We start from the raw sequence: 129,233 nt of genomic DNA on the forward strand, positions 1-129,233 counted from the left end.
AGCAATGAAATCATGTGGCTAAACAGTGACAGTGTGAATATCCCTTCCCCTACCAGGACCTGCTGTTTTAGAAACACTGGCTGACTCTAGCTGCAAGACATCTGTAGACCAATCATCCATGGAAGTGGAGGAGGGAGAAGAGTGCCAGAGGAAAAGCTACAGCGCACCTTGAGAGCAAAGTGAACAGGCCAGCTATATGTTGCACAATGCTGAAGCAAAATGGAACAGAAACCCACCTCCTCAGTAACAAGCAGCAGACTCAAAGGCCCTCAGTGTTTGGCTGTGATTTTCCCATAGACATGTTTTTACAGCTGTGGTTAATGTGTGACTAATCCTCACTGTGGAGCAACCACACAACCACTCCTTAGAGCGGTGCGAGCGCACGGAGTTGCACTTCTGCAGGAAGGGTTTGGGTTGGAAGTAGAGATGGTAACGTCTGAAAAGAATACTTAAAACTGACAACACTTCTGAGCAGGGTTTTTTCATTTATGTCATGCCTCAGAAACTCGCAGCCAGGCTCCAGTGTACATATATATATATATATATAAAACAAAAAAGACAAGCCACCTCCTGAGAACGATAAACAGTTCTGTTCTCAAATGGCTGCTATCAAACATTAACAGCGCTATTTAAGCAGGAAGAGCAGACTCAACCAGTATTTTCAAGAGCACATGCACACTCTCTTTTCCTCCAGTACTACATAAATAATGATAATAATAAAGCCACATTTTCAGTGTGAATAAAAGGCAGGTAATGTAGTTCCAAAATGGTCATATTTTCCCTTGTGCCACCCTGAGAACAATAAAACTCCAAGAAGTCCTTCTTGACCCATTGCTCTATGTTATAAAGACTGAACACTGAACTCCTGTTTCAAGTTACTCATAAAGGCAACTTCAGGCCTGAATGTACTGAATGAGAAATGACTGATTCTTCCATCATCAGGGCTGTGTGCTGCATGTAGCTGCACGTACAGTCCTACTCACTCCGCGTGACAGTCCCTGAAGGGCTGGCCAAGCCCTGGTGTCCATTTGGAGCTGGGCTTTGAAGGCCTCTGACCACAGAGGGTGGATGACTGAGGTGATTTCTGATTGCCAGCAAAGGCAGCTTTTCAGATTTCCTCCAGGTATGGCTGGATAACCAATTAGATGGGCCATCCACTCCCTTGATTGTATACATGCCAACCTTTTCTTTGTCTGCAAAACCTGTCTTGTTTTGAGGGGTTCTACTTTGGAGGGGGGGGTGTTAAAAGACAATAATGGCCTTTTGAAATTATTTCAGTCTTAATTACAGTTGGTTTGATTTTGTTCTGCCCAACACTTTTAAGATTTCCCCAGCTAGGGCTTGGTATAAGGTAGTCTGTGCATACCTGTAAGAACAAAAAACTATGTGATTCCTTTCAGTTTGGCTCATACAACGGGGAATGGCACCCAGCACACCACCTGAGCGCAGCAGCATGTTCTTGAACAGCATGTGCTCTTGCTTAGGAAGCCACAACAGCCTGGAGCATCTCCAGAGGAGCAGCCCCTTGCCCTCAAGCATATACTACATCTAAATCTGATGGGAGTCAGGTGCCACAGAAAAGAGAAATACCTCATTCAGAACCTGCATTTCTCAGCTAGTGCTGAATTTCTGCTGGTACTCAAACTCTCTCCTTTCAGAAAGAGATGCAACCTGATTTACCCCACGAGGAAAACCCCTACCCAGTCAGTTAAGGCAAGAGTTCCCAGGCTTTATTTAGAGGAAGAAATGCACCGGTGGCATTAGCATAAGTTTCTTCCAGGCTGCCCCACTCCTTTGCTCAAGGGCCCTGCCCTCACCTTAATCACCTGCAGCAGCCCTAGTTCTGTGTACAGAAGGAATCTAGATGGCTCCTGCCTATGACTCCCAGAGGTAAGGCAGGTGTGATAGGTTTTAGTGGTGGATTTTTTGAGGTTTGGGGTTTTGTGATTGTTTTTCTCTGCACATTTGGAAATAAATTGCATATCTCAGAAGTACCACAATTTGGGGGACCCCTGGACTGGTGGCGCATCTTAAGCATACGTCTCTCTCCCACGCAGGTTATCAGGGGTCAGGAATGCTTTGATGGCTGGCTCAGACAAGTAGGGGTTCATGCTGAGGACGTTTTTATACAACAAAGTCACATGGCTTTGGTTAAACCAGAACAGCTGCGCTCTGAGATCCACGATCTATCCAAATGCTAATCTTTACTTTTAAATCATGCCTGTTTATTCTTTGCTTTATGCCATTTTGGAGGAGGATTTTCTACTTTTAAAAGCGCTTAATATTTTCTGACTTTTTTAAACTTCGTGTTTGCCCTTCCCTAGGTCCTGTTTTGATTTCTCATTAGCACCTACCTGTGTGCCCATGCAAATGCACACACATAAGCACAAGTACATATACGTGTGTGTGCACAAAGCAGACCACATTGGTCCCAATTATCTTTTGTTATCATCTCAAAGAATGGTCCAGAAGGCTGCCCATCTGCTTTTCCATGTTAAAGCACACTAGGGGAAGGAGAGTAAGCTAGAGTACATTAAAAAAAAAAAATAAAAACAGTATAAGAAAGAGAGGAAGGGTTTTTAACTAGTCTCTGTGTTCCTTGTGTAGACTATTGGCTGAAAGACATCCCCCTGGCACAGGAACATTTTATACCATAATCTTCCTGAACATCAAACTCTGTATTCAATCCATTTTGATCTTTAATTCCCCCCCACCAACTGAGAATTCTCAAGGTTTTTCATTATTTTAATGGTTATACTTGCCAATTTATTTTTTTCCCTTGTTCCCATATTATTCTTTATCCTAAATTGCTCATCCCCATCCTTCTTATTGTTCTGTATCACAACAAGCATGCAGACAGCAATCGCAGGACCCATCAGGCTCTGTTTTCCTGGGCTGAACAAACCAAACACTGTGAGTTTACTGTGGGAAGACACTCTGTACTCCCCTATCATTTTAATTGCTTTTTTCTGTCCCTTCCTAGTATTAATTAATCCTAGAGCATGTACGTGATTGTAAGTGCTCACAAATTCTTAGTAAAGCAATACCCACGATGCCAACAATTCCCCCTACTTGCTGGAAAGACGTGCTGGTTACTACATCCTGTATTTACTTATTTTTTTCCTTTCTTACAGCTATATCACACATAATTATTCTAAAATTGACTAATTCACTTAGTCCTTCCTTCCCCTCTTATTCCCAGGTTAGAGTAGAAATTCCTTTTGTTACCCCCTCCAAGCCTGACCTTGTCCTATTGAAGTTAATCCTAATTCTTATTTGTCAGAACATTATTCTACTCCAAGTTATCGAGGGTGCCCAAATTCTCAGTGGCTAATGTAATTCTGTGTATTCCCTTCCTTTTCAGACAGTATTTAGAGAGATGTCCCCAAAATGAGGTGTCCTTAACTCTATGTCTTACAGAGCCTTCTGCTCTTCCACTAATCCCCAGCTTCCTACTTTGGATTATTCATTTTCTGTGTGGCATTGATAACTTTCTTTGGTGAAGTCCAATTAGAAAAGATTGCCTTTGACTGAAAAAACTGCTCTTAAAAAGCAAGAGATCTGATTAGTCTGGCACAATCCACTTTTGGTGAATCTATTTTATATTTTGTCTTGTATATCAGCATTCTACCTTTTAATTCCTCTATCCACCAGATTCTTTTGAAAGACCCTGCATATTGCAGAGGCCACACCTTTTCTCTCCTCTTTTCTTAGAGAAGACACTGCACTTAATTTTCTGCAATAAAATTGCTGTCTTCTAATTTGATAAGTTTATTAAAAATTCTGTCCATCAGGCTGCCAGTTTCATGAGCTAAACACTACCCTAGAATGCCAAGTAACTACTCGGTTTTGAGCCTCTGTCTCATCGCCTGCATAGTTAAAAGGTTGAGTTTTGGTTGTTTTTTTAGTTTTGTAGCTATCGCAAATAGAGCAAATTTCACCCTGTTGCTTTATTCCACTACTACTCATTTTCATCAATATACATGCTAGGCCTGATGAAGAGTCAGATGAGGCATTTATGAAATGCCTGAAATAGTTTCTCTTCTCAGTACCCCTGTAGAGTGGCCCTCTTTTTTTTCTTTTTCTTGTTCTCTATTCCAGTTACAAGATTATACAGCCTTTTAGATTTGCTTTAGCTTCCTTTATAGGCTCTAATACAACCTGACAACGTGAGAATTGTGTAAAGTCCCCCTTCTCTCATAGTTTGCCGCCTTTGACATTTGGTGCATTTATACCCTCCAGCTCATTTTTCCAGAACAAAGAAGGGGTCAAGTTTTTCTGCCAGCCACATTCTTTGCATCTCACTTGTGAACAAGAGCAAATGTGATAATTGCTCCAGCATGGATGAAGAAGAAAGTCAGGAAGCACAGTGAACAGCAATGTGACTCAGGAAAACCCAGGCTAACCTGTGCCAGAGTACAGGGGCAGACCAGCCCTCCTGTAAATTATTCACTCTTGGTACAATGAAGTTTCTCTCAAGTGCACAAGGATGAGGCAAGTGTTGTACTTGTAAGGGTTTTCACATAGAAATTTCCCACTTCCCTCAGCAATTCATTTTATTTCCTCCCTGCCACCTTAATTTCCCTCAGTATCACTAATTAGAAAAGCAGAAGCAAAAGTCTTGGTAAAGCCCCAAGGAAGAGAATTCGTAGCTGGTAAGGCACTTCAACACAAACCAGCCAACTCTGACCTTACAGAAGCCTTTCACCCAGCTTAAGGGACTGGCAAAGTTGGCATGAAGTTAGAAAGCACTTTCCAGCTTTGTTTAGCTAAGAAGGCAAGTCTTCTAAACTCAGTCCTTCAGTCTCCACCACAGCCCATTTATCCCACACCACTGCATCTGGGTAGAGCAGGTCACTGCAACCAGGACACTCAAGGCAGGGTGAGAGGGAAGGAGGCCACTCTATTACCCCTCACATGCTGAGCTGAATCTCTATATCTTTAGCCCAAAAACTCACACTTCTGGAATCCAAATTCCTTCAAGACCTAGGCAGTCTTAAAAACCACACCTATTTTTTAAAGTATTATAAAGATCAGTGTTCACCAATCAGACACATTCTTGCCAAAATGCCATTTATTGCAGTATACCCTTACATGGCATACAGATAACCGAATGTTGCATCTTCTGTTAGAATTCATCTCATTTGTACCACTTAAATAACACAGAATGTCATGTTTGTTTCACAAACTGTCAGTTAAGACTACCAAAATATACAGTTTTTTTTCCTTTCCCCCTAACAAGGTTGTGAGGTACAACTGAAGTTTACTACTTTATCTTCCTGTGCTTTACAAGAACCTTTCCATAGACAGACCTATCAAACAACATTTCTACATTCCTATACAAAGCAAAGAATTACAGCTGAAATTAACACCATCTGGTCATTGCATTTAACCTATAAAAATTCATTCAGTAAAAAAGAAAAAAAAAAAAGAAAAAAAAAAGAAGAAACAACCAAAAACAAAACAAAACAAAAAGCAAAACAACAACAACACCCAAAAAAAAAAAAAAAGAAAAAGAAAAGAAAATACATAATGGTTGTTGCAGCTTTACTTAAAAACAGCCAGCTACACATATGCACAAGCTCTCTGTGCATAAAGAAGAGTTTGGAATCAAGAAGTTTTGGGTTCTTTTCTTGAGTTTGCAGAGAAGGCACCAATTTTAGCTGCATAGCAGCTCAGGAGTGTTTTATACTTCATTTAAATTACACAGGTTTTTAAGTTTGACTGTTAACGTGCAACATTTATACCAACTGTTGCAGTATTCTCCGATATTCTCTGATCATTCCCTCTGGCTCAACAGAACAAATATTTACATCAGTTGTAAACACTCCTCCACCCACCCCATACCTTCTGCACTGAGTGATGAGGAACGGAACTGGCAAGAAGCTACCCAAAGGCAGAGCAGAAGTAAGGCTTTGTACAGAACACCACACTTGTCTTCTCACTCGGCTTGAGATACTCTGGAGAGCTCCAGGCCCTCAGTGAGGCCTCAGTGCCTGGCATCTGGCACACACACTGACCACACACAGTTTCAGGTACCCGGACTTTTCTTAGGAAGCATTTTTTGGCCCTTACTAGTCTGACATCCCTGGAGCTGCTTCTCTCCAAAGTGCAGGAACAGCTTCTGAAGAGCTGTTCCAGAGCAGCGAGTGTCAAGCACACAAACTGTTGTGTCTGTTTAAGGCTATCTACACTCAGCCTTCCCCAGACTCATTTCAGAGGCTTCTCTACTCCTCAGCTGCAAAGTCATGGCGTGCTGCTTTCTATCTCCCACCCCAGTGTGCCAAGGCATTCCGTGGCACAGATGGCAGACCAAGTTCTGAAACAACCACTGTGAACATGTGTGGAGAGGAAGGTGCCACAACACGCCATCCGTCACCTGCCGACTGCACGGTAGCACGGGGTAAGATCACCAACAGCACGACAGCCCAGCCTTGATTCAGCACCTAACAAAGGGAATGTCTGAGATGAGACTGCTTAGAAAAATCTACTTACCTAAGTCTTGAAAGAGCAAGAGTGTAGTGAGACAGTCCAACACTATTGGTAAAATTAACTCTCTACATAGTTTTGGGGTCTTTGGGGTTTGTTTTTTTGCTAATCTATGTACCAACTGCTTAGGAGCTGGTTCTGAGTATGGGATAATGCTTCCAAAGTATAAGTTATTTTAAACCATTTGACAGTCATTTGTTTACTCTGCCCCTCACATCAACTTTCACTAGAAATCATGTTCAGTTTGATGTTTAATTGGCATTAAGTGCTCCAAATACAGAGGCCATAAAGAGCTAGAGCATTGCAGCGTACCAAATGTCTGCACAGCACAGACACTTGTTACACTCGAAACACATCTATGAGTTAAATAGGAAGGATCCCTGCTATACAGAATTCGAGCACTGATAATTGTTTATTCTTGCTAGCCCTTTCCCTAAATATCAATAGTTCTATACACACAGTGCTCCCTTGTCTTCTCCCCACTGCCTGCTCCAGCAGTCTCTAGATAAACCAAAGTGAGTTTAGGAACTTGCAGTCCCAATTCTGTTTTAAAAAAAAAAAAAAAATCGTGCAGGAAAGCGGGGAATGTTCAATGAATCCAGATCTACTTTGTAGTTATAAGATTTCCAATGGCAAAGTGGTACGGGCAAATAACCCAATGATCATATGGCTTAAGTTTAATGCAAAGCACACTAGGAGGTCCACGTGCAGGGAGAGAAGAATCCAAGAAAGATGGATTAAGAAGTGTCCTGAAGATCAGTGTTTATGCATAGAATTCTTCTTGTTTGTGTGGTTTTTGGTATCCTCCGTTCGACTGTTTTGGTTCATCCAGTGAATAGCTGCCTTCGTCTTTTTTCTTCATTCTGTACAGCATAAATGCAACTAGAAACACTGCAAACACCAAGCCTACTAGTCCTCCAGCAATAACACCTAGAAGGGGAGAAAAAGACAAATTACTCCAGATGCCACATCAGATAATGCTACTATGATTTAAGTTCCAGATTGTTCCAGAAATTAATTTGTCCTACTGCCCCCTCCCAGTCACCTTGCCATTACCAATCACCTACTTATCTACTAGCCAATCCTAGGTACAGATCTCCCACCAGGCCACAAGCACACAAGGCTCTGGTGTTCAACCCTAGTAATTTGATCCAGACAGCAACAGAGCAATTTAACTGTAATTTTTGAGAGAAGTGAAGGAATAGGTTTAAACATAAAGTTGCAGATAAAGTAGCCACTGCTGGCTGGCATTAGAAGACAATATTTGCCCTTGCTACAGTTTTGAGAACACAGAATTGTGAATCACCACCCTCATTTCAGAGGTCTAACATAAAGGGTTGGCTTCAGAGATGTACTTGCAGAACTGCAGCTTCTGCTGCCTGGAGACTCCTATAGGAGTCTGCTTTTACCAATTAGAAATCCAGAATATCTGGTACCTCCAAGAACTTCTTTTCTGTCCATAATTCCTGAGGCTCCTGCTGCTTTGGCATTCCTCCCAGAGTCAGCCAGTACTTCTGAGTTCTGAGTGGGAACCAAATCCTCATCTTTAGTCAAGATGAAGTCTCCCTGTTGGGACATAAAAAGCAGGTTATTCATGTTTCTCATCATGTCTGTTACTGGAGACTTTCCACAGTTTTGTTTTTTCTCATCTAAAACCCTCCACCAATACAACCTATTAAATCAATCATTGTTTTTGAGAAATTACCATTCTTTCCTGACAAACCAACTGATTGCATACTATTAAAGCCATCTCCCTAGAAAGGGTGTCAAAACTGTTAGTCCTTACCGGGTCTCCAGAGCCATCTTCAGAAACCTCCTCTTGTGTAGGAACAACATCCTTTGGAGCTGTCGTCGTGGGGATGGCAGTGATGTCTCCCTCATGATGGACAGTAGAGTGGGGCTCAGGGACATCTTTAGTGTCTGGTACATCAGAGCTGGATATTTTAGGTTCAAGCTCATGGACTACACCTGAGGCTTCTGAAGGAGTTACATGAACCACTGAAGGAAAGTGAGTAGTGGGGTTTCTCACTGTTGTTGTGACCACATCACTTGTTGCTTTCCCATCAGGTGAGCCCAGGACAGCTACTTCGTCCTTCACAGCTACAACTGGTTCCTCTGTCACTAGATTACTAGTTGCAGAAGGCGATACTGCTTCCTTTTCAGTTCGGCTCTCAATCCCGGGAAATAGCTGCTCGTTGAAGTCCACTGGTGTTGCCAGTACTGAGGAATTAGTTGGTTCTCCTAGGATTCTCCAGGTGTGAGACTGGTCAGTCAGAGGACCTGAAAAACCAAAAAAAGTATTATCCTTGCCCAGTTTAGAGAGACCTATTAATAGTATCTTCAGGACACCGCTCTAAGGAGGATGCCTAACCTGCATAGCCAATTTTCATAATAACAGCAATTCAGTTTGTAATTCCTCATTCTTTTCTGTGGAATAAGGAAGGGACAGACTGACATGCTATCAGCAATATTTTGTTAGTCATCTGCTTCTCCCCAAAGCAAAGTGCCAGTCTGTTTGCGGTGACAAGGGGGAAGTCTGCTTTCAGTACAGCGGTTCTTCAGGGTGGTTAGCTGAGTTTTTTCACATTAACATTTTTGTTTGATTCAGAGCAGTCACACCTTTAGTCACTAGCACCTTTGGCACCAATTTCAGGGTGTTATTCCTGCAGAATTTAATCTGAAATACAAGCCTGTGGCTGGAAGGAAGCAGAAGGATACCATGCTTCAGGTTTCAATAGCTTGCTCTTTTCTAGTAGCATCTCCTCAACTTCAGCACTGAACACCAGAGATCTCTCTCACGCAGTTTAGCAATCATTTTAATAGACTTTTTCCCCACCCTAAACCCCCTTCATTCTGCTTATAAAAAATTATGGCCCATGGGAACATCTGATGACAGATAAAATTCTCCTCTTGATGTATGTTGGCAGGTTGGGGTTTACACACCCTCAAATGGTATCTCCTAGCAGCTCACAAAGGCCCTTCTTATGGTCTCTTTTCCCCATGAGTAAAGAATCACTCGAGTTTCATAACATTCTTCACACAACATCTCACATTAGCAGTCACACAGAGCCTACCTACTTCTGCTCCCTTTCAAGTCTCCTACAACTCATTTTCTGCTAATTGTTAGTATCTCAAGCAATATAAGATTAATAGATTGGGCTCTTTCTCTGTTCCCAGCTCTCATATTCTGGGGCAGGGTTGTGTGTGTGTGATTCCTCCCTCCACCCCCCTCCACTTGGTTATTCATCAAGATCTCAATTGCCACATTCTAGAGGGATCAAGCACTAACAGTAAAAGTGCTAATAACGCACCTGCACCTGAACCTGAGAATGCATCATCTTCATCACCAGATGAATCAAGGTCCTCAGGAGGAAGATTCAGATTTGTAGTTTGCTTTAAAGAGAAGGAGAAAAAAGGAGTGTCAATGATGAGATTAAAGTTATCATGTTGCTTGCACCAAGTCCTCTAAGGGCTCCTGGAGGTTACACAAACTTTCTTTGTTCAGATTGCATTTTTTCATCTTCCTTTGTTCCAGCCCCCTTCCCAAAAAGAGTAGTTCTGGTTACTCTGTTTCATGCTGGAAAGATCAGTCTTGCTGTCTCCTTTCTCTGCACTGCTTCCAGGCTACACTTGCTTTGGGAAAGAAGAACTCAAGGAATCCATTCAGAGCTGCATCCTGGTAGTGACACTCAGTCCTTACACAACATAACCAGTCTGTGTCAAGTGCTGACTGCTCGTGTCTTCCCTATCTACCAACCACTTCACCTGTAAGTTACTGCATTAATTCTAAGAACCAGAAAGGAAGGGGAGACAAAGTAGTTCGCCTTCTCTCCCTTTCTGAGCCCCTCAAACACTGTTCACATATCTGAAACTACAACATCTAACTGGAAGTAGAATGAGAGCCCCGTTTTATAAGTGGGGGCGCTCAAACTAAGTCCAGGAGCCAGCGTTACCTGTAGGAGAATACAGCCCTGAGCTTTCTCCATTTATGCTCCAAGGAGTACACTAACCAGCATAGAAGTTCGGTTGCTGAAACAAGAGGTCAAACTCCTGTTCTACGGCACTTGCTTGTCATTGCACACACAATGCTCAAAGCTGCTCAGGATCTCTAAAGAAGACAATGCTATTTTAGTGTTTACTAATTACTTCAGAGTGATTATTTCATGAATCTTGTATACGCTTACTGTTCCTATCAGTACAACATGCCTGACTCTCAGCTCGTCACTAGCCCCCAAGTTTATTTCTGTAGGGCTACCATTACCTACCAAGTCATTCACCCTTCTCAGATTTCAAACCAAAGCCCTATAAGTCACCTTTCCTGAATTTTATCTTTTCCTATCCTACTACATTCCCTGTTTCCCAAATTTTGACTTCTATTCCATCCTCAAGATGCCTTTGTCACCCCTTTCCAGCTCTGTCCCATTTTCAAGTTTAGATGTTGCATTGCATCATCCAAGCTGTGAGATCCCTGACATCCCAAGGAGTAGGAAATCTTATTTTATTATGTAAAAAAGAACATGCATTCTTCACAGCTTTGCAACCAGGCCCACGGTATTTCTCTAGCTTGCATTAACACAATTTCACTTAAGAATGAATATAACACTCATCTTCATTCCAAGAAGTTAGCCAGCACTAGTATGTACTGTCAAAGCAATCCAGTTCTCTGTTGTTACTTTATTATCTACAATGGATGTGTTTATTGGCCTTATCTCCTTTTCATTCTTTTTATGACACCAGGTTTATCCAGTTTTCCCTTCTATCCTTAATATCGTATCCATTCCCCACATTTCCATGGAACAACTAGTTTCCAAGGTGGTTAACTAGCCCATTTGATTTGACCTCTCTGAAGACAAGTATCCAAGTTGCCACCAACCCAATCAGGTCCAAGATCTTACCCCTTCTAGGCAATCGTTGTAGTTAGATGACTTTTTTTTTCTTTAATAACAAGAAAGTAGGAACAAAATCCTCTCATTAAACTTTTTAGCACTTTCCTTCCCTACTGAAAATAAACCCCCAAAACACTATTCCTGAAGCTTCTGCAAGCATAAATCTAGAGTAAATTGCCCTTCGATCTCTTGCTTAACTGCCTGTCATGAGATAATTTGGAATTTTAGATTTGTCCCTGCTTGTTTGCACTGTGCTTTTGCAGTATTCCACAGAAAGTAGGTCAGATAAGTACTTCCCCTATGTTTTCCTTCTCGTGTCGAAAGGGTGGTGACTCACACAAGCTGATCTCACTACACTTCAAATATTAAAGAGTACAAACTGTTGGTGCATAAAGAATAAAGAAATAACTGCCACGCTTCCCAAACTCATCTCCCTCGCCCTTTCCAGTACATTCGGAAGCTAAGTCAGGCTTCAGGAATTGCACCATTTTTGTTGATGGGGGTTGGGGACCGTTTTTCTCCCTCACTTCTCACACTAGCAGAGGCAAGCACAACCCTTTGTTATTCTACTCAGCCTGTTTGAGTGCAAAAGGGGGACGCTTTGCAAAAGGGGAAAATGGGGGGGGAGGTGTACATTCTCCTCCCAGTGAGAAGACTCTACATTGAAGCAGCTAGAAAATAATCTCTCCAGCTTTTCATTCAAGAAAGGGACTGCCAATACAGTTTATGTCACCATACACCTTTCTCTAGGATAGAGACTAACTTCCCCCCAGATCTGAATCTCCAGGTGTAGCTCATACTAGATTTCCAAGAACACCTGGACAGGTTGATGGTCTGCAGACCTTTATAAACCCTCCTGAAAGGATCACAGAATGTCAATAAATGAAATAGGAACTCTTGATCTTGACTATTGAGCCTGCATCCCTTGCCCTTGTGGGGCTAACAGGCGAGGCAGCTTGTTAGTCATGCCATGCTTCCTTTCTTGTTATTGAGCATGTCCAGCCACCCTACTCTTACACTTCCCCTCACACCTGAGCTCTAAGCCTCTTCTCAGGCTGCTGCATGTTCTGCTTCTCCATAACCTTTGTTATGTACTTGTGTGAACCCTAGTTTGATTTCTGTATCTGAGCAGGGATAGCTAGGTCCTCCTCAAAAGGGGAAAGCCCAGTGCAGCCCAGTTAAACCAATAAAGACCCACGGTGTTCAGCTGTAGAGGTGTCCAGCTGCTGCTCAGCACTCACCCTGCAAACACAAAGGCAGACTCAGACCAGTTCCTGTCCCCTGAGGTTGGCTTCTACACTTAAGAGAATAATAGAAAATATGCATCAGGATTAATAAAGTCTGCTTCCCACAGTTTTATATGAGAACTTAGTGAAGTTCCACTACGTGTGTCCTTCTACTTAGTTGTCTCTTGTCCCAAGCTGCTCCTCTGTTGTTGTGGCATCTCCCCTTGACCAGGCAGTTTAAGGCTTGGGAACTGAGAGGGACTTTCTTTGTCCCAAACACTCAAGGGACAGTATAAGATTATGCACGTGTGCACAGCAGTTAGAATACCCACAAGGTGATGTAACTTCATGAGATCATCTAGTTTCATGACAGATTAGTATTAAGGAACATTTGCCTAATTTATGTAACTGTATGGTTATATAAAGACTACATTTTTTGCTCCATAGATTACACATTCAATGGGCATAAGAGGCAGTAACCTCTCCTTATGGCACCACAAAATACAAGTACTGCAGAAAGGTCATGCTTCTATAATGATCTGCTGCTGAAGGATTTCAGACACAGCAAGGTTAACATAAAACACTCAGGACAGCATTGGAAGGGATTTGAACTAATTTGGGTTTGCATCAGGAAGACAGACTGTGCTGTTCAAACAACAAACACCTCATGGTCAAGGCTTTTCCATGACCTTTTACTGCAGCTGAGTTACACCAATGGGAAAAGTTTTGATTAGCCAAGAGGATTAGGGGCACAGAATCCAGGTTGAGTCACCAGGTTGTGCTATCATACAAAAGAGCTGAAAATAAATTCCAGCTTAAAACAAGCTTACTCTACCAACAACTTTGCATTGCTCTAGCTCAAAATTTTATTATCAGATTAATATAATCAAACACGGACATGCTTTTAGAAATTACTTCCATCATCATCCAGTTTGTTTATTAGCCCATCAAGAGTATTTGTGGACCATTCACACAGTAATTGATGAGAGAGATGTTGGATAAACACATCTAAGTTCAGGCAGTGGATCCTTTGAAGGATCTCTGGTGGTATCTCGTATTCTAGTCAAAAAACTTTAAATTCTTACAGCGCACCTATAACACATTGCTTTTTTCCCCAGTTCATATGTTTTTGTTGAGGTTTTTTTCAGCCATTGAGACAACTGGTTAGAAATACTTGCCCAGTCCTTTTGATTTGCTGTTACTGAATTCAGTTGCATGTGAGGGGTAAAATTTTTAACGATATTTTTGATATGCATTAACCAGTAGAAGACCCCCTTCCCCAAGGATCAAAGCAGCCTGTTTAGGGGAAACCCTGGGGTGACTGGTAGCTTCTGCTCTTGCTGAGCGCTGTATTGTTGCAGAACAATAGTTATTCAGTTCTGCTGGGACAACCAGAAAGCTGCTTAGTGGTATCTTCAATTTAATCAACAATAGGCCAGGCTTTCACAACTCATTAGCAATGTTATTGGCTCCAGAAGTCTGACATACTCTAGATTTTTTTTTTTTTAAGCATAATTTTTAACTATTCTTCAGTCTTCATCTTGGTCACAGTCTCAATACATGAGTCTTTCTGTGCTTATTCCATCAGCTGTCACAGAGCTCCCTCCTGCTACAGCACAGATCTGAAGTACTCTCTCTCATGATGAAGGGGAGATTTATAGTTTATTAGCTGAATCTCACCCTGCCCAAACTAGGAACCACATTTATTTAATTTGATATATGCAAAAGGAAACAGTTTTTCTCAAACTGCTCTTTGAGGTAAGCAAAAACACTGGCTTTGCCACAAGCTGCTACAAGCCCTAAACTAGATTAAGGATGATCTGTATCCCACTTTTATTAATCCTAGTTAGTGATCAGCAGTGTCAAAACCACTTGAAATCCTCCATTATCTGAATAAAGCTGTTAAATTTGCACATTTGTTTCTCCTAATAAATCCTCCTCACTCAGCTGAAAAGGAAGGAGCTGAGCTCTCCCACCTCAAACACCTCCTTAAGTATTCTGCGAGATTATTTCAACTTTATGGAAGGCAAAACCAATGGTTTGGTCTTGTTTAAGAGGTATATAAGAGCAACTCAAGCATTAGCTCTGTAATTTGGCTACCAAATAGGACACTAGACCAAGTAGAAAAATACTTTCACAAGGATTTGAACAGCTCTAAAATAAACAGAAAGGTTTGTCTTTTCTGTATATCGAAGAGCAGAGCTAGTCCCAGTAACAGAAATGCTTTCTGAGGCAGAGTAGAGCCTGAAGAGCTTCTAACCTCAAAATAATCCTGATATTAGTGTGGGGGAAGGGAAAGATAAAACACCCTTCTGAAGGAAACTTTAGCTTTGTTAGACCTTGTATTCTGCAGTTAATAGCCCATATATGATTAATTCCAATCTCAGAGGTCCATGGTCTGAAGACAGCTTATTGGTTAAGGGACAAAAAAACAAAAACCCACTACTTCAAAAAAAGAAAAAAAAAAAAATCACCAGCAGTACCCTCACCTATCCTCCTTCTCCTGCAGACATACAGACTGCAGCGTTGAGCTGACCACACAGACCTTCAATTCTAACAGTCAGCAATAAATTCTGGAATAACTGAAAGAGAACTGATTTTATATATGGTGAGTCAAAAGTGAAGCTTGCATGTAAGTCTGCTTCATCAGAAGTCAGCAGCAGTGGGGCACCATCTCACCTAAATTCTCTTCCATTGTTACTCCTGCTGTTCAAAATAAACCCCAGTGCTGCTTGGTGGCCCTGCAGGTTAATGAAGCAGCTCTCTTCCTAGAAGAGCCAAAGATGCAGACTGACAGTGCAAGGCCAAAGTGCAGAAAGACAGCTACAAACCACCCCACAAATAGTCCACGGGCTGGACAGCCTAGATTTAAGCAGTATTTTTATCCCCTGGCTAGTGTTCCAATCAAGGTTGTTCAAAGCATTACAAACCCCCCTGCCCATGGCATTAGAACTAGATGATCTTTATGGTCCCTTCCAACCTAAACCCTTCTATGATTCTATGAACTATCTGCCCTCCCTGTTTCAGATGGTGTTGTTCCCCCATGCCCTCAACAAACTTTTGATGCGTATCAACCAGCTTCAGCATGCCCACCACTCCATCCATCAGTTTGTGTCACCTGAAGGAAGGCTGGTTAGTGGCTCACAGGGTGCTCTTTCCAAAGGGAAGCAAGTGGAAAGTAAAGGATGCTCTTTTGCTCAGCAAGGCAAGCACCATTTTAGCAGCTAAAGGTAAGTAATCCAATTAATCTGGCTACTTGTCTATCAGATCATTATTAGTAGAAAGAAATCTGGAAAAATCTTACTGGTCTTCTCTTACTGGCCAGTAAGATCTGGCTTTCTTTCTGGCCTTCTCCTGCATTTTTGGTTGGTGACTTCAGAAGGGAACTATCTTTGAGGGAAAGGTCTTAGCTGCAACAGCAGTTGCTTTTGTTTGAAACATGAACTTGATCATCACAACAGAAGTTTCCTCTTGGCACTCAGCTCTCAAAGCAGCAAAACACCTTCCAACACCTACTCAAAATAGGATGAGGGTTCTTAGGATCTATATGAGCTGAACAAAACAGACTGTAGACTGCCCACTGTCCACTAGGCTTTGATCTATCAAGCCTATCAAGCTGTAGGAGCATACTCTGATCTTAGTACAAGATGCAGTGGCCAAGGAAGAGCATCTAGCTCCTCCACACCCACATCAACCACAGTCCCAATGTTTCTAGAGACTCCACACTATTGCCCAATCAGCATTACATTTTCTCCTTACTGCGACAGGGCAACTTTTTTAATTAAGTAAGGCTAAAACACAGCAATCAACACGCCAAGAGCAAAAATAAACCAGCCTATCACCATCAGGTTGAGTTCCACACTCTGCAGTGGGGCCCTTTAAATTCCCACCTCCCATAAGAGCATGTCACTTCATGCTTCCTGGACCATTCCCTGCATATCTGTTCGTGCACTCTCATAGTGAACCAGACCAGGGAATTGGTCTGGCTAAACAAAAAAAACAAAACAAAAAAAAGAGGATAAAATATCATGCAAAGAATTTTCCAGCAGGACCAGTTCCCCAGTCCTACTCAGTGCATGAATGCACAAGTGTTTGTGTTGGCACAGGGCAGAGCATGGCAGCCAGGGGTGCTGAAGCATTCATACAGATTTACAGTCTGGGTTCTGGGATGCTGACACACATTCCCCTGCCCGCCATGCATTATGGAAATGCACAGAACCAGGCTGCAGGTAACACGCAAATCAGTGGCTGACTCAAAGGGCCACACAGGTTCATACAAAAATGAGCAAGGAGAGGGACTGTAGGGAGGGTTCTCTTATGCACTGTTTGCTCACAATGGATATGTTTGTTCCCAAGTCTGACAACAGTGCTTTTAAGTCCTCCCCGACCTCATGTACACAGTAGCAAAGGCTAGACAGATGCCTTGCTCAAAATGTGAGCAGTTCTGCTTTTGCCCTGGGTCACCTGAACTTTACTGGAGGTGCAGTGGAATTGCTGTTTAATCCTAGACAAAGAATACATTGCACATCCTTTAGCAGAGATGGCTGAGCAAACCTGGAGTAGTTGGAGTCCAAGAGGGCTATGGACTCCACAGCCAGGGGAGCTCATGTCCATGTAACACAAGCAGTGACAGCACGCCAGCTGTGCGCGCCTGGGAGTGCACTGAGCACTGGGTCAGATCTCACGCAGAAGAGCTGAGATGCCTCTCAGCCAGTTCCACTAGAAGCATGGTCAGTCCTCCAGCAATACAGAGAAGCGAGTTACAGCCTGTGCTCCTGGTTTTGCACCTAGACGATATATCAAACAAGTAAGTTACCACACGCTGCTTCCACTCACACCAACCTGCTCCTTCCAGCCAAGCAATGTAGCCCAGGCCAGAGACTGAATCTCATCGACAGGTCAACACATCCACAGATGTGGCACACAACAATCACACAGCTTAATTGTCTATCAGTGACAGGCTGTCACAACGTGGTCAGAAGTGGGGTCCCTTTTGTCTCCCATGTTCAAGGCAGTCTGGGCTTTGAAGATGTAGTCTAATGAGAAAGCTCATTTCCCTACAGCTAATCTCATGAGAAGCAGCCAGTTCAGTTTTATGTTATAAACCACTTTTCTTTAAAGATCCTTCCCTGCAGCTCTTTAACATACTTGATAGTTCAGGCATTCATTTCTTGAGCTAGCACAAGAAAGCCACAGCCAGTGTATAAGCTCAAAGGGTTGTGTAAAGTAGGTGCAGCCCAGGAAGACCATACAGCTAACAGCTCCAGTTCATCCTGGGGAATTAATTTCAATCTACTTCAGCTGGCTTGAGAGATGAGCAGTGAGCTGCCTAAGTCAAGACCAGACAAACCTCACTTGTCTTAAAACCCTCTGACTTAGTCACCGGCACTTTTTAGTTCCTAGTATAGCAAAACGCAGAGAAGATTCATTCTTACAGCAACAGCTACTTCATCTGCTTCTTTAGAAAGCAACAGACCAAAAATTGCTTGGTTTCAGCTAAGGCTAGAGGAGGGCCACCCATCTCTGAAATCCTGACAAAGTAAGGCTAAAAGAGGGGAGTATGCTGGAGATGAGAAAATCTTTAATAAATGAAAACCTATCCAGCAAAGGACTCCAGCAGCCCAAGACTCACTACCCATATGTACTTGTAACTACAACACAGATAAACATGACCCTCTTGACAGGAAAAGAAACTAGAAGTGACATAATCTAAGGTCCCTGCTGTCTCTTCCTCCCATATCCACACAGTCCCTGCTGTAGAGTTCAGGCAGGTGAGGATGAGCAATTCACCTCACACAAAACAGCAGCAGCTAGAGCCACTTTAAAGTAGATACTGGACTTTGTAGCATTGCCTCTAACATATATAAACACAACATCCTTAGTCAATTATTCCCAAAAAGCTGACCTCTGTTGGGTGCAGATTCCTTTCTTTGCCCCATCTCTTGACACCCACTTACCCTGTTTTATGGGATCAGCACTGAGGACTGTCATGGGAGTTAAACTTACTACAGAACCACCGAGAGATCCTGGCAAGTGCAGCAGTGGGCCTCAGACTGCCTGACTGCTCCTGGACAGCACGCGTGGTCTGGAGAAGCCAGTCTCCTCTCCCCAGAAACCACCCAGCTCCCAGGGAAGCAGACCAGTCACAGCCCTGAGACTGCTGAATGTAGTCCAAGGCTGGGTTTGAGGGAATAGCTGAAAGTGTCTCCATTTGTTCCATTTGAGACTGTCTTCTCCCAGCAGACCTGTCAGCTCAAACTGGTCAGCGTGTGGCCGTAGGCCTTGTGCCAGGATGCCGAGAGCCTCAGCCCTGCACACTCCTCCTGCCGAGGCCATTGCTGCAGAACAGAGCACAAGCCTGCAGCACACCAGCATCGGGATGTGGCAGGGGCAGCTCAGGGACCTCAGTCCCACAGGTGCACAACTTGCTCTTATCATCATCAGCCATCCAGCTCAGGAAGTCCCAGCTCAGAAATCAGACGCCTCTATAGGAAATCATTTCTATAGGACATGTTCTATGGCATCTCAAGTCTTCAAATTAGGCTGCTACATCTCACTGTGCATCTCTGATGTCTCTTGGCAGCACCAGGAAAACACACATGCCTCTGGTCCTAGGGAAGCCTGATTCCTGGAGACAAATGCCATGCAACTTGGCTGGTGGAACTACTACCCATCTCAAATGAGATCCATACCACTACTACAAGTACCACGAGTGCTCTGAGCTGAGCAGACATGGTCCCAGAAGTCAAAAACCACCTTATCACTATACTACACAGTATTCTGGGGGGAAAGAAGCTTTTCTGCCTCACCTGAGGAAGGAAAGCCAACATGCAGCCACAAACAATTATCAGACAAGAGTAAATGCAAAAACTTTTGGCATCCAGACACACAGCTAGGAGAAGACCCATGTTCTTATCTCAATCCCAGAAGTTTCCCTCTTCTTCTCCTTGAACTCCAGCAATGCAGGTTATGTCAGGGAGCCAGGAGACAAAGCTCTAATATCTTCTTGAAGGATCACCGAAGCATTTTCACTCCTTTAGTGATACATACGTGTTTCTAATTTGAGCAAATTGCTTGCAGTGCTTCACTAAGGAAATCCAAGTTTCAGATAAAAATCCCTAGTGTATCAAACTGAGTTTGTACTTAGAGCAGTTACTAGAACCGAGGATGTTGTTTAAACCTCAGCAGAAAGATAAGCTTGCAACCCTGGAGTACTGAAAGGTCTCAGCTAAAGCACTCGGTAAACTAAAATGAGACTACTTAAACCTACCGACATTTAGCCTTACAACAACAAAAAAGCTGACAAGGTGTTCTGATTAGTTACGTAGAGTTACAGTGGAACTACCCAGACCTAATGTTTTGCAAGATATATCCTGCAGCAACCGGATATACAAAAGATAACAAAAATTACTGTCTATTTGCTTACACTTCAGTGACAGAAAGACCTACCAGCTGCAAGGCCTGCTGCTATCAAATTGTGCTTTAGCTTCCCAGCTGATCTGCTCACAGTTTACCTTACAGAACATACATCAAGGCCTTCATATCAGGACAACAGCCTGAGACTCAACAATCCAAGACAAGGCCCTCTTGACTGCTTTTTTAAATTCCCCATTTTCTTCAGAGGGATGCACAATGAAGTCTCCAATGCTTGTGAAATTATTTTTTGGTAACAATCTGTATCTTCCACACACACATCCCAGACATATATTCCCTCCAAATGCTGTATTTTGTTATTAAACTCACATTCAAACTTCTCAGTTACAGCATCACCACCAGCCCTTTCAAGCCCACCCCCCACTGAAGAACTCATGGATCAGGGAACTGGAAGCACACAGAAAGAGGTGCCTGGTTTGAACAAATACCATGTCAGTCTCTGTCTCACACATGCACACCAGATGGCAAGACAAGTGACATCCCACAGCCTGATCCCTTGGTGCTGTTAGTTGCCAGCCTGCTACAGAAGACCTTGACTATTTGCAAGGGAGCTGCAGAACCAAGTGAGACTTGGGTAGCAAAATGAGCCAAGAGTCAGCATTCAGCAGCTCCCTTCTGATCCAGTCATGCTCTGTGTAGCTCAGCTCTTAACAATTTTAAGAAACTCTGTTTTTGCACAGCAGGACTCACACCAGTCAGCCACCAGTCTGTTAGAAAGGAACTGGAGAGTCTCAATCTACAGCCAGCATCTGGACTCACAAAAACCATGCAAGAAGTGGCTTTAAATTTTGGGTTTGGTCCAGTGCAAAGGCAGTTCCTGCACCTTGGCAGGTCTTACATTAATTAACACAGAAGGGACTCAGTGATCCTTGTGGGTCTCCTTCAACTCAGGATCTTCTGTGATTCTAGGTATACTTTTGTATTTGCTTCTACGGCTCACCATTTCCAGTTTCAAGTAAATCAGCGTAGATGTGATGAAATCAAGTCTCTCCCTACATTACAAGGCATGCTGCCACATCTGTTTTATCCACAGGATCTTACAGTGTTGACTAAGCCTAGATTGTTTATAACGCAGAAGTCATCCCTGCTAACAGATGCAGTTACACCAGCATGACTAAGGCATTTGCAAAAGGACTGAAACATCTCCACCAAATGATGGAGCCACATCTCAGGTCAGGAATACTCTCTCCCCCCATCTGAAGTGTCTTCTCAAAGAGGCACTTTCAGGATCACCCCCTCCTTCCACATAGGAGCTCCTGAAAAAAAGCTGCATGCAAATGTATTGGGTGCTACAAGTCTCCTTAGAATAAAGAACAGTAGGTCAGATGGTCTTTGGGCACAGGCTGGACCACATTTCACTGAATTAGTCTAAGGTAGAACATAGTTCAGACTGCATTAACTCCCTTTGAGAAATACACCTGCTCACAACCACTGGAGAACACAGCAAGTGATCTACCCATATAAAATGGTGAAAATCAAGCTCCCAGTGCCTCTTCCTAAGACACTAATGGTCTCTGTGTTCAGGTTTACAAAAGCATTGGTAATCCTACACATACTACAAAGTTCTGACAGCAGTTGTCCTGTTTACAGTTAAATTATGCATCACCTCAGTGAGATTATGGAAGCTGACTGGTGTACTTCCATGCTGAGTCATGAGGGTGTTGGAGTATAATTTCAACACTGAAGCATCAAATGAAATCCTCCCACCAGAAAGTCTTAAAAAACCTGCTGCTGCAATTGTGCTCCAGTCACCTATTGTTCCACTGATGTCATTTATGAACATTAGGCATTTCTTGACCAAACACCTACTGGATTAAACTAACTCTGACCTAGTCACCCAGTTACACTATTTCATACCACATCTGTATAGCAGAACCCTGAATAAGGGGCTGCTATGAAGGCAAGATAAATCAGAGCTTCCCTTTGATCTCAGCTGTAACCCAAGTTTCACTGTAACAGATACCAGCATCAGCTACCTCATGCCTTCATTTTGGGTGTACAGCCTGTTCGCCTGTCTTCCCTATGGCCTTGTTTCAGAGCAGTCACCAAATCAGTTGGGGAGGTTTGAGTTTAGTGGGAAATGCTACCATATTTGTGCAATCTTGATGCCCTCATGTCTCATAGGAGCAACTGTTCAGACTTGAGCTGTAATTTGGACACCCCTGTGTTTCACACATCCATGCTGTGAAGAGACAAGAGACATCACTAATGCTACCTCTGACAGACAGACAGTTGGCATTAAGACAAGTCAATAAAACAGCACTAAAATTGCAAGGCAAGGTGAAGTACTTTACTACCAAGTTACTCCTAGCACAACACGTCCCATAGCTCAGACCAGTTTCTGTCAAGGAGTACTGTTGGGATAGCTATGTAACAACAGACTGAGTTTCTAAGAATCTGTTCAAACATTACTAAGTTAAAGATATTTCATATATGAATAAACTTCCGGGTCTACTCACTGACTACCAACTCCAGCCAGCACAATATCCCTCTAAATAAAGCAGAGCATAAAAAGCTGAAGGACCACTTACAGACCAAGTCTAAAAGCATGTCTGAATCACTAGCATGTACCAGCACCATCACCACCACACTGAATGCTTTGCTGTCCCAGGTGTGTAGTATTCACCTCACAACCCTCAGCTGATGGATTGTGAAGGATTTCTCATACAACTGTAGTTGCTCATCTCTCTGAAGCATCCAAAACAGGTTTAGTTTTCAACAGGAGAGTTGTGATCTCTTATTATGAACTTTCACTTTCTTTTACTGGATACTGCAGTTTTCACAACTTCATAATATTCTGGGCCTGCTGCCAGAGACCCACTGGCTACATCCATACTAGTAAATTAAATAACATCAGAGAACGTCCCCAGGCACTGGAACACAATCTACACCATCAAATTATTAGAATGATTTCTGGCACAGTTTTGAGCCTTGTCAACTGGTATGCCCCCAAATAATGCACAGGAAGGTTCCCCACAGGTAGTTTCACGTGCAGGGGGACTGTTTCAGAATAGGCCAGAAAATTAGATTTTCTACACAGTTGGGACTCCAGCATTTCAACTGGCCACAGGATACTTGTGTTCAGTGTGTTTTACTGTACTGAGTTTGCACAGCAAGATTTTGGTAGCAGGAGGACTACAGGGGTGGTTTCCCTAAGAACTGCTAGAACGTCCCCCATGTCTGACCGAGCCAATCCCCGTCGGCTCCAAGACAGACCCACTGCTGGCCAAGGCTGAGCCCATCAGCAATGGTCATAAGTGCCTCTGGGATAATAGAGTTGAGAAGAGGAAAGAAGTTATTGCACAGGAGCAATCGCAGCCAGAGAAGAGAGGAGTGAGAATATGTGAGAGCAACAACCCTGTAGATTCCAAGGTCAATGCAGGAGGAGGGGCAGGAGGTGCTCCAGGTGCCAGAGCAGAAATTCCCCTGCAGCCCCTGGTGCAGACCACAGTGAAGCAGCTGTGTCCCTGAAGCCCATGCAGGTTGATGGGGGAGCAGAGATCCACCTGTAGCCCAGGGAGGGCTACACTGGAGCAGATGGATGCCTGCAGGAGGCTGTGAACCTCCAGTGGGAAGCCCCCACTGGAGCAGGCTCCTGGCAGGGACTTGTGGCCCTGTGGAGAAAGGAGCTCACACTGGAGCAGGTTTGCTGGCAGGAGCTGTGACCCTGTGAGGGATCCACCCTGGAGCAGCCTATTTCCAAGGATGGCACCTCATGGGAGGGACCCACACTGAAGCAGTCAATGAAGAACTGCAGCCTATGGGAAAGACTCACACTAGAGAAGTTCGTAGAGGACTCTTTCCTGTGGGAGGGACTCTACACTGGGGCAGAGGAACAGTGTGAGGAGTCCTCCCCTGAAGAGGAATGGGCAGCTGAGACATGTGATGAATTGACAGCAATCCCCATTCCCTGCCTCCTTCCACCACTGGGGGAGAAAAGTTAGAGAACTGGGAATACAGCTAAGCCCAAGAAGGATGGAAGAGTAGGAGGGAAAAGTGTTTTTAACATTTGGGTTTACTACTCTGATTGAATTTATTACCAATTTATTACCAATTAATTTCCCTAAGTTGAGTCTGTTTTGCCCATGACAGTCACTAGTGAGTGATCTCTGCCTGCCCTTATCTCAATCCACAAGCCTTTTGTTATATTTTGTCTCCCCTGCCCAGCTGAGGAGGGCAGTGACAGAGTAGCTTTGGTGAGCAGCTGGCATCCAGTCAGGGTCAACCCACCATATTTGCTTACTAGATTCAGTGTAAGAAGGTTTGGTGAATCTTTTTAACCCCTTTTGGCTGCATGCTAGGTGGGGGGGAGGGGATATTGAGCATTTAGCACTTTTCAGCTACTAGAGTAATAACTTCTAATTATTCATAATTGCATCTTCCAACTTCTGTAGAAAGGAGCTCACCAGTGTCTCACAGCTCAGTGCAACTACAGATGCAGACTGAGGAACGTTGTGCAGGTTAAACACGCTCCAGAGCGGAGTCGATGCTGCTGGAGGATTAAGCCAGCAGCTTTCCTCTGCGAGGCCATGAGTCAGTCGATGTGAGCACACGATAGCAGTGCACTCCTTTGCCACTGCCCAGACATGCCAGAGTCAGCCTCTTTTGTTAGGTGCTTTGTTCACTGATGGGAAAGTAGTCACGATCTAGATGATTCCTCCGTTAGGACAGAAAGAGATTTAGAAGTCAAAGCTGTCTAGCTGCAGGCTGTAGGCAAGTTTCGATGCAAGCCTCACTGCACTTTTCCACTGCACGTAGGTGCCACTTGCACACTGTTAGAGTCAGTGAGGTGGACAAATCTCATTTGTCCATCAGATCTGCTGGTGTGAGAGTCTCTATTACAGTTTCATAAGCACAGACCATAGCAGGTGAGTGAAAAATATCACATATACTAGTGTTTGTGTCAGATATGAATTCAAGGAAGCTTTGTGGTTCCTTTACTCCTCTTACCCCTCAACTTCTTGACTGAAGAAAGCCTGGGCTCTAACCCTAAAGATCCCTATTAGCTGGTCAATGGGATAACAGGTTATCCCTTCTGCAGAGATGCTTTAACCAGAGACTGATGTTTTGGTAGATCAGACTGCTCTAAGCTCCTGTGGTTGTGCAGAGCACAGGCATCAAATCTCCCAGATCATCATCCTGGGGCCAGGGCACATACCCTCCAAATTTTACTGTGAGCTTGATAACAAATAGCACAACTGGTATACATATGTCTCTCTATAAATATATACATAACTATATTTGTATTTCTCCATTCTACTGGTCTCAGAGCATACAATAAGGCAGCATAGTGTTCTGTTCTGAGACAGGAAAAAGCCAGCTAGGCTCTTCCTGCAGTGCTGTAGGTGCCAGCCCTGGTCCCCAGGGACCATACAAAGGCTCCATACCAGCACAGCCATAGCAGCACAGCTGCTATGATACACAGCTTCACAAGAGCTCTCATCTGGAACTTGTTATGTTAATCACCGCTTGCTCTCTAGAAGGCAGACTGGCTCCACTCACCCCTGCCCACCTCTGGCTTCAATCTACAATCTGCTCCTCCAGTAATCCCTAGATGCAAGGGGCTGGACTGGAGCTGCTGACTGGCTCTGACCAGGAGGTGTACAGCCACCAGCATTAGAAACTAATTAGTAAGAGCTTTCCTGTGTAAAGCACAAGACAGCCATGGTCTGCAGTACTGCCCAGAAAGCATTCTGCACGCTCCCCTTCCAACTGGAATGGAGTTCAAGTTTCCTAAAGTTTAAGAGGCAATAAGCTCCTCATCACGTGGCAGAGGCAGACAAAGAGCAACCCCTATTCTTCAGCTACGGCTTGTGTGCGCTCAGGTGATGGAGCCAGAGCACTCTGAGCAACAGCTCAGTTGCATGAACTGGCTGTACTTTGCAGAAGGCTGGCTGACACGAGTGTGTGCCTGGGACTGCCTACAGCCAAAAATCAAGACTGTCAGCCTTTGTTTCCACTACTGACAATCAAGACACTGACATTACTGCACAGATAGTGCAGAAAAGTTACACAGTAGAGCATGAAAAGAACACAGAGCCTCCATGCAAGGCAAGACATCCATGAGCATTTTAAGCTGGCTGGTAGGCAGTTCCCTATCTGTTATATCAGTACCCTTGATTTAGTTGGGAGTCATTCTGCAATAGCAATCCTGAAGGCCTTTCACTCATTAGAAAAGCCTGAACACTAAGAGGCAAAATGAGTGGACATGAAAGAGAACCATGTTGCAAAAACAAGGGCTATGGAGAAGATAGTTCTGTCAGAAAGCGCAGCAGCAAAACACAGAAGTATAGCAGCAAGAGCTCTTTAACTGATCAGTACCCAAAGGGGTTTCAAGCTAGAAATCTAGGAGGGAAAGCCATGACTTACACCACCTCCATGACTCAGTTGTAACTGCAACTCCAGTGACTCAATGGGAAGTTCTACTGCCAACTCCATCCAAATCCCACTAACACATTGATTCCCATCCAGCAAAGCAAGCCCCACTGGTGAGACTGGTCTCAGCAGTGAGATAGAACATTACAGTCAAGCATGGCAAGGAGCCCAAGCTAACAGACTCCGTTGGATCCATGCCGGTTCCACAAGACCCAGAACATCGACTGCAGCCAAGAACTGCTTGAGAAATGGAGAGGTTGGGAAACCACCACATTAGCAGATGTTGCCCCACAAGGGTTGCTTGTAGGAGGTCCAAATGTTATCTCACCTTGAGGTGAGGCTTCATAGTACAGTAACTTTTCCACTAGCATCTCCACGGTAGAAAGTGCACTATCCTGGGTTTCTAGCCAGGCCAGATAAGGCTCATTGCTGCGGTACACCAGTAGCCAGCAGAGCAGCAGTTCAAATGAAGTATGTTTGTCAGCTCTAACTTAGAGATCTGCTAACAAAACAGCAATCCAAAGGAGACACCACATGCTTTCTGCAAGGAAGAATATCTTCTCAGCTCAGAAGTAAACTTATAAGAAGTACTTGCGCTGTTGGTCAAAACAAGTTCCACATTGTAAGTTCACTGCCTATATCAGCAGTCTAGGAGTAACAAAGGTTTCTCACTTCTAATTTGCAAATAAATAGTGTCTTTAAATAGTGATGCATCCTCAACAGCTCACAACCATCCCTCAGAAACACATCCACTTATGTTTCCACTCATGTATATTCTGCTCACTTCAGAACACTGAGAGGACCCAACTATACTCCCCAATTTCTCCCACAGCCTTTAGCAGTGCAAGACTACAGTATTGTTTGGAGGCACTATTCCAGTTACACTAGAACAGGAAAGAGCTGCTGTTCTAGTTGAAAGCTGATGTTCCCCACTGCTTTGCTAGTTCTCTTGGCACAAACAGCACCTGTCCAGTCTGCTTGTTTGTGGAGAGAGTTACAATGAAAGTTTCACAAATAAAGTCTATCACTTTGAGCTAAATTTCTCTCGGACAAAAGCACTAAAATTAAGGTGTCTATGCTCCCCTTATAGGCAACGAGAGATCTAGTCAACAAAGCCCTGACAAAACAACTCACCTTGGAATTGATGTGTAGGTGCTGGTCAGATAATCACTCTCTTTGGCTCCACTGATTACATCACCATGACTCCAATGAGGGCTTAAATACCCAGCACACACAGACACCTACATTTAAGTGCCTTAACATCAGCTGAACACTGTCCCGAGGGAGTAATGCCATTTGCACACAGCGAGTGCATCAATCTCCAGCTGTCCTGGAGTGCTGTATTAGACATCTCCTACTTTTGATTATCTCAGAGCTATTAAGACAAAAATACTAACGCTGCAATGCTGAAGCACTGCAATTTTATAATTGACAGCACCTCCTCAGGAAAGGGGTCCTATCTTCTCTCTGCCAATAAGTTCTCTCCTCCCTGTGGGAGGCCCTACTGAAATCCCAGCTCCCTAGACGCCAGAAACAAGTGTGGAATGTCCCTCTCAGAGGCATTAGTACGATTCTTGGACACAAGAATCACTTCAAGCAAGGTTAGGATGAAATGTTAGTATATAGGCCACCTGGAAACATCTAAGCACTAGGAATGCAAAACACCTATTTAAAATGGACCAATTTTGCTGCTAAAACAGCAGCCTACATTTCAGGTTCGTGCAGTAGTTTACTTTTAGAAGGCTTACAGGTTTCTTGCACTTGCTGTGACTTGTCTTGAGTTGTTAGGAGAGGATTGTTTGGTTTCCAGAAGTTTCAGAGTGCTGCCATTAGAAACGTTAGCTCTTCTCACCACTTGAAACTGAGAGAAACCTGGAACAAAGACTACAAATTTGCACCAGAGCCCCCTTAAAAGACACAAACCCCAGCCTATTTGTTGCTGCTCTAATCAGAGCTGACCAGATAACAGAGTCACCATTCCACCGTGAAGTGGCTACCAGCAAGTGTTTAGATGAAGAAGCTCTGTTTATAGTGCTCAATAAATATTGTGACACTGCTCTGCATGTACTATAGAAGAAAGTCTTTCCTCCTTATCCACTGCCTACACGTTTAATAATTAAGCTGGACTACCTAATTTCTTCTAATTAGTTTATATTCAGATAGCAATGACATCACCCTTGGAAAAAGGTTCGGCCTGCTCTGCTAAGCTTATGTCAACCATCAGCATACCAGACAAAACAATCAAACCCCCGTTTCCCCTCACGATTGTCCTCCTGTAGTAGGATGTGCATCTTGGCTCAGTTGGCTTGGTGGCAGGGTTATATCATGTAACAGTTTCTCTTTGAGACAATAACTAGGTTAGTCTGTTAAAATGTATCAGCCTTCTTATTTCAAGGAAATCCATGCACCCATCATAACTGAGGGTAATTACTCTCCTACATTGTGTTTTAGGCAATAAAGTGTCACCTTGAAGAAGACCAGGAACCTCCCTAATCATTTCTGCAGGTAAGAGTACTCAGGAAAAAAACTATTGTTTGGTCACTTTCTTGTTCCTGCTTATTATTTCTGTGACAATATGCATGGACAAGTCAAGTCATGCAGCAAGAACCAAGTGCCAAGAGATGTGTCAGCAGCAGGGGCACCCTTCCCAACAATCAGACCACCAAGAACCCCACACAACCATAACATTGCAATATGGCAGACTCAAAGGATTGTGTAGGGTCACTCTGCTTCTGTGCCCAAAACAAGAGGTTTTCAGCCACTTGATGCAAAAGTATAATTATTCCAGATGGGGGGGAAAGGCAGCTTAGTCCATGTCCCTGACATTTCGACATGGGGAAAAAAGCCACATGATTACCAGAAGGGGAAAAACCTCAGTGCTGAGTCACCACAGAGAGCCCCGAGGACTTCTGCTCCTCCATGTGCTCACCCCAGAAACCCCTTGATCGCAGTGTCACCCAGGCCCAAGTGTCTCTGGCACACAGGAAAACTCCAGACAAGCATTAACTTCATGACCTTATCATTCCTAGTAAGGATATTTATCACAGAGGGGATTTTATCCAAATGCACTAAAGAGGCTGTAAATTAACTGCAGTTTTTCCACTTTATTCAGAAGCTGTGAGCAGAGCCCTCTCCCCATGGAACAGTGCTGACTATGCTCACATGTTTGTCATTTTTAGCCATGTCATAACGACTCACTGCCATGTGGACCAGAAGGGTACATGCCCATAACTACAGGTTCGGTTCACAAACAGAAGAGTACAGTGAAACTGGAGGTATTTCGGGCAGCTTAGATCCCCCTGTGCATTTCGTTCTCCCAGATATGGATCTGACTGCTGCTGCAATTCATCCCCAGACAAGTTTCAAATCAATTACTCCACTTAAGAAAAAAAAAAAAACAAACAACAAAACCGTCAGTTTTGACTCTGATGTACCAGCCTGCTCACACTTTTTCCTCCTATTCCATCCAAAGGAGAAGACTCTACAACCGGTGCGCACTCAGGTCTGGTGGGGCATTCATGGGAAACGGGGAGCTACCTCAGGAGAAAGGGATGGGATTGAGCCTTTGTGTCCGTCAAGGGGCAGCCACAATGCCTCCTGCCCCGCACCCGCTGACCCTACAGACCTGGAGCACCGAGCACAGCATTTCACAGCGCGGGGGTGCCAGGTTTCCGCGGAAAGCCGCTCGCAGGCGAGGCTGGAGCAAGAGCAGAGCCATCCCCTGTCCGTGGATGACACCTGGCGGCTGCTGCTGCGGGACCAGCGCTCCCCACGGCTCAAGGCTCGCCCGGGCCCCCAGAGCTACTCCCGGGACACCGGGGCCGGGACGGCACAGGCCTCGCTGCCGCGGGGTTACCGAGCTCCGGGGAGCGGGGCTGGCTCCGAGCCCGGCACCGGGACCTTTGTTTGAGTGGGCAGAAATTAACGACCCGGGCGTACCCTCCACTGGGATAGGGCTCCTGGGCACAAAGGCGGCCGGGAGCCGCCGGCCCGCGCTCCCCTGGGCTGTGCCGGGGCACGGCAGGAGCGTCCCCGCTTTAGGAACCACCCGTGACTTCGGCCACGGCCGAACCACAAAGGGCCACATGCCCACGCTCACCCGGACTCGTCGCTCGCCGCCTCCGGGGCGCAACACGCCAGAGGGACGGTGGGAGCATCCTGCCCACCCCCGGCCCCTCCAGGGCCGCCCCGAGGGGTCCCCGGTCCCGGTGAGGAGAGCCGGCAGAGCCAGCCGCCCGCCCGGCCCGCGGCGCCCCGGGGCGGAGCCGCCGGCAGGTCAGGAGCCGCCGCGGCGGGTCTGGTTTGAATTAAGGCTGCCGGGGCAGCCGGGCTGGAGCCCGCCGCCAGCACAAAGGCCACCGCAGCCCTCCATGCCGGGATGGGCTGGCCACCACTCCGCTCCCCTGCGGGAACCCTTCGGAAGGGGGGAGCCGGGCGGTCCCCCCAGCCCAGCGAAGCCCGACCCGGCCCCCCCTGCCCTGCCGCCCCGGCCCCGCACGCCGCCCGGGCCCCGCCGCCCCACGTGCTCCGCTCCGCTCGGCTCACCGGGACAGCAGCCTGGAAGCAAAGGGCCACCAGCCACACGGACACCACGTTTATCATCCTTCCTCCTCGCTGGGCCTCGGGAGCTCGCAGCCTGCCCGTGCTTCCCGCCGTCTCCGTTCCTTGCCCCGCTCCTCTTAGGATTGTTTTAAGTAGCTGCGGCTTTGCTCCCTTTCCTGATTTCTCTTTTTTTTTTTGTTTGTTTTCTTTCTTTTCCTCTTTTCCTCCTTCGCACGCCACGGAACCAGCCTCCCAGCAGCGTTCTGCGACGGCAAGGAGTTGAACCCTGTCTTTTAATGAACCCACTGCAACAACCTTCACCTTACGGCCACCCCCCGGCCGGCCCCGCCTCCGCCCCGCTCCCCTCCCCTCGGCTCTGCTGGGTCGGCTCAGCCCGGCTCCCCGGCCCCAGCCCGGCCCGGCCGGCACGCCCTGCCCCGCGGCCCGCCCCCGCTTCCTGCCGCCGGGATACCTGCGCCGGTGCCCCCTCCCCGCCCGGCCCCCCTCCAGCCCCTCCGGCAGCCGCCGCTTCCCTCGCATTGCATTCCCAGATTTCCTCTCTGGCAGCGGCGTTGCTCCTGCCGAGCTTCCTTCCTTCTCGCTAAAAATAATAATAATTCATAATAATAATAGTAGTAATGCTGTTAACAGCTCTCCCTTCCCGTTCCGCTGTGAGAAAATCCCGGGGGTGCGCGGCCGTCTCCTCCTTCCCCCGGCGCCGCTCCGGGGAGAGGGGCGGGAGCGCTCACCGGTGGCCCCGCACCTGGGGCAGCCCCCCCGGTGCCCGGGCTCCCGAGCACCTCCGGCGGGGGCTTCTACCCCCAAGAGGACGTGTTTAGGGGGTGAGGGTGACCCCCCTCTTGCCCGGGGGTCCCCAGGACCGGCCCCGCAGCCTCTGCCCGTGCCTTCGTGCTCCCGTTTTTCCGCCTCTCTCAACAGGATTTCTGGCAGTGTAAAATGCTGCTGGGGGTTTGCGGCAAGAAATGCTGCTTTGAAAGAAGCGCCCTCCTGCAAGTCACCCTCTTTTTTTCTGGAGTTAAAAGCGGCTTCAGCGCTGCTGCGGCTTAGTCTTTGCGCATCCCGCCAAGGATGGCAAAAATGAGGCCGGCAACAACCATCCTGCAAAAGCACACCGCGGGATGGATTTTATCACCCCAGCAAACGGTCAGGGCTGGAGTTCCTGTTGCCTTTCAGTCCATTCAATTGTTTTGGTTTTCTTTCTCTGCATATACCAGCTCCTGTTGAAGTGTTTGCTATAAGCAATGCACCCCAATGTGTGAGCAAACATTATTTAAGAAAAAAACAAAGAGGCAGTTTTTAGGAATTTTTACAGCTTCTGGGAGCTGTAGGAGCACACTGGCCACACAGCCGAGGGGCACTACATGCCCGCAGAGCAGCTGGATGGATGAGGGAGGCAGCCAAGGCTGCAGGCACTGGGCCCTGCTGTCCCAGGGCTGCCTGGGGGAGGAGTAACCAAAAAAGAGCCATAACTGGTGTTTCTTGGCTGCTCCCGAGGCTCTCAGTGGGTGTTGGTCCATCTCTGCCAGACCCAGAATCCCTTCCCACAGCTGTGGCCCAAAGGCTTCATAGACCTAATTGGATATTCAATGTGGCTAAAACTGTTGAGATTTTATCACGTCTTTAATTAGCTTGCTTTCTTTCCCTCTCTCTTAAATTACTCATGCAGCCTTCCTAGGAACGACTCCTACCACGCTGCCTTTCCCTCAGATGAGCCATGGCCACCATGTGCTTCTCCCTGCCATGTCTTGAACTTGATCTAACCAGAACATTGGAGATGAGACTTTTGGGATGGGTCTTGGGACAGAGGTCTTTGGTGCTGGGTAGGAACAGCAGAGCATGAGGCTGAAAACGTCACCCAGGCCTGGTGGACAGATGGTGACATCGAGCTGCACTGGGAATTGGGAAATGCGTGCTGGGCACGGTCAGCCTTTTTAGCAGATTTTGGTGGAGCAGGGGCCAGTTTGGCCAGGGCTGTGTATGGTGGACTCTGGCAGCATGGAGGAGGGAGGAAACACTTCCACAAGGCTGCTCCTGGGGGCAGAGGCAGGGCACTGGTGGAGTTGTGGGGCGTATGGGTTTCGTGCCAGTGTGGGTGCGTGTGTGTGTTCGGTAGATCAAATAGCACTTGGTGCTCCTTGTTGGATTTGCTAGAAAACATTTAGAGCTTGATTGGGATGTTCTGGTTGGGATCTGTGAATGGGGTAAGGGAAGAACAATGCAGTGTTTGGAAGCCAAGTGTTTTCAGTGACATTCCCGTGCCCTCCGCTTGATCATTGAAGCATGTTAAGTATTGCGGTTTCAGTCAAAAGAGCTCCATGCTGAAAAGCCAGATGAGACTTGTATGGAGAGGAGTTTCTTGGCAGCCCGGAGCTCAGGGGATCATAGGAGTTGGTTGCCTCTGCCCAGTACAGTGGAGCTGTGGGGATTTCCCAGAACTGGATCAAGGGCTTCCAGCAGCGTAGCCCAATTGAACTCAGCTTCCCCAGGGAAAAGGGGCTGGTTTGAACTGTGTCCTGCCATGGGAAGAGGGGAAACACAGCCGCAGGAGGAATCCAGCCCACTGCTTCCATGACCACCAGAGGCAAGAGGGGAGCAGGGATGGCAACTGTTGCTCTTGGGCAACCGCCACCATTCTTCCCTGTGTTCAGCAGCAGAATCCATCGTCCCTTCTCCTCCAGTGAACGTGAGCATCATGCAGCAGCAGGAGCTGCCTGCCTTTCCAGGTGTTGGACCTTCCAACAGTAGTGTGTGAGGATGTGGCTGCTGTCACCGTGTGTCCTCACCTTGCAGCAGCGGTGCAGCCTGCCAAGGTTCTCCTGAGGCCTGGTGCTGTGTGTCCTTAAATGGTTTATTAATGGACTGTGACCAAGTGGGGTAGGGTTAGAAAAAGCTAATTCGAGTTCCTTAATGAGGGCTGGATCATACCTGTGACATCAAGCTGGACAGGCTCACTCATCACATCTCAGTGACTTCATCTATTGATAAACTTGTTTAAGGATATTACAGCCTGATGCCTTGGGATGAAGAAGAGAAGCATATTCCCTAATACACAGTGTGAGATTACAGTACGTGAAAATATTGAGATTGCTTTAAGTGTCCAGGCTGTCTACCTCTTGGGGTGGTGGAGTTGACAGCTCACTATGGGTGCTATCCCTAGTTGGCTTCTGATGATTGCCATTTTCTCTGTTGTTGCCTTTGTGACAGAAATAAAATACTTTCTTCCCCTATCCTTTAGCTCAGTTGACTAAAGGGGGCTTATAAGAACAGGAAACCCACAGAGCTCTCATGTGTTTCACTTCTCAGCTATAATGTGTAGGCAAGGTTTTGGGTGAAAGCCTGAATTTGTGTGGTGATTGCTGAAGAGAAAAGAGAGGAAAGAGGTTGCCTCTGGACAGGAGGGGCAGCTACAGCATGTTAAATACATTAAGTTAAATGCATTCAGATTCAGTCTGCCCCAGAAACTTCTTGGAATGAGGTAGGAGATGCACCCAAAACAATGGATGGTGTCTGGGAAGAGATTGAAGTACTGTCGTTGACATTTCCTTTCAATGTCAGGTGTTTTTCCATGGATGAGGCCTCAGAATGCTGAGCTTGCAATGAGAAGTTTTGATCAGTGGGCTAAAACCTGGAGGTGGAAGAGGAAGACTTCTTTGTCCCAACAGGAGGAGGTTAGAATGGTGTGGCTGGTGGTCTATTTGGAGACTGCATAGAAAGGGAAGATTTGCAAAGTTTCATTTCTTGCTAGCCTAGAGCTTCTTCCCCTTTGAAGTTCCTCTGGCCAGTGCTTCTATTATCCATGGTTCACAACACATCCTCCTCTTTCTAACTCCATGCAGTAACAAAAGAGCAATCTGCCCAGTCATTAAACCAATACAGAGTGTAAGAACAAGTCTGCAGAGGAAGCAGCCTGGACCTTCAACCTTGCGTTACCAAAAGCTTGTATTTGGCATCCACTCACTGTGCCACTCATCTTCTGAGAGAGACACAGGGGTCCCCTATTTCTAAGACCATCTCTGTTACTTCAGGATGGTGGCACCAAATACACTTAACACTCTTCCTGACTCCTTGCATGCTTTGGCAAATCCTGTGCAGTTTGGATTGGCCGTCCTTTTGCGCCAATGCAGACATAATTGATTCTGACCCTTTCAAATGCCGACTGTGATTTACAGCAGGATCACCTGAACCCACCCACAATGCTTGCACAGTGATATCTGATTTTGCTCGTTCTGTCCGGCAGCCTTTGCAGTGAGTCAGACATCTCTGAGCAACTCCATCTGCCTCCTGGCTTTCACTCCCAGGAAGTTGGAGACCAAAGGAGACTCCCCTGTGGCCCACCCTAAGGTGTGGAGTGTGAAGTTAGCCTGAGGCGATGTCTGCTCTGTTCTCCTTTCTTCTTCCCAATGTAATGCTCTGATGGAAGGGATGTCCTTGCTTATTTGGACAAGAATAAGCCCTCTTGCAAAAACTCTGAGGGATTTTTCTTCAGCTTAAACAATGAAATGTTTAATGGTCCAAGTGTCAGTCTTGGCTTTATAAATACTACTGAATCAACTTGACTGCCTCTCATAGGAGTTTGGTGACTTTTTTCATTCTCTTCCATCCCTTTTCCCTGTGTCCCGCTAATGAGAACTCCTGTGTGGACACTGAAAACTATATATAATAGTGTCTGTGCCACTAACCAAATAATTCTTGACCTAATTAAGCAGAGCTTCCTTTGGCAAAAGTCCAGCTGGCAGTGGCATGCCACTTTTGTGATAGTTTTCATAAACATCTGTAATAAAACCAGCTACATTGCTTTGATGCTGCATGTGAGGGCCTGGTAGGATCCTGCACGCTCATTACAGAGAGCTTCAGAGCTGGATTTTGGGGGCTGGTGCATCAAAATCTACCGAGGGATTTCCCATTACCCTAAAGTTACACAGGTGTTGCCCACAAGAAAAGACTGAGTCGCTCTTTCTTAATGAGGCCTTTTGCTGTAATGCTGGCTGGTGCTTTCACTGCTCAACAGTTTTGTCCCACCTCTCTCAGGGCTTGCGGACTAGGCAGGTACTTCTCAAAGCACTCACCTGAATAACCACTTTTTTGTTGTTTTTTCCCTTGCCCAGGGAGAGGCTCTCCTGCATTTCTGTGATACACTTACTCATGTGGTCAGCTCGGGGGTGACTCACTTGCAGTGACTCACTCTGGCTTGCAGTGCGTGATCCCTCGACCTCTGTGACCCCAAATAATTTGAGCACAGAATGGGGTTTGCCCTGGCATGAAAATGAGCACAGAGAGAAGGGTATCACAAGGAACAAGAGGTTTCTTCAGTGCATTCACTGGGGAAATGCTGAGACCAAGACTTGCAGGTTGGATGCCTCCGTTGCAAACCCTCTGGACATGGGAGAAGTTGGACCCTTCATAGCTTCCTACCACCCTGCAAAATAGGGGCTATGATACTTAGTGCTGTTGTAGTACCTTGATGAGTGCTGTGACAATAATATATGTTTAAGTTTTAATCCTACAGCTGGCTCTGGCACTGCCACAGAGATCCATTATTTGCCTGGGAGAGGTGGAGACTCCAGGTCAAATGAGGTATAATCTCTTATCAAAGGACTCCTGTATTTTCTCTGTGTATTCCTTTATTGACTTGATTTGTGAGAGAGGCTTATACTCTATCTTATGATAGGTTATGCTTGAATAACTTGCATAAAACTTTAATAAACGTTCTCCTTGTGCGATGTGGTGCCTGTACCTCTCTGACTGTACCAAATATACAGTGTACTGTTGAGGTTAGCTATCAGTTTTTGCATAAACTAGTGCTTTACTGCTGGTTAAAAAGTTCCAAATGAAGGAGAAAATCAAAGAATTTTAGCCAAAATACAGAAGTATTCAGTCCACGTGAAACATGTTAACTGTGTGCTTCAAGACTGTCGCTTTTAAACAGCTAAGTGACTTGGATTAGGTGTTTCTGCTACAAAGAGAAGTTGAGTAAGTACTTCTAGCTCCAGGAATTCTGCCTAAGCAGGTTTAGTACTCCTACATATGCAAAAACGCTGTGGTCTTGGGAGAAGCAAATGCTGCAGAAGAGCAGTCATGAGAGCAGGGTTAGCTGCATCAGATGTTTTAGTTCCATTTCAGTAACTGCTGGTTAGAGCAGATATTTCGAACATTGTGAAAAATACTATTAGTTCTTTATCTTTTCATCAAGCTGATGTGATCTGGACCCCAGGCTGGCTGAGGGTCTCTGAGGAATGCTGCTCCAGGGCCAGCTTCGGGTTTTACCATTTACTCTTACTGCCAACCGTGACTATGCCGGGAAATTGCTCTGATGTAACACACAGGTTTTCTTCCTGATTAACCAAAAGGATGCATCCTGGTGTAATTATCATCCTTCATTTAGCATTTTGAGGCCACTTACCCGTTTCCGCAGACACTGTCTGTCGGTGTGCAGTCACCCCACAGCCGTGCCCCTCCAGGCGGTACGAGAGTCTCTCTGCCCTTGCTGTCATAGCATTGATTCACTCACCGATTCCCCACCCATCCTGCCTCATCCTTCACCTCATCCTTCATCCTTCATCCTTCACACATTCATTAGGGGAATGCCTGTGCCCAGCTCCTGTTGTCACCCCACGTGGGAGTGGGATTGGTGTAACCCCCTGCCCTGGGCAGGTTGGTGCTCATGTGCTGCAGCAATGGAGCTGATGCAAGGCTGGAGCAGAGACCAAGCTGTGCCCGAGCTGTCTGCCTGTCAGCACGTGTAACTGGGGATGAACCACCACCACAGGAGCATCTGTCCAGGGGGGAGGCACAAGCATGGCCAGAGGGAGGAGGGCAGGGGGTACAGGAGGGGATGCATGTGGGAGAGGAACTGGAAGGCAGGAGGGGAGCAAGGGCTGTGACTCTGGTTGGGTTGTGGGGTGGGTTCCTGCAGTGTTGACCAACATGTCTATGGGAAGGAGAGAGATGGGGGTTTACCATAGGTTTAAGCTCAGCATAGCATGTGCGCCTGCTGACTGCCCCACTCTGAGCAGCACTGACCTTGGAGGGTGAACACAGATGTTTTAATTGCTTAATATTTTCTGCATTTATGTTTCTTTTCTGTAGTTTGATTTCTTTTTAGGTGATTTAGATGAAACTAGCTATACTTCACAGGGAGGCCTGGAATCAAGGGTTTGCTGTGCATAAACTGGTTTATTACTATTATTATTACTTTATATACTTTTTAAAGACACTATTTTGTTCTCAAGGTGCTCCTTCTGCCTTCCCCCTCCCCTTCTCCAAGTATTGGTAAACCAAAGGGTCCTTATGATTGTTTATTATACCTTGAGCATGTGTGTGGGGATGTGGATGCTTTGTTTCTTCATCTCTCATCCCATCCTATTCTGCAGTATAAAGCTGTTCTCACTCTCATCCCCAACAAACCCTTTGGGCCTAGTCATCTTCTCTTCCCTCCCTCCTCTTTGTAATCATTGATTTATCAAATGCTACTTATTGACTTCTGATCCATGCTAGGTCGAGAGACCCATTGAGTTCATGAAGGTGTCCAGTGCTATCTAAAATGTTCTTCTGGAACAGAAGGTAGAGGCTAGGCTGAGACAAGCTCCTAGGGAATGTTCCTCTGCTCTGTCCAGGTGTCCTGGATGCTCAAAGGACTCTTGAATGGCACCAGATCCCTAAGTAGGCAACAAGATCTGATCCCAGTGTATGTATCTGTATGGAAGTGTCTACACCTAAATAGAAGTGGTTTTAAACTGGAATGGTGTCCCCCCCACAGAGTTGCTGATGAGGTGTGGCTGCATGGTCCCTGTGGGAATATGCGTTCTCCAAGTGGCCAGCAGGAGCCATGCAGCACTTCACTGAAGTGTGGAGTGGGTGACCTTTAACACCCTGATCAAACCTCTGGGCTTTTGGTTCCCTACATGTGGAGGGGGTGACACATGGGGTAGGGCTGGATGAGAGACCCTTTCCCAGCAGGATGTGAGCTCGTATGACTCCCAAACAATCAAATCCTTGGTTCTCATGAGACACATGACATTTCAAGGAAATAGGAGCTGTCATGTGAATTTTGGAGTACTTAAGATAGCCAGTTTTCATACAAAAAGGCTTTTTAAGAGCCAAATGGCCCAATTGAAAGAGATCAGTGTATAGCCTGGAGCTCTGACAGGGGTACATTGGTGAATTTGTGAATAAATGTATTCTCCATGTATTCTCCATGTATTCTCCATGTATTCTGTCCCTTCATGCAGAGGTTTGTTATTGATTCTGTGGCTTGCACTGAGTTTGTCCATCCTGAGCTCCTCAGCCCAGCTTCAGGTCTCTGTAATTCTTGCTTAATGAGTGATTGCCCTGATTGTTGTACCAGCGTCTGGATCCAGTTCAGACACACAGCTGTGGAGCAGCGAACAGCACCGAGGCAGGCCCACCAGATCTGAGCCCAAGCAACTGGGCTGAATCCTTGCCCAGTTGTACAAGCAGATGGCCTCTGAAAACCTCTTCTCCTGGACTGATCCTGCAGGGAGACAATTGCAAATACTCACAATGCTTATTTCAGCTCTGTTAGGGAGATAAGGATTATACAGGAGAGGAAAGAGAGGTCTTCATTCCCACCAGGGAACCTCTAATTTCTGATCCAAGATTTCAAGATAAGGAATAAGGTGCCTATATTTGAACTCATGGGAGAAGAGAATGGAGGTGTGAATGTGCTCTCACCATCTTCCTTGCTGCCCAGGCTGGCTAATGCTTTCTGCCACCACCTCCCTATGTGTTCCCTTGCTGTAACACTCCCCTTCTTGCACTTTCCATTAGCCCTCAGTAAGCAGTTGTCTGTCTTTGGGGATCTTACTTCATTTTGGGACCTACTTTAAGTGATACTTGAAGTGGTTCCTGTTCCCCAACGCTGTGAAAAGCCCTTTGACAGGATCAGTGTGGCCTGGCAGCCTGAGAGGGCACAGCCAATGTGACCTGTATGGAGAGGGACCTCATCAGGCTTGGCCAGTTCCTCGCCAATCCCCAGCAGTGACATTCCTCTGCAGCGGTCGAGCACCTCAGAGCTCCGCGCTGTTGATACAAATCTGTAGCCAGTAACCCAGTCGAGTGTTTGTGAAACTGAAGCGTGTGAACCTGCCCTGTGATAGCAGACAAGCGGGCTGCCTTCCCCAACAGCCTCCACCACCTAAGCACTGCTGGGACGGGGAAGGGCTGGCTCCCTCCCTGCCTCCCTGAGGCTTGGCTGGGAAAAGATCCAGCAGCCGAGCCGAGGAAGGGCTGCGGCGCTGTGCGGCTGCCAGGAAATCTGAACCCTCTAGGCAGGTCTGAAGCTCAAATGAAGCTCATTAGGGCTACGCAGCTCAGCTGTGTAAGGGATTTCTCCCTGTCCAGTGGTCTAGTACAGCAGTTGTGTCACCTGCAATGTGCCCCTGGCTCTTGTTTGCAGATCTAGGGAATTTAGGGTTTGGTAGGCACTGTGCAAGCAGACGAGAAAGAGGCAGAAGTCCTCCTGTGCCCAGAGTACTAATGCTGGTGAGAGGGTGAACATTTCATTCCAATGTTTCTTCATATTAATGAAAGGAAGAGGGTCTTTAGAATAGGTTTTCCTACATTTCAGCTACTTTTTCTAAAGCCTCTGGAAAGTTTCCAGTCTGTTAATGATGGGGGAATGCTGCTCCCAAGATATATTTTGCATTAAGAGTGTCTGGGAGAATCGAGGTGGAGACAAGGATCTCAAGAGCAGAACCCACCCACTCCCACCTGCACGCTTTAGAAGTCATGCTCCATCTTGTGCTCTTTGTGATGCAATGAATGGTTCAAGCTGTGCTAAAAGCCCAGCCCAAATTCAGGAGTAGCAAGGGAACCCGCCCAGCTTCTTGTGGTTAGGAAAATGCCTGTGAAGTGAGGGAGGTGGGTTCAAAACCCTGAGGCTGGTAAAGGAAACTAATTCAAGCATCTCTTCTGCTGGGCAAGTTCCCTGACCACTGGGGCAGCGCGCACAAACGGAGCAGGCTCTGTCCAATGGGCTGATGGAGGAAACACTCCTGCACCACCTCCCTGAGGAACACCTGCAGTTCAGTTAAACCCATAAGCTCAGTTTTCCCTACTGCTCCCTACCTTGACACACGGTGGTCACTTCCCAAAAGCCTCTGTGTTCTGACATGTAATATGGGATGCTGGGATCTGGTTCATTCCCTCAGCTGAAGCAGTTACCTCCTTTCCTGCATCAACAGGGGGGAGCCCACATCCTGTACTGGCTCTGGAGTCCTATCAACACTGGATGGACATCCTTCCATCCCTTCTGTGTGTGACTAGTCTTTCCATAACAGTGGTGCTGGTTTCTAACCCCTTCTGATGACGGCACGAGGGAGGCCTGGGCTGCTCTGCCATGCAGGAGTGCCAACACCCCAGGCTCACTCTGCAGCAGCTCTCAAATTGTCTCTTACTGGGTGGCAGGATCTACACTTGCCAAGTTCTCCCAAATCTCTCCAGCTCAAGACTCGGAACCCAGCAGAGCCCCAAGAGGGATATATCCTTGATGAGAACCAAACTTCCGCATTTCCAAGCCAAGAGGTGCTTGAATGAAGCAACCTTTGGGCACAGATAGCGCCTGTTTCTGAAACTCTTTGTGCAGAGTAAAAGCACCGCCTGTAGCTCATCACAACCTCTATGTTGCCCACAGACTAATGAGACCTCAGGGTCACTGCAAGTGTACCAGTAGCCTGGTACAATGTGAACTACTGCAGTGACAGGTGCTCCTACCCTACTGTGGGCTGGGACAGCTCAGATCAGATACAGCACATGGTTTTCCCTGTTTCTTCCTCAAGCAGCAGCAGAGAACCGTGTCAGCACTACAAAGGAATCTGCTGCTCTCAGGACAGACCATGACCAGCCACCACTCTGTACAAAATTCCACACCAGAGTGCAGTAGCTGCCCGGACTGCAGGAGCAAAGTGCTGCTCTGGAGATCTTGCCCTGGGTTTCTTCCCCAGGCATATGATTTACATCCAACCTACAGTTTTAATAACCAGTCACTAAATCTTAAAATGCTTTTGCAATCATTCTCTCAGCTTTACTTCCCCAAATGACATGGTGGGAGTTGTTGTCACCTCATGGTTTACCCACTTTCCTAGTTAGTGGTATGTTGAGCATCAAAAGTTCTCATGGAACAAAACTGACTTGACAGACCAACCCCATTGCAACACTACTACACAGCAGTGACTCATGAGCACCTCTCCAAATGCCTGTTCCTTAGGGCAGCATGAAGAAGAGTGGTTTCTGAATTTGCATCAGCACTCTAAAACATCTAGGCATCATGATCCCAAAACCTCAATCTTCCCCATGCTCTGATGGAAAAGTCTGGGATGGAGGCAAAAGCATTATGGCTGTTCTGTCCACAGGTGAGTTGTGTAACACCAGAGAGCAGGCTCACTTCTGCAGTCAGACCACTTTGCTCTACACCTTAAGCTAAAAATGGTCCTTTGAAGTGAGTGTGGATCCAAGGATAGCAGAGAGAGCTAACAATCTCTCTCACTTGAAAAAATCCTGGGCAGTAATAGAAACTAGTATGGATCCAGGGATGCCACAGAGAGCCAACAATCTCTCTCATGTGAAAGCTGTCTCAAACGCTCCAGAACTCATCCTGGATCCAGGGATGTATGAAGAAACTGTTGTCACACTGTAGCCTTAACTAGACACCAGTAAAGATTTTTCGTAAGACAACAGGAAGGTTTAGCTGCTCAGAACTGCCCTCTGGAGATTTAATGATCTAATCCAGGGATCTTCAAGAATTGCCCGATTCCCATCAGATCACTAGAAACAAGCACCTTCCCAAAACTGAGCTCCACAGATACAGACAAGTCACATTACTGACAATATGGCTGGTTTCCTACAGGAAAAAACACAAGACCAAATGTATTTCACACAGTGTTATTCACACATTTTCATTTTGATTTTTACAGTATATACACGTGAACATTACATTATTCAATACGAGCCACCTGGAGTCAAACCTAATCAAACTGGTCCATAAACAATCTATATCAAAAAGCAATACTTGAGCAAAAACTCTAGTGGTTCTACCCAAAGCCTAAAATAGCTGAAAGGAAACCCAGTGATTTTCATGTTCCTGGACAGAATTTCTGCACAAATGATTTTAGGAGAGCACGTGGAAGATTATGTTCAAGATACTGAAAGCACCAAGGATGACAGTTACAGGACTGTTTAAATTCAACCATGGCATGAGTGCTACAGGGACAAAGTACTGGGACATTATCAGTTTCTGCCTGGACACCCCCGAAAGCCTGACGTACTGTCTTACATGCTGAAGGAATGTCGGCTCTGTGGATTAGAACACACGGCACAGGTACACAGGGTACAGATAGTCACTGAGGGGAATTGATGTGTCCAAGGAAGTGGCTCAGGAGTCATCCTTTGGGTGACTACGGGAAAGCTCTGGCTCCAGTGACAGGGCTTGTACCTCCGGAGAGGGATTTTGTGAACTGCCATGCAAAAACTACTTGGCAATTAGAATTGTGCTTACTCAAAATAACAAGGCCTACTACACCACTTCATGCAGGCACTGGAAGCAGGCCAGGACAAACTTTCCCATTTGCCTGTTAATGAGTTAACGCTACCCTTAGGAAAGCAGCACCTCAGATGTACGCTTTAGTAACAGTTATGTAAACCTGGTATCAACAGTAACATGACAGAAATCCTTTTACAAGTTTATACCACTGCTATTTTCTTTCCTCGTGATCACACCCCTACCATAACAGCCTTTATCTGGTCAATGCTCAAGACATTGTTTCCAAACTATCATGTTGATCAAAACTTTAGGTTAAGCCATCCAACGTTTTACACAAAATACTTACTTCAACAACATACAAAGCACTTTCTTTATCTTTCAGAAACTGAATATACAAAGTAAGCTTTTTCCAAAATATTTCCATAGGCAAAGGATTAAAAAGGATTTTAATTATACACATATGGTCACAATTCTGCCTTAAAAAGATCATTGGGAAATGTACATAAGGCCGCTTGTAAATGTACATCATCTTTATGTTACTGTTACAATGTCATATGTCCAGAGAAAAAAATTGACAGTATCATACATATTTGCTTTATGCTGGGAGAAGGCTATTCAAAAATACAGTACTCTTCTGTACAAAAAAATCATGCCACATTTATTAAGATGGAAGAAGCATTGGTTTCTGTGATAACCAAATATTTCAGTCCACTTTTTACTATGCTTATTTATCCTAATTTAAAATTTGAACAGATTGATTTCCCAAAGTGTCCATATGAACAGAATCAACAGCTGTGTTATAAACAAAACATAATGTTTCTCACAATAGATAAAAAGAAAGCCGGTTCGTATTTTTGAAACCATATAAAGATAGAATTTTAAAAAAATCACTCTTGATTTGCTGAAATAAATTTACATTATACAACACTATATGCCAGGGGGAAAGAAGGGAATGGGGATATGAATATACACTAAAATGCAAATTTTTGTCCCAAAAAGGGGTAAAACAAATTACATTTACAGCATGAAGGTTTACAAATGTACATCTGTACAACCAAGGTAAGCATCACTACTAAATTAGCAAGGCTTTGTAATAAACATCGAAACGAGAGATTTGTTTTCAAACTGTAAACTTACACCTATTAACTACACGTATACAATGCATATATTTATAGGAAGCAAAAAGCTATCTGAATATTTAATCAATCATGCTTAAATGTTGAGCTATCAAGTTTACTTTTCAGTGGCCCCTTTTCTCTTCATCATTACCTATTTTTCGCATCTACAGTGAGAAAGCAAAATAAATGCTCAACACTTTCAAATCCTTACAATTCTATATGCAAAATAAAAAAATACAAATCTCTACTTTTTCTGCTTGTAAAACTGACTGTAAAGTTAATACAGGGTTCACTCCTTTTCCAACAGTGTACTTTACTGAATGGAAGTACCACCATCATTTTCATCCCTCTACCTTGTACAACAATTAAATATATAAGTATATACAGCACTTTATTTTTAATACATTGCTAGAGAAAACCTTAGGGCACCATTTAAAAAAGCCTGTATCCACAGCAAGTGCCGAAAGCTAGTCTTTTAAAGTTTCCATTGTTTTGTTATTTTAATTTGCTGTGCCCTGTTTGTTATTTGGATAGGATGTTGTGAACCACCAAAATACAACTTAACTTTTCAACATGTTAAATAATGTTTATGCAGCTGATCAATTTTAATCTGGTATAAAAGACTTCACACAAAAGGGAAAAATAAGGATTAATTCTATATACAACTCTATAAACCTGTTGTGCTATGATGCTGGGTAGACCTACCAGATTGCAAGCCAGTGTATTAAAAGAATACTGTACTTTTTCCCTTTAAAAACTATTTCAGTGACTTTACAAGGTAAAAATTTACAAAATATGTGACAGCTATTTTGATACAATTACATCATATACAGGCATTCTGTGCTTTGCCAGCCATCCAATCTGATAGGTCTCCGGATCAGGGCTGGAGATATTTTTTCTTTTTTTTTTTAATAATTCACTCCCCAAAAATATACACAAGAATAAAAATTTTACAAATGGATGAACAAAGTCAATAAATAGATTTAAAAAAATCAGAACATTTAGAGTTAAGTTGTACGTTTTGATAATTCACAATTTAATTTTTCTTCCACTTCTCTTTCTCTTTTACAGCATTCCATTTGGTGGTCCACCAATTGGCCCCAGATCAGCACTGTTCTTCAGGTAATACTTTTCCAGCTTGGCCAGAATGTGTTTGCCGTAGGTATATTTACGCAGAGTCGTGATGTGGGGTCGAATCTGTAATAACAAACAGGTTTGTTGGTTTTTTTTAACATCCAAACTTTGAAGTACAGGTGACTACACTTTCAAAATACACAAAAAGATGCTAATAGCCTGTATTTCAAAATTTTGGAATTTTCTGTAAAGATGTCAGGGTGGTGATTTTGACTCACCACCCATTGCAGAAGGGAGATGATACTTTTGTGGGAGAGTCCTGTTGGTGGAAGTAGAGCTGCAGGAATAACCTGAGCCCTGTGTTAAATAGCCCAGGGCCCCTATGGCAACAGCACTTTTCTCCATGTCTGGATATTCTTAAGTAGAAAATGTGCCTGTATGTTACCAAGTGTGGGAATCTCTTCTGGGGGAACTGCAGAATGGATTTATACCCAAAACCAGAAAACAAAAAAAAAAGAAACCTGTATTTACCTGTATTTCTTCTGTTACATTAATAACGATGACAGATTCTACATTTTCATATTACAAGTATTTTCATATAAAAGCTGGCACAAAGAGACGCTACAAAATCCAACTTCTGAAACTTTTCTGTAGTTTCTATTTCTAGCTCAGTGCTCAGAGACCTCAATGCATTCTGCTTTACCAAGCTCCACTGAATTTAATGCTTATGCATCAAGTTCCAGATGACAGAAGCAGTGAGTTTCACATCTAGAGGGAAAGGTGCTCTAGCAGAAAAATTCACATATATAATGTTTTTTAATCACTACAACCATGTAGAAATGTACCTTGTGCATTATTATCTTCCTCTGGGCAGGTTCAGCCATGTCAATCATCTTCTGCACGACGTAGTTGGCGTACTGGTCCTTCATCATGGTGTATAAGGCACTGTGAGGACCATCGTTCTGGCAGCACACCTCATCAATCAGTAAAGCTCTTTCAGCACGAGAAGCATGAGTTACGCATTTTTCTACCACGTTGCTGAAAAATAAGATATAAATGCATTAGGGGACTGAAGATACAACATTCTTTTACATAGCAATTTTAAATTTTCCTGAACAGTTCAGGCATCTTAATGTCAGTAAAAACCGTACTGCAAACGCATCAAGTCTGGATCTCCAAAGCTTCAGTCTGTAATGACTGAGGGAGTTACAGGATTAAACATCCCTACCCCTGTAAAAAAAGATACTTTCTGATACTTATTATCTTGTAGGAGAGATTTTCTACTGGACCTACAGTAGATATACTGAATCTCAGGCTGCAGATGTGTCCTAGTACATCTGTTCTGGTTGTGGGCCCTTTGAAGACACAACAGAGAAAAACAGACAAGAGGCTTCCTGCTTTTTGAATAAAGGTGCTTTCCAGGAGCACACCTACAGAGATTCTGTCAAATAATTCCTTTTGTAGAGGAAGTCTCTGGCCTTCCAGGTATCTCAGAAGCTGGAAAGGCCATCAAAGCTTACAACACAGCAAAGTCATTCTAGTCTTAAATTTGTGCTTTAGAAATAAAGCAAGTTAGAGGATTATGAACAGTTCTACTTAGACAAAGAAAAAATCCAGATAAAAACTTGCTAGTTTGCAAACAATTTTTAAAACAAATGCCCCCATAATGTCAAGTGCATTTCTACTTAATGTTGATGACAAAGTCAGTCTCACTAAATCATACAGGATGAATTGTGAGGTATGTTTTTCCTTAAGTAAAAGGCACATAATCCGTAATTCAGCAAACAGGGTGAAAGGACGAATTTTAGGTTCTAATTTCAGAATAGTGCAGGACTCCTACAATAGTCTTTGAGACTTCCTACTGCAGAAAATCTTTGTCAAACTGAACCATCACTTTTTAATGTGAGCTTTGTTATACTTGTACATTGCTTGGCTGGACTGATAGCTAGGAAGTCCCATCTTATTGTCATCATATCACACAAGTTCCAGGAGAGCTTTTCACCTGGCTCTGAGATCTTCATATGGAGACTTGGAATCCATTCCCTGTACATGCACAAAGTGAACAAAAAGCCATCCCATAAACCCACAGAATTTCCTTTGTTTTGCTACAGAAAAGCACTTGTCCCTTCTCTTCCCCAAATCTAATATAGAAATGCCACCACCATTCATCTCTATAAAAATATGAAATTTCAGGAGGCAAAGTAACACAACAGAAAAAAAATTATATCCTATTTGAAACACAATAAATAAATCCAACACTACAGCTTTACTAGGTTAGTGAATCTTTAATATACGAAGGCTGTGCAATACCTGGCAAATTTGTGCTGACTCAGAGCTAGAACTTTTCCTCTTATTTCTGAAACTATTTTACTCTTGTCTTCAGGACGACCGTGCTCCAGTACATGTTGGATAACGTAATTTCCATATTGATCCTGAAAATAAGATTACTTCAATTTTCTTTTGTGTTCATACCAACTAATAAATACAGCTTTTGTACATGAGCATAAAGTTTCGAATTACTATTGGAATAGATAAAAGGAAAATACAATAATGTCAACATTACAGAAACAAAGTGATGCAAGAAATACTGCATCAAGGATTACTTCACGGATCACAAATTTTACATGAAAAATATAAATAATCTCTAAAACAAGTGTTTTGCTAGAGTATCTTTTATCCTCTTAAAGAAAGAAATCCTCAAATTTAGAATCATGCTTTTTTAACAGCTGTAATATCTCCCTGAACTTGGGTTCCCCAAGACAGTTGTGTTTTAACTAGAGACTTGTATATGCAAGAAACCACTGAGAAATAAACTTGACTGTGAATATGTAGCAAAAGGCAATTCTTGCCTTTTTCTGGGTAAAAATTCCTACTGAACACAGGAACCCTTTCAGTATTTTGACAATGTATTGGTGTTTAGACATTATTAGAAGTTATCTGGAGGACATCAGAGTGAATCAAGACCAACTACAAAAAGGCAATCTTTGCAATAAAAATATACTAATTCTGTGCATTTACAATGTATATTCGAAGCTACAGCCAAAAGTGCAAGAAAAAGGCTTTTTATATCTTCTTTGCCTCCCAACTTCCAAATTCATTTTCATTAAAACTATGGAAGGAAAGAAAAACAAAAAAATCAATGTCTACAAAACTAAAAAGAGGCAAATGCATTTAAACTATTTCTTAAACTAGGACATAGGAATAAATTATGATAACAACAAAAAGCTCTAAAATGCATTAAGAAGTGAGTACACATGCACTAACCTGCACTAGCTGTTCTGTGTGTTGATGCAGTTCTTCTAAGATTGGTAAAGTCTGCTCAGCAGTGCAGTGCTCCAGAATACGCTGAATTACTCTACAACCGTACGGATGAGTTGAAAGTACAAACACCTTGAAATAGGATTGTAAACTGAAGTTAAGACAACTGAAGCTCACAGATATAGTAATATTACTGCAATCAAAATGGAATTGAAGATGTCAACTACTTCTATTAAAAAACATTTTGCCTGTCAAGACCATAATTCCATTTCCAGACAAAGTCAGGAAAAGATGAAAAAGCAGGTTTTTGTGTGTCAAGGACTCCAGTACCCATACAACCAAGAACTCAAGTGTTCATTATCCTAATTCTAGCCTACGTAGCTGCAAAGGAAAGCCTGGAAATATGACCCTTAGTTAAGCACTGTTCAACTTCCAACTTTGCTTTGAACTTTGTAGTTAATTTTCAAATTTTAAGATTTGGACAATTACAAAGATGAGTTCTATTATGGTGGCTGATTTTCAACAATTTCACATTCCAGGATATACAACAGGTTCCCTGCTATAGATACAAAGTTTGTAAATAACTATTCAAAATGTACAGCCAAAATCTTGCTTATTCTTTTTGCTTGCTTCTCCAGAAACTAGGTTTGTGTTTTGGGGATTAATTCAGAAGATTTAAGTGTTGGTCAGGACTGAACACAGAATTTTGTCTGATTAGACATCAACCCAAACAATGCAGGCAGGTGAAAATTGTCAGGTGACATGACTAAAGTGTGGCATTTTTCATTTGCTACTTTCATACTAGCTAATATTTTCTATATATAATTACTTGGAGCTTAGGATGAATGTTCAGTAAACACAGTCACAGTCCTTCAGTCAATGGGTTCTATTTACAGTTTTGAAACTGCATCTCATGTACCTCATACACATTTTTTGATATAAAAAGCCCCGACCCAAAAACTTTGGTGTGCAATTTACTACTATGTACCACAGTAATTCAGTATTGCTGTTCTGTAAAATATCAAAGATATTGTAGACTTTATTAGGAAATACATTTGGTCATTCATTAAAGTAAAATTTAGTTACACAGCCAAGTTAGTAAGATTTTTACGATTCTTCTCAAGACGATGAAAGTACATGCTTGTCTCAGAGTATTAAAATGTTATTTAGCTGCAGCATATTCACTAGCCTGCAGCACAGTATCCATCTTACATTAATAACTTTTTTGGAAACAAAACAAAAAACCCAACCTTAAGTAAACAAATACCACTCTCCTTCAGTCAACATCAGCCCATATGTAGGGAACAGATCACTGTATTTCTCGACAGTATTTCCTTAACAACTGACATATGCAACATAAGCAACAGAAGAAGAGAATGGAATTTTTAATGAAAAATATATTCTAGAGAGCACATACTTTACTATTATATCAAAAATGGCACTGTCAAAAGTTATGAAGGAAATCTGAAATGGTGTTATCACAAAACACAAACATAAAGCCTGGCCATACACCAAATCCCTTGCATGTATTTATATTACATCCACCAGGTGTACTTATAATATATCCAAACAGGTCTTTTTAGAGCCTCCTCTCCAACAGATTCATTTTTTCACACCATGTTAACTGTCTCTTCAACAGCTTTTCCATTTTATCATCCCTATTTTCATCTTACTTAAAACAAGCTGACTGCAAAGTGCCAAACACTATCTTGTATATGCAAATGATGGACAAGGCCCTGCAAATCTAAGCAACCCCGAGAAAAGGAAATGAACTGTTGACACTACCTGTCCTTTGAATGCATCAATGATGAACTGCAGGGACTGGGGCTGAACACACTCAATACATTTTTGTACAACATGGTTTCCATTTTGATCTTTCACGCATTTCAGAACATGGCCATCCAGCTCTTTCACCATTTCGTTCTGGAAAAAAAGAAAAAGATTATTCTTGTCTTTACAATGATTTTCCCCTCCTCCCCCCAAAAGGGGAAACAATTTAATTTCATCCTAACTCGAATCTTCATATTCACTGGTGTTAATTGTGCGTCTCAGTATTTTCACTTAAACAACTATTTTAGTGCCTAGGGCATTTCATGATGAAAGGAATAATTACTTAAACAATTAAAATCAACAATTTAAGCAAGTAAAAAAAATGGATACAATAAAAAAAAAAGAAAATAAAAAAGTATTGCTCTAACTTACAATTACCTGCTGGTCAGGTGAGATTGACTCGAGTGCTTTCTGAATAACACGACAACCATACATCTGGAGGGCTAATGGCAGAACATGACCACGAATGCGTGTTGCTAGGGCTAACTTTTGATCCAGGCTTCCAAACTAAAAGAAAATAAATATGCAGTTAAACAAATGAAGACATATTGCAGCATGCTGGAATTTATATGTCAGAGTAAGTATTTTCACAAGGTACTACATGATGGTAGTACAATTTTGTTTGTAATGATTTTTCATTTTGTATTTTTGTGGGTATATTTACCAGAATATTTTCTAAATGCAACATTTTCTAATATTCCACATTCAGTCACATAGCTGCTATCAAATGCATGACCTTGAAAGACAACAGAAGAAATCAAAATAGTTTATACTTGTCTGTATGTAGCAATATTTAAATGTAATAAACCACTTATTCAGACAAATTATACCAGGAAAATTTATTACGGGTCACTATAATGTATGAATCCAAATCAGATTTTCTCTCATATCTCTAACTTGTACTGGCCAGCATATCTCACATCTTGCACACTAAGCAAGCTTACAGTACACATTTGTATACAGTAACAGGAGGGGACAGGGGAGTGAGGGGAGGTATGTCAACTCCTGGAGTAGATTCTTGGTAACTTCATATCTTTCTTGAACAATGATTCTTAGCACGGGCACTTTGGGAAATTTAGGAAACTTGGGTTTTGCAGAGCAAAATCAAACCAGTTTTATACAATAGCTGTGTTAAGAGTATGACTCAACCAGTGTTTCTCACCGGTAGCTGATTCCTGTCTTTATTATCCCATTCATGGCGCTACTGCAACTTCTGTGCTGCTCCACACTGAGCAGAGTAGAAGTCAAGCTTCATAACTAATACACATAACCCTGTTCCCAGATCCCCACACAAGCTCCTCAGTCGGCACAATACAAGAGAGGACACAGAAGTGATCACTTGGACAACCAGCTGGTAGCAGCAGCAAAGTTCTCACAGCACTGCTGAGAACTGTCGAAGTCCACACCTGTAGTGAACTCCAAAGAAAGCTCAAACAACTTCACCCGCCTACTTAAACAGTGAACTAAGGTCCCTTTCTACACATAAGGCCAAGTGCACTCTTTTCTTGAGTACTGTTCCTCAGAATTAAGATGAGAACACTTAATTAGCAATAATTATCTATGTATCCATCTAATAAACACTTGAGGAAAAGTACCAAGATCAGTGTTTACAGAGCCATTGTGCTGTCCACTCTCTTATACAGTTCCAAATTATGGGTCATCTACCGCCACCACCTGCGTCTCCTAGAACGCTTCCATCAGCGCTGCCTCCGTGCAATCCTAAACATCCACTGGTCAGATTATGTGACCAATACCTCTGTTCTAGAACAAGCAGCAGTCACAAGCATTGAGGCCATGTTGCTGAGAACACAGCTGCGATGGGCAGGACATGTCTCCAGGATGAAGGACCACCACCTCCCTAAGATCCTGCTTTATGGTGAACTTGCCACTGGCTGCCGCATGAGAGGAGCCCCGAAGAAAAGATACAAGGACTCCCTGAAACAACATCTCAGCCTTGGCCATATTGATCAACATAACTGGCTCTGGCCTCCAATCAGGAGGCCTGGAGACACACCATCTATAACGCAGCTGTCTCCTTTGAGAAAGCACGCAGGATCACTCTCAAGGAGAAAAGACAATGCAGAAAGAACTGTGTCTTGTGGAATATACCACCTAAGGAGTCTTTCTGCTGTGCCTTCTGCAATCGGACATGTCTATCTCATATTGGCCTTATTAGCCACCAGTGTGCTTGTAACAAACGTGGGTAGAGCCTTCCTAAATCTTCGTTCGCGAAGCCCAGCCATGATGATGATGATGATGATGATCCATCTAACTTAATATTATGGAAAAAACCAGTAACTGATGACGCTTCAGCAAGATTAAGGTCTTACATACCACACATCAATGACACTTTTTAGAAGATATTTTGATTTGTAAAAGAAAAAAAATATAAAAAGAGTGAGCACATTGTTTCATAGATGACTCACTAAAAACTACGTTCTTGTTTACAGTAACTGTCTTATTTCTTACTGGACATTTTCCAGCTTCACCTTCTATCCACTAAGACACTTTAATATGATCCTTGATTTAAACAACACTATGCTAGATACATTTCCTACATATAACTTTTTCCAGGACACAGGTATTGCTCTTTCTTCTCTGTGTAAGCCAAATTCTTTGATAAGGCTTTTTTTATTTACCACAGTTTTTAACAGAAAACAAAGCTGTTTTAAATAGTATTTGTTGTAATAGTGGATGCATCTTTGGACATCCCTTACTCAAAATTCTTCCACCTCAATATATTTTGAGTTTCCTCATATACAGCACCAGATGAAATTCACACAGCTATTTGAATGCAAGAACATTTTCCAGACCCACTCTATACCATGATGCAATAATCAATAAAAAGTATCTTTCAAATATTTATGTTCCCTTTCATCTGTTGAAAGTCTCTGTAAGTTCTGCTAAAAGGCTTGCAAAGCCTGAGTGTGCAGTCTGTACTTTCAATAATGTTCACCAACAAATCCAGTGTAAAGAGAAACTGTGCCCATTATCACAAAAAGCAGGAGATACAGAACAGAAAAACATGTGCAGTGTTATACACTCAGGTTCCATGGAAGTCCAGTATGATGTTATGACAAAACCAGTTAAATTTCATCAGATTTACAGCATTTTGTTTGCATTTCCATCCATACACTTAGTGCTATGCTTACCTCAAAGAACTTCTGTATTACATAGTTTCCAAACACATCAGTCATCAATTGATATGCTGCTTGCAGGATCTCATTAAATACCATCTGGCGCTCAGCTGGAGTAGCTCGCTCCAGCTTCTGCTGTATAAATCTAAGTGCAAAAATAGTACATTATGCTTTATATCAACAACAGGAAAACCTCTCAAACACTGTTTCAATGAGACACCTCAAAACTCTAAAGAAAGCATTAAACATTTATAAAATTTATTAAAATGAAAGTAGTGCCTTTGCATATAAAAGGATACATTTCAGTAAAATTAAGACTTAAAACCTTTCATTTGAAAAGGATTAAAGATGAAAAGAATAACAACAACTAAGTACCTGATGATGTACTGATGAAAAATAGTTTTGCATTCCAGATGCCACATACTTTGTTTTCTTAATCAACGCCTTTTTGGTACCTAAATGCTAGAGTTTACAAGTCTAGTTATGAGGCTATTTCTACACTGAGAACTTCTATAGGCAGCTAAATTAATACTACTTTTATAACGAAATTTCCCAGGGAAGAAAAAGGTCATCATAAGAGCATGTGCTCCAACTAATGGCACGCTTTGAATTAAGATGACTAGCAGCTCATTCAAACGTTCGATGCTAATAAAACAGTATCAAAGCAGTAAAATATTATTAAGTCATTGACTGTACTATAATAATTACCTAGAACCATGCTGGTCTTGGGAAAATTCAACAATATGTCCGACAAGGTCCCTTAGTTGAAGATTAGGGAAACGGTTGTTTCTGAAATCTTCCAGCAGTCGGCTACGTCCAGAAGGCATAATGTCAGACCTACTGTAACGGAGGCGCGAAGGAGGGAAGAGCTGACTGGTGGAGCTAAAGAGACTGGAGGTACTTGCTGCACTGCGATACTTTGCTTCGGCTCCAGGTGCTGCAGAAATATAGCGACCACTACCATTTGTCAGTCCTCCTACAAGGAAGCACCTCTGTCAGTAAAGGCCGTGAGGAAAATAAGCAACAGCAAAACCAGCAAGTGCACTAGAACTACGGATACACCCTGGAGCCAGAGAAAACAACAGTGCTGTCTCATTACTGGTATTTACCTCATTACAGTTGGAGGAGTTAGATAGTTTTATCTTCCAATAAATAAAACCATTCTCCTCCTCATTTTTATTTTATGTGAAGGGTACCAGGAAAAGAAATGTCATTAGAAGAATGTATCAAAGCAGGTAAAGTGAGCACCCACTCAGGCTTACAGAAACTTTTATAATTGGGTGGGTCTTAAGCTTAGTGGGCAGATTTGCACTCTACAAGTCATACTGGCTTATACCCTTGTTAGTAGTCTTGAAGTTAGCCAATTGTTTCAAAATAGACCATGAAATCTGAACTACCCTTCAGTCCCTACTGAGATACCTTTGCAAATTACAGTGTGTAAGGGCATTTTTGGGGAGGTACGCGTGGTGCCTCTTGTCATGCTGTACCTGTCCTGCAGGATATTTGACGACTTTAGCATACCAGGCTTTTAACCTGATACCTCTTGTAAGCACTAAATATGTCAAATTTCAAACCAGGTAACTAAGAATGTTCTACTTAATTCTAAACCAACCACAGCTATATCAAACTGAAGCTCCTTTCCTTGATGCACAAACACTCACCACTCACACTACACTTCATCCTTCCTTACTTTCGAAGAACTGAATTGCTTTCCTATGTCTGGGTCCTACTCCTTTTTGCTAGTGATTCCACCCACAGCTCATCACCTCACGGTCCTGTGCATTTCTCTTCTCTCTAAATAGTTTGTGTCACTCTGAACTCCTCCAGTAGGCCTCTCCCCTCTACTTTACAACAGGCAGGAAGAACCACGCCAAGTATCTTTCCCAACTGCAATATGACTTTCTAAAGGGATAATCTTACTATATTGCAAGCAGAAATAGTCAGACAATTGCCACCTAGAAACCTCAACTCTACTACTAAAACCTAACTAAATAAACAAAAAATCAACCCAAAAACTCCCCTAAAAGTATTGAGCATGAATTGGAAAAGGAAAGAATTTGTTTCCTGTCTGGAAAGTGACATAGTAACTGAAGCCCTTTCAAAGTCAACAGAATAAATATCGACATTTGAATTTAAAACAAATTGCAGTATGTGCTGTTTGAATGGTGCTCTATTACAAACTTAATTAAAAAAAAAGGAAAAAAAAGAAAAAATAAAAAAAAGAAAAAGGAAAAAAAAATAATAATTAAAAAAAAAATAAAAAGAAAACAGCTGACAGTGCCCCAGCCAAGCCTTCTTTTGGTTCCAAGTATTTATAAGGCCAGGCAACAACAGTGTTACGGTGGACTGGTAATGTATTAATGCTAAGGTTATCTTTTTCAAAACATCAAATTGCAATACCAGAATCTGAGATGTTAGTGCTCTGCAAGACATATCAAGCATCACATTTATTGCACTGAATGGTATTATGCCCTAAAATAGGAACAATTAGTATTTATTTTATGATTAGTTTTCAAAATTTAGTGATAAGCGTCAGTGAATATTTTATGCCCCACAATACCTTTTAAAAACCACTATGTTTTCTTTTAAATTAAAGCCTCTTAATTCTTTTCAGCTAGAAAAATCAGAAACTATTATTTTTAGTTTCCATTGACAAGCACTGTTTCCAGAAAAGAGGTGACAGCAACATGGTACTAACAAACAAAAGGAAAAAAGAAACCCAACATTCTGCAGGTGAAGCAGTATGAAGAGTGATGCTCTATGGTCATTTCTGTTCTAGGAAAGGCCTTCCAAAGAACAAAAAGTTATGCAGCTGAAATTATGGTATTTCTCATCTAGACTATGTAAATATAACAATGTAATCCTGGCTTCCCTGTAAGTGCTGTGCAGTAACACTATTTAATATCACGAGAGGGCACCAAAGCCCATTTGAAAGGAAGTTATAGGCTACTCTTCTGTTATAGCATCTCTATTGCTCCACTCATCACATGCTCAATTCTGTGCCAGAAACTAACAGGGCAGTTTTGATCATATGCTCACAATCAGCATACAGTTATAGAATTGATTATGTGAATCAGGAATTGTTTCAGCTTTTTTTTCCTGAGCCTTCATGTCTGTATAAATTAAAAGTGACAATTTACCCAGCAACTAAACCAGAAACTAAGAAACTTCGTAGCTTTTAACAAATATGCTATGTATGTGTAATACACAATACATTTCACACTCAGGATTATCAAGCCTTTTTTTAGTCTAATTTGGGAACCATCACCTTTTAAGACTTGTAAGACGACTATGCTGCAACTGGGAGGCTCCTGTCTCGCCTGTGAAACTATTTCAGACAATCACATTAAGCAGGACCATTACACAGGAAGGCTGAAAGCAGACCCGCTGTGCCTACAAGAACCTGTCATACCCAAAAGCACACAGAAAGCTTAACCTTGTAAAATACTGGACACTATTACAAAAAAAGAGTAATCTAATAAGTAATTAGCTTTTCTTCTCATGTAACTTTTCACATTACAGTAATGTTATGGCTCAGTGCCAACTTTGCAGATTTGAAAATCAGTAAAACCCCCAAAATAAAAGCATATTGTCATAGGAACTTATTACATGCAGACATACTTATGTGTACAATGGCATATTTCCTTAAAATCTTGTACTTATTATTTTCTTAGTCCAAAATCCCCAAAGCATTAGTGTGGACATTAGAGATACCTGGTCTCCTTCCTGAAAACAGTGTCAACAGCTTAGAAAAAAACGCCTGAAACCTGAACTCTAGTTACCCAAATCCTTCTGGTTAGCCTGCAGCATCCACATGCTCTTCAAGAACTCGGGACACTTGTTTTACAGATTCTGATTCCAAACTAGGAACTAGGTCTTATAAGGTACTTGGGGAACATACTCTACTGAATAAAGCACTAAAAAATTTAAATACTTATTAGGCATCAGTATAGCCACACAATTCCAAACTCTTGGGGAATAAAGTGTGCAGTTCATTCTTCACATAATCATTTAGCTATCACTTCTGGTCTCATAAAATGAAGATGCACTGAATAATATTAAGTTGTTTTACAGTTTAATTGAACATAAATCCCTGTGGCTAGTCCATAGAGAAGGCACAGAGATATAAAGGGGATATAGATCATCTAAACCAGCATCTTACTAAGCTTTAAAAACACAAAGTATGTAAAATTATTAACTCCTTAACATGGATAGCGTATTTAATGTTAAGGAGAACATGAAAGAATATTAAAAACTAGATTTAGGTACATTTCTTTTGATAGCATTAGTCTGTTAGTACTTATCAAAGTGTTTTTTTCATTTGTTTCTACTTAAGACAGAAACCAGATCTACCGCACAGTAACTGTTTTTACAGTATTTACTGTGTCAGCAGTATTTTCTAGTAACATTCTATAAAGTATTTGTTCATTTGTAAAAAAGTAGCTTCATCTCATCCTCAGCTAAAAGTTTCATCTTCATACGGAAAGCAGAATTGCACATATCTATGTACACGTTGTGTATACTTTAGGAACTGATGGAAGTGTTTATTATGCCTGTTTTACTGCAGCCCTACAGAGTAGGTACAACAGCAGAGGCCAAGCAAAGCTCCCCATTCTGCCTTGGCCAAGCAGCCTTTACTCTTACCCACAATGACCACCTCTGAAGATAAAACAACATCAATCCAAACTACTAACAAGCTTGGCTTGCAACACAGAAAATAATTACCTCAAAAAGCCCAGAATTTAAAAATCCTTCTCTACACTAATGCTGCAATGTACCACTAGAGTAAGCACTACCAACCTAAAAGGATTTTTATGACATGGGAAAAACACTTCCTCTTGCAGTTCTTTGTTCCTGGGAGTGAAAGGGTAGTTCAAATTCATGACCTTACTGCTCCAACTGATTACAGTAAAGAAGCAGTTACAGACAACTGACAAATCCCTTCAAATATAGGAAAACTGACACTAGCACAAAGTCATTAGCACATTCCTATTTTAGGATATTGGATAAAAGTTGGTGAGAAGAGATGAAAACAGTAAAATATCATTAATTTCTTGTATAAGGGAAATTGGTCTTTTAAGCTACAAATTGCAGCAGTGTCTGACAAAGGGGTTATAAAATCATGCACCCTTTCCCAGTATTGTGCTCTAGATTCTGGTGGCTGAAACAGGAGCAACCGAGTTTGATGCCCATTTTCAAACAGGAGTTAAACTTAGCTGAACCTGTTGATACAAGCAGGCAGGACAAGTTTTGAAGGTGGAGGGAGAGCTGTGTTTGACAGGCATTATCAGAATACCAATGGAAACTGCATGCAGACATGAACTTACAATGTTGTTCTACTCTGAAAAGTGACTACATGATAAACACATCCTTCTTAAAATATACTGCCGCTGTTTGATTTCAGGTATAACTTCTCATTTGGTGAGAAAACTTTATTTTTTTTTTTAAATTTTTTATATGTGAGAACAAAATACATGCTTCCAAGAGTGGTTGATGAACAAACCAGAATAAATGTAAGAGGACAGACAATTAATTAAGTGCAGAAATAAGTCTTTAACTCTGACATGGTGCACCTTGGATATAACTGCAAAAATATGACACAGGGTAGAGGTGCAGAAAAGGCTAAAAAAATTACTGCATCTTTTGTGAAAGCAAATATCCAAACAACCTCCATTTCCAAATTTCAGATTGATCTGGTAATGTAGCAAAAAGTTTACCAGTAATCAAGGTCCACTTCACTTGGCAGATGAAGAGGACACATGGAAGCCAACAAGGTTGTGTCAATTTTCAGAGTACAACGGTATATTCCGGCCATTACACACTGATCTAGTACATGATTTTAACAAACTATTAGGCTTGGTTCACACTGCCAAACAGTTTGAAATGGGTTGAAGTCAGTATTTAACAATTTCTGCTGATAGAGGCAATCCTCTATACTGATCACAGTTTATTTTCTCAGAACTGAAAAAAAGTCTTTTAACATTTATCAAATGTGAAACAACACAAAACTTTGAATGTTTTAAATTTTAGATAATGCCTTCCAAAATTTGATTTAAGTATAGTTTTCAGCAATATGAAAACTATTGTGAGAGTACTTTGAAAAGAAAGAAAGAAAAAGATTTCCATGATAACCCCATTGTCAGATGTTCAGAACTTTCTCAAAAGCCTCCATTTGGGCTGAAACTTTCCATGCTTGGTCTCAGCCCAAAGGTGCACTTTGTAGACCTGAAAAAGGAAAAAAGGTAAGTAAAAAAAAATAAAACGTGCTGAAACATCCCCTTGCCCAGTTTTAGTTTGGGTATTCAGCACTTAACCATGAAGGTGATACTGAACTGTAAATGTAATATATTTTAATTATTTAACCTCATTATACAAATCACTCACACATTTCTCACTTAAAGTGTATCCTGGTAGACACTTCTGAAAATTTTTTCCTGTTTTATTTGCACTAAGAGAAGTATATGGAATTAGGTTGCCTATTGCTAGCATAGAACTGTGCCCTGAACAGTAACTGGAGCAACAGGCAACTCAATCTTGAATTACATCCAGTTTCACTGTACGATTTTAGCATCCAAATTAAATGACCACAAATATTCGCAGTAAAAAAAGAAAAAGTTTATCAAGTAACCTCAGGTTAGAGGCATTATTTTCTAAATATACTCTAGACTGTGGTGGGGTCTTTTTAGATTTTTAATTTTATTTTTAATTTTTTCAAAGAAAGGTCGCGCTCCCATGTCATCTAAGTAGCCAAAAAAATTTCTAAGAGATTATTATCAGCATTCCTTTAAAAAATAGATCTGATAACAGAGAGCCACCACCAACAATGCCTTTTTTACTTCTTTCACAAATGCCTTTCTTTTTTAATTCCACCAGCCTGGTGATAAACTACTGTCTTCCTGCCCAACCATGTGGGCCATGAGTTGTAGGCTGACTGATTCAAAAATCATCTTTCAACACATTTTACATTGAGAGCACCGCTCACTCTTCTACTTTATCATGATAAGGGGCACTAGTGAAAGTCACTTCACTGTTAAACACATCATCTTAAAATGTCTTTGAAGTAGTAACACACTGAAGGAGAAACAAAATTAATGCACCTTTGCTTGTCATATTGTGGAAACATAATAGAAAAAGCACCAATAATTCTTACTGGGCTCTCTATCGGGCTTCTGCAAGGGAAGAAAAATCAGTTGTTGGCCCAATACTGCCAAAAGCTGAGTGCTCTCCACTGTCAAATCAATGAGCATTTGAGCATGCTCTTCACCTTTCAGGGATGGCCCCTCTTCATTACAAAACTGTTTAACAGCAAAGGTAATGTGACATCTCTTATGCAACATATATTTTACACATAGAAATACATACACACATACAAACAAAAAGTGTTTTTTTGGTTTTTTGTTTTTGTTTTTTTTACCTAAATGCAAACTGGATGAGGATCCATGTGATGAAAGTGATGGCGGTGGCGTAAGTGAATGTCCTGGCGTTTGGCTTGGCAGAGGCATGCCTATTGGACTTGGAGAGGAGGAAAATCCCAGACTATTGTAAAATGGCTGCCCTATGGGTGCTAGGCTGCTACTAGATCTTTTGTACAAGTCAGAGCTAGTAGATAGAGAATCTCTCCTTGTGGCACTACTACTTGCAGAACTGCCAACTGAAGAAGAAATAAAAAGACCCTAATTACACAGTGTCAACTGAATAAAACCTATCCCCAACTACAGCTGGGCAACAACAGATGCGATCACAATAATTACAGCAATCGTTACGACAAAGACAATTACTGTGATAACCACACATGCTTTTAAGTAAATCTAAGTGGGTATAAACACACCACTGGCAAGTAATTTCACCAATGTCCACGTCTTTCAACATTTCATACTAGACTTCTCACAGTAATATTGCAGTACTCTGTTTTAACTGCTTGGCTTCAGGCTTTGGGACACATATGGAATTTGTAAGATTAGATTACACTGTCACTTTATAGAATAAATGATTCTAAAAATATTTCCATGAAATTCTTTGATATAACTTTTTCCATCATAAATTATTAGTAAGACAGTGATACTCATTTCAGGAAAAAGTCTAGAGGCAATTACTTGTTGTTTAAGGGTTCACAGAATGATCTATGTTGCTGTTCAGCTGTTTCTGAACTTCCTCTTGTTTGTGAACCCCTCACCTGTAGGAAAAAAATGACTACTTAAAATTCCCTATGAGAATTATGGCTCTCAAAGAAGTATTTTGAAAAGAGGGAATAGGCTAAGAAGAAGATGAGAAGCAGAGCAGAGATAGGAAAATTAAGGTGAGAAATTAAAAATGTGATTTTACTGCTATCAGTATTTCTGAAAGTCAAATTAGACTAGAGGCTTTGGATAACAATGTATTAGTGAAGGACTGGTTATCCTGCACAGCATCATTCAGCAGGGCGATGAACAGTCTAGGACAAATTAGGAGAACAATAAAAAATTTTTAGAAATGTTAAATTCTAGTATCTGCTGTATACTAGTGAAATATTAAACTAGAGTGCTTATTTTAAACACTAGAACATTGAACAAATGAACTTATGAACAAAACCAAGATTATGGATATTTTAATAACAAATATGTTTCTTAAGCTGAATTTGGAAAATTGATTTCTACTTCAATTTAAAAAGGAAAGGCTGAATTTATACTTCCATGATCTTTACCCTTTTTAAGTACTTTTCTACTAAAGCTGGCAGCATGGCCCAATATAAAGGTCGCCTGATACTTTAAGAAACTGATTTGTTTTCTCATCACATTAGTAACTTGGCTAATATTTTTTCACAGCAGGTACTTACTTGGACAACATTTTTCAAAGAACTTCTGTCCAAACACTGTCATTTCAGAAATATTGTCAAGGCAAAGTGTTTTATCCTTACTAAAATAATCCAGCTACCTATTTGAGAAGGTAAAGTTTTCACATATTCAGACCAAATACGCCAGCAACAGGAGACCTTTATGTTCACTCTCTTTGACTGAACTAAAAATCTCTGCAAAATCACAGTTCATCCCAGTTCAGCACAGATCTGCTACAGACTCACTGCTGAAAACTCCTGACCATACACAGCGCTTCTGAGATGGCTGATAAAGGTTTTTCCCTGCAATTGAACTTCTAGGCTTCTGTCTGCCATGTCAAAAACAGACTCTTGAAACTGCTGTCCAAGATTCCACCTTGTGTTGGGAAGGCCCATCAGGCAATGTGGAAAGGATATTTTCTATTCCAAGTGCAGAGGAGACAAAAGCCAAACACAAGAAATAGACTTGGGAGGGGGGAAAGAGAAAAAAGGAAACCAGAAGAAGGAGGAGAGAAAGGTCAGACAAAGGAGCCAACAAGGAGACTGCAAGAAAAACTAGAAAGCACTTTCAGTGAGGATGAGAAGAAAGCAGATCTGAAGAAAAGTTAGGCTCTAGAAGGGTATATGTGACTGTGGGGCAAAAAGACTGGAATAATAAGCTGATGATGGGAACATCACACAGTACGAGCAGAAACAGAAACGTATTTAGGAGGGGGAAGCAGGAGATAAATGTTGCCTGGAAACTGGGAAGGAAGACATACTAGAGGAGAAGCCAGAAGGAAAAGACACTGGACTAACTAGGCAAGGAGATTGAGAATAAGAAACCAGAAGAGCAAATTAAGGCAACAGTTGAAAGAAATCTCAAGCTTTGAGACCAGCTCTACAGGTTCTGGCTCAGTAAACCACATAAATGTTAATACAATGCTACACGATGGATTGTTGTATTTCCATCTTTCAGAGTTTCTTACTCAGCTAAATTACTGCAGCTTACCAAGTTACCAAATGCAGCTGAGCTACATTTTCACACACACAAGCAAAGCTCACAAAACCCAGCAGATAATTTGCACTAGCTTTCCTCTTTGCCCCTGCCTAATCTAATGCAATTACTCTACAGCTGTTACAAGCCAGGAGAAGGCATTTGGAAAGCTGTCACAGTTGATCTAATTCTTGGCTACCTGTTAAGCTGCAGTAACTTATCATCATGTACCTAAACCTTTTAAATGGAGGATGAATAACTTTAATATAAAAGAACAGAGACTGTAAGTACATACAGCCATTACAGCAACATACGTTATGTTTGCCACTTCCAGTTGTTACTTTGTTCAGTCATTCAAGCTAGAACATGCTCACCTTTACATTTTTTTGCAGAGCTATTTTTTTTCCTCCCTGTAAAAACTGAAAACATAAGGGCAAGATGTGTACTGCCATCTATCAGTACTCATGGCTATACTTTAACTGAAATTCAACCTTTTCAACACACTGAGGGGAGTTACAAAGAAGCTGAAACCTCGGCAGATAAAAAATTAACCTTGTTTTCAATTTACCTCAACATGCATTAATACCATTTTTGTAAGTATTCATTTGTGTAATTCAATTCATATATATATATATATATATATATATATATATATACACAGCTCAGGAGCTCTCTAAAAAATAAATAATCAGAAAGCATTTTTTAAGTGGCTATTAGAGCAAGTAAAATTTATACTTGGCAGAAGGGCACTTTCAATATACTTTTATTCTAATAATACCACTAAAAATATTTCAGGTTTAGATAGCACCTTTCATCAGCACTTCTCAAACTGCAAAAGCACAGGGTTCTTGCTTCCCTGTGGATACTGCCATGCCAATTAAATCACCTCAGATACTGCAAGATTTCAGCATGTGCTCTCCATGCTCAGGGCTTTGGACAAAGCTCTGGAACTGACCTTTGCTACAAGAAAAAGGTTTCCTCTCCTGCACCAGAAAGAACTATGCTGATTGTTCTTAAGTAGATATACAACTAAAATTTGTGTTCTGTGGAGGTCCTTATGATAAAGCCGGATAAAAACTTTCATGACTTAAATCTATTTTATCTAGAGGCTTAAATGGATGCACTGCATTAAAATGCAGATATACTTATCATCACTATCTACCAACGTATTGAAACTGTACCTAGAGTGAAACACAGCTGCTAAGGATTCACTGAAATCCTGCAAGTAGCTCAGGACAAGTTATATTACAGAATATAGCACTTGGAAAGCACAATTACTCTGTAAATAAAATTTACCTGCTGTGGCATTAATGAAAACTAAGAAACTTTACACAACTGAGTAGCCTCAAAATTTGTCTTTTTTTTTTTTTAATTAAAAATGGAATGTTTTGAGTCTCCTTTTCAAAATGAAATATTAGAGAGGATCAGTGTAAAAACCTGATTCTGGATTTCCCAGCATTAGTTTTGTTAAAGTAAATAATTTTTCCAATTATTTTATGAAAAACAACACCAAGAAAAACTGTGTTGGCTTGCAGTATATTTGATGTCATTAGTCACTTACAATTAGTTACCAAATAACAAGTATCATGTCTTAACACTGAAGGGCATGTTTTTCCTTCTTTTTTTCTTCACTTTTAACATTTCTTTCAATATTTGATTTTTTTAAAAAAATTACTTTCCTTAGGGTATTTAATTTTGAAAAAAAATACTGTTAGAGTACATACATTTCCCCCAATTTCTACCCATCTGCAAGATACATAAGATTATAAACACGCTCCACTGATTTCATTAAAAGAATAATATTAATAAGAGGCAATTCAGTGCTGTAAACCTAGAGGTTAATAGCCAAAGGAAATAGTCTTTAAAAAAATGGCATTTCTCTTGCCTCACTAATACTGCATCTGGAACGTAAGAAAACCTACCTCGCATGTTTAAAAACTGTATGAATGCAAAACTTCTGCTACACAGCAGAAACATAACAAAAACAATTATTTTAATTTTTTTTTAATATAAATGGGTTGATAATATTTAAGAGCATCTTGAAATAATTTAAGGCCCCAGATCTGTACAGAACTATTTAGGCTTAACTGTATCTAAGATTAAACTTACTGGAGTTAACAAGGATTATTCTTGTGTATTAAGCATTTTTATTTTATAAATCCTATAAAACAAACATTTCAATATTAGATCAAATTTAGAAAGTCATATGCTATTTAATTTGTTTGAAAAAAATTAAGAATTTTCCTGACATGAAAATTACAACAAAAGAATGCATATCGCAAATATCATCAATTGTTATTTTAAGCACAGAATAAAGACCTCCTTGAAAATAAAAGCAGGCTTACTAAAAAACAGTAACAAACTTCTGGGCCAGAGTACAGTGATCAGTATGGAGAAGTATTTTGGAGAGATCTATGACTACAAGATATTGTTCAAAAATGCATCTTGTATACAGAGCCCGAGTGAACTTAAAAAACCCTTTTTACTCCCCTATAATTTGTTTTAAACTTGAGTAACTTATTTTTGCATTCTTTGTAGACATCTACGTGTATGTCTGATGCAGATACATTTTTTTGCTTAACACAAAAGTCTCACAGAATGTCCTCACTATATTAACAACCTACCTGATGAGCCAAATCCACCAAGTGCAGAGCCGATAGCTGCTCCTAAAGAGCTGCTACTTCCAAAGCCAAGAGATGTGCTTCCTGGTTGGCCAGGACCATGTGAAAAAAGGGAACTGCTCTGGGAGTTACTGGTCAAAGAGTTACTGCCATAAAATGAATTGGATTGTAGGCTACTATTTGTTTGCTGTTGCTGTTGTTGTGGCTGGGCACCAAGTGGCCGAAATAGACCGTTCGTGGCTCCCGCGAGATTGTTTGCTGTTCCTCCAGCTGAAGCAGCTGCAGCTGTAAAACACACGTTTTCAATCATAATTACTCTCTCAAACATTTCTGACTGAAAATGGACTATTCAGAGCTAAACTGTATTTTTTGAAGCTCTCTTAAACAAGCAGAAATTCATATATTAAAGGACTAAAAGAGACTTTGTAGTATTACACAATCTTAATTACCCAAGGAAAAAAATGAAGACAGCATATGTTGTAGGCTAATCAAGGCTGTAGAACTTTTAATGTAAATGAGGGAACTTTCAGTGTAAACACATTACTGTTTACTGAACTTTTTATATCCAAAGTTGCAATAGCAGAGTTGCAGCTAAGAGTCATTCAAAGACATCTCCAGCTACTAATGTCAGAAGCGAGTTCTGCATAGAGAAAGAAGCTTATAGATTAACTTAAAATCTAATTTTCTGAACAGATTAAGTTAATTAATCTGAGGTTAGTATTTTGGATTTTAATTTAACAAATGTAATAAATGGTTCAGTAAAGTAGTACTAGATCTTATAACTGATTAAAAAAAAAGATGAAAACTAGAGACTTTTGATATAACTAACTCTCCTCTTCTGCTGTCCGTTCTATACTTATTTTCCTTGTCACACTTTTCAGGACAAAATACTTTCAGAAGAAAAGCATAGCAAGGCTCCAGAGCAGTCCATCTTCTGCCAGGCCGAAGCAATGAAATGATGCTTTCTAAAGGACACCATTTAGAGGACTGATGAGAAGTGCATGTTATATGCATGGGCAGCGGAAGGAAAAATGTTCCTATCTGACAAGTAACAACATTTGCAGAAACATGCCTGTATATGCATGGGGAGAGGACTCTAAATTCAAATTAAAAATGGAAAACCACATCTGAGAAACAGCAGTCTCAGAGAACAGGAGGAGACAAAGTAAGAAAGGAAGCATGCACGGTATATACTTCACAACTAGGAAACGTCACAGATGCATAGAAAACATCAATAATATCAAATACTAATCAACATTACTGTTAAGACTCAGTACAGAAGTGAAAGAAACCTCCATGCAGGATCAAACACTTACCTGCCTGTGCTGCTGCAGAACTGATTAGAACAGGAGTTGAGGCCACCAATCTGACTGGTGCACCAAGGCCAGTTCTCGCTCCAGGGCCTACTACTAAGGCACCAGTCTGATCATAATAGGCAGTGGGAGCCAGTACTTGATAGCCTACACAATACAGAAGATGAAGATTAGTAGTACAGACAGTCTCATACAAGCAGTATTTCTTCTCTCTTGGAAATATTCTAACCACAAACTACAAGGATGAAACCAGATCTTTTCTTCCACATTGCCCCTGAAAGGTAACTGGATTTTAAAACGAAAAAACAGTTGAATGCTGTAAAACACTGTGACAAAGTTGGACTTAGAAATGCTTCATTTAATATTTTACAACTAGAATAACGGCTAAATTTAGTTATCTAAAGTTGAATGTACTGTCAAGGTTTAAGTTCTAACAGTATAGTGAGAAGGTACAAGCACAACACAACTAACCATATCTGGATCATTATCAAATCAACTTTCTCTTGTACTTCTTTGCACATGGAAAAGCTATTGAAGTCTGTACAACTAAAGGGCTGAACTAAATGCAAAGTTTGGCAATTCCATACATTAACCAGCCACACTTAGAAGTCCATCTGCAAAAGCACATTAGGAAAGGAATGCTGTAAGTGCAGGACTACCTTGTACCAGTCAGTTTAATGGGAATAAAAGGCTGTAATCCAAGTGTAACACTTAATTCAGCTGACAGTTAAGAGAGGGAATTGGGGGATAAAAGGAGTTGAAAAAGGAAGAAAGCAAGCAATAGGAAAGCAAACAGATATAATATATGAATGAAGGACAGCAAAAGAAGCAAAACAGAAAACTTTATTTAGGACAAGAAAAGAGAATTAATTTTAAAGCTCTTGACACTTTATAGTGAAGTAGATGAATTGGAATAAGAATGCTTAAAAAACTGGAGACGAGCTAGGATAACCCGAGAAAGGGTGCTGTCAATTAAAATATAAGGATGTCCAATTGTTAGGTTGGCTATTCTTATATAAAGCAATAAAACAAAACCCAACAATTTCAATATTCCTCCCATGTCCATATCCATACTAATGCTAATAACAAAAAAGCCAAGATTGCAAAAATCACACATCTATTTTTGTACATGTAAGAACAAAGATTTTGCATACTATTCTAAGTTGTTCATGTCAGTTGCCATGTATCTTCAGAACTAGGTCTAGCAGAGTTCTCTCTGAAATGCAAATGGACTGGAACATAAAGACCTCGGCCTCCAATTTCAGGTAAGTACCACAATCACCAGCTTTCCAAGTCATATTTTCTCCTCCTCAGTTTCTAAAACACCTCTGTAATCTCTTCTGCCTGGACACCTTGCTCAAAAAAAGAGATGGAAACATCATCTGCCTACTGGCCTGGTGCTCTGCAGGGAAGCTGGAGACACTGGTCCAAATTCTCTCATACTAAGAAAATGTACAGATATAAAGGTGACTCAGAGTAACTGAACAAGAGAGGAGCAATGAAAATCCAGATCTTTAGGTTAAACTCACGGTTCTGGAGGTGAATGCACTACACTGGTTACGAAAAATTGTCATTACTATACTGTTACAAACCTGTTTGTTCTCACTGCTCACTATTTGATTTGCATTCCATGTACCTTCTCTTTCCCACCAACAGCAAAGGAAGACAATTGTCCTCCACAGCATTTGTCTGAAAGTTTGGCTAGTTAAAAACAACCACAACATATTTTTACAATTGAATTCATTACGAAACCTTCGGTATAGCTGCCACTGACTCTTCCACCTACAAAAATGTGCTATGCTGCTCTACCTTCACCACTAACAAAGGCTGCAACATTCCCAAGGTATGAAAGATGAGTGACTGCTGTCTGTTCTACTGCAGTTCTGTAGAGAACACATCATAAAATATTAGAAGATTAGTAACACAGTAGGAAAGCTTTTTATAATAACGTGCACCTGCATACATTAGCAATGTTTAATTACTAGTACCTACATAATTTCTACTTCCACTTCTTCAGAGCTCAGAATTGGCCAATATCTACCAGTATTTACTCTGCCCACAAACGTACAAACCCATGGATAATGCTGTAACTGTACAAAAAAGCACTGATCATATGTTTACACCCTTGTGCTCATCTGAAACTAATACACATATATGACTTCAGGCCCATGATGTAAAGGAGCCTATTTTCCAATGCAAAATACTTTGGGGAGGGGATAACTCACAATTTTACATAAATTAAATTTACTGAGATTAATACTAATGCCGTTTAATACACTAATATTAGAATTTCTAAAATAATTGACTTGTATGACTGCTAAATTAAAAAATGGAAGCAACTTGGACTTGCTCTTTACATTACAAGATGCCCAATTTCTCTTGACACTTCCCTGTCACTATCTCAACCTGTGATCCACCCACAGACAGGGCACTTAAAATTAGTAACGACAGGCTAGGTCAATAGCATCAAGATACTGTCTATAAAGAAGGTTCAAGCTATGCATGAAAACTGATGGGTGCATCTGTGTTCCCAATCTTAGAAATGAATACATTCTGACCCGAAATAGGAAGCCTCAGCTTTCTACTTAAATCTACCAAAACAAAGCAATGTAGGACTATTTGTGAAATTGCTAAAACTTTGCTAAGTGCATCTACAGCCTCAAAGGTATAAAATTATTTGCTTTGACATTAAAAATATAATTTCAGAGAGACCATCTCAGATCAGATTAAGTAATCTAAGGACAGCTCTCATAGCAGAACTTAAATCTTCCCTTTCTTCACACTATTCCACAAACTTTGTGCCTCATCCCACAGAGGTGAGCACAAAGATAAAAACTTCCCCAGCCTTCTCTCTTATCAAAGATAAGGTGGTGACTTGGCAGATCTTCTCTAATTCCCTCTCTCTTCCTGTTTCAGTTTTTATTACCTCTCCATCACATCATTCTCTCTCCCTGTGCCTGTCCAATTTCCCCTCCAATTTAACAATTATCAAAGCTTACTTCAGTGCCTTCACATTTGTCCTGGTTTGAGACCACTAAAATCCAATTCCCGGGTCCAAGCCCCCCTCCCACATCTCAACCTAGTGTGAGATGGGTTTTCCAGACACAACACAAGACTCAATATAGGGGGAAAAGGGAATTATATTACAATCACTGTACACATAAATATTATAATACATCATATACAATCTTAACTATCTCTCCAATAATAAATCAGTATTTATAATGTATCAATCTCTTCTCCTTCCAACAAAAGCGCAGAAGGGAAAAGGAAAGATCCTTTCCACGTTTAGGGCAGCAGCCTCTCTTCTGTCTTCCATGCAGCAGCTGTAGCTGGACTCTTGTAGATGGATCTCCTTCCATTACACACAAGGGGGTCTCCTCTCCCCCCTCTCTTCCGTGGACTGCGATATCAGGGACAAGCTCTTGTCACCACGTCATACCACGAAGCGCAGGGGCATCTTCGTGACGGTCCCTTTCCTCAGGGGATTCAAGCTCCCTTGCAGAGCTCCCATGCTCTGTCTCAGGTCTCAGGCTGCCAGCTTAGCAGCAACAGCGGGGGGGGCAAGGTCACCCCTCCGCATTCCATCTGGTTGTCCCGGTTCAGTTTTCCAGGATGCCTGAGCTTCTCAGCTCCTCTCTTTGGTGCATGCTGCACTCTAAGACTCCTCTCAAGCCGGAGTCCATCTCTCTCCTCCTAGGAGGGGTCTCAGGGATTTGGGGGGGTTTGGTTCAGTTCTTACCCCAACTCTCTCTACAGAGTTTAGTCTTCGCTCTCTCTCTCCATTAGAGATCTCTGTGTCTTCCCTCCTTGGCTGCAATGCCTGTTTGCTGCTCTTGATCTCTTTCTGGCTCTTTGCCACTGTTCTCCATCCACTGCTGCTCTGCCGCCGCTTTCAGTGTCTCCTGCTGCTGCTCACAGGGGAGAAACTCCCCCCAGCTCTTGGCTGCAGATACCTGGCCCAGTCTAACACCATTCCAGGTTCCTGCAGCCCCCAGCCGGGGCTGGGGGGGGCCCAGCCCCCAGTGGGGCACTGGGCCCCTTCTCCTCATGGCCTCAGAACATGGCCACTCTCTTCCAACAACAACTACAACATCCTTCCCTTCTGGTCTGCTTGTGATATGTTTATATTTTGCAGGAGCGCTCATTGGCTCAACCCCAAGGGTCACCAACCCCCTGGGGGGTTACAATTTTTTTAATTCCAGGGGGAAAACTTTTTTCCCCCACCACAACATTGAAGCTTATTGTGGTCTTCCACTGCAATCCAGAAAACTAAAACATACTCTGTTTCCTAATCACACCTTTTATTTTAGAGTTCAATTGCTCTATCTACATTTACTCTCTCCAGATCAGCAGGGAATATAAAAGTAAACAATCTGGTTTATCAATATGGTGTTTTGCTGAAATGATTTCTAAATGTCTCCAAAAACCACAGATTTTGAAAAACTTTCTGGATTAGCACACAAACCTTGAATGTACTTAAAGAACAAGAGAACCAGAGGCAGGAAATCTGTTCTCTTGGTTTGTGCTGCCCATCCTTAGTGTTGCTCTTACCCATCCAGTAATGCAACTTCTCTCAGTGATGATGACATCCAAATTCATGTCAGTTTGTCACTTCTCTCTACATAATTTAACAGACATGACATTTCTTACTGTCAACTCAATTATCTGCCCCTTTTAACAATGCCATCCTGACTCCCTCCCTCCCCAAAATCTGAACCCCTATAACTTTTTGCTTGTTCTGATGAAGATATGCACAGCCTTATCTCTGCACGGGTCCTCTCACAAATCAAATTCAAACTTACCATCCTACCAGTAAATGATTTATACTTCCTATAACCATTGCAACTTTGCCCATACTGTAACTCTCCTTATATGAAATTTATAATGAAATTTGATTTCTACTTCTTACTACCTGGAGGCACAGAACATACAATCAACTGCAATGTTACACTTTAAATGCTTCTAGGTAATTAAAAAAAAAAATGCAATACCAACAGATAGAAATTGTTGATTTTAATGTTTTATACATGGGGTTTTTTGCAGACAACTCACTTTATATGCCCACCTGAAAGCCAGATGCAGCACCACAACGTCACTGTGTGAATTACATAAAGTTCTATCTGACACAGTCAGTGCAGTCAGTGGAGCCTCTGGAGGGATTCAGCAGACCTGCTGCTCGACATCTATTTTAAGGTAAGCTGAGCAGCTCTGCAGGCTCTGAACAGCAACTGCACAAGGGAGATCTCCACTGAGCACAATGGCTCCTTAGACAACTGAGGTCACAAGAAGATTCCTGAATCTGGACAATTAAGCCGAATCTAGATGTTTTCTGTGGTGAGGACTGGTTTTATTTGTAAAACAATGCATACTGACCCATACTATGAAACTGGGAATGCCCTCTGTCTCACACATTTATTCAATCAGAAACGCTGTTTTTTAAGAATCCTTGTTACTGAAAGACCTGCTAAATTAGGACTGGAAGAATTTAAAATGTAATTGCACAATTCTAATGCAAAATGTATTTCACATTTAATGATTTTAAACAAGAATGTGAAGTTTTACCTTATATCAGCCGTCCAGTACCCAAAGGGGACTACTGGAGGGCTGGAGAGGGACTTTTTACAAGGGTATGAAGTGGGAATGGATTTAAACTGAAAGAGCATAGGTTCAGATGGGATATTAGGAACAAATTCTTTCCTGGGAGGCACTGGAACAAGCTGCCCAGAGAGGCTGTGAACAGCCCCTCCGTGGTGTGGTTCAAGACCAGGCTGGATGGGGCTCTGGGTAACCTGGTCTAGTGGAAGATTCTCTGTCCACAACAAGGGATTGGAATGAGATGATCTGTAAGGTCCCTTCCAACCCAAACCATTCTATGATTCTATGATTTTCTGAAAAGAGACTTAGCAACAATATTATGTGAAAAGTAACCTGAATTTCAGACACTTTGACTCTGCATGTAGAATGAGATCTGTGCCTTAAGCAATACAGAAATACAGCTCCTAAATAATTAATAAAGAAATACTTGATATATCAAAATTGAACATAAAACAATTGCATAGTTGGGATAACATTAATGTCATCCAACATGAAGGCTGTGGCAAGGACAAAGCAGCTCTAACAATTTAAGGACAACAGCGTGGACAAGCTCAACAATACACTCTCCCTTATTAGCTCACAGTGAAGCCAAACTACAAATATTCTCTCTGTAAAGAATATTTAAAAGCTTGAAACACAGTCTGGACCTTTACTTTCTTGTAAAACATCTCAGTCCATTGAAATAAGAATTCCACACATTTTCCTCTTGTTTATTACATTATATATATTGCTCAGTGGTTTGCTACCTGGGATTCGCTGAACCACATTTTGGTATGGCGATGTTATTTAGCCATCTTGACTCAATTTTAGAGTACAGGAATAGAAAAAGGCATCTCTGGAGCAAAACTTACTTAACTCTAGATCAGGTAACTAAAACAGAGGGAGACAAATCAACATTAAAAGTTCCTACTTCTCTTTGCTAGCTATAAATGGAGCCCAAGTATCTCATCTCACTCAAATGCAGACATCTAAACCAGTATGAGGATTCCCATATAAAATGGTTTGTATTCATTTCATCATCCTATATCCTTCTGCTTCACCTAAAAAGAGAAATCACCAGCACACCCTATGACTCACTACAAACCTATTTTACGATGATTGATAAAATAAATGTCTTTGTTTACACTTTGAGCTCTATTCTCTGTAAGAGTGTGGTGAGTAGGGCTGAACTCAGTTGCACACAGTTCTTATTATAGAACAGTCTGAAATATATCCACAAGAATTCTTCTCTGGCCATCCAGGCACGTAGCAACAGATGGGATAAAGCAGTAACCTACAATGGAAGCTAGATAAAAAGGTTCCTGCCTTCACAGAAGACCTCTTGGGGCTTGCAGAGGAGTGAAAAAAGTCTACAAATACCTTCCTAACAGGACAGGCTCTTGTACTACAGAGTTTATGTATTTGACCACAAAGTAATAACTTTGAATCATCTGTTTAGAGGGGGGATCTTTTTATGGGTTTTAAGAGCTACTCTTGAATTAAGACAGATGTTCCAAGCCCAAAGTAAGAACTTATAAGTAACTATAAAAAACCACACAACACTCCCTCTCAAAAAAATAAAGAAGGTATAGCTAAGCCTTTGAGGCTTGTGCAAAGATGCTTATAACATCTCTGATATGCCTCACTGTTAGCACACCTTGGTGAGGTGCAGAGATACTCTTTGGCAGGTGCTGGGACAGTACTTTGTTGATTCCTCATTTTAGGAGAAAGATGCTAAAAGTTGAAGATGCTGCTGCATGAGAAGAAATAGAAATGGCAGTTACAAAATAAAACAAGCAAGAGAAACACAATAGCCAGTCAGTTCTGCAGACAGAGGTCTAAAATTTGATCACATGAGACAAAGTGCACAGTGCAGCCCCAGAGCATGCAGCAACAACTCTCCCTTCTCTGGGCCATGTGGCATTTCACAGTGGTGCCGATCGAGGAGAGAACTTGTAGAGGTGAAAGGAATGCAGCTACCATCCATGTTATGTAACGTAACCATGTAAAAATCTTAACTTTCATATTGAAGAGAAGGGCCAGGTACACTGAAATTGTTCTTGCTCGGGTAACTGTTCCAAACACTTAGAAGTGATGCTGAACTTCAAGCTAACTATTCCCTGACACATGAACCACTCCTTGATGAGTCAGAAGCCATGCACGCTAAAAGGAGGCTCCAAGTGTGGGAGGGCTTCCACTTCAAGCACGTTGTGATCTTCAGAGATGATTAAGCAGTACTTTTGTTTTAATTTTCCTAATTTTGGATTCTGAATTTTAGATATTATTACTGTTGTGTCCCAAATAAGAAGTTGTAATAGAAAAAAAATTAATACATCCTGTTGCAGAGGAACCAGAGAACACACAACCTTTGAAGACAGCATGCTATTGTTCATTATATATGACATTATCTTGCAAAAATCTATGATACTCCTTGTTCATATACTTTTAACAGCAAATACAGAGAAAATGCTCCAAATAAAAAATGCTAGAGGAGTTTCTTGTGTTCCAAGAATAGTGTGCCAGCATTTTAAACCAACTGAACAACATAAAGCTACAAAACTCAATTCTAAGCAGCTTATAAACATAACAGGACTTTGTTGATCTGTTACCTAATAACTCCAATATTGTAACTTTCAGCGAGTCTCTTAATCCACTGACAACATACATACCTGGCATGCCTGTAGCAAGACCTTGACCAAAAGCCAAAGCTGGATTTGCTGCTGCAGCTGCTGCAAGTGACTCTGCCTGCTGCCCTTGCTGACCCTGGTTGGGGGTAAGTGGGCGCTGAGTTGCTCCAGCACGCAGAACCTGGAAAAGGCCAATTAAAAGGTAAGGAAGGTCCTTAAAAGGTAAGGAAGCAAGTCCATTATATGTTAAAAAAGGTCTAGAACAGTTGCTTTGTGTATTTGATGCCTCTTAGCTCTGAATTTAATTTTGGCAATACTCCATCTTGTTTTCAAGGATACATACATATAAAGTATATATTATTTTGCTGACAAATACGACCATAAAATATCTTCCCTGCTCTGGACAGCAGGACTCATGTATGTTCCATCAATGGTAATGAGTACAAAGTAAGGAAGAAAATCTGTAAGAGTGATACATTTATAACTTACATTATTTATTAACTGAACACCTGATCCTTCTTGATAAACACATTTGTTTACATTATTTCCAGGCAATTGAATGATGTAAATCTGAATATTTCAGCGCTTGTAGTAACTTGTCTAAATAATTAACACTCCACTGCCAACAGTCCTGTAAATAATGCACCCACTAAGTTTTAAAAATTCACATAACACTCCATCACCATGTAGCACAGGCATATTTTATTATGTTCTGACAGCATATCTCTGGGAATCTGATTGAAAAGCAATCTAAATTCTTGCAACCACTCTGTTCCTCTTGGTTAAAATCATCTTTTTCAGGTCCAAAATAAGGGAGAAATACAATTCACAATATATCCCCACAAAGTATCTTATATGTGATTTGAATAAATTTGATAATAATTTTATAGAGAAAAAAAGACATTGGAGAGATGATATACATTTAGTTATCAATGCAGGTCACTGACAAAAATGAACAGTAGGAAGAAAGATCCACCTGAATATAAAAACAGTAATGAAATCACTCTGTAATTCCATGGTATCTCAGAACCACTGCTTATATTAAATTTCTAGGAATGGCACTGAAAGTAACCATACTGCTGGTAAAAAATTTAAAATATTTACATTCATTCAAGCATAAGATTAGAAAATTTGTGATTTTCCTTTGTGAAAAAAGGCCATTTGTTTACACTGAAAGATCATATAATAGTTTTAAAAATGCACCCAGAGTAACAATAGAAAATTAGCATTTTCTTAAAATTACTTAAAGAAATGGAAATTTCAACAAGTGCTTATAACAATTGCTCACTCTTGATTTACCAAGGCAAAAATGACACGGTACATTGTGATGTTGCAATACAATTATTCTCTCATAGAAAAATATGGGCAATCCTTCCGCCCTATGGAACATCAAAACTCTTGATAACAACTAATTCCCTACTTTTCAAAGAGACAGAAAAAAATGTGTAGCATTCAAGTTTCCAGCTAATTTATAAAAAAAAACCCCCACAGATCAATTTTTTCCCAAGCTCAAAAGAAACAATACCCTCCTAAAATTAACAGAACGCATCTTTTCATCCCCTTATCTTAGTTTTCTAGATCAGTTTTTAACTTTACAATAATTTATTACACAGGAAGCACTACCTTCCTGTGTACAGACATACACATAACCGCACAGCTACCTGAATTAAAGGAACTATTTTTAATGCTTATTGTTTGAAAAACTGGGACTGCAAAATAACCTTAATATTCAGGATGCTGTAAGACAATGACAATCAGTAACGTAAGAAAACTGCACATCTGCTCTTCACAAAGAACATACCGGTTGCTGTCCCTGTTGTGCCTGGGAAGCCGCTTGCTGATTTGCTGTGGTGTTTGCTGCTGCAGCTTGCTGCTGGAATAAATTGGCTGGATACACCCCCCATGGAACACCATAATACTGAGGCGGAACCACAGCAGGACCTAAAATCAGAAAGCATGATTATTGAATCTACTGCAGCCAGTTAAAATACTGTTTGTAGCATCCCTCATTGATCCACCTTCTAAATGTCGAAACAGAAATCAGTATGGAGAAGAATGAATTCCCATATTAACTGAAAGGATGCATGAATACAAACAGGTTAATTTAAAAAATTCACACCAAACCGTATCTTCTCTATGAAAGAATAAACACCCTTGTGAGACTCAGATGACGAAGAAAAAACTTAAAAGCATTCAGAGTTTGTATATCGAAGAACATTCAAAATCAAGTTTTCATGGTTGGAAAAAAAGATCATTTCAGACCATCACAGAATGAACAAAATTCATCCTCCTGATAGTGATATGCTGAGACTTTGATCATCTGTGATTTGTCCTTTCTTTATGCCTTTGCTTAAAAACATAACTATTGCCTTTGCCTTCCCTGTATACTACATGATGCTCTTCAGAGAGGGCACACTTAACTCTTCCAGTCTACTGATACAGAACCCGTAGAAGAATAATCTCTCTATATTCACAGCATTGTACAGATAATGCATTATGTATATGTGTATTTTAGTTTTATCTACTGCCTTTCCTGTGAAACCACCAACTGGAAATACAGGGCTTTTTTTAAAAAATGTTATACTCGAGTCTGAGCACTAGCTGGGACTTGAATATTCAGTCATGTTGTTTCACAGCGACATCTATTCACTTTCTAAGAGATTTTCCTGGGCTTGGAGTTTATCTGTTGTTTGGGCCTTTTAGCATGCTGGATGCCATCTTTGTTCTCATGCCCACCGGGAATAAGAAAACCTGAAATTAGAAAATTATTTCATCAAGTGAAAACATACCAGGAAAGGCTGTCTCATCTTTTGAAAACAATACATATTATAACATCAGATGAAACCTCATTAAGGATAAACATTTTCAGAACAGAAAAAAAACCCCTAATTGTTGCATATAAAAGTCGAGTGGAAAGAGAAACTCAGAATCCATATAACAGAAACATTTTACCTCTGAGTAAAAATTTTTAAAATGGCTATATTAATTTCCTACAAGTCTCTCCTTCCTAGAAATACATTTGCAGAGAATAAACAGGATGGATTTCAGTTTTTTCTCTTTTCATTCTGTGAAAATTATGAAGGTAGACACTAGAAGGTGTTCAGTTACCTGCTAGGGTAGCTGCTGCAGCCAATCCAGCTGCAGTGTACGGGTCAGTACCTGGAGGAGCAGCGCTGATAATGTATGGGTTTGGCACAAAAGCAGCCGGGGCCAAGCCTGCAGAGAATACACCTGCTACAGTAATAAAGAGAGTTTCATTACAGCTAACACACTTGGCAAGCATCATCATATTCAAACCAAATAACAAAGCCTATCTGGCTAAAATCAGAACTGCTTGTATTTTAGCTTTTAAAAGGAGGTACATCATTACAGAAATCAACACTTCTGTGTCTTCTCACCAGTCTTTTCTTATTAATCCCAAGGCCAAATAGCTTTGTTTGTTGGATCTACAGACTCCAAGGAGATTTATCTCATATGTATCTACTCACTCATATAGAAGTGGAATTTATCTTGCCCAACTTTAACTATCTAAAAGTTACACTAGTCTTGCAACGAATCTGAATCAGACAGATCATCTAGTGCCTTAAATGAATCAGTCAGATAAAATGAACCACTTGCAAGAGATACAAATCTATCCTCACTGATAATTAGGAAAAAAATTCTAACCAGATAGTTTAAATCAGATACCTGGCTTCTAAAAAGCCAGTTATGAGATGATAATCTTACTTCCAAGAATCTTAATTTCATATAGGCATTGTAATGGAAGGAAACAACAGAAGAAACTCAGTCAAACAAAGCACCTAGAGTTTCCTGTCAGTCAGGTTCACATACTTTATCCAACACTGAGTCACAAACTGCTGCAGCAAGGACTGCACATCAAATTATGTTCCTCCTTCCAAATATTTCTTGATAGATTTCTATTAATATGCATATCAGAAGAGGCTACATTTCAAAAGAGCAAGATTTATCTGACTGCTTAGTCACCACTCCATACAAAGTAGGAGCTTCTCCGGAGTTTTGCAGTCAAAGACAGGACTTGTAGACTCCCATCTCAATCTGCCATGTCTCCAGCTCTCAGATGGCATCACTCAGCTACATAACACTTTTCAACCCCAGCTATGGCCTGCTGATCCCTGTCTGGACAGACTTCACCATGCTGCTAAACAAGCCAGTGGGAAAACTTAACTGCCACCCTATCATAGGAGAACACGGACACATCCCCTTGCATCTACTGCTTCCTACTTCTGCCTGTCCTTCTGATCCTGAGAACTCCTCTTCCCTCAGAGAGGAAAGGGATTTGTGCATAAACCTCAACAGCCCAATGGTGGAGAGCAGGAAGGGCAGGAATCTTTAAGCCTGCCCCTACGGTGTCAGAATCTGAGAACCTCCCTTCCTTAAACAAGGAATTGCTTCCATGTGGTTCCAATGTTCCTCACTCTAAACACTGACAGCTTCCCTGCAGCAGAAAATAAAACTGTTGTCAATGAAATAAAGCCTTCTTGTTGAGTTGCAGCACACTAAGAACTTTATGCATTTAACTAACTCACTGAATTGGAGGGACAGAAAAGAAATGCCTGCTAAAGAATAACTCCATCACAAAGGTGCCTGCAAGAAGAAAGAGCTGTCTGTTTAAAAGGTGCCATGGAATAATGACTTGATCAACACAACAATATGATTTTCAAGTTCGACTATACAATGGTTTTTAACTGGATTATTAAAAATACTAAACTGCAATAGAATCTTAGAATTGCATATTTTTGGTTTTTAGCAGAGAATGCTGGTGTTCCCATCACTACTTGTAGCAGCAATGGTTTTTTACCTTTGCTCACATCAAAATTCAACTACTGTGCTACATGAGCAAATATAAATTTTATTTCTTTGTATACAACTGTTCAAAGTAGGGGAAAATTTACAACAGAAAACTTCCTCTAAGGACAGAACAGTTTTATGCAGCCATTCTGAACAGTTTTCATGAGAACTGCTAAAATGGGCCAAGTGATCAGTACCTATATGAATTAGAATACTGTGGGTAAAACCAAGAGGATTCTGTCAAAGCAACACACCCACTTTTGCCAGGGACACCTCACCTATGTGTGGCTGCTGAGCTGCAGCCAGGGCGTATTGCTGCTGCTGGGCTGCTGTCAACTGTTGAACAGTCAGAGCATTAGTCCTCTGGAAAAGCTATTGGAAAAGAAAAAAAGATGCATTTCAGTTTTCAGAAATCAGAGTTATAATATACTGGGATTTACTTAAAAAAAAATTTCAAACCAGGCTTCTATACTAGTAAGTTAGACTTAACTAACTAGAAAATTATGCATTAAACCAGAAAACTATGCACCAATATTCTTCTAGATTACTTATATAGTTATTTGCCTTTGACTGACTCACAGAAAAAAGAAAATTAAATGCATTATATGTTTAAAAGACTGATTATCAAAAGAGGATAATGAACAACTCAAAGGATCAATTTTCAAGTCCATTACTGACCTGCTGCTGCGAATTGTAGTCAAAAAGTCCTACAGTAGCTCCTGAAGAGTCCATTTGTACCTGATTGCCAGGATAGTCAAACTGTAGAGAATCAAGACCAACTTGTTCCATGGCATCTAGATTCTGATTTTCTGGATTTGAAAATTCTTCTACCAGAGGCTTGTGGGCTGCAGGATTGGGAAGTGGACCTAATCCTTCTGCGGTGCTGGGATTGGGGCCCAAGCGTTCAGCTACTTCTGTTGGGGAGGCTTGTCGACTTCCAGGGGTACGACTGTTCAGAAGAAATTTGAGATAGACTCTTCAGTCTGAAATAATGCTGTCCATGGACAGAGTACAGCATTTCTATTTTAAAAGCACCTCTGAATTCAAGAGACCTTACAAAGGGAAGTGACAGACTGTTTTTACCTATTTCAACCAGCATGCATTGATGGCTCAAGATAATGGGCACATTTCATTTCAAAACATAATTTTATGTATTTTTTAAAAGTTTAAGACCATACAATCTCCAAATCACTATGAGAAAAACAAACTAAATTTTGAGGCTGTTTTGAGTCAAATGGAATAAATTGTTATCTGGAAAATTTTGGGATGGCTCTTTATTGTATTTGAGAGTGACAGGAACTACTAGAAAATGTATTGAAGAGACATTAAAACAAAAATAAAAGGAAATGTCTAAGTGTATCTCATGCCAAAGGAGAGAAAAACACAGTAAAATTTCAACTGGAAAAGACAAACATACAATACAGCAAATATTTTTCACATCTGAAAAGCAGATATTATTTTTAACTTAACTAAAATGAACTAATAGCTGCCTCATTTAGCATGTGACTAAAACATTTCATTTCCTACACCGCTCATTTAATAGACTAAACTACAGTGATGACTGGTGGGAAAAAAGTGTTCTTAATATAATCCTGAATATTATATACAACATTATATATATATATATATATATCTCATCATGGCATGGCTTCGTGAACGAAGATTTAGGAAGGCTCTATCCACATTTGTTACAGGCATGCTGGTGGCTTATGAGGCCAATATGAGATAGATATATATATATAAAATTATATATAAAAGCTGAATTGCTTTCTCATCTGCACTGGTTATATTACCCACATACCCACTGACTACAGGAGAGTTTCTGTGCACCTGAAAATGCCTACAGGCAAACATGTGAAGTGAGATGTCAACAGATTCACGTCCTAAAGAGATTCCCAACTCTGTATTTGGTTAGATTTAGGGTACCTTAATTTGGAGTGGTACCCCACCTTCTGTGTCAGGCCACATTGTTTAGACTACTGATTTCTACCGGCAAAAATCTAAGTTAACTACTAGGAAAGAGTTGTGTGAGAGAATCTATGATCCCTTAACAACACTATTGTGTTGGTAGAACTTTATTATATATTGTTTCTCAGGAAATGTACAACTTGTTAAGTTTGCTTTATTTGTGACCACTGGGCTCCAATACAGAATGCCACCTTGCAGGAAGAGCCTACATTTATTTCAGCAGTACAATTTGGTGTACTGCTAATTCTAGGACAGAGACACAGCCTCAGTACTGCCTGTTATCCTTCCTCTTCAAGGCTCCTAAAGGTTGAAGTTTATCTGTTCCTTACTGAAGCACAAGGCTAATGCAAAAAAAACTACCGGTACTTATGTATTTGCTGATACCAACACTGAAGCCTGCACAGCTAGAAATCAGCCTTTTAGTGCGTTTATTGCAACACTTTAGAATTACTTTAGAAAAAATACTTCAAAGATAAAGAAAGTACATTAGAGTTTTTTTAACGTAACAACCAACCTCATGACAATTGCCTGTACCATACTGGCTACCATCTAAGGATCCTATCTAGCAACCATGTCTTGCTCCATGTACAAAACTTGCATATGAAGCCATTTAATATTCCCTATTCTTCCCAAATGAAATACAGCATCAACAAAGTGAAGAACAAAAGGAAAAAAGGCAGTTATTTCAGTACATACTTTAGTTTAAAAACGCTGCAAGTACAATAAAAATACAAGGAGGAGGACAGGACAAAGTTTCTTTGTTAGTACTTATGTTTACCTAATATAGGTTGCTCCTTATATTGGTGCTGTTCTGTTGCTATAGTTAAAGTTGTGTCAATACTTCAATTATAAACCTGTGTTTGGAGAGCTAGTACCACTTTATATGGCCCACTTCAATTAGATGGCCTTTCTTTTCTTTTTTTTTGAGAGGTTTACTGGCTTTGGATGCGTTTTTGCACTTGTGTATTTTTTAATAATTTCTCTCTTTAAATAATACAGAAGGTATTTTGCAAACAACTATTTCAAAATTGTAATAGATACTGGTAAAGAAAAGCAGGACAATATTCTGCATTTTCTACATATAATATTGAAGTAACTTTGTTTATTGTGCATATTGCAGCATGCATCCGAAAGGAGCTAATGTGAGTTCTCTAATATGCTTGGTATCATATTATTTTCAATAATATGTCTTGAAAAACAGACTTGAAGAATCCCTCCTTAGCCTCAGGTAAATACATTTTTTAAAGGATAGGAAAAACTTACACATGGGATTCAAATGTGCATTTTAATATACTTGTTCAGTAATGAACTAATGAAAGCACAACTGTTCGGTCATGTTCACCACATTAAGATAAATTTATGAGCAGCACTCTAGTTCTCTATCTTGTTAATTCTTCTGTATGACAGTTACAAATGCATCACAGTAACTCAAAAAAGAAAGGTTAGTCCCTAAAAAAATACCAAATTTAAAACGCAGTTTAGTATTAGGAAAAAAACCCAGACTGGTTGTACTGTCATATGGGAGTTCACTGTCCCAAAGCTGGAGCTTGGTCCAATCTTTTGTTCCCTATGCAAACAACCAAACCACAACACCATTCTATACTGTGAATAGGTGACATCTAACTATGTGAACAGGGAAATACATTGTTCCACCAAAGTCAAAGATATGGTTTCTAGAAAGACTTTCGTGGGGAAATAATTAGTTGTGTTAGGCTGTGGTATCAGAAGGAAAGTTAAAATTCTGGTAGGACTTACTCTCTACAACAACACTCAGATGCAAAAGTTAAGAGTATTAAAAAGAAGCAGAGAGAGAAAGGGATTTATTTGACATTAAAAGGGTTAAAAGTTTTCATCCCTCCTTAATTCACCACATTTAAAAGGTACCCGTTTACTTTTAATAATAACTATGTTAAGATGAATTTGTCTCATGAGAAGTGACACACACATTAATGACATCCTAAAAAACATGTGGTACAGTGGGAAAGGGAGGACTTGAGGTGGAAAAGAATCAGTCTGCAGCTGGGTAATGTTTAAAGCTGACACACAAACCAGAACTGTAATAATGCCCTTAAGAGACATGCTCGTCTTCTTGAGAAACAGTTAAAAGCTTACTTAAAATCTTTGCAATCGGCATCCATTCCATTTGGCAAACCTCTGCCATTTATTTTAGTAACATCCTCATCATCTCCTTGTTTAAGATCTCTGTTTTTGTCCTCCTCAAATGGAGAAGCCTTGCCTTTCTGATCTCCTTTCTCAGGTCCATCTGTTTCAGCATCTCTAGTGCCCTGAGGAAAAAGAATCTGTTTGATTCTGAATATTGAACAGAACACAATAGGAGCACCACAAGGTGACCTAATTCTACACTACAGTGCACGTAAACAATACAAACAGTTTGTTGTCAATGAAATTGCATTTGGTGGGTAACTTGGTCATCAAGTTTCACCACATGCAATTAATAACTGCCAAAATGTGAAAAGGAATGCCAAGCTTTATAATGGAAGAGCTAACTCAACCTTAACTATAGCGGTGCTGTTAAAGCAGTAACACTTTGAATTAGATAAAAGTTTACTTTATACAATTAAAACATCCAGTTACAAAACAAAGCCGCGTGAAAACAAAGAAGAGGAAGATCTAGAATAAAGCCCATCACACATTTTAAATTAAGCTATTTGCAATCTTTTTCCTTTAAATAATGTTTTTAGGAAAGCACTTTAAGACAGCTATTTAGTCAAGATTCCCAAACCACTTCCCTCTTCTGCCCCCTCCAACCAAGGAAGACAGACAAATAGCAACTACACACTTGCTTCTAAAGAGAAGAGAGTTAAAAAAGAAAATGGACAAAGAGAGTAGAAAATATAACCACGTAACAGAAAGACCATAGCAGGTAACTAAGCAAGCTTAACACACTGCATTACTTACAAAAGCTCCTTTCCTAAACCGGGAATCCAATTTATCAGCTGGAGAGGAACTTAACACATATTCTACCATGCTCACTCCAAGGCCACCACTTTCTGATCGTGGAGACAATACAGCATTTACTTCACTGTTTCCATGAAAACCCTGTCCAGGCTTTCTCTGTACCATAATAGGTTGGGACATAGAATGGTCTGTTAAAAACAAACAAATAAATAAAACTATTGTATTTTTTTAAAATACCATTTGTAATGTTTTTGCATTTCATTACAGCAGCAATATTAAACAAGATCAAAATTAAATTAAATAAAAAATTCCAAATCACAGTTTCAAAGTGTTATTGACACACAATCACCACTGCAGTATACATTTTCACAATTAAAATTAAAAGAAAATAAAATCTAATACACAATTACAGGTTTTGATATTAATTTTCTTTGAAGAACATTCAGTAATCCTGACTGATTTTTCAATACATATACAACAATCACTTACGAGGAGTTCCCCATGCAGTCTCTCTCCACTCGTCACCAAGGAATATCCCTTTTTGTCCATCTTTTGCTGAATCATCAGGTTCCCAAAACTTTTTGGCAGGTAAAAGCTGTTAAAAAGAGAAAACGTTTTTATCTAAATATGCTTATAAATGGGCAGAAATAGCAATACTTCTAAGAGCATATGCAAGTAATTAATTTGACATCATAGAATCATAGAATGGTTTGGTTTGGAAGGAACCTTAAAGATCATCTAATTCCAACTCTCCTGCCATGGGCAGGGATGCCACTCAGGTGGCATGCCAGATCAGGTTGTTCAGGGCCCCATCAAACCTGGTCTTGAATACTTCCATGGATAGGGCAGCCACAACTTCTCTGGACAATCTGTGTCTGTGCCTCACCACCCTCCCAGCAAAGAATTTCTTTCTTACATCCTATCAAAATCTCTCCTCTTTCAGTTTAAAACTGCTCCCCATCATTCTATCACTATCTGCCCTTGTAAAAAGTTGCTGTCCCTCTTTTTTGCAAGTCCCCTTTAAGGCTGCAATGAGGTCTCTTGGGAGCCTTCTCCCAACTGAACTACCATATCTCTCTCATCCTGTCTCTACAGGACAGGTGATTCAGCCCTCTGATCATCTTAGCGACCTCCTCAGGACCTGCTATAACAGGCTGACATCTTTCCTGTGCTGAGGCCCCCAGAGCTGGATGCAGCACTCCTGGGGGGTCTCACTAGGGCAGAGCAGAGGGGCAGAATCCCTTCCCTCGACCTGCTGCCCACGCTGCTGCTCATGCAGCCCAGGATGTGGTTGGCTTTCTGGGCTGCAAGCACACACTGATACCAAAGTCAGCGTTCAATAAGGCAGCAGGTATTGCTGAGGAATAATATAACACTTGAAAGCTATTTCCTGTTACAGCTGATGATGTATAAAGGAATAGCCAAAATGACTGCAACAGGACTGAGATTCTGAAGTTATGAGGGAGAAATACAGACTATAAAAGCAGCTGCGAAAAGAGCAAATCAAATTAATCTCAAATCAAGTCAATCCTCTCAGAAGCCTTAACCAACAGTGCCTTCTTTCCAAAGGCTCAAAAGCTTGGCTGTTAACTAATACTGTGATGATAACTAGAAACAGCAGCAGTCCATTGTGAAGTTCTCTTCACTCAGAAGTGCATCACGTTACAAATTCTAGGAAGTGACTAACACACACAGTAGCAGATCAGCTCCTTTAGACCACAGGGCTCTCTTGGTTACAAATCAGTGACATTCAAATGTGAAGTTCTACATACAAACGATGCCATTGAGCTGTGTGGTTTTTTTCATTCCTACTTCTAAAGCAGAAAAGTGTCACATTAGATCAGTATCACTTCTTGTACTGTCCTTCAGGACAGAAGGACTTAGTGGGACACGACAGAAGCATCACACAATACCTCAAATGTCAGGTTGTCACTTGCATTTTTCTACTTTGGTCCTCTAACTTCTCCCATCAGTAACAGTACAATTGCCAAACTCTACATATCATACTTCCTCTTGATGCAATATCACTTAATTTTCATTTTGTAGGTCAGCGGTAGAACGGAAAGCAAGCATTTAACAGCATCTATGAAACCTTGGTTTTGGGAATCACATTTTATTTTCTAAGGCAATTTCAAGTATGTGTCCAGCTGAGATGAAACACAGAAGTGAAGGTGTCACAGCCTAACACAACCTTGTCAGAATAAAGCAGATCTAGTAATGTATTGGGTGTCATAAAATGAGAATTACCTAAAGTATGCTTTCCCTGAAATTAGTAAATTCTACTATCAGACAGGTGTTCAGACAATTCAATGTTAAAACAATAAGCAAATTTAGATCAGAACATACTGAAATACTAGGTTCGATTTCAAAACAGATTCACAGGATTTCTATCAAAGGAAAAACTGTCCACCAGTAGAAAGTAGTAATAATACTCAGTGCAAAAGTTTGGGGGGGATTTTGTTGTTGTGAGGGTTTTTTTAGGTTTATTTTGTTCTTTTTGTGCTTGTGTTTTGCCTTTTTTTTTTCCCCTTTTAACTACTTTCAAATTCCAAACAGATAAATTCAACTGCTTGCAGTCTTCATGTACTCTTTGGTACACAAAGAATATAGAATATTTTTAACACAAAACATAATGCATCATCCATATCTCAAGAGGCTAAATTTAAATTACTGAAGATTAAACAGATGTACAGAAATTATTTTTCATTAAAATTTCTACACAATAAAGATATCCCTCAAATATTTAAATTAATGCAATATTTCAAAGTTTACAATATTGCAGCTTCCTGAGGGGCAGTGATTCAGTTTTATGATTTACTTTTGACAGATGATGGATAGGACACACACTATGCTCTTTTTAAATAGATATTTTAGCTATTGGATTGTCATACAAGACCTAGTAGCTGTCAACTATTTAACTGTGGAATAAAAAAAAAAGCAGTTTACAGAAAAACATAACAACTGTTTATCTTTGACAGACAGGACACAATGTGCACTTGATTACTTCTACTGAAAAGAACTTAATCAGGAAGTCACCACAAGCAAATACAAGTAGTTAAAATCATTGTGCTTTACCCTTTGATAACGTTTTGCTCAACATTTCCTGTATTTAATCCAAGAAAGAACAAGCTTTACGAAGATACATCCAAATCTAACCAAAAATGATGGAAAAGGTTGTCATATTTGTTACTAAGTTCTCCCAACAGTACACTAAAAAGTGTCTTTTCCAGTATCAGCACTGGGATACTGTGTTAGGTGTCTGCCAGATCAGCAAAGCCCTTTACTTCACATGAATAATAATGGCCAATTATGCTGAAGCTGCCTCTTAACCAGCTCTCTGATAAGTAATGGCACAGTCTTGATTACTGCCTCTTGAATTTAAGATTTTCAAATTATTTTTTAAAATTTATTTTTAAGATCAGAAGTTGATCCTATTGAGCTGAATGAACACCTTAGCTGAAGTTTTGGCACTAGAAATGAATACTTTGCTCCCACAATGAAATGCATGTGATTTGACTCTGTAAGCTAATATAAGAATAGACATTACAAAAGAAGATTTAGTTTTATATTGTGTTTGGCACTAAGTTTTATGTGTGCCTGCACTGGGTCACACTAAAGGTCCTGAAGCCCACCATGCTGGCCCTGGAACAGTGAACAGATGCTTAGAGAAACAGCACCACGTGTCCTTGTTTCTTCAGAATATTAACATGACCTTAAGGGTCACAAACAGATTTTGGGAGCTGGAGCCAAAAGCATCATCTGCGTATAATCTAATAGCTAAAAGTTTAGGAGACAATCTGCAATACAGCTAACAAAACTTCAGCCTGTTCTTTGCAGAATAAATTAACAAAAAGTTGAGGGACAGAAACAGATCAAGGAAGCTGCAGGTCTGGCTCGTGTTACATTGTCCTATTCCTGATACTGACTGATACCAGGCTCCATCTGAAAGCAGCTCACATCAATAATAAACAGAAGGATTACCAGTACATAACATTTCCAAAATGTGTTGTGGTACAATGAAAACAGATTTCATACTCTGTCCTTTACATCAGCACATGGAAGAGATACTTGCTTGACGATTCACAGACAGTCCTGATTTTCATAATGATATGAAAAGTAAGACAACAGCCTCCTAATGCCAAGTATGGATACCCAGTTGGGAAAAAGAGTATGAAGGATTAGAATTATGACCAAGAAATTAATTTCAGTTCAGAGAAAAATCTATGCTGACAGAGAAAATGAGGAAGATAACCTCCCTATAGCTAGAAGCAGTTCGCTTGACATGACCTCTCTTTCACACCTTTCCAAGCAGATGGAGGGAAGCACAGAAGAACATACAACTACCAATTCTTACAGGTGTATTTGCAAGAACATTTCCTTTAATATTTTAAAAGGTTATAATCAAAAGGAAGGTTAAAATAGCCATGGAATTTATCCCAGACTACTTTATTAACGTGCAGTACGTTATGAAAATTACTAAGTCAACCTAGCTATGTGAACCTGTATCACCTCAAGATACATGGAAGAAACTCTTAAAATGAACAACAAAATAACCTGGTAAGCGCAGGCTCACACTACAGTATCAATTTCTGATGCTGCAGTACTGTACCAAAGGTCTGTCTTTTTGTGTTTTTAGAAACATCTTTACAGACCCATGAAAACAAACAGAATCATGACCATGCAGAAATACATCCCTCATCTCAGATAACTTTAATGAAGTGCAGTATGGATGGTCATACATACCTTAATTTAATTCCCAGGTATGTGTGCCATCCTTCACTTTCACTGCTTTTAATCTTTTGAGTACTTTGTGGGTGTCAAAAGAACAAACATCACTATGAATTTCACCCATCCACTCTATCACACTGCTGGTACTACCACAGATACCTCACTAATGTCTTTATCTTTCAAAAAGAGTTTTAAGAGCTGGGAGGGGAGAAAGTCAACCCTGGATGAAGCAAAAACTGCTGAAAAGCGAAGTGATTGCTTAAATGCTTCATTAAAGTAAAAAAATCAAGTAAGAACAATCATGTGTCAGCTCAGAAACATTCAGCAACTAGAACATGGTATTTGTTTTTCATCAGTAAATTATGGCTTCCATAAAGATCACAGTCCTATCATCATTTTAAGAAAGTTAAGCTGAAATATTGTCACTGGTTCCATTATTAACTGAATTAGGTAAATATCCAGCCAGACAAGAGGATCAGTATTTGAAATCTTAGTTCAACATGCATTTATTTCTTTATCATGTCCTGTCAGGGCAAATAACCCTAACGTAGGTCAATTACTTTCTAAATAGCTCAGGGAACTGCTTTTGAAAGAGTCAAGTGATTCTCCTTGATCTTAAATACCTCCTCACAAAGTACACTGACTTGAAAAAACCCAAACAAATCAAATCAATAAGACAAAAAGTCTTTCTTCTCTCTAGCTAAATTACATAATAGCACTCTTCACCCTGCTTAAAATCTTCTCTTAAGGAGTAATTACCAGTTAAAAAAAATAGTAAATTACCACAGATTTCTGCTGGGTATGCCAGTTCACTTTTTCTGGAGCCAAACCTTTTTTCAGATCCCAGTCTTCTTGGCTTTTCAGGAGTAGCATGCAATTGTTTCACTAACTTAAATACAGTGACACTGAAAACACGCCTCATTTCATACAACTGCACACACTTGAAAAAAAAATCACCCTGTCACTTCCCCAAGAGTATCAGTCATCTACCAAGACTGGTAGAGACACAGCAGATCCAGTCAACAACCACTCCAGTGTTCTTGCAAAGGACTTAGTTTTTCTTTACCTTAGAACAGAAATCTCCAGCTGCCTGAAAAAGCAACCGGTTCTCAAGAGAAGCTCTTTGCTTCATGTTGTATTATTCAGACTTCTTAAATTGTATCAACATTTCCAAACCACCAACTGGATTTTCAGCCCTCAATAATTACCTCTCCCATTCCCCGAGATTCTAGGGCAAGAGCTTGAAACTCATGATTCATCTCATCCACAGATCGAACCTGCAGGGGGAAAACCAAAAGAAAAATCCATTAGTCAAATATCTTTTCAAAAGTAGAGTTTGCAATACTCCAGAAGCTTTCTGACAACTGAAAGCACACAAAAAATGTGCTGTTCCATGAGCAGTATGAGTTTAGATTCCATTAACAGATACAGTTAGTGACCAGTTTAATGAACTGTGCTAATATAATAACACGCACAAAATTCCAAGAGACTTAAACATTTTAATCTCCATATATCCAGATGATTATTGCTCACTATGGAAACCGTGACCAACATTACATTTGCAACAAATGCAAAAAAAGTGAAATTAAAGATTTGGGCATACAATATCCCTTGGAAAGGAGGTGAGCCATTGCACACTGTGTTACTGAGTACCCCTGGCAGCAAACAAAGACAAGCTCACTAGACAGGTCACAAAACATGCCAGCAATGTATTGCTTTTAAAATCTAGTAACTGACTCCATTATCACCATTTCTTGTGCTTTCTTCCAGGAAACAGTACTTTTCCTTCTCTGTGTGTCTTTGTTTGTAGTAAATATGAAACATACAATACTAGAGTTGCTGCTGAAACAAACCACCTCCAAGGCACACAGACACAAAGTACTGGGTGTGCATTCTTTCCCAGGAAATTCAGAGTTGTTTCTTCCCCTTTTCTTTTCTCCCAGTAGTGTGATACAGCAGGTATTCAAGTTCAAAGTAAAATTAAAGTTTCCCTCCCAACACCAGTCTTCCCTCAGGAGTTACTTTCACCAGTAAACCCATATACTCACAGTAACCAATAAACCAAAATGAAATTACTCCACAGAGATGATAACACATTAAGAACACTTTTCAGTAGACAGTCAAATACCAGGGAAAGAAACAATCTTCTGCTTTCAATATTCAGGCACAAACAGCTCCTTAGCATTGAAAAAGTGTCAATTCTCTCCAATAAATGCTCTATTCTCAAAATTCTACTCCTAAAATAGTGTTATTGCCTCACAATCATTCTAAGCCATTAACTTCTGATATTGTCTCTGTGCTTTTGACAAAGAAATTTCACAGCTCAAAGAAATCTTCCCTTAAAAAGAACAATATTGTAGTTAAGATGGACTCTGAAACCAACTCCCAACAATTTCAGTGAGATGCTGAAGAGCAAATTCAGTTTTGGAGTTACAGAGTGGGCAAATCAGCACATTGACTTTTCTTCCAGTGATGCTGACTTTTAAGTCAATTAGGTTGATTTTATTCTATTAAAAACTGAAAGCAGATTTTCACACAGCCTTAGAAAAGCTAAAGACATTTTTCTTCAAATGAACTAAAAAAATATTCATATTTTATGCAAAACTTTTTTTAGCTCCAAGGGATAATCAAATATTTGCGCATATACATAGAAAACTAAACCGTGTAAGAGCAATTGCTTAGAAACAAAAATCAAAAATTCAAATCTTGAAGACTTCTTAATTTGAATATTACAGTTTCGGAAAACGTAATTTCTTCTACAGAGAGTTGAGAGAGTCCATTATCTTACTTAGGCCACTATCCATGCTGAGGTCACACACTTTAGTTTCAATTACAAATAGTAAATTAGGTACTTCTGTCTCAAAATGTAGTTTTGGTCTAACTATCTCTAAACAAAATATGCTAGTCATCATCATGGCTAGGCTTTGCGAACGAAGATTTGGGAAGGCACTATCCACATTTGTTGCAGGCACGCTGGTGGTTTATGAGGCCAATACGTGACAGACATATCCGATTGCAAAAGGCACAGCAGAAAGACTCCTTAGATGGTGTATTTTGCAGGATACGGTTCTTTCTGCGTTGCCTTTTTTCCTCGAGAGTGATCCTGCGTGTGTTCTCAAAGGAGACAGCTGCGTTATAGATGGCGTGTCTCCAGGCCTCCCGATTGGAGGCCAGAGTAGACCAGTTATGGTGATCAATATGGCCGAGGCTGAGATGTTGTTTCAGGGAGTCCTTGAATCTTTTCTTCGGGGCTCCTCTCATGCGGCAGCCAGTGGCAAGTTCACCATAGAGCAGGATCTTAGGGAGGCGGTGGTCCTTCATCCTTGAGACGTGCCCTGCCCATCGCAGCTGCGTTCTCAGTAACATGGCCTCAATACTAGTGACAGCTGCTTGCTCTAGTACAGATGTATTGGTCACAAAATCTGACCAGTGGATGTTAAGGATTGTACGGAGGCAGCGCTGATGGAAGCGTTCTAGGAGATGCAGGTGGTGGCGGTAGATGACCCATGATTCGGAGCCGTATAGGAGAGTAGACAAGACTATGGCTTTGTAAACACTGATCTTGGTGCTTTTCTTTAAGTGTTTATTACGCCATACTCTCTTGTGGAGTTTTCCAAAAGCATTATATGCCTTAGCTAACCTGTTGTCTATCTCTCCGTCGATCTTACCGTCTGAGGAGATGAGGCTACCAAGGTAATTAAACTGTTGGACTGATTTGAGCTCTGATTGGCCAATGGTGATGTGGGGATGATGGAAGACTTCCTGAGGTGCAGGTTGATGGAGGACCTCTGTCTTCTTTAAGCTGACTTCTGCCAAACTATATTTACCATAAACACCACCCAAATCGATGTTAGATAAAAAAAACAACCAAGTCTTGAAGACGTGTAATTTTTTTGGTTGTGGTGCGTTTTTTGGGGTGGGTTGTTTGTTTTTTGTTGTTTGTATATTTTGTTTTGGGAGTTTTGTTGGTTCTGTTTTAACTTTCAGTGGTGAGGGTGGTAGTTTTATTTGTTTGAGTGTTTCAGTGTTGCAAGACCTAATACTAAATACTTATTTTCCACAACTCAGCCAGGTTCAAAAATATGGCCACATACCCTTCCAAGTCTTTAACAAAAGACAACCCAAGAATCAGGGTAAGACACAACTCACTGCTTTTTTTTTTTTCCCTGAGCAGTTCAGAGACCATTATAAGAAACTAAAGCTTTCTGAAACTGTAAATACATGCTAGTACACTGAACATTAATTTTGCTCACTGCTTGTAACAAACGTGGATAGAGCCTTCCTAAAATCTTCCTTCACGAAGCCTAGCCACGAATTTTGCTCACTGGTCACTTTCTTACAAAGGTGAAATTTAAGTTAGTGTTATCTACTGTTACCAGCAGCAAGAGAAATAATACAGTCCTTTTACTGTAGCAAAGAGGTTCTGTTTCTGTTTCCATCAAAAACAACAGCCACAAAATCCTGTCCTGTATCATAAATACACACTTCACAGATCATTTACAGACTGGGGAAAATACAAGCAGCACCAGTATCTTCAGGTCTTTCTTCAATGCTAACACAGCCCTGTCACAGCTATGGAAGAAAACATCCAAAATGCCAACCAAGCTGGATCTCCTACATATAAAGACATGCCCTCTCCCTGAAGGAGAAACTTTCATTGGGATTATCTGTCTTTATTGCATTATGTATCTGTTATCTGTATTATGTATCTATTTATTTTTCTAATTCAATGTCAACAGTCACCCAATTCATATGTTCCAGAAATAATAATTTTTTATATAAAATTTTTTAAACTCAAATTCAGAACATTAAAAAAACCCCCCCCCAAACAACCCCCCCAAAAAACCCCACAAACCCCCTTCTCTATTTTTATTCATACCCTGTCATCTAGAGTAATTCATAACTCACAAAGAGGCCTATGGAGCACATTGCTCAACATTTACAAGTTTTTGTCTGGTTTTGTTTGATTCGATATTTTTTCTTGTTCTCTCATGCAATCACTCAGACTCCCCTTTCTCCATTTACCACCTACCTGGTTTTGGGATTAGTTGCTAGATCTAATCTTAGTTTTCAGAAGTTAAACACTAATTACCCTTTCCAACTCAGAGACTCTGGCAATGGTTTCAAACTTCTGATACGCAACAGATCATTCCACAGGGCCCCCAAATTATACTACACACAAAACTGTCTTTAGGTATAACAATTCCTCACACACTGCCCTGAAACAGGTAGAATGGCTTAAGTGTATCCATGAACTTTTCCCCTTTGACACACCAACAGAAAATTCTGATCTTTTTCCCCTTCCACAGAATCTACATATAACATACCAGCATGTATTAGTCCATTTTTCATCACAGCACTATGAACAAATATTTTAATACACAGCAAAAACAAAATTATGTTTTAGTAGACTCTTTCTTCTTAGAGTTCCTCACATTGAAATTTAAAAAGAATTTATTATAAATCTAGAGGCCTGTGCAAAAACCTTCCTTTACTCTGTTGAGGACTTCCCCCAACTGCTTTTATCAACCCCCTTGAATGACCTTGGTAATCATCAAGTAAAAGTTCTTCAGAACCTTTTCAGAAGTTTTTTTCCTTGTTTTTCCATGCATAAGGGTTTCACCAGATCACCCAGTTGAAATGGCTAAAACACCACAGTGGTGAGACCACCACATCTGACATGGGGAAAGCAACAGGGACAAACTGGTGTGTAGCAAGGTGGGGAAGGAGCACTCGCTTAGTGGTGCCTACATGATAAACCAGTAACATGAAACCGTGTCCTCATGTAACTCAAGACAGAATCCAGGAGGCAGACTCTTGACTGGACAGTCATCTAGGATTACCACAAGAAACACTGCTCACAGTAATATCCATTTCTGGAATGCAGGCATCCAGATCTAGAAACAAGAACTCTCAAATAACGCTGAATCCTGCCAGAAATAAGCTTGTAATCATCTTCTTGCAAAAGCAAAAAATACAGCCCCTTCTTTGAAAAAAAGTCTGTGGAAAATAATAACAGAAAAATACAGTACAAAAGAGAAAGATATGAATTCATTTTATACATCAAAAGTGGTTAAAGCAGCTGACCAGAAAGTAGGAAAATAACTTTTTCTGCATTAACATATCCCAAATCCCATCCCATCCCTTCCCTCCCAGTTGAACACCCTAACCACTGTGACAAACAAGAGGAGGACACGTTTTGCAGTTGAAGATGTGTCCTAGGCCAGAAAACCAACACAAAACATCTGGTAATCCCAGCACTGGGACTGGAAAGAAAGAGAAGCTTCATTTCACGTCGCAAATGCTTCAGCTTCTTTATTTTACTGAAGGACTTCCAGTAGTTTTCTACAGGGGTGGTTCCTCTGTAGCATTTATATTATGTAAGGTATAAGCTTATGAGCTAGTTAAACTAACCTGAAAACACAGAAACGGCTGCATTTGAAAACACAACATTTAGCAATTCTGCCAGCCCTCCTTTAAGTTAAACACTGTATTGTAAAGTCATGTCAGACACTTGACTAGACATTTGAAAGACCCTAAAAAACCAATCCACCTAAAACCTCTCAAATAGGTGGCCAACTTGAAACTACTAAATAAAAATATTTTTAATAAAAGCTAAAACATCAGACACAATCCAGTAGGGATTCATACAAAGGCCAAGAAATGAAAACTACACAACAAGCCTGAACTGCAAATCTCCAAACCTCTGTTCTGACATACTGCAGTTCAGGGCTGTATATAGATTTCTACTCTAGAATATTTTTGCCGAAGTAGCTAAAATGTCCTTACTTTGGTTTAGAGGCCAGTCCATAGTGCATCCAGACAACAAAAGCTGTTGAGCAGCTGAACAGGCAACTACTATAAACACAACTGAACTGTTCTGTACCCAAGTTGGTAACAAAACACCAAATATCTTCTGCAACATTAAAAGAAAACAAGGCATTTCTTTGAGTAAAGCTGCTTTTGTGTAGATGCATCTTCTCATACCTCTTTGAAGCATCAAGGAACCAAAGGTTCACTTACTACCAAACTGGTTACTGAAAGTTGTGCTCCCAAGTAATTCAAAGTCTACAAGTATGTCCTGTTTTGATAAGAGGCAACATCATCTGAGGGCCACATGGAACCAACTAAAACTTCTGCAGGTAAGTGACTAATCTTTCTAATGCTGTATTTTTGGCTTTTTAACTCATATTCTCAAATTGAACTATACTTTTACACTCTATGACCCTTAATACATCCAAATACTCTAACAAATCCAAATTTGTCAATTTATTTGGCCCGGCTCAGCAGTCACTCTGATCTGGATCTTAATGTTCTTGTGCTTTACTTCCTTGTGAACTTTGTATTGTAGTTTGAGAAGCAATTCTAGCAGTGCTGAACACATTAACAATGACAAAAATGAAACAAATAGATTTCGAGGTAGAGTTTCTGCAGCATGTTCAAGGGGCAGGGGAATACACTCAGCAAAAGCACTGTCCAGCCTGCTGAAAAAGCCAACTCACAAAGGGCAAGGTGACCTGAAGAGCTGACCAAATGCTTTGCTTGCTTGTTTTTCAACAGGAACATCAATAATCTGGAAGCATGTACAAAGCAGGAAGAAATTTTCCAAGTTTTTATCAACTATATGTACCCATATATATACAGATACCTCAAAGTATGCTGGATGGCCTCTCACAAGTCACCAGGTTTGGAAATTACTGATTTACTTGCACAGTCCTCTGCCAACACATGATACAGAGAGAAATAGGGTATCACCTCCCACAAAGAAAAGCAGAGGAAAATGATGGACATCTTGCCACCTGTTTCAGAGCTATGTGATGATGGTTTGCTGGTCTAAAAGGATTCAGAAGCCTTGGGTTCTGCTCCCAGCTATGGACTCTGAGAAACAGGCAACTGCCCTTGCTCCCCCTAAACATGAGCTCTCCCATCATGGAAGAAACTCACTTCTTCACTGCACAGGCTTTTATGCCTCTCTTCCCACCCAACGAGGTCAATCTTTGCTCTGAGACTGGCAGAACTGTTTGCACAAGTTTTTCTAAAGTACTGTAGGATGCCCTCAAGCTCAGAATTTTAATCCCTACAGCCAAATACTGGCAGATCTACCAGGCTCACATAAATTAATAATGTGTCTGTGCTGAAACCAGATTTCATAACTATTTATAACAGTTATACTGTTCGCTCCATTTGAGGAGCTGAAGTGATATAATCCAACATAAGTAGGGCATATAGTTTATATTAAATAACTTGGCAGATTTCTCAAAGTTTTTTAATTGTGTAAGGAATTATCTACTCAAAAGAGTTTCTAAGAAATGTACAGAACAGGAAGAAGAGTGACAGATGTTGCAGAAGTTTGTAGAATAAAAATTTAGACATGAGGTAGGTGATAAAAAATTTATATAATTTAATTTTACAGAATGGAAGAAAAATCCCATACAAACTTGTCCAGTGAGAGTTTTTGTAAACAAGAAATTATTTAAAAAATTTAATTACAATGATTGGTTAAAAAATTATTTTCCATACATTTTTTAGCTTATTATTTAAATGAGCTACAGAAAAATGTAATTCTTCGAAAAAGGGGTTTATTGGTCCTTTGCTGATTGTAAATTAACTGAAGAACTATTTTTAATATATAGATTTAATCTTTAATGTGAAATAGTTCAGGTATAATCCCATCTAGTTTGGTAAGACTTTTCACCTTCCCCTGCTGCACTCATTGTGCACACATTGCTCTGCAACTCTCACTCCAATGCTCCTGCATAAATACACCAGAAACAAAAGAGGAAGACACTGAATATATTCAGAAGTTTGAAAACAAAGCTGTGAATGAAATTCGAATTGCAGTTCCTGTCTAAATATGCTTAATTTAATTTGTGCAGAATTACTTACATGCACATGACTAAACTTTTTTTTTCCCCCTAATTTTAAAAATCTACACTTCTCTTGTTAGACTGATCAGTCAGCACCACCTTTCTGGTAATAGAGTAGCAAGTGCTGCTGGTGATGTAGGAGAAGTTTAGAGGAATTCGTGAACCAAATTTCTAACCATTACTGTTTGTTCTATATGGAAAGGTTTTGTCAGTGAGAAATAACTACACAGACAGTTCTGTACGGAAGTGTGACATTAATTTGATGTGTGGCTGTTTTGAGACATCATCCTTCACTACTTCATTTGCTCTCATTCAAAAACTTTATTTAGTAAGTTAAAAAACTTTAAAAAACCCTTGAGTGCTCTCTTGGCAATATGCTGTAAAAATAGGCTTAAAACTTTGCCTTTTCTGAAGATGAAGATTCTCTGTATAAACCCCAAACTTATCAACACACAAGCAGGAATGAGGAACAATTTATCTCAATATATATTACAATGATTAATGAAACATAAAACTTTCATTCTAATAGAGTCAACAAACTTTTCTTAAACGTGTTAACAAGAATTGGAACATTAGAATCCACAGGCCTAGAATCAAGTAAAAAATTCCATAAATTAACTTTCTACATTGTAATCAATACTTTTTTTTGCTGATGTGTTTTCTTTAGAAATCTCAAATATCTTCACTTTTCTGTTTCCTACCAGAGAATCTGAAACAGATCTCCCCCCACAACCACCTGAAAAGTAAAAAACAAACTTTAAATTTCTGTTTGAAAAATTGTTTTTTGAACACCATCTAAAAAGAATGTGATTTTAAGGAATCCCATGGAACACAACTCATTTATAAACAATATAATTCTACCAAGAAAAATATTTTGTACATATGTATATACACACACTCTCTCATTAAAAGTGGGGCTCAGGAAATTTGAGAACTCACTCTGACAGAATTTCCAGGAAATAGTTTTAACAGTTTAATTTGTGTTATTGTAGAGCTGATATCACAAACGTTCCTCCGACCCCTGGCAGTTCTTGATATGTAACAATCCCCTTCTTCAGAGCATTTACTTTCATTTTCTTTACTCCAGAACACAGCAGATGTATTTTCCATGCATTCCATTAATTTCTTAAGGATACAGTTTTCAAGAACACCCCTTAAAAAACTAAAGTTTTCCCAGTAATTCTCCTGCCCAGAAGTTTCCGGCATCATGACTTCTCCCTCATGATCCAGTACCCTTTGACCAAACTCTGTCGGTGGTTTGTTTTCTTTTGGGTTTCTTCCTCCCCTGACAGGCAAGGGGCATCCAGGAATACCAACACAGTCACAATGTGGTGTTCTCAAATGGGGGCTAAAACCAGAGATGAAGACACAAAACTACCTAGTCATTATATAATGAATTGAATAGCTGATAGTCCAAAAAAGAAATCCAGAATTTTTAGACTCCTCACTCCACTATGAATAAGTAGTTGTTGTAAAGAAAGGTGCTGACACAACTCATGTCTTCCCTGTATTACCAGCAAACAATGACAGCGAAAAAGCCCAAAGTTTCAAATATATGCCAGCCTGCTTCAAAATCTACCTTGATTTTTTTTGAGCCTTTAAACCCTGCATAACCTCAAGGACAGCAGAGAAGGGTAAAACATGCTTCTTTTGGTGTGTTTTTAGTGCCTCCCTTGCTGTAAGGAGGCACATGTGCTTTCTACTTATCTGTCTACAGCAGGTGAATGGACACTGAAAGAAACTGCTGTTATCAATTATTTCAGCTGTTTTTTAAGGATGTTCTCTTTGGACAACGTTTATTTAAACTACCCATAGATTTCTACAACTGCCTAAAAGCTGAAAAAAAATAGCCAACTGTAAAAAAATCCTAGAGACGACTTCTAATTCAGTAAGCCTCATTTCTAGTTCACTAAGAGCCACAGCTTAGCCTTGGACATTATTATCTCATAAAATGTTGACCACCATAGTCCTTCAAAGGAAGTAAAAACCAGCCTAAAACAGCACAAAAGAATTCACACCAATGAGAATAAACAAAAATTAAAAAATAAACCAAAGTAGGCTATTTATAATTCAAATTTAAGTGACAAAAACTTCGTAATAAAAATTAGGTCAAAGATTGGCATTGATACATCTGTGCTACAATGGAGTTAAAACCAAATACTTCAACCTTTTCATTTAAGGAGCCAAAAATTCAAGAGCACTTATACGTAAAAGCAGCTATCGGCACACAAACAGCAGAATGTAGGGCAGGTGGAAGCCGTAACTGTGGACAAAACCAAACTATCTAACAAAATACAGAAAGGTGATTTTATTAGCAAAATTTCTGGTTACATGTCTAAATTCCAGGTTATTGATTCTCATCCAAAAAAGTATTCCCAACTATGTGCCGCCCCTCCTGCTTCCCTTCACCTATTTACTCACTTTGTTTTGCTCTTTGTCTTTACACTGAAGAGAAAAAGCTTTCACATAACTCTTCCATTACCTTCACAAAGACACACAAGGGCCCTCTTCAGCTTGACTTTAATATAAATGGTACCAAACCAAGGTAGTTCAGAAAGCTAAATGCAGCTCCTCCATGCAATAAAGCAGTGTCATACACTTTCGCAAGCCCCAATTTTAATCATATGAAAAAAAAAAAGAAAGCAAACAACATTCTAAACCTGCAGACAAGAACTTAGCTTAAGCAAAATAACACTGACCTAAATTTTAAATATTTTCACTTTCTTGACACCTTGAAAAATTTAAGAAAGCGACTAAGAACATATAAAGAAATTTACAGCAAATGTCAAATGCCTGAATGCCTATATACAGACATTTTCCCCCAAGCTTATTGGCTCCCACCACCTTATCCTGGATGTCAATGCAAAACTCCCCTAGAATGCCTAAAACCAGTTTTAGCTTTGGGACAAAACTCTGTAACCACACAACAACCACATTTGGAACGAGGCCTCACTTGTAATCCCACCTAGAACCTGCAGCACGTGGGAATAAATGACAAGAAATTTCAGGAGGCTCCGTAAGTCACCAGCTCAGGTCTCTGCTTCCCATGGTCAGGTTCCAAAGGCTGCTCCCAGCTCACGTTACTTCCAGAAGCAGCAGAAGCAGCACCACCATTCAGGTTTGTGCTACTGTCAGTAATTCCTCATAGACCTGAACTGATTCTGCACAGAGCTACTGCTGCACAAGCACACAGGATAATTTACCTGTATGCAAATCCAAGATAATGCACAGCTGACCATGTGCAATTTGTTTGCTGTAGTATCAAACCAGACTCACCCTATGCTAATTACTGAATAAGCACTAAAGCATGAAGGAATCTGCTTCAAAGAACTCTCAGTCTAAGTGTACCACAAATTACAAAGACTGATACAATAAGACACTGAACTGGTGAAGTGAGAGTAAAGCAGCCATTCACATTCAGACACTCAACGAGTGAGCATCAGGTATTTGGATACTCCTTCACATTTCCACCTGCCTTGATGTATGTTGGAAAGCACAAGGATGCTTGTGAAGATATAATAAAGACACAACTAAGTCCACAAAGAGGGGGTAGCAGTTCACAGCTCGACAGCACACCAGACAATACGCAGCGGGTGGGAACTGGTCAAGTATCTCACCGGCCAAAACCCTCACCTGCAGTTGGAAATGTCCTTGAAAAGGTCAGAAACTGCAGGTGCATCAAAACAGCAAATGTGACTGGAAGGAGTGGTTAAGGAAAAGAGTCTCTGAACAACAGAAGTCACATGGAACAAACTTGTTTGCACAAGTCAGGTGACTGCAATAACTCTCCTTCTGCCCTGATGGCAGTTCATGTGAAGCTGCCTATTCCAGGCACTACATGCTGGAAACTACTAAAAATACAAATCAAGTATCTGCAAAATTCAACACTGTAATTTTCTTCTCTCTAGCTGGGGAAATGTTTTAAAGTATGTCACAGAAAATTTTTCCATGCTTTTCTTTCAGTCCAATTACATGAAACCACCTTGCAGTACATCACAAAATACTTCTTTTTGGCTATTTAAAATCAAAGAGAGGGGAAAAGACAGACACGTTTCCCCTTTCCAGCTATTTATGCTACCAGAACTGAGAGTCACAAGCAGGCAATAAGGTGGTGTCTCAAACATGGAGGTTGCAAGATTTAAGTTTTTTTAAACATAAAACCCCCCCCAACTTTAAAATTCGCTCGAAAAACTTATACCTGCCCCAAATTATACAGCACTAGTACGACAGAAGAATCTCACCAGGAACTTGCTAAGCAAGATGTTTAAACAGGGTACAGAGTTTCCAAAACAGGAATCAAATACCCTCACCCCCAGTTCTCCTCTAACCACAACAGAAAATCCTTCCAGTCTAAGACTTCTTTTCTGAATTTGTGACACTTGAAAATTTTTGCTTATTGGCAAGTTTGAGAAAGCTGCTTACATCATACATTTGACATTCATAATCTGGATTTTTAGTCTGGTGGAGCTAAATGCTACTGGAACTAATTGATGAAAATGGCAAACTAAAAACTAAAACCACAGCAAAACTAAGCACAAAAGACAATATTTAGAATAAAATTGTTATAGAACCTGCTGCTTGCAGAAACAGAAATAAATGATCTTTAGAACAGCTTCAGATAGATGTTAACTTTAGAGGGAGAATGACCCATCAATCAGTTGTGACAAAACTTGAGCTTTTACAATGACAAATTAGCCATTAAAGTATTTGTATTGCACAGTTGATTAACACTTGAAAAAGTCTTTAAAACTCTTTTAATGAAAATGATTTTGAAAGCACTTGAAAAAATAGTTATATTGCACAATTATACTTTATTTTTAAACTTAATTAGAAGTTGCAAAGATAGGAAATACAGAAATGGACTGCAACCACACTTAGATTTTTAAGGACAGTCTTAAGCAGAACACATGAAATGAAGAATTAATGATTCAGGATGTGCAACTCCCACTGTAAGGTCAGGAAACAGATTATGTTGTTCCCAATTTGAATGAAGAGATTATGTTCATTGTTTCAAGGGATGGTTACATGACTGTGAGGTCTCATATGGTAAACTATTTCCCAGTTCCCATTGTACAAACATATTAGTCTATCTTATTTGAACAACAAACAAAACAACCTTATTGTTTAAAACCAGGGCAAAACTTTTGCTAGGAATGATCCATTTTATCCTATTAAACGCTTCCACATTTTATTAGTTTAATAATATCTAACCATATTCTCATGCCTATATTAATTTTAATAGACCTCCATGGAAGTCATGCTGAATACTTGCAAAAACTGATACAGCTTCTCCTCCAGACCACAGAAGTGCCAAAAAGCTCTTGAACTCAGTAAGACTCTTTCCTTTGTTCTCTCTGCTCTTCCCCCTCTGAAGAAGGGTTTTTCTTTGTTACAGCAGCTACTCACAAAACTTCAAGATGTTTGTAAATTCTAACACAAATGAGTTGCAGCAACTGAACTTGTGCAAAGATACAATTTATGTTCTTTTGTTTACAGCATCACTATCCTTTGGAGTCTTTGAAAAGTCTGCTACAGCCAGAGCTTTCTGTCAGCCTTTTGCTTATCAACTCTTGCTTCTTCAAAAGCAAAAAGCAAAGAAGCACATGTCAAGTTAAAATTCATAACCTAAGTATTTAGCTTAAACAAATAAAGTGTTTAAGTACCTTTGTCATGAGGGAATGAAGTAGATGGAGCTGATTTAGGAAAAGACAGGACAAGTAGCTTGGGCAGTATCACACTGCTGTAGCTCTTTTCTTCAGCACAAGGGGAGAACATTTGCAAGTATTCTGACATCCTAGAAAATATATCCTGAGCTTCCCAAAAATCTAATCTCTGTAACTCCAAATATTATGGACAGACTGCTGATCACTAAGCCTTTGTATCATAGACAATTCTTCATTATAGAAGTGATGTGAATTAATGACAAACAGATCACTAACCTATCTGCAGCCCCATGGGGATGTGAACAAAAGGATGATGCCACACCAGTTGCTCCGCTAGCAAAGAGACTGAAGGTTTTTTTAGACTTGAGGGAAAGAATAAAAAAGGTAAAAACCACATGCAAAATAGTTTTTATACTTATTCCATTATCCTTTATAACTCTTTTCAATATTAAGTATTTTAAAGAAAGATGAATGAGATGCAGGGATGATTGTCTCTAGATTAAGGAGTTTATACTTAGCCCTGTCAGTGACTGGATGGTCACTACTGTTTTATTATGGAAGGTGACAGTGGTGGCCTCCTGACTCAACACTTCTGGCTTTGACAACTTGTACCGAGGAGTTGTGCATGCACTATGTTTCAGCTGAGTGTCCAAAGAATTTTGGTTATCACCCCTCATGCAAGTGTATGCTCCCCTAGCCTCTGCCCTCCTCTATGCTGCCAAATATTCTGCAGAGCCTCCCTCTCTGCCAGTAAAGTAGTTCAACTTTCCAAAGTGTTTGCCATGAGTAACTGTTGTCCATCACTCCAATTTTCATTGTTACAGCTGAAGAACACAGACTGTGAATGTAACAATATCACATGTTTCTGTGCCTCTTATTCTGAACGTTTTATGAGCCAATTACGTGAGTTCTGAGCCAGAGTGGTCAGTTAATCTGGACACCAACGTGTCAAGTGGTGTCCAAATTAACTGACACCACCAGAAAAAATTCTTTTTGCTACGTGTAGTGAATCCCATTCAACTGTGGTGTGTTGGAACTTCTTGCTCTTCTTATGTGTGTGCCACCTGAAGACCTTCCATTACAGTCTTGATAATTTCCAAATTAACATACATCAAGCCTCAGTCCTACCATGGATCTCCAGGATAACACACTTGGATCTTTCTCTGTGCTACCGAAGGCCTCTGATGATACTGTGCATTAATATACAATAGAATATTTTAGTTGGGAGGAATCTTCTAGTCCAACCAGTTGACCACTTCAGGTCTGACCAAAAATTAAAGGTTGTTATTAATGGCATGAACTGCCTTCCAATCATTGACACTTCAGTGACAATTCCCACAGTTCATTCCTCAATAATCCCTTATAAAGGATCCTAACAAACAATTCTTCAGTCTTTCAACCAGAGTGAAAATTAAATATCCTACTAGACAAATAATTATCTTTACTGAAGATATTGTTATGCCTTATGTTTAATAAGATGTTCAGTTCTTTTGAAGACATTTCAGATGGTTTTCAGAATACCAAGATAATGCTTCCCTAATCTTCCCATGAATTAATTTTTTGAATTAATGAAGTATATTCATCAGCTGCTTATTCTCTTACTAACTTCTTTAGCACTCTAACTAATTTGTAGATTCCTCACACTCCATCAGTGATTCCAGGCAAGTTGATATGTTCCTCTAGTTGTTCACAACAGCTCTTTCAACTCACTTCTATGTATCGCACAGAGTCAGTCAAAAGTATCAGGTATCCTCTGGTATCAAAGTGAATATAAGGTTTCTCCACATTCTGTACTTACTTGAATCCTGTTAAGGTCTCACACTCATGTGAGTTTCTTGACCAAAGACTAGTGGATTTCCCAAGATAATTTAGGTAATCCTCATTTTCAATATATGAAAACTTTTTACTTTTTGTGATTTCTTTTCACTTGAAAAATCCTTGAAGTCACAATTTTCCACCTCTGTATTTAACTTTCTATTTATTCTAGTTCCTACTGAAACACTGGGGCTAGAGCTTCACAAAAAAAATGGTTCAGTCTTGCTATATTTTCTAGAATGCTTTTTTACTACTTTGGCATTACCTTACATTCTCTGACTGCACTATGATATGTTAAAATTTATGTCAAACCCACAGTTTTAAGCTACACTTAGATAATGCATGATGAAGAAAAGATCTCAGTATCTTAATTTCTACTTCTTATATACACCTCTATCTAGCAATCTGGGCTCTGGTAGTCCTGCCTGAGCAGGGGGGTTGGACCAATGACTTCCAGAGGACTATTCCAACCTGGAGGACTGCATCAAGCACAGCATTCGGGAGAACGTCTTGGGATTTTGGTGGAGAGCTGGGGTTGTTCAGCCTGGAGAAGAGAAGGAACCCAGAAGACCTTACAGCCCCTTCCAGTACCTAAAGGGGTTATAAGAGAGCTGAAGAGGGACTGCTTACAAGGGCATGGAGGGACAGGGTAAGGGAGCATGGTTTTATACTGACAGAGGGCAGCTTTATAGTAAGTATTAGAAAGAAATTCTTTACTGTGAGGGTGGTGAGGCACTGGAACAGGTTGCCTAGAGAAGTTGTGGATGCCACTGTAAGACTCGAGGCTCAGACCTATGAGTTCACTGAAGGGTTTTACTTTAAAAATATACAAGGCTCCAAAAATTCACCCACCAAATCTTTTTCAAAAGGGCCTTCACTTCTTTTCATACCTTAAGAGAGAGCACAAGGGAGAAATGCTGCACACGTTTTCTCAGGAGGTACTTCTACTAGGAAACTTTAGAAAAAAAAGGGAACTTGGTAAAAGTTTAAAGGGCAACAATCAACTAAGTAAAGCATTCTACAAGGCATTGACTTAGCACATGCTACCCATACAACTCAGTAAAATCCAACCCATTCAGTTTTAAGTTACCCAAAATATTAAGAAGGGGGATTAGGAGAAGTAAAGAAAGAGAGAGAAAAGGAGAGACTTATAGCTACCACCCAGAGTCCAGTTTCCACATGTCCAGGTGGCAGGGCCTGAACAACATGGAGAGCACGTCACTGCTTTTATTTGCTTTGGCCCCCCTGTGGCCACACCCCCAATCCCCAGGCAGGACCTCAGGAGCATCAGACATTCTGAGACTGGTTTAGTAGCTCCAGGGTGCCATGTGGTGTGGGCAGTGCTCCCGTGTGACAGCTGTTGTGGGGCTGGGTCAGGGGCTCCAAGGTATGGTGTGGGCAGTGCTCTGAAGTTCCAGTGAGTGAGAGCTGCTCCAGGGCTGACCAAGGAGGCTTCAAGGGCCTGGAGTATGGGCAGGACATCACCTCACCTTCCTGAAATTTGATCTACCCCTTCCCCCTCCCCCCTCACACACACATTTGAGTTGGTCTGAGCCAATAACTAATATAACAATCCAGGGTCTCACAGCCCCATCCCTGGAAGTGTTCAAGGCCAGGCTGGAGGAGGCTTTGAGCAACTTGGTCTAATGGATGGTGTCCCAGCCCATGGCAAGGGGGGTTGGAACTGGATGAACTTTAAGGTCCCTCCCAACCCAAACCATTCTGCAATTCTGTGAAAATCAGCCAAGATATTCATCTACTAAACTTGCTCCTATTAGTTTTCTTTCCATTTCTTCTCTAAATGCATAAAAAATTTGTCTTTAATATATTAACCTACACAGTCTGTGTAGTAGACACAGAGTACAATCACAGTTTACCTCCCTCCACTGTTTGCATAAATACAGATTTTAGAAAACACATTCCTTTAGTACGTCTAACTCTAGAGTTGTATGTTCTTAAAAAAAAAAAACAAAAAAAACCAAAAAAAAACCAAACCAACAAAAAACCCCAAAAGAATAACTTCCATTTTAACTAAATCAAAAAAAGCCCACTAGTACAGAGCTCAAATCAAAGAACTTAAACAGAGAAGCCCCCTGATATGTCCTTGATTTCTGCTAGTTCATATTGCTAAGGAAGAATGAGAGCAGTGAAAAGTGGCCCAGTGGTAGTGATTACATTAAGTTGGCAACTGTTATTTTCACATGGATAATACACAGCAAAGTAAGAGTAGCTTCCCCTTCACTAAATCTTCATAATGTGCAAAACCACTGAAGGACCTCAAATTAAGACTGGTTCTTCTGCATCCCCCATTCCAGTTACCAGAAAACACATATGAGGTTCATGACATTTACCTGTGGGAGGAATCCAAAAATATTTTGATGGACCTAACTGAATTCAACAAAGGTGCTGATTAAGGCATGGCTCTGAGTACTGGGGACGGAAAGCAGGTGGCAGAAGAGAGATGCAACTGTTATTCAGCACTTACCTATCTGTGAATAATTTTATCTACACAACATATCAGCCTTGGGAAATGCTAGTGAAAATCGTCACTGTTACCTGTGCAATGGACTGAACACTACCAAGGAAAAACCCAACATTTTCATACTCAGGAATTGTATCCATGTGGACAAGCAGAATACTGTAAAATCCTAGATTTACAAAACTGCTTTATGGTTTCTGTATAAGTAATAAAGAATGCAATAGAGCATAAAGCAGGATGTCAGGGGAAAAGGTTTTGTCTTTTGCTATGTAGGTCTATATAAGAGGAAGAAAACAGTAGAAGAGTAAAGCCAGAAACAAAATGCCAAAAGAAATTAAAAAATGAGAAAGAACAGGTGAAGAAAAAACCAGACAACAGGCATTCCCACTTTTAAAGTCAGCAAATTTTGTTTATTTACCTTTGCCCCTACATTTACTACATTTTTTTTGAACACAATACTAAAATTCTTGGGCTTGGGAAGATGCAAAAAAGCCCCTTGTGGACTTAATTGTGGCATGGTACATGAGTCCTTGGGGAAAATGCCATTCCCATCTGACAAACAGAATGAAGCTTTTAAAGGAAACTTGGGAAGCTGTATCAAATATTTGGGGGTAAAAAGCTTAAAACTAGATTTTCTTCTTCTTCTAGGTTACGATCTGCAAAAGGAGAAAGTTACATTTTGATCTACACTTCATTCTACTACTTCTATTTCACCTGAATAAAATGTTTCTATCTGCAAGTATAACAAGTAAGACTCAGTGCTAAATGCATATCACTTCTCATAAAGCTGACCAGGAGCAAGTGCCTTTTCAAACTGAACCAACTGCTTTCCATAAATTCAAAACTAATGATTTGATCGTATTCTGATAAAAACAGGTACTCACAGAAATATGAAATGCTTATAATAAGTCAAATGAACGGTTCCAACAGAACATTTCAAAATTATTTCGTGCAGTTTCATTTATAACTGCTTTAACAAAATTAACTGCAAGTTTTACAGTTCAGATTATTACAGCCTTGAAAAGGCAGCTTAATTCACAAATGTCGTTCCTAAAGATGTGGATTTGACACAAAACACAGCAACTGTTCCAAAGAAAAACAAAGCAATGCCCCACTGCATGACCTATATGAATGCCATCTCCTCCAGGCCAGTGGTGTTTGCCCCACACAGCTGCCCTCTAGTCTGCTGTGCCATCATCCTGGGAACACCCACGGAGGGATACCTGGATACTGGAAGCAACTGACACCACAACTGCAGGGCTGGGGTGAGGAGTGTTTCCGCCTGAATTGGGCCCTGATGTTACTGCAACTACTGTTCCAGCCGGGGCAATCCCTGCTCTAACCCCACTGGCTTCCTGACCAATGTTCACATGCATCATTCCTCTGATCTCCTGCCAGGACACTTCATTCATGCCTAGGAGGGCACATGGAATGCTCATTCCACACAAAAACCTAAGAAGAAAAACTCTTCTCAACATAAAAGACTTTCCCACATATGTTTAAATATGCAGCTCTTACAATTAGTATGGGGGGAAAAAAGAAGTCCAAACAATGTAAGAACAATATTCATCAACAAATATATTTATTGATTTAAACTTTAAATTATACATACCACTGCTGAATTAGGAGTCTAAAAGAAAAAAAACTACCAGAGTTTTTTTACAAGACAATGTATTAAAATGGTAGAGCTCCATATATTATAAATTCTTGCCCAGATATTTCCTTGCTTAAAAACCAAAATTTAAAATACAGTGTTCGATCATAACGGCAGCAGTTTTTTTACATTATTACTCAGCATGATGTGTAAAACCACCAATTCTCTCACATTACTATGTCTGATTCTATAATTAGTAGACTATGCAACAAAGTAGTACAGAAAACTAACTTCTCTATCTGAACTACATCTCACTCTTACATGCCAGCGTCAGTTTTGCTTTCAATGTGTTAAGCTATGTAAGATTCTAACACAGTAATCAACATTAAAAGTCTCTAAAACCCACACAAGAGTACATTTGGGGGTCTCCACAAAATAAAGATTTCTGGCTCAGATTTAAAATTAAGTTTGTCATCTTATTTGTGAAGCATTTAAGTCATGGCTTAAAACAAGTATAAATGTCAACAGCAAAAATCTCTGGTATGGACAAAATCTGCTGCAGGAAAAAATACCTGCCCCTGCCTTAACACACACACACTTAATGATCTCCACACATTCTTAATCTACCATAACTGGTGTTACTTTTAGTATGTCCTTTTAGTATGTAAGTGAACAAATATAAGCCCCAAACTACCACCTACAATCTAACCTTAGTATTTTCTGAGGAGGAAAAAAAAATTCAAGTCCAAGAAATGTCTCACTTTTCATGCTAAACAAAAGTGTCAAGTCCAAATAAAATGTAACATATGTGGAAAGCTATTTAATCAGACTACAACACTTAGGTCTCAAATATAGACAAGAGAAACCACAGTCCTTTAATCACTATACACAATTCTACCTTTTTCACTGAGCCTTACAGACTACTGAATGTCCCATCTTTGGGGAAATATACAATATACAGACAATTATATGGTATAAGTACTTTTTTTTAATAATCTTGAACAATCTTGGGTTTGTAACACATAAGATCTAAAGCTACTTTGTCTTATCAGTACCGCTACAGTAAATATTTGCTTCAGTAACCATGATGATGATGAAATACCCTACTAACATCAATTCTGCAACTTCTTTAGAAGCGACTAACTCACCATAGTACCATGCTCAAAACTCAAGTTTAAGCAATATATATCATAAAGGAGATAAACAAAAGATACTTGAAAAATATGAGTCAAGCCAGACAGACTCCTTATTTTTAGCTCAACTGCACAAAGTCATCTCCAGCAAGTCTAGCTTTGTATTTAATCAATACACACATGTTAAGAGTTACAGAATTCAATCCAGCTTTTAAAACCTCACTTCCCCTTTAAAGAGATTTGTAAACAAATTCTATGTGAAAATTCATATCAGCCATGCAAAATGTGTCTGACTAGTTCAATACATCACCCCAAATTCTTCCTCAAAATAACATGGATGAAATCTAAGAGCAAAGTTATGAACATAGGTCTGACACAACTCTCATTTCCATTAGGATTTACATGTTGAGAGCTTTATATGGAAAGACGGACAATCAGACCTATTACCTGTAACTTTAATAACACTGATGAAGCAGAGGGAACCTATCTTGGAATTGTATCAAAAATTAAAATCGAAAATAATCAAAATTACAAAATGTACACAAAAGATTATTTAGTCCAATGTACAAAAATAGTTGTTGCAAAAAGTAAGCCTTTTAGAAAGGCTGTAGATGTGCTATTTAGCACAGCCAGCAGAGGACAGAGGATCATATCACTTGCTCAAGTTTAGTGCAAATAGATGCATATGCAGAGCAGCTGGCAAATAAGTCAAATGTGGATTATTACAGAGATGCTGTTACTACATTTCAGAGTTTGCATTTCTTTCTCAACTTCCAAGATGGTTGTCGTAACCTCCCCAGACATATTTCTTCTACATATATACAACTGCTCTTAAATAGCCATGGTTAGGAAAAAAAAAATCTGTTAAGCAATAATGAAATATAATCTTTAGAGATATTGCTAGGGATGACATCTGGTCTTTATTTGTAAACCAAACATTTCACATACCAGTTCTTGCCTACTATTCTAAAAGCCACAGCAGGTATTCTGAGTGAGATCCAAACTAAATCTTGCTATAAATTTTCGGCATGCAAGCCGTTGCTATAAAAGAAATTTTATACAACTTGTTTGAAATGACACTGAAGCAGTTAGAACTGAATCCCTTTACATGTTTTGATGTAATTTAAAATGCTTTTCTACTATATGACTGTGAAGTGCCTCCACTATTAGCAGCACTACACAACCGGTATTATTTGTTATAGGAGAGAACCAGCTTTTAAACTAAAGACTTCTTGCCCCATTTCTGAGACAAAAGCCTGGGCACTGGCTTCAACACTGGAATGGTCGCATTGTGTGGAATAATGAAGACAACAGCTATGTTATGGGTGGGGAAATTCACATTTAACGAGGCAAGCATTTTCAACTAACTCACATACCTACATATATGATACACACTACTAGAAATATTTATAAGGCATGTCTACTGAACAGTCTTATGTTCCTTTGTAGACTTTCTATCAGAAACTTTTTTTAAAAGAAAATACAATGTATTGATACTTTTTTCACAGAGACTCCCAACACAGAAAGAATTTAACACTCAAGAGAATTTAGGTTTCTTTATAGGGCAATAAACAGTTAATTTTTATATAATTCCACATTCAAAAACAAGCAGGAAGACATACAAGCAGGAATTCAAACCATCTACTGGATTACTTGCCTTCATATAAAAACCTGGTCTAATAACTCTGCGGTTTTAGAAACCATTGTACCAAAAAAACCCCTGAAGTTATCAAGGAGAATGCTTTTCCAAACGCTGATTATTCAGTTCACACTCACATATCACTAAATCAAGGGGAGGGGGCAATATCTAAAAGTGCTGTTGAAAAATCAGCTCTAATTCAGTGTTCAACAAGCTCATGTCCTGTTAACACACTTGCCCCAAACATCTGCAACATCTGGCCCACTGAGAACAGTGCAGAGAAACACCCAAGGAAAACAGCTACATAAAGCCTTCAATGTGCTCTACAGTCCAGTGTAAGATCTAAGATATACTGTCATAACGAGAGGAATCTTCTCATAAAAAAACAGACTAGCCCAGCTCTCAGCCAACTGCCTGCACTATTGGCTCAATCACGACACCAGAGACATCACAACTGCCTCAGCACTGTGCCAATATCCACAACATAGAAGAAAAAGATTCAGTACTACAGGGTGATACTATAGGGAAGAAAAAGAGCCATTCTCATTAATGCAGAAAAAAAACTATTCAAATAAGATGGACTTTCCTACGTGCAGCATCCACATAATAAACTGCAGAATGTGCATTATCAAGCAGTTTCTCACATGCATTTGCCTACTAACCATTCTGCTGGGACACATTCCAAATTTTCAACTCCCTGAACACTTCAGGAAACTGTCAGGTGATTTGGTGTCATTTCCACACATATAACCCAAACTACACCACCACTAAATTAGCATTTCCCTTTTTATTCAAGTTTCCTTCTCCCACCTCCCTAGCATATTTATATTCGCGTTGACAGAGTTGTGGAGCAGAAAAAAGGAGGCAATATTTCCCTCAGCTTCTCAACAAAACTGCAACTGTTGTTAACATCTGTTTTTAAATCCAAGAATGACTAAATATAACAAAATACTATGCTTTAAATGTAAAAATGGTAACACGGCATAGTAATTATATTTCAAATGCATTCATATCCTACATACGTGAAGAACTATACCATCAACTCATTGCAAGTAAGAAGGCCTCACCTCTCAGCTGAGACGCAACAAAGAGAAAGTAAATGATTATTAGGCGATACAAGAACTTTTACCTATTCTCACTGCTCATAGACACCTCAGGGAAAAAAAGCATCCCAAACTCAGCTGATAAAAGCCTCTTTATCACATCTCAAACACGCTGCACATTTTGGTGTTAAGCCATCTTGCTACAACCTGTAAGCCAGAAGAATATAAACCGTCCCGTGTATATTAATTTTCTCTCACGGAAACAGAGCCCGACCTTATGAAATGTACGAAAGAAAACAATGACAAAAAAATAATCTTTGCACAACGAATGCCAAGGAGATTAAACGCCAAACTGCTCGCTGCACGCACGATCCACTCAGGGCAGGGAGCATTTTCCTCAACTTTTTGTTATTGTGGTTCTGCGCAGGCACGTTTGAAGCAGAACCAAACCCCACCGCTCCATTGTGTGCTACCAGCTACCGAAAGCGTTTGGCCTCCTCGCTGCACTCTGAGGAAGCGGTTATTATCCTTGAGAGCACCAAAAAAAAATAACATAAGTTTTTCGCCCGCTCGAACAAAGCCCATGCGATCCCAGCCCCGCCATGGCCCGTGGGGTCCGAGCGCCGCCCCCGGTCCCGCTCTCCCTGCGCCGGAGCCCTTTGTAGCCCCGGTGCGGTGCCCGCCCCCGCCTGCCCCGGGCCCCCAGGGCTCTGCTGGGCACCGACCCGGCCCTGCACACCCCCCCGGCCGGGGGCGGCTACTCCCGGGCCCCTCGGAGCGCACAATGCCGCCCCTCCCTCCCCGCCGCCCCTCACGGCGCCCGCTCCGTCCCCACCTCGGCGCCGCTCCCGGGCGGACACAAAGGCGGCGAGGCCGCCGCGCAGGCCCCGCGCCGCCCGGTGACCTGCCACAACATGGCCCCCTCCCTCCTCCTCCTCCTCCTCCTCCTCCTCCTCCTCCTCCTCCTCCTCCTCCTCCCCCTCCCCTCCCTCTCCCCTCCCTCGGCGCGCAGCCGAGCCCGCAGACAAAAGGGGGCTGGAGGAAGGGGGGCCCGCCCGCCCACTCCGCCCGCCCGCGGCCTCTCCAGCGCGGCGCCGGCCCCCCCCCGGGGTACTCACGGGCTGGGCTGGCGGCGATGGAGCCGGAGCGGCCGCTGGGACACCCCTGCCCGCCCGCCGGCCCCTTCCTCCTCCTCCTCCTCCTCCTGCCGCTCCCTCCGGGCGCCGCTCCTTCCTGCCTGCCCTCCCGCCCGCCCGGGGCTCACAACAACATGGCGCGGAGGGTCAGGGACAGCGAGAGCGCGGCAGCACCACCCCGGCCGCTCCCCCCCGGCCGCCGCCGCCGCCGCTCGGCCCCGCCGCCCCTGCCCGCCCCGGCCCCGCCGCGCCTGCGCGCCCGGCCCGGCCCGCGGGGAGGCGGAGGGAGGAGGCGGCGGCCCCCGGTCCCTTCCGCCGCGCATGCGCCGCGCACCGCCCCTCAGCGCGGGCGCCGCGGGAAGGGGGTGTTCTTGTTTGTGTCCCTGTGCCTGTTCCCTGTCCCTCCCGCCGCACAAAACGGGGCAAAACGGGGCTTGGCGTTTGTCTGTGTGTTTCTTCTCACTTTCACTTACGGTAACCAGTTCTGGGCTCCTCAGTACAAGAAGACAAGGACTTACTGGAGAGGGTCCAGCGGAGATCGCAAGACGATGAGGGGATTGAAGCATCTGTCTTACGAGGAGACACTGCGGCGAGCTGGGCCCTTTTCTGTCTAGAGAGCAGGAAACGGAGAAGGGATCTCGTTAGTGCATATAAATAATGTCAAAGGCAGGTGCCAAGATGATCAGAGAATCACAGAATATGCTAAGTTGGAAGGACCCATCAGTATCATCGAGTCCAACTCCTGGCCTTGCTCAGGACACTGCAAGAATCACACCATGTGCCTTAGAGCATTGTCCAAATGCTTCCCGAACTCTGGCAGGCCTGTGCTGTGACCACCTTCCCTGGGGAGCCTCTTCCAGTGCTCAGCCACCTCTGGGTGAAATCCTTTTCCTGATATCCAACCTAAAACTCCCCTGACTCAGCTTCATGCCTTTGCCTCAAATCCTGTCACTGGTTACAAGAGTGAAGAGATCAATATGAAGAGATTGGTATCTACCCCCCCCCCTCCCCCCCGCTTCCCCTCGTGAGGATGTTGAAGACCACAGCGAGGTCTCCTCCCTCAGTCTTCTCCAGGCTGAAGTCCCAGAATGGTGCCAGACTCTTTTCAGTGGTGCCCAGCAACATGATGAGGAGCAATGGCCATAAACAAAAACACAAGAAGCTTCACCTCAACATGAGGAAGAACTTTATGCTGAGCATGGCAGAGCACTGGAACAGGCTGCCCTGGGAGGGTGTGGAGTCTCTCTCTCTGGAGACATTCTAAACCCACCTGGGCACCTCCCTGTGTCACCTACTCTAGGTGACCCTGCCTTGGCAGAGGGGTTGGACTAGGGATCTCTAGAGGTCCCTTCTAACCCTAACAATTCTCTGATTCTCTGATTTTATGCCTTTGGGGAGGGGTGGCAGTGGAAGGCAGAGCCTGCCCAAGGGCCTGAGGCTGGGAGACAAAGGAGAGGAGAGGCTTGGTTGAGGGGTCCTGAGAGAGCCGTGTGCCCAGCACAACCCACAGAAGGGGGTTGTGTGTGTGTGTTGCTGTGTTGGTACAATAAACATAGCTGTAAATTAACTGCAGTGCCAATAGTTACTGAGTGGTGATTTTGGGCAAAGAGTCAACTATTCCCTTCCCTAAAGAAAGTTAAGACGGGACCACTAGTACAGCTGGGTGATGCTGTTAGTAAATACAGTTCTGGTGCTGGTAAACACTGCCAGCATGAGTCTTGATAACCTCACTCAGTGTGAACATCAATTCTGCTTATTCATCAGCCCCTAAAATTAGAAGGATCTCTACATGTCAGCAACATTTTAAAATACATGTTTCACAAGAAAATCCCCTCTTTTGCCTTTTTACCATTTCTTCAAGAGCCTGGTTAGAGAGTGCTCCATTGCAGGAAATAGCACACAGATGCTATCCACAGCTCAAATCTTCAGACAAAACTGGGCTCTCAGTCCTGTGGCTACTTCACAGCTCAGTGCTGCCAACCCCTTGTTCTGTAGGCAGACAGGAGTCAGGCAGACAGTGAGTCCTTGGTACAGCAGGGTGAGAACGGGAGAGCTGAGGTGCAGGAATAGCACCTGTACTGGTGCTACTGCTGGCACAGCAGTTGTGGAGATGATATGTCTGTAACTACCAACTGTGTTCTTAAAAATAGAGATGTCTCAAAGGAGAAAATCCTCACTGTTTTCAGTATTTATAGACACGGTTAAAAACATGAAAGTTCCCAGCTCCCGATAAAGATAGAAACATTTCTGCAAGAAATGATTTGTTCAGCCTAATATTAGTCAGCTAAACACTCAGATTTCAGCCAAATACCCGGCTGCTGCTTGCTTGATACCCAGTGTCTTATCCCACTGGTGCCTTAGGGCTGTCTCCAGAGGGGCTGCAGGGCTGAAAAGCCAATTCCTTTGCTTACAGAGAAGGGAAAGTCTCTAAGTCACAGCCTCCAAGCCAGCTCTTCCCTTCATGCAGACCAGCTGGGACTGAAGGAAACCCTGTTATGCTCTTGGCATCCTCAACACTTATAGCAGCTGGTCTATATTACACCATCTCTCCAGCTCTGACCCTTCTGGGGACCGTATTTGCCCTCAATAATTCTAATCAGTGTTTGTATAAAGCATCAAGTGTTCAGGAAGAACTCAACATGCATTTGATAAGCATAATTAGCTCAGTTGGTTAGAGCATGGGGCTAATAATGCCAGGGTCAGGGGTTTGATCGCTGTATGGGCCATTCACTTAAGAGCTGGACTCGATGATCCTTGTGGGTGCCTTCCAACTCAGAAAATTCTGTGATTCTGTGATCATAAACTTGAGCAACTTCTACACCAGTCTGCTTCTCACCACTGAAAAACCCAATCTGATCACAAACCAGAAAAATGTTTAAGTGCAATCAGTTTGGGATTGCACTAACTGATAAATAGTTAGTTAGGTATTTACTGAAGTATTCTTCAAAAAAAAGTTAAAACAAAAAAAAATTCCACCACCACACACCTCACTGTTTAATAATGGCACTAAAGTTTTTGGCTCACACTAAAATGGTTCAAGAAAAGTCTTTCTGTCTTACCTTTGTTCTGAGTGGAAACTTTGAAAGTACTTAATTGTTTAGATAGTTTTAGTTGGTATCACTCCATTACAAAATCCTTCTCCTAGCTATTCCTTTTTTTAAGGAGGTGTTAACAGCTGACTGGGCTCTGCTTACACTTCACAAGTTTTAAATAAACTCCATTAACACAGTTATGCTTTGTTTTTCCTGTGAATAAACATCCTCAATGAAAAATACTAAACAAATACACAGTCTACGGTTTAAAAAAGTAGCCAAGGATACAGAAAGTCTGGATGCTTTTGCCTTCCTTCACAGTCTTCCTGTGAGACCTTGGGTAAGGTACTTAACTGAGGAGCAGTCACAGAAACTGAAAGCTGCAGCCCTAACCATCCCCACTCAGCTAGCATCTAATCCTGAAGAAGTCTACATTTTCTAAAGCCATGAACTTCAGACCTAAAACTTTGTACATGAACAGAATTTATCCTGCTATGCTACGACATTCATGTTCCCCAGCAGTTTTGACAGACAGTGCTGTTAGATCTAGCTAGGCATCAAATAATTAACGTGTTTAACTGAAAATATTAAAAAGTATTCCTCCATGAAAATGAAACAAGATGTGGTAGACCTTCTCCAATCATATTCACAAAAGACGCAGGTCCCTACAAAAGCTTGCACTCTTTTAAAACAAAGTGTGCAACACCCTTCACTCCTAGGACTGGAGAGCACCCAGATTTGATTCCTTTGCTCAAGATTCACAGGTCCGACTTCCTTCGAGAGAGAGTCCCCAAAATCAGCAGCCTACTTTGGCTGCCCTCTGCTGCAGCTGGGCTGTTCTGCCAGGAAGAATTCACCATCTTTGTCTCAGATCTTCTGCTTAATGGCCTTGCTGGCCTTCAAGTCATAGAAGCATAGAATGGTTTGGGTTGGAAGGGATTTAATGATCCTCCCAAGTCTAACTACTCCCAGTCTAAGCCCCAGTCTAGCTGTCATCCTTTGGCTTAAGAGGAGCAATCATAAATGTGTGAACCCCTCAGTTCTCTGAAATAACAGCAGCAGTTAACTACCTACCTACCACCTTCACAGTGCCCCACTACTGCTTCACAAACACAGCCTTTCCCTGCCACAGCCATTCACTGTGCTACCTCAGGGCTGATCTTCTGTTCTGTTGCTTTTGACCATGTAGCATGTTCGTTAACTCGGATCCTGCTGCATCTCGTTGTACTGGTACTGTTGTCTGAATTCCCTCAATCTTCACAGCTTATTCCTGTCTCAGCCCTCTCTTCAGATACAGAAACATTTGACCCATGTTATGCAACTGCATCCATTTAATGTTTAAAACTACACATTTTAAGCTTTTTTATCCCACATGTGGGAAGAATTCTGAGTTAGTTAGCATCCTTCAAATGTCCCATTTAAGACAAAACTGGTACAAAAAGCTGTTCCTTTAGTATGATTCCCATAAACCCATTTGACAACAGCCAGGCTCTCAGTGCACTGAAAGTCCCAATCTGCTTTATTGCTCAAAATTGTAGTATTTCTATTTGTTTCCCCCTATCTGTCTGTGCAACTGTAAGTTTCTTCAAGGAAGACCATCTATTCTGGGTTTTTTAGGGACTAGGTAGCAACAGGGGTGACATAGTGAGCTTGTACCCATGAGAGCAGTTTAGGACCAACAGAAAATTCACAGTAGAATTATCATACATTTTGTAACTAATCCCATTTTTGGAATTACTCATTTCTATACTACTGTTCTAAAATGCTGACTTGCCTTTCAGTTACACACATGGTCATTGCTCCTGTAGACATTATCAGCTTTTCCAAAGAAGCTATTCTTCAAGGGGTTTAAAGGAAATGCATGGGAGGAGGTGTCAGCAAGTGGAATGCGAAGCCCTGCAACACAGATCATCCTGAACTTGTCCCAAGAAAGAAATGTCTCTTGTGGAAATGCTTTACTAAATAAGTCTGTGCTAGAATGGCCAGGCAAGTGTCAGCTGAAGACTTGTTTCACCAGCAGGACAGCTTTGATCCCCAGGTCATTGTAACACAACAAGAGTAACTAATGGCATCGCTTCATGTACCTGAATGTGAGTAGCCGTGGATTGGCAAAGCCAGAGATAATGCTGGCTGGTTTTTAGATTCATGTTCACTTTGTTCAAAACAGAGTGGCTATCAATGCTTATCTTAAGTAAAAGCCTGCATGCCTCAATAGAAGTATATTTTTCTTTCCAGTGGAGAATTAAGTTCCAGGAACTGTTCATGCTAAAAGCAGACTGTGGCTCTTAGAGCTGAATAACATATATGATACTCAGTACAAAGAACGAAACCTCAAAGAGGAGCATTAAATAAATTGTCACTCATTTAATACATTAAGCAGTAATGAGTAAACACTCTAATTTTTAGAAAGGGAAAAAAGTTCAAAGAAATATCCCAGGCAATAGGAACAAGCACAAGAGCTCTCAATAAGAGGCAGTATTATTTTTTTTGCCTACTTAGGATGAGATAGTTCAGCCATGTCAGAACAAGGAAGAGTGTGAAGAATGCATGCTTTTTTCCTCTCCCAGGGAAATACATTCTAAGAACCCTAAAAGCCTATCCATAAGTTTTAATTTTTTTACATAAAGTCTCACCAACTTAACTTTCATGAACTAGAAATTCTCTGTATCTTCAAAAATGAGAAGCCATAGTGCAGAGGATAAACCAGAAGAAAGATCTGCAATAGTACTTCGACATATAATTTCATGTCTTAGGTTCATTAACAACCTTTTACCTATTGCTGTATCAGATACTCATCCTTCCAACTGCTGCAGGTTCTTCTGACAGAGCTCTGAACAAGCAGCCCAACATTAAGTGGACTTCGTTTAGGGTAACACTGGACATCTGTGGTCATCTCTACTCTTGTGGTGTAATCACTAGGCTATAAATTTTTATTCTATCTTAACTGCATCTGAAGCTCCCCAGAATTTCCTGTTCTTACACAGTGGCAAAGGCGACCAACTGCAAGTAACAAGATGACTGGACACATCATTTAAATACCAAAAGGGATCACGACTGTATTAGCTCAGAGCTAGTTAAGACCTCTGTTCTGACTCATCTTTATAGTATGAAGACATACTCACTGGCCCTCATTTCCACACAGAAAACCCAAACCTTATTCTGTGCCAAACATGCCTTCAGAGAAACAAGGCATGGTCCAGTGAATATAGAATGCCAGAGATAGACTGAGGAAAAGAAATCCCAGTTTACTTCCTGAGCATAAACAAAGTCATTGAGCACTGTAATACTAAAAAGTATTTGCCAGTGTTAAGCATGTATTGCATAAAGTATTACACAAATAACAGCACTATATTCATACCTGTGTGGGCTTACCTTTAATTATATCTGCAGGTTTTACAGACTTCGGAAGTACTACTTCTGTTTCCAATGCATCCCTCTTCCTGTGCAATTAGTCAAACACAGAACAAACCAAAAAAGTCATTGAGATGAGACAATGCCTTTTTAAACATTGCAAAATTCAAGTTCTTTTTGTGAGTCAGCTCTCCCTCCCTTGCAGTACAGGAGGACCCTTGTCTTCAGCTAATCTGCTATCAGGGCTTAACAGCCGTTTGTGCCTTTGCACCCCCAGTGCTGGGGGGGGGGGCCCAAGGATGAGGCTGCATCTGGAGCAGAAAATGGAAAAGACAGGGCAAGATGGAAGAGCAGCACTTCATTTTAATGCAGGAGCTGCTGGGGGAGGAACCCATCACACAGCCAGCTATACCTTTGCTGTTTCTGTGACTCTGGGAGCAAACAGCTTTGCAAGTGGGAAGCAGGGATTAGCTCTTCAAATGGGAATAATCAATTCCCATTTCCCTGGCACAGGAAAAGTAGGCACAAGACCACACCCTGCAGTCTGTGGCTTGCTTTGCCTACTGGCTTGAGCGGGCTCCAGACGGAAATCCAGCTCAGCTGGAAAACTTCTTCCCTCGTAATATGTCCTGTTAGTGGATTGCAAACCAGGAAGTGTGTATGTTTAAATAAGAGTGTCTTGCCACTCATTTTGTCTAAGGGCTAAGAATTAGAAGACAACATCTGTAGATGCATCAAATTTTCATCCAAGAGAACAATACTACTTCAGAGTGATTCCTGTACATTCCTGTGTTCCTTGTTACATCATGCTGACTGCATCACTGACAAGGGCAATTAGGGAGCTATGGTGTAGGACCAGAAAGAGTCCTCGAAGCCTTTAAACACAGTTCTTTTCTTCATATAATCCCAAATGAAAATTTACCAAATGGAATTAAAACCTGATCCCCATCTCCCACACGTACTTCCCCTGCAAGGCCAAGAAAAGATGTAATCCATTTCATCTTTCCTTTTATTCATATCTATTTATAGCTTTAACCAAAGCATACAGATGGTAGTAATTATAATCTCAACACATCACTCTCTTCTTAAGATCATTAGTTTTTTGATTAGTAAAATTGTGCAAGATGAAGCATTATCTGGAAAATACATGTTTGTTGCACCTTGATAAGCACCAGCCAGAGATGTAAAAGAGTGTCATAACTTATTTGACTTTTCCAGGCAAACATTATTTTTCCTTTATGTTTGGCAAAGTCTGAGATTATAATTAAACAGTGTTAAAGTTAATCCCTCATCCTAGCTCTTTGAGAAGCTAGGCAGTAACTGGCACGGAGACGGGCTGAGCCCCCTTGTCCCTGGCTAAGCTTATCCGAGGAGATCAGCTTCACAGTACTGTAAGTATGGCCCAGACCCTGTTGTACAGCTTACAGCTACTCCACAAACAAAATGTTTTGGGCACGCAGGGGCAAAGCTTGTCCTCACGCTGGCCCTGACTCTGTGCTGAAGCCCATCCCACCGCTGTGTGGGGGAAGAGCCGTGGAAGAGTGATCTGCCCCGTGCATGTTGACAGCAGCAGTGCCGGGCAGGGATAAACCACCCAGCCCCACCCTGTGCTCCCGACTGTGGCCCAGGGAAAGCAGGCAGGCAGAGGCAGCCCACAAAACTTTCACGAGCTGCTGCAAGCAACGCTAACCTATTTTCCTTCCTAGCTGTTGTTCCTCCTGTGCTTTTCCTAGTCCCGTAGTAGTAGGGCAGGTCCTCTGCTCTGCCAGACTAACAAAGCTGGATACTTTCTCCGCTTTTGCGATTAAGAAGAAAAGATGTGGGCAAACAGCCCTTTGGTCTTTGGGGTATCAGTGGGAAGACATTGTTGTGGCAGCAGTGGGGCAGGCTGGGCACAGGGAGCTGCCTTCTGTGGGCCCTGAATGTCACTTCTGGTCCAGAGTTTCATTAAAAATAAGGATCAGTTTTGGTGAAATTTTTTAGGCATTGAGTTTAGTACCTGCAGTTACTGTGTCCCCCTTTCACCTAAGAAAAACTGGAATGGTTTGGGTCAATGTTATTATGATGTTTCTGACAAGAATTGTAGAGAGGAGACTATTTTATTATAGAATGCTACCTAACACAGTGAATGTAGATTTATAGGTTAAGCCCTAAGTGTGTGTTGAAAAAATTTGTTTTAAAAATAATAAAACCATTTAGTGTTAGTGAAGGTATTGCTATACATCTATTCAAATACATAGGAATTTATTTCAGTGATTAAACAGAATTTTGGAGCCTCCAACCAGCACAACTTCCACCAGCCCTTCTCTGTTTATAAGCAGCAGGTCAAGCTGTAAGAAGGCTCATTTACCAGCTGTGTCAGGAAGTTTTCTTCCACACACTCCAGGAATCTCCTAGACTGCCTCCTCTCTGCTGTGTTGAGTTTCCAGCAGACATCCGGCAGGTTAAAGTTTCTCACAAGAACAAGGGATGGCGATTGTGAAACATCAAGCAGCCGCTTATAGAATACTTCATCCACCTCTTCAGCCTGGCTGGGGGTCAATAACAGACTCCCACCAGGATATCTGCCTTGTTGGCCTTCCCCCTCATCCTTGGGGGGCACTCAATCTTACCATCACTGCCCTTGAGCTCTATATAGTCAAAACACTCCCTAATGTACAGAGCCACCCCACCACCTCTCCTTCCTCATTCTTTTATTCCAGAGTACACCCAAACAATATCTAAGTGGGACTGTTGCTGCCCTATGACCAGCTCAGTAGAGCAGCCCAGAGAATGTGCAGTACAACACTAGTGGCTGATTGGCAACATATGGGATACCAAATATATTTTCATACGGAATATCTGTAAACCAAAAGCAAATCTTTCAAAGTTTAATAGTTTCAGAACCACATTATGCTGAACAAGAGTGGGAAGCCTCCTGCTCAGGCTGTCTGCAGACCCCGACAGGGAGCACTAACTCAGCTTATGGTAAATTATTGCTTTTCAGATTCACTCTCAATCCCCTGACCTCAGATCTGCTGTTAAAATATGACAGGGGAAGGCAGTTACTCCAAGTATAAACAAGCTTTGTTTTAGCGATGGTTCTTGTTGTGGAGCCTAGGGCTGTCCTGCATCCTCAGAAATGTCATTTTCCCCCCAGCATCCTACTCCCGGTAGCCCAAGCTGTTGTTTCTTTTTTTGCTAGCTGCAGCTCATGTTGGTATTTTTAAAATCCCAGCCAGAGCTTCTTTGCTGCATGGCATGTCAGGGGCCCTGTCGCCTTTGGGGGCTACCGTGTCCTGCTGGCCCCTGGGTGCAACATAAATAAAGCTGGTGGATCCAGCTCATCTCCAGTGGGATGGAGGCCCAAAGCTGTGCTCTTTCAAAGCTCAGATGTGAGAAGAGCCAGGATGCACTGGGAATGTAGAGTCTTAGAGTCAAACATGTGGGGCACCCCTTCCCCAGGCAGACACCTCTCGATGAGTTCTCTTTCCTTTGTCTTCACACAGTGCATCTGGGGTGTGTTTTCTCTCTGCCCAAATTTTTCTTCTGGGCTCAAGACATATTTCAGAGCTCCCCTTTCCTAGCCTTTATTTCCTTCCTGTTTTCAGTTAGGCATCTCTACAGAAGCACAGGCACTAAGATCTGCCTGCAATTGCAGTTCAAAGCCTTTGGAGGTGAGGGTATTCAACTTGCATTTGTGGGTTTCCATGTTCTCGAGTAGAGAAGACCATCAGACCCACTTCTTATGTACTGCATGAGTTCTCTAACCTTTAGTACCCCTCATATAACTTGGTGTTTATTGTTTGGTTTGTTTTTTTTTTAATTAAAAAAGAAAGAAAATCTCCCTGCACAATTTTATAAGTATAATATTGGTGTCTACCTCTGAAGAAAGTTATGGGCAGTGGTTTTGGCCACTCCACCCTCAGATTATGGGTTATTTTTTATCCGCGTTCTGAGATTTGTAACTCTTCCCCAAGCATGGGACAGGGAAACTAAGCCCATAACTGTGTTCCAAATACCACTCCTGAGACCTAAATTAAATATTGCAAAATATTTGCCCGCATGTTTTGCCTAGTTCTTACCACTGTCATTGGCCTTTACTTTAAATTATCTTTCTCTAGTCCTTGTAGTTACGCTGAGATAAAAATAGCCTTAAGGACATTAAGGAGTGTTTTAATTCACAACTCTAGTCTATTTGTGTTACCTTAATATTGAGGAAACAATGCTTATTGTGGGGTTTCTTTTTAATCAGGAAGGCAAAATATCAAAACCAAATGCAGACTGAACCATGCTGCATTATTGCATAGGACCAGTAGATGGCAACCACCCATTGCAGTGTCAAAGGTAAGCGAGAGTTGTTCAGGTAGGGGATTTATTAGATAACAGTTTGAGCAGCAAAGCTCTGCTGCTCCACTCAAGAAGAAAGCAGTAGTGGTATTTTTCACTCCTTCTTCCACATGTCTTTTGGAAGGGAGCGGTAAGTTGCCTTTTTACGTAGTAAGTTTTGACAAATTATAATTGTGACAATCCATTTGACTAAAATATCATATGGCTGCTCCTTGCTGCTAATATCAGTCAAAAATACCCCAAGACGATGGGAATAAAAATCCAAAGCAATCAGACTGCCTTAACTTCCACAGGAATAGCCTTAAGTTCTTATAATGATTAATTAGATTCATTATTACTTTTGGTGGAAGCAGTTAGAACTGAGTAGCAATGATCCTAGGATCAGAAATAGATTTCCATTTAGGAACTATTGGGGCTATTGTCATATTAGCTAATTAATTCTGGTTATATGAGTGGCCTTACAGAAATTTTTTGACATGATCAAGTTTGAAGAAATTCTATTTTTTTTCTACAACATCAGATTAAAAATTATTCATTTCTAGGAGTAAGAACTATAAAGGTTTGAAAAAATCCCATCCAAGAACCTTGTATTTACACTTCAGAAAAGAAGTTCCTTCGTTAAAACAGGAGAACAGTTGTGGAAATACATCTGTAACCTTGCTAGAAGGGTGTGCTGGTTTAGAGGTAAACCAGCAGGGGAACTAACTCAAAAGAGAGATTATAAGTCAGAATAACAATTTAATAAAATAATACAATAAGTACGATTATACAAACAATTGGTTTTAACCCACAAAACCCAAATGTATAACCCAGCACCCTGGGGCATGAACAGTGGTGTTCTTTGGGCCCCCTGAGTCCAAAGTAAAAGGACAGGGGAAAACCTGTTGGTGAGGGTGCTGTTGCAGTCTGGTCAAGAGTGGTGATTGCAGTCCAGTCGAGAGTGATGGTTGCAGTCTGGTTGAGAGTGGTAGTTGCAGTCCAGTCGAGAGTGGTGGTCTGTGGTCTGGTTGAGAGCGGTGGTCTGCAGTCTTCCTCTGGATCCCACGAGTGGTTAAAAAAGTTCCAAGACTCCAAGATTATATATCCTCCAGTTCAGGCAGAAATGTCCAATACTTCCCTCAGGGCGGGGAGTTCCACACAGGGTGTGAGGGCAGAAACACCCTCCTATCTCTCAGGCCTCTTAACACCCAGTTTATAGCCTGAGGAGTCAGGCTGCTCTGGGCAGATGGTGTAAATGGTCTATTGATAACAGTTTCTGGGAAATGGCATGGAAGGCTATAGAATACACAGTTTTGGGTTACAACCATACAGTGATGAACTGGTCCCAGCTGTTCTAACTAGGACAAAGGGTACTTAACTATCTGTAGTCATATTAAGTTTTCTTTTAGCATTGATTTAACCATATTTTTTGCATTTGTTTTCAATAAGGATTGGTATACATAATACATGTGTGGATGTACATAGAACTAGAGTGTCTATAGTGCAGAAAAAAACAAGACCTTTAGACTTCTGAAGGATTCCAGCATAGCCTAATTGTCATTATCAATTTTAAAAAGAATACACTACAAATAACTAAACCAGCCAACAAGAAGAGTACTGTCACTTAGTGGAAGTAAACCAAAATACTCTGCATTACTGGCATGCCTCCTTCCAAGTTCTCAACCACTTTGCAAACCATTAACTTGAAATGCATTCACTTGCACCCTTGCAGTACAAGGTGTATGTTTATTCTCAGAACTCACACTTTTGCTAAGAAGGCTTGAAAAACCTACTTGAGAGATAAAGCACAATCTTTTGCTTTTTTTAGAGCTACAGCTTGATCAGCTGTGAATTTCTATCAATGACTTTGAAATGAGGAGAAAATCAGCTGGGATCCATTCTTAGTGAATACAAGTGAGATGGCATTAGGAATAGCTTCTAAAATCCTTTTTGAAAACCACCAAACTTTTCTTGTTATTTCCTTAATCACATTATTTCCTTAATAACATTTATACTGTAAAAAAATATTCTTTAATGAGATTTGAGGGGGTTTTATGCTTTAAAGAACTTAAAGGCCTTCAACATGGAGCTAAAATTTGAGCAACTTTATTTGCCTTAGCATGAGAAATGATGTGACCTGTGTATGCTGTTTTTCATGTGGACCCATGAGTTTTGTTAAGGGTCCAAGGGTTATCTTGGACTCTTCTTGCAGAGAACTGGAAAGCCAGTGAGATGATTTTTTTTCAAAAAAGGCAAGGAAAGAGAAGTCTAAATGATTTAGAAGGAATTTTTAGACAAACAATAAAAATACTGCTCTGTTTATAGTCACGCTTTTTTCAGCTCAAATGTTTGAGGAGGACAGATAGTTTTAAAGATTCAAGGACTGTTGTTGCCATGAAGGGCAGAGGAAGGTCTCACTCCTGTTTTCTGGTACTTATCACAACAGAAGTTTGCAAGAGACCACCGAGGACAGTAACTCTCCAGTAAAGTTTAGTTCAAAGGAATCCGTGTGGAAATTCCCTTCTGCTCAATACTTCATACATATCACAGATCACAAATTGCACCCTCATGCACTGTAACAATAGTCAGATTTACAGCAGAACCCGCCTCGAAGTCTGGAATTTTACGTGTTAGATATCTATTTAGGTGTCTGAGGCATCTCCAAAAGCTTGTGCTGTGTTTCTCTCAGGTATGCATTGAAATGTGTATTTGATGAGGTGTGACAAAGTGTTCTGAAGATCGAGGTCTGGTAAGAGTGTGCACACCTCATGTATGATGGCAAAAAGGCCCTGGAAAAATGTAATTACAGCCTTTTCACTCTTCTCCTCATGCACTTTCTAAAATTGGGAAAGCCCAAATTGCCCCCTACTACTGTGCAGAAAAACAGTCTCTGGACTGTTTTTCGCAAAACACTTCTGTGTCTTTGATTGAGACACTGGA

The 129,233-nt window shown here is 41.1% G+C and overlaps 2 protein-coding genes across 10 annotated transcripts; both read right to left on the minus strand.

Moving 5' to 3' along the window:
• Window positions 1-5,054: 5,054 nt before the first annotated feature.
• On the minus strand, window positions 5,055-31,286 carry SDC1 (syndecan 1). 3 transcript variants are annotated; one of them, XM_032683987.1, is made up of 5 exons: window positions 30,956-31,286; window positions 9,801-9,882; window positions 8,276-8,769; window positions 7,926-8,055; window positions 5,055-7,419 (listed from the first exon to the last, which is right to left on the minus strand). In XM_032683987.1, exons 1-5 carry the CDS (start codon window positions 31,010-31,012, stop codon window positions 7,253-7,255), a joined length of 930 nt encoding a protein of 309 aa, XP_032539878.1. In that variant the 5' UTR covers window positions 31,013-31,286; the 3' UTR covers window positions 5,055-7,252. The 3 variants fall into 3 exon arrangements, with proteins under 3 accessions (XP_032539878.1, XP_032539879.1, XP_032539880.1); XM_032683988.1 differs by lacking the exon at window positions 30,956-31,286 and adding an exon at window positions 13,780-13,818; XM_032683989.1 differs by lacking the exon at window positions 30,956-31,286 and adding an exon at window positions 13,574-13,750.
• Window positions 31,287-42,857: 11,571 nt separating this feature from the next.
• Window positions 42,858-115,666, minus strand: PUM2 (pumilio RNA binding family member 2). Of its 7 annotated transcripts, none has more exons than XM_032681588.1 (21): window positions 115,585-115,666; window positions 91,442-91,510; window positions 85,995-86,100; window positions 85,506-85,693; window positions 84,699-84,871; window positions 81,297-81,567; window positions 80,897-80,990; window positions 78,918-79,043; window positions 77,611-77,750; window positions 75,852-75,990; window positions 67,609-67,752; window positions 66,296-66,577; window positions 61,301-61,537; window positions 54,595-54,862; window positions 53,902-54,031; window positions 51,122-51,256; window positions 50,705-50,842; window positions 48,926-49,051; window positions 47,972-48,093; window positions 46,507-46,699; window positions 42,858-45,784 (listed from the first exon to the last, which is right to left on the minus strand). In XM_032681588.1, exons 2-21 carry the CDS (start codon window positions 91,490-91,492, stop codon window positions 45,653-45,655), a joined length of 3,195 nt encoding a protein of 1,064 aa, XP_032537479.1. In that variant the 5' UTR covers window positions 91,493-91,510; window positions 115,585-115,666; the 3' UTR covers window positions 42,858-45,652. The 7 variants fall into 7 exon arrangements, with proteins under 7 accessions (XP_032537479.1, XP_032537476.1, XP_032537475.1 ...); XM_032681585.1 differs by lacking the exon at window positions 115,585-115,666 and adding an exon at window positions 115,302-115,348 and having other exon boundaries at window positions 78,918-79,040; XM_032681584.1 differs by lacking the exon at window positions 115,585-115,666 and adding an exon at window positions 115,302-115,346.
• Between the last annotated feature and the right edge of the window lie 13,567 nt (window positions 115,667-129,233).

The sequence above is a fragment of the Chiroxiphia lanceolata genome, chromosome 3, assembly GCF_009829145.1.
Source record: "Chiroxiphia lanceolata isolate bChiLan1 chromosome 3, bChiLan1.pri, whole genome shotgun sequence".
NCBI classification, from domain to species: domain Eukaryota; kingdom Metazoa; phylum Chordata; class Aves; order Passeriformes; family Pipridae; genus Chiroxiphia; species Chiroxiphia lanceolata.

Excerpts from the sequence above, each read along its gene's own strand:
- SDC1 (XM_032683987.1), bottom strand. The coding sequence starts at position 31,012 with ATGATAAACGTGGTGTCCGTGTGGCTGGTGGCCCTTTGCTTCCAGGCT. Across the intron at positions 8,770-9,800 it reads ATTCTCAGGTTCAGGTGCAG|GTCCTCTGACTGACCAGTCT; the intron begins GTGCGTTATTAG and ends TTGGTTTTTCAG. Across the intron at positions 7,420-7,925 it reads CAGAAAAGAAGTTCTTGGAG|GTGTTATTGCTGGAGGACTA; the intron begins GTACCAGATATT and ends CTCCCCTTCTAG.
- PUM2 (XM_032681588.1), bottom strand. The coding sequence starts at position 91,492 with ATGAATCATGAGTTTCAAGCTCTTGCCCTAGAATCTCGGGGAATGGGA. Across the intron at positions 75,991-77,610 it reads CACAACAGGGACAGCAACCG|GTTCTGCGTGCTGGAGCAAC; the intron begins GTATGTTCTTTG and ends GGCCTTTTCCAG. Across the intron at positions 61,538-66,295 it reads TGGTGGATTTGGCTCATCAG|TTGGCAGTTCTGCAAGTAGT; the intron begins GTAGGTTGTTAA and ends TTTCTTCTTCAG.